This window comes from Nuphar pumila, chromosome 9, assembly GCF_984573655.1.
Source record: "Nuphar pumila chromosome 9, dmNupPumi1.hap1.1, whole genome shotgun sequence".
Lineage (NCBI taxonomy): Eukaryota > Viridiplantae > Streptophyta > Magnoliopsida > Nymphaeales > Nymphaeaceae > Nuphar > Nuphar pumila.
Window position 1 is genome coordinate 28,114,652 of NC_143257.1, and position 144,179 is coordinate 28,258,830.

Consider the following 144,179-nt stretch of genomic DNA (forward strand, 5'->3'; position numbering starts at 1 on the left):
ACCTCATTTGGAAAATTCGGTTCTCACACCGGTAACTTTCTAAAATCAGTCTTCTGACCAAAGACCTTCCTCCTAAATTCAAGTTCTGACTTAAATCTCTCAAAATTTCATGTATTTCCAAAAGATCCAACACTCGTTGGTCATGTATTTCCAAAAAGATCCAAAACCAGTTGGTCATGTATTTCCAAAGGATCCAGCATCCCGTTGGTCATGTATTTTCAAAGGATCCAACGTCTCGCTGGTCATGTATTTTCCAAAAAGATCCAACACTCGTTGGTCATGTATTTCCAAAAGATCCAGCTATCGCTAGTCGTGTATTCCAAAAGATCAAACCCTTAGGGTGCGACTTCTCAATTCTATCATTTCCAAACCTTCAAGATCTTCAATCTCTCAAATTCTATCAGTTTCCCAAACTTTGGTTGCAATATCTTCAACATCTCATCATTTTCTCAACCCTCGGGTTATAATCTCCCAAAATTCCGTCACTCTCAAGCCTTCAGATAAAACCTTTTTCAAATCCAGTTTTATAACTGGTCGGAATTTTCAAATCTAGTTTTTATAACTGGTCGGGATTTTCAAATCCAGTTTTTATAACTGGTCGGGATTTTCAAATTCAGTTTCTATAACTGGCCGGGATTTTCAAATCCAGTTTCTATAACTGGTTGGGATTTTCAATTCCAGTTTCTATAACTGGTCGGGATTTTCAAATCCAGTTTCTATAACTGGTCGGGATTTTCAAATCCAGTTTTCATAACTGGTCGGGATTTGAAATCCAGTATTTTTCACTGGTCGGGATTATCAAAATCCAGTTTCTCATAACTGGTCGGGATTTTCAAAACCTAATGTATTTCATCAGTCCAGTTTTCTAAAGTCTGATTCTTACACCATTTCTTTAAATTGCAGCTAAATGTCTCATCAAAATCTATATTGAGTGATTATTTCACAAGAAATTCGTGAAAACTTTGCCGATTTGCTAAAAGCATTAGTTGATTCTAAAAAGTCTGACTATACAAAAAGAATTTTCCTCATATTACCTCTAATATTTCTTTCCAAAAAGGTGAAACTTTTTACAAAAAAAAGGTAAAATTCAAATCTTTTCCTGTTGATCAACCAAAAGGATGTAAGAAATGTCCTCGATATGATCAGTGAAAGAAATATTCAATGATGTTTAAAAGCCAGAGGTGATTTGTTATTGATCATGGCTATGACGCATGTTTTAAGATGACTTTCTAGCAATCAGGCAGTGAAAATATCTTGAGCTATAAAAAGAATCCATTCAAACCATATCTTCTCATCCATTTTTAAAGCTGCAATCAAATATATGCAAAAGGGATCTCTCAACTGTCGTCAAGATGAAGACGAATATGCGAGCAGACCCCCGGGGCCAAAGAAGATTTGGATCATCTCCGAGATGAAGGAGTTTGTGAAGGATCCTTCCAGGAAAAGTTCAGATCACCGTCGAGATGAAGGCGAGTGTGGTGAACCTACCGACAAACCCTAAAAGATATTTGATTTCTGCTAATATCTAAAGACCTTTTGAGCCAATGTCATCAATAGAATCCTTGAGATAAAAGAAGGATCAGAACATCTCCAAGATGAAGGAGTTTTTGACGTACCCTTCCCTGAAAAAGAGAGAAAAGTCAGAATACATCCAAATGAAGGATGATGTAAAAAACCTGAGAAAGTTCAATGACTAAAAAAGAGTGCAAAAAGATCATCGTGGGAAAACACCCAGATATCAAACTTCCAAAGTTGCCAGAAGTCATCTTTTCTCATGCAAAATTCTTTTATCAATATCCCTTCATTACTTGCTTTTATGAAATTAAGAATATTTCTTCTCTTCTCATATCAAGGAAATGGATAGCTTCCTTGAAGAAAATCATCAGCGCTAAAAATTTGAATCTCACTCTTAGAACTGAGGAGTTAACCTCATTTGGGGGAAATACTTTAGGTAAAAGAGGGAATATCTTTTGCACATACGTGCACATTTCCAAGCGTTTGAATCAGCTATAATTTTATTTTATTGGCAAAATTTTCTAGCTATTCCAAGAATGAAATAAACATTCAATATCCATTTTTGATGCAACCTAGCGTTGTTTATATTTCCCAAAAAAGTTGTCTCTGAAGGAAGTATCTCTTCTTGTCCCATCACGGTTTTCTCATTGAGAAATTTCGTATGGACGACCCACTCAGGATAAGGGTCAAGCCTGAACCTTCTGCGAAAGATCATTTGATTTCAAAAGCTATTTCAGTCTCAGCAATGAGACGCCCAATTTCTTCCCCTTTTCAAAGCTTTAGGGAACCCTATATTTCTCCTTTCGCAAAAACCCCTTTCGGATTTATTCGTCCAAATTTCGAAGGTCCCATCATGCTTTCTCTAGTTTTGAGAAATCCATATGGTAGATTTCCCTCACTCAGGATAAGGGTCAAAACCTGAAATTTCTTGCGAAAGATCATTTGATTTCAAAAGCTATTTCAGTCTCAGCAATGAGACGCCCAATTTCTTCCCCTTTTCAAAGCTTTAGGGAACCCTATATTTCTCCTTTCGCAAAACCCCTTTCGGATTTGTTCGTCCAAATTCCAAAGGTCCCATCGTGCTTTCTCCATTTGAGAAATTCGTATGGTAGATTTCCCACTCAGGTTAGGATCAAACCTAAATTTTCTGCGAGAGGTCATTTGATTTTAAAAAGCTATTTCAGTCTCAGCAATGAGACGCCCAATTTCTTTCCCTTTTCAAAGCTTTAGGGAACCCTATATTTTCCTCCTCTCGTAAAACCCCTTTCGGATTTGTTCGTCCAAGTTCCAAAGGTCCCATTATGGTTTCTCCATTTGAGAAATCCGTATGGTAGATTTCCTATTCAGACTAAGAGTTAACCCGGAACCTCGCTTCGCGAGGTATTTTCCTTTCAGGTTTGGGTTGAACCTGAGTCTCGTTTCGACAAGATTCCTCATTTTGACAAGATATTTTCCTTCAGTCCCATCATAGTTCTTCCCATCGAAGAATTCATGCTTCATATATCCATCCAGGATAGGATCATATTTGAGCTTCATTTCACGAGGCATTTTCCAAAGATGTCCCATCAAGGTCCTCATGTATTCCTTCCCTCATCTCAAGTTCATCTTGATATATCTTCGTCCCATCCAGGTTAAGGGCTAAACCTGAATCATTCCAAAAAGAGTATCTCGTCTCATCCATGAGACTTGATCAAAATTCTGATTTTCCACCATTTTGGGATTTTCATCCAAAGTCCCATCACGATTTCCTCATCTTCTACTCAATCATATCATCTTCGAGGATTTTCGTCTCCCCAAAACCATTCAGGATAAGGTTTTCAAGCCTGAGAAGTCATATTTTCAAAGGAATTCTTCCACACCCAGTTCAGATCTGCTGACTGGGGCATTTTTAAAATTTGGAGTGTTATCTTTGCCACTAAGCTCGGCTTTCAACCGGCTCAGTAGCAAAGAGGGGCATCTGTGAACACCCCAAATTTTTCAAAGATTTGCAAAATGACCCTTTTGCCCCTGACTCCATCTTCTGAGAAAATCAAAGCAATTTCGAAGCTAAATTTCAGTCATTCTTCAGATTTTCTGAATTAAATTCCATATTGATATATTCAAATTCAATTCCAGAATCGAATCCAATACTTTAAATCCATATTTCCTCCAAAATCCGGATCAAAACCCATTTCTGAAGAAATTTTCTCAAAATAGCTTTTAAATTCTCAGAAAAATCCCCTTTTGTAAATATTTTTTGAAAAAACACCAAAAATTAGTTTTAATATTTGTTTTCTCACAAACTTTAGCATTTTATTCTAAAAAAAAAAAAAAATTAGAAGTAAGCCGTTTTATAAAAATCATTTCTTATAAAAAACCTCTTTTAACAAATTTTTCTTAAAAGACCGACTTTTTGAAAATTTATAAAATGAAAAAAAAAACCGAGGACCCCTTTACAAACCCTTTAGGGTTTTGAAAGCCCTGGGCAAAGAGGGCAGTCGGCTGGCGCCTCCCCCCTTTTCTCTCTTTTTCTTTCTCGAAAACTCTCTCATCTCCTCCATCGCCCCCCCTTTCTCCTCCTTCGCTCATCTCTAACAAACCCCATTCTTGAAGCTTCTTCTTCCTCCTTAAAAGGAGACTCAGAAAACCCTTTTTATCCATCCGTTTCTACCCTTCCCCCTTTCTCTTTCCTTCAGAAGACCGCCTTCCCCCTCCATTGTCACTCTCAATCCTTCCTTTCCGCCTTTCCCTCTACTTCTCATTTCCTGATCAACAAAAGGGGTATCTCATTATATTTGCATACAAAGCACCAACGTTCCTTCTCCAGTTAAAAAAAAATAAATCAAACGAAATCAGGTGAGAATTCTTTTTCCTCTTCTTTGTCAAATTCTTGTTTACAACATTCTTTTTCGGTTTTGTTTACCTTTTCTTTTTTTTTTCTTTCTCTAAGCAAAACTCGTAAGATCGACCTGCGTATAGCAGTGTCAATCTACGTTTTGCTACATTAACGGAATAATCCAATTCCGACAAAAATCTCTTCTTCTTTTGTAATTTAGTCTTGATTTCTGTTCAGTTACTTTTGTTTACGCCCTCCTTCTTCCTTTTCTTTTTTTTTTCCCCATCTGCATATCGATCCTTTTTATGATCTTCTCATTTTTCATTTTGATATCCTTTTGATCTCTATTATCAGTTAGCGGTTGGGTTTCCGATCGGTATTACCATTTCCCTTTTCCCTAATGTCTGCCACCCACACAAAGGTTTGCGAATCTACATCTTTGAGCGGTAGCAAGCCTGGCACGTTTTACCGTAGCGCCTACTACAGGAATCTAATCCATGAAATTATCTCTTATGAGAGTTTTAGTTTGTTGAGAAAGGACTATTAGAGTCAACTGAAAGGTTGATCTGAGTTGCCTGTTGCGTGAGATCCATTTGAGGATATATTATTTCCCCCTTTATTAATTCAGTAGTTCATTTTATCGGTTGCTCACTGTTTTACCTAACCCCTTTTGCTTATTTCATTTTGGTTTGTTGATCTAATCCTGATCTATTTTCATTTGTTTGACTTATTGATAGTTTATTTAAGTCCTGATCCATTCGTTGATTTCATTTGCTTGTTTAGTGTTTGCTTAATCCATTTGCACTTTCTTTCATGATCCCTGCACCCTTTTTTTTTATCCTTTGAATCCAATAGCATGTGTATGGACACTCGTGAGTTGTCATTGGATGATGGTTTGGATGGCTTCGGTATCCATTACCCATGGTATAGGGCATGATGTCAATGATGGGTCATTTCAGATCGGTTGTATAGTTCAGAACATATTCAGATAGCTCTCATTGGTTTGCCCCCATCATGCTTTTATTCTTCTTCTTTTTATATTTGCTGTAAGTAACATTTATTATGAAATTGGCATCGACAGCGATCATCTTAGGTCGAATCTTCTTTATATCTGTCCCTTTTCTGTTGGTGGTGTCATCTATGAATATATTATCCAACATTAATAGGCTTTCTTTGAAAATTTCATGACCAGAATGCTACAAAATAGAGAAGTCACTAAAGTTTGTTTTCCCCTCTTTAGCTTTCGTTCTGTACTTGTTTTATCGACATGTCCAAGTAACATATTGTAAATTTCAACCCATTATGAGTATATTAACACCTTATTTCATTTCCCCACTGTGTTCCTTTCTTCATTACAGGTGTATTTTCTGTTCATTTGTCATCTTCCATTTGACTATTTGCATTCCTATATCCTCGTATATCATTTTATGCTTGTTCTGCATCCTTAATCATTGGCCATGTAGCATCACTATCTAGCAGCTCGCTGAACCCAAAAGGCACTCTGATGTGCTGGTAAGTCAGACTGTGGTTTCCTACAGTTGAGGACCTGCTGATTTAGGAAGTTGTGCGTCAGATTATCATTGTGCCCCAACAACATATATTTTTCCCTTTGGTGGTTCAAGTTTTAATTTATTTTCTGTATTACTAACAGTTTTGCTTGTCTTTTATATCTCAGTGACGAAGGCCTGAGACAGCTGTCGCAACTGTTTCTAATGTTGGTGACTATTATTGCCTATTTTGGTACCCATTTCTGTTTTTTTTCAAATTGATGGACAGGTGTAACCCAAAATAGTGTAGGGTTGTTGCTGGCTTTGTTATCTTTGAAGCAGTGGATAAATCAATGTTCAGATCTCTGATATCGTGAAAAAAAAAAGATAATTAAAAGTATAAGTGACGCCAGCCTATTTACTCTGGTAAGATTTCTTGGTTTTTAGGTCTTTCTTTTTTAGCTTGTACACATCATTACTTCTTAAAGAGAGACCTTCAGGTATCACCATTATCTTGTTATTTCATAGAATGATTTTTTTTTATGACTCCATAGTGCCAAAGTAGGGCCAAGTGAGTTAGGGTTGAATAGCTAAGTTTTGTTGCTTCTCATCAATGAGGTGGTACCCTTTACATTTTAAGATTGCCTGGAGCATTGTGGGCAGATATCATGTTTAGACTAGGTCTGTAATTTGACTAGAAGGTCACAAAGACGATGGGCTCTTTTGTATTGGTATTGAACACAAACGCATCAGGTCTACATGGTTTTTCCTTGGAATGTAATTTGTACAAATATTTCTAAGTTTTGTCTTCCAAGACAGCTTGCCAAACCCATGGGTCCCTTTCTTTCTTAGGTAACATCCTGAAAATATGTGCAATTAAATGGTGTTACCTATGATAGGTAGTGGAATAGAATGTACAGAATTATTTGAGTTAGGCAGCACATATGCTTCAGACTTGGATGTCTCTATGCGTGTGCTCATGAATTGAAATATACAAAAATTTCCTTGACATTGTGGCTTGCTTTGGTGGAATTCTGGCCCTTTTGGTTCCTCTTATGGATGCTTAAAGAAATTGCCTTGTTCCAAATATTTGCATTCTCTCTCCCTTCTAACTGAAAGTGGTTGTATGTGCAGTGCAAGCAGACATTTATGGATACAACAGCAGAAATGAAATGTAAGGAACAAGCAGCAGCGAAACACCCCAAGTGCAAGCAGACATTTATGGATACAACAACAGAAATGAAATGTAAGGAATAAGCAGCAGCGAAACACCCCAAGGTTGGTCCTTGCCAATGCTTTTCCCATCCCAAAAAGAAATAATAAATAAATAAATAAATAAATAAATAAATGTTGTGGGTTGTTATACCTCAAAGGTTGAAGGCATCAAAAATGACTCCCACGAATTAGTAATAAATTCTGGAAACTTTGTTCCAAGATGTGTTTCACTCCCATGGAATCCCATTGAGTGTCGGCTCATATTGCTCTTGGGTGAATCTGATGGCATATTGGGATATCACTTCCCTTTTTGAATGAATAGACAGAGCTAGGTTTATTTCCATTTTTTTTTTTAGGAATTATGAACATATTGTAATAAAGTAATGTAGTTGTTCTATGTTTAGTATCTTTGTTGTCCTCCTCACAATGACAGCATGACATCTAAGTACAATTGGTTTGAGTTTGCGCTGGGGGAATCAAGACCCCTAAATGATGGTTCACCTTCAGAAATGAACAGTCTGATGCCTTTCCTGCTGAAGCTTAGAACCAACATTTTGATTGCATCACATGAAGTTAGGCTCGTGGCCTTCCAAAAGATTTCTATGCTTCTCAAGATCAATAGAATCCAGTGTCACCCGAATTCATTTACAGAAGAGGTGGTTGAATGTTAATCTTCATCCTATGTTAATTTGCCTTCATTCATTTTCCAATATCTGGCACATACACACACACTCAATATATGTTCACATTTGCTCAGCATTCCACTGCACGCATTAATCATACACCATGTTCATCTGCATTTTCATCTCATAACCTTAGTCACCTGTGTTGTTGTCGCTTGTATATCCTTGCATTTAACACCCTGTAAAATGAACTATTCATTTTCCAATACACACTACCCCACTGACGTTGCTGCACCTCGCTGCACCAGCCCTTATGCATACCATCAGGTCTATTGAAATTCTGAGTAAAGGTTGGCCTAGGTCTGTCTATAGGTAGTTTTGTCATGACCTCTGGTCATTTCTTGCACTTTTTTTTTTACTCATTTGTTATTTATTTCATTCTTGTTTTAGCACTCATATGTATTTAGTCCCTCATATAAATGCTTCTACGTTCAGGTTTCCACTCCACGCACATGCATAAACGCCCGTGTCTATTACACTCTGCTAAACCTGTATAGATCCAGCAGTGTGTAAATTTATCATTTTTGCTTGGGTCTGTAGATCCAACTTGCTGAGGTCCTATGCATCCTTAAGCATAGTTACCCAGCACTTTCTGCACCTACACAGCCCTTGTTCCACTTTTGTCTCATAATTTGTTGAACCTACCTTTCACTAAAACACTTACACTCATCTTTAACCACAATTTATATATGTCACATATATATGTATATATATAAACACCTATATATATATATATATATATATATATATATATATATATATATATATATATATATATATATATAGATAGATAGATAGATAGATGTGTATATAAGTATATATATGTCATCTTCCATCTTCCTCTCATTCATATCCTGGTATGTGAACATTTCCTTAGATATCCATGTGATATATGCCATTTTTCTTCTATTTTCATGTTAATCCAGTTGTTTTGCAGAGGATACATGGAAAATATCATTACTTGGGGGTTGAAAATTCAATTTTCGTAACAAATTAGATCTTACTGAGAATTTACATTTCCTGTTTTAGATAGAATGAATGAGCATTGTAAATATCATGAATTGCTTGTTTTCATGCATTTTTGCCTTTACTTCTCAAATTCCCACAAATGGCAACACGAATGGCACGTGCACCATTTCGTAAGAGGTAAATTAATCCTAAGTTGATGATTTACATCAACGGCCATAGTCGGGATGTGAACAAGACTTAGTATTTTTATCTTTTATAAAATAACACTGGATCCACACTGGACCTTTTTCAAAAATCATCATATTTTCTTTAAATATTTTCCTCTTTTATCAGAATTTAATTTAAAATTAATTCAACATATACACCAATGGCCATAGTCAAGGTATATTGAGAATTAACTTCATTTTAAATTCTATAAAAGCACCAAAAATGTATTTCATTCTTCACTTGAATTTAAATGTGGTTATTATATAATATATTCAATGACCATAGTCAGGGATATATTATGTCTTCAACCCCATTCTTAATTCACTTAAAGAGTGAAATAGCTTTTCAAAAACCAATTCAAATTCTTTAAATTCATTCATCATTCAGGATATAATTGCACCATATTTTCAAAAACCCAAGTGATTTTGAACATCTTTTCTTCAATTTTTACTTCAAAATCATCAATTCTATCTCATCTTCAAAGTCCAAATTTTGACTTTGAAACCAAATTCAAAGTTCAAATTAACTTTGAAAGTCTTGATTCATTCCAAATTCAAAGTCCAATTTGACTTTGAAATTCATCCTCAAATCAATTTTTGAAATTCCAAAAACCAAAGTTAGATCCTAATCTCAACTTGGATCCAGATTTTCAAGTATGAACCCAACTTCATTTTGGATCTCAGACTTCAAATCCAAAATCCATTTTAGGATCCAGAATCCAACTTCACTTTGGATCTCAGACTTCAGATCCAAAACCACCTTAGGATCCATAACCCAATTCTACTTCGGATCTCAGACTTCAGATCCGAATCCATTTTAGGATCTAGAACCCAATTCTACTTCGGATCTCAGACTTAAGATCCAAATCCATTTTAGGATCCAGAATCCAATTCCATTGTGGAATCCAATTCCATTGTGGGATCCAATTCCATTCAAAATCTCATATCCAAATTCTATCTTGATTCTGATTCTTAAATCCAATTCCATTTTCATTTTAGATTCCAAATCCAATTCCTATTTCCAGGTTCTAAATCCAGAATTCAATTTTGAACTTTATTTAGAATCCAGAATTTGGATTCAAATTCCATCTTGAAATTCCATATTTCAAAATCAACTTCTATTTCCAATTCCAAATCCTTAAATCCAATTCCATTTCATCCTAACTTTCAAATCAATCCCATCTTTTTCAAATCTATTTATATTTCCTAAATTTTCTTCTGATTTTAAAGCTTCAAAGCTAGAATTCAATTCAATTTTCAAACCATTCATCCAAATTCTAAATTCTAAATTCAAAATCCATTTATGACTTTGAAATTTCCTTTCTTCTCTTTTTATCTCAAACTCAAAATCATTCCTTTCAAAATCCAGATTTATTTTCCCAAGCTCTGATTATTTCAAAAACTTAGAACTTTAATCTTAAATTCTAAGTTAGAGACCATTTCTTCACTCTATTATCAAATTCATCTCAGAAACACTTGGAAAATTTCAAAAACATCTTTCAAAAGAGAGCATGCATCTTTGCATTGTACAAGCATGATTCTTTGTGCATTTTTAGACTTAGAATAAATTCTTAGATAATTTCTTAGCAAAACAAAAAGGCATAAATTCGACCCTTGGTTCAATTACCCCTGATAAAGGCGCCAGAAACGGTCGAACCTCGTACCGACGAGCGGATCCCGTCTCCCAGTTTTCCCGCAAATATTTAAAACGGAGGTGAGTTATTTTCTCAAATACTTTCAAAATTAAGGTCAAGTGAGACTCCGCAAAAGAGTTCCTCTCTCTCTTCTTTTATCTTCTTTTCTCTTCTCTCTTTCTTTCTGCCTTTTATTCTTCTCCCATCAAAAAGGAGGAAATAGAGGTTAGAAAGAAAAAGAGAATGAAGAGAGAGAATATTACGAGAGGAAAAATTTTGCGATGATCACAGACATTCTTACAAAAAAAAATCCCATTGCATCACGATCACCCTTGGATTTTAATAAGATCAAGGTTAAAGATAGAGACTTTACCTTGGATTTGTTGGGACCAGCTGAAGGTGATAGCTACAGTTGATGTGGCTGAAAATGGAGGGCATTGGATCCCTGCTTGCACCAGTTGGGGATGGCTATTGTCACCATGGTTGAAGGTGATGACAAAGGGTTGAAGGGGATCGACTGCTAGAAGTAATGAAGTTTGGAGGTTGACGGTAGTCAAGGGAGAGCCTGCTACAATGGAGGGTTGTCAATGATTGGTGAGGTTGTTGTAGGAGGCTTTGCAGGCTGTAGGTGGTTGTACTCGTTGAAGGATGATTGCAACTTCACTTGCAGTGGCTGGATGTTGGAGGTGTGTTGGGCGTCTCTTGTAGGAGGGTTGAAGATGGAGAGGAGGATGTTGTGTTTCCGCCAACATTAAAGGGAGGTACTTGGTGGAGATGTCTGCCAAGGTGAGAGAGAGAGGGGCTGCTGGAGAGAGCTCTTGGGAGAATGAGAGGCTAATGGGATGCTCTAGTCGTATGTGGTGTCTTGGGCTGAAGTTGCAGCCAAGTGGTGGTTGAAGCAATATGGTGAAGAGGGAGATAGGGCTGGAAAAGAGAGAGGCTAGGGAGAGAAACAAGATTGAAAGGAGAGAGAAGTTCAAGAGAGGGAAAGAGACCACCATATAGTGTTATGAGGATTTTAGAAAGGGGAGTAGGGTAATAAGGAGTGGGCTGGACCAAGGAGAAAAAGGAAGAAGGAAAGAATGGAAAGAAGGAAGAAAGGAAAGAAAGTAGGAAAGGGAAAAGGAAAGAAAGAAGGAAGGGAAGAAAGAAGAGAAGAGGAAGAAAAGAGAAGGAGAGGGGGTCGACCAAGGGGAGGAAGAAAGGAGAGGAAGAAGGAAGAAAAGAAAGAAGAAAGGAAAGAAAGAAGAAGAAGAAAGGAAAGAAAGAAGGGAAAGAAGAAAGAAAAAGGAAAAGAAGAAAGGAAGGAAAAAGAGAGGGAATAATGAAGAAATCTGGAATTTTTTTATTTTTATTTTATTATTTTTTTTTATATGTGGCGCCACCTTGGAGTGGGCCCACACGATTTTTCAAAAGGGGTTTCAAAGTGGGCCCACACGATTTCTAAAAAAGGAAATAAATGAAACCCAAAAGCTTTGGTGTGACACCACTTAGAATGGGTCCCACTTATTATTTTGAAAGCCAATTTTTGAAACCAAAGGGGTGAAATGGTTTCTCAGGAAAATTTTCGGATGAAATGAGCTATTTTTGGCAACTTTGAAACAAAACTCAGAATTTGCAATTCTATAACCCTTTGCAGAGCAAATTCAGTTTAGAATTTTAAAAAATCAAGTTTGAAAAAAATTTAGATTATTTTCTCGGGAAAATATTTCCAAATTTAGAGTCTTGGGGGTAAAAATGTCAATTTTGGAAACCCAAGGTTTGAAATTGATTTTTGAAAACTTTAAAACTCGAATCTGGATTGGAATTTTCAAAACTGGAATTCTGGATCTCGAAAATGAAATGAAATGATGGAAAATGATGAGAAATGATATGAAATGTTAACTTTGGATGAAGAATTTTGGATATTAGTCCCCGATTGACAGTTGTATCAGTTCAGAAAGTGATAAAATTGATAAAAATGGGCAAAATGATTCAAGAAATGGTTTTTGGTCTCTATCGGGCTGGGAGTGACACTGAAAATTAAGGTTTGAGCTAGCTTAAACTGAAATGAACTGGATTGAGCTGAGTTCTGGGGTTTCAAAACTCAAATGGACTGACAAGACACCGACTCAACTAAACTCCCAGACTAAATTGTCAAGAAAAGCTGTCATTTTTAGAGAAATGGTCACTGGAGTAAAGTGTTTGAGTTGGAACAAAGGTCAGTAATATTTGAGATGAACTAAAATTGAAGCTCAAAAACCAGCTCAACTGACTGGACTTAGCTCAATTTTCAGCTAAAATGAGCTGAAATGGGCTAAAACACACTCCTAGACTGTGGAAACTACGTTTGAACTAAAACTGATGCACTTGAACTTCTGGTAAGCTCAAGCTAGACTAAGGGGAATATGACTGACTAGGAATGACTGACTCGGAGACAATTTGCTTGGATTTGAGTGAGAAATGAGCTCATTTCTGAGGAAATGAACCCATTTTGACAGGAATGATCAGAAATAAACATGATCGGCTCATTGTGAGCTCAGGTGAGCTAGAAATGATTGACATCCTAACTGTTCTGAGCTTAAGAATGAGCTTGATCGACTCTGACTGATATGGGTTCTAAGATGACATGGGGTAAAATGGTAATTTTCCTAATAAAAGTGGGTAAAATGGTAATTTTCTAAAACAGACTCAGGGTTGGACTCCTATACTAACCTACCAGAGATGACATCTGCACGCGGAAGATTGTCTGAGAATGGATGAGGAAAATTTGGGGTGTTTACAGCTCTCATGCATGTCTATACCACTTGCATAATTCAAATTTACATACTCATGCATGATATCAAAAATCTATGCCACTTGCATAATTCAAATTCACATGCTCTCATGCACGATACCAAAATCTATGCCACTTGCATAATTCAAATTTACATGCTCTCATGAATGTTCATAATAAATTTATATTCACTCTCATACATTATCATATCATGTCATGATTTACTATACATGCTCACATGCATGATTCAATTTTAAACGTGATTGCAAGCATGGTTTAATCTCAATCAGGCCTAACATCAAATGCAATCACATGAACTATTATGCATGCATTGATAACTCAATATTTTCATATGCAAACCCATCATATCATATTTGCACCCATTACAAAAATATTTTGAAAGATGAAATCACATTCATAAACGTGACACATTCATTTTAAGCATGTTTTCATTATACAATTTCACATGAAAGGCACAATCAAATCGAACATAACTTCTTGCAAGCATGGATACAGTCACGTCAAATATGAAAATACATTCAATCATTCGTACCACAACAATATCAAACATGTACCTGCAACAAACACACTCTAATATCCCGCTAACTACAACCATGACTAGCATGGTCTCCGAACTACAAAAATAAAAGTACTTCTATTCTCATACATTCAAATTGTGCTCAGCATGATCTCCAAACTCCAACAAAACAGTCTTAAATATCCACAACTAAGTGAGTGTGTGAGTAGGAAAGTGTTGCAGCCAAGAAAGTAAATAACATGTGGTGTGCTTGCACCACTTACTTAACACGGGTATTTACCCGATTTGCATGCTTTTGCCTTTGATTTTTTTTCTTATTTCTTTCTTTCTTTTTGCATAGCATTTTTAGCTGCATGCGATGCTTAGCACTAAGCATTGCGCAATTAGCTCAGCTATGCATCTACAAGGAACAAATATACAGAATAATACAATACGTTTTTAATATTGTGCCCGTGGTGCAAATTCAGTGTACGTGCAAACTAACTTTTACATTTCTATCATACAACATGAATTACATTTTAAAATTTTAGTTTAGGAATCCTACATTTTCGATGCGATGAAAAGTAAAACAAAACTCGAGATCCTAAAAGTCCAGTACAAGTGCTACACGACACAATCTACTCGTCCCTCTCACAAGGAGAGAACGCTACAGTTGTACACACAATGAGCAACTTATCTAAATACGATCTCGCATATGAGCGATAAAACAAAAATGAACTTCGGTAATCCCAATTTGTTAAAACCTTGAAGCGATACCCTAACAAGTCTAAAACAGATTAGACAGCCATATGGTGTAGCTCCATGGGCTGCACGCTGCCCAGTACATCACCCCAGTGATGGCACGAACACTGAGATATTCGATTTTAATAAAATATAAATATATACTCATTGGAACCAAAACCAAACTAAAGGGACAAAACAGGAACCAACAATGCAAAGGATACCCCCTCTTATCATGCACAGCAGCCTTGTGTGATTCCTAATGTTGAGAATCGGGCACACAAATCGAGAAAACAATAAAACAAAACTCGGCTAACATATAGACTGAAAAATAAGCAACTGAAAATGACTATGATGCAAATATGTATCTAAGCCTAATACGAATAGGGTCATCCAAAGCCTATCATAATTTCTTGATAGGATAAACAACAAAAGAGAAATCAGTTACAAAAACGGTAAACCGGTTGCACACCCCTGCTTCATAACCTCACAGCGGATATCCAACCACTATGAGTGAGATCATCTCTAGAATGCAGAAATTTCACGACAAGGCAGCCAGCCCTAAGGACACTATCTGCTCGAAAAATAGGGTTTACAGAAACCCACCATGGTTCTAAAGTCGAAAGGAAGAGGAACGCCATTCCCCAAAGCACAACTCTGATAAAAAATTTAAGAATCTTACCAGTAAAGCATCGAGAAGGAGATTTCCGAAATTGCGAGAAGGGAAAGAAAGAAAGGAAAATAAAACAAATGAGGTATAATGGCTTACCCGACTTTCGACGTCAGTGGTGGAGGGTTTTAGAAGAGTGGGAATCACCGAAATGGTGAGGCAATGTCGCAGGTTTCGGCAACGACATGGCTCGCAACTGAGGTGCCCTCAGGCCAGCTCTGGAATGGAGAAGGAATGAAGAAGAAAGGAGGTGAGAAGAAGAGGGAAAGAGGAGGGAAAGATGATGTTGCAGGCGGGTCTCACGACGGCAGAGATGGGGTTAGGGAAGAGGGAGGAGGAGAAGGTGAGGAGAGGGATCAGTTGGGTCAGCAGGTGACAGCGAGTCACGATGGGGGCGGCCTCCAATCGGCGCTGGGACGGAGGGGAGATACAGAAACGACACAGAAAAGAAAAAGGGGAGAAGAAGAAAAGGGGAAATGGGAGGTCGTCGGCTGGCAGAGATGTCGATGATGGCGTGGTTTCGGCATGTCTGCGAACGAGACAAGAAAGAGGAGGCGGTGGTGGTCACGACGACGGAGCGTAGTGGCTATAGGGGGGGAATGAGGGAAGAGAAAGGAGAAGAAGAAAGGAAGGAGACTCGGGGGGGGGGGGGGCTGCAAAAAATGGAAGGGGAAAAAAGGAGAAGGGGTAAAAAAATTTGAAGTCGGTTAGGGTTTTACAGGGGGGGGGTTTAGGGTTTTATCGGGTGAGGGGGGGTTTATCGGGTCTGAATCGGACCTGGTTCGGCCGGCCTCAAAAAGGCATCCAAATTTAAAAAAAAAAACATATAAAATAAATTAAAATAAAATAAAATAACGAAACTCAAAACCAAAAATGGAAAAAAAATCTAGCTAAAATTATTTAGCAATTAATAATCTAATTTTTGAAAAAAATTGTGTTCTAAAACAATAATTCATCCCGTTAAAATGTTTTTTTTTTAAGAGCTTTTATTACCAAATTACCCTTTTTAAGAAATTATTCCAAAAATCATTAAAATGGGTCTTGTTAAGTTCGAAACCCTTATAAAAATGTCCAAATGGTTTTAGGACTCGTTAAAATGATTAAAATGAATGTTTTAATAATATTTTATTTACTGCAATGGTTAAAATGACTATTTTACCCTTCTTTGTCAGAAGATAAAATTAAGCATATAAAATACACAACATTGACAATAAAAGATAGAAACACATTTTGAACTCGAATTAAAGTGATTTCTTTAATTATTTTCTCTTAAAAATTTATAGGTTTTACACTACCAGTAAAACACTATATCATTGGGTTTTGAACCTGTAACATCCCAACACTAGGTGACGTGCACTAGCTACTCTTTCCAAACATGAAGCAGTTGATATATATATATATATATATATATATATATATATATATATATATTATTTTATTTTATTTTATTTTATTTTATTTTATTTTTTATTTTTTATTTTTTTAAACCATATGGCCAGACTAGGCCCGGCCGACCCAGTCGGCTAGGGCTTAGACCTTGCCCAGCCAATCCAATCAGCTGGGTCTGTTCTAGTCAACTGCCCAGCGTAACATAATGTAAAAATAATTTTTATATATATATATTTTTTTCTTTGCTTGCAGGTACTTGGCCCAGCTAAGACTTACCCAGCCAACACAGTTGGCTAGGTATGTGCCCTGCTAATATCCACCCGGCCAACACAGTTGGCTATTGGTCGGGTCCAGCCATAAGCATATGTCCAGCCGAAACCCAAGGTTCGGTTGGGCCTGGTAAAAACAAAAAATCATAACAGAAAAAAAATTTGTTTTCAACTCATGAACATACACTGACATATGATTTATCAACCCATGATCTAAACTTGCACAAAATGGAAATATGTAAAGAGTTGAACTATGGCAATATAATACAGCTCAGCATATGTATCTTTTTTTTTACAACAATTTTAACATTCCTTTTCACATCAAATCTAGCATCCTTTGTGCATTGGACATCAACCTCATAAAAGAAGATTTAACATTCGTTATGCATTGAACCACAACTTTAGAAATACAGATTCATTTTGTATTGGATGACATTCCTACAGATCACCACTTTAGCATTCACTGTGTATTGCATATAAACTTTAGAAAATACATATTCATTAGGCATTGAACCATAACTTTAGAAATACAGATTCATTTTGTATTGGATGACAATCCTACAGATCACCACTTTAGCATTCACTGTGTATTGTATATAAACTTTAGAAAATAAGGATTCATTAGGCATTGAACCACAACTTTAGAAATATAGATTCATTTTGCATTTTTTTTTTCTATAACCTTACCCTACAGCAGATCTGGGTCAGATCTGCATATGGCAGTCATGGCTAATCTATTTCAAGAACGCACCACGTGTGTGTGTCAGACTGGTCCAGATTGGCCCACACTATATGTGGTTGATCTGTGTAAACCCATCTACTTATTAAAGTAGACAGATCTGCATACAAATACATCCATCCGACTTTTTTTTTTTTTACTTTCATGAAATGGGAATCAATAACAAGATATCAAAGGAGAATGAATTGGATTTATACTTTGTAGAATCTAATTTACATCTTCTTTTTCCCATTTGAGAAGAGAGAAGGGCCCATACCTTTTTCCAAGATTTGAAAAGAACCCCACGTGCTTCTTCCCTTCTCTCTCTCTCTCTCTCTCTCTTAAGCCCCTAGAGGTGATGCCCCTCTAGAGTTTCCCCATATGGTGTGATGGAGATAGAGTCCCACTCTATCTCCAAATCTCACCTTCCCTATTTTCCTCAACCTCTTTTGTTAACTTTTTCAAACTTTTTTATTACTTTCCTTGTTTCACAAATCGCTCTTCTTTACCCCTTTTACTTACCTTTTTATCTCCTCATTCCATGGTTATGGTAGAATTTTCTCAAGATTAACCATAAGGTAAGTTTTAAAATTCGGAGTTAATACCCATTAAATAATAAATTAATTATTTATGACTTATTTCTTACTAAATAAGCATCTAGAAGCTTCCAAAGGGTATCTTATCCCTCTGGGGGCTTTTTTTACTTTAAATTTAATATAAAAACTAATTTAAAGTTATATCATTGTTGGGTATGGGTTTCGATCTGGATCCATATCCATATCCAAACCCCATTTGGATTCTGAGCTGGATTAAATTCTAATTAATATGGGTCTTGGACAAAGTCCAGAACCATGTTAATTTGGATGAAAGACATTGGATCCATCCCGACCCTTCGAGGCGGTCCCTTTCTGAAAAAAAAAATATTCGGGCCAACCGAAGCTCGTATTGGAAAAAGTAAAATATCGTTAGACTCGGGATTCTAGGACGCATCCAACGGCACATACTTTGAATTTTGTTTCCAAAATTTGCCTGAATTTAACCTAAATTTTACTCAAAATTTGCTTGAATTTAAAGGTCAAAAACAAAACTTTTTGCACCTTTTCATTGGCTCGTTTAGACCTTCTCGATGAGACCTAGGTTGATTCTTGGCTCAAAGAACATAGGCTTATTATCGAGGTTTACCCTATTTTTCTTTTATACTTAGCCAAATTTTTAAAAACCTCAAATTCAACTAAGTGTAAGAATACAAGATATTACAGTAATAGTGGACAAACTTACCAAATTGACTCACTTTTTATCCATACAGATCAATCAATCTCTTGAGAGCTTAGCATATTTGTACATCAGAGAGATTGTACGATTGCATGGAGTGCCAGTTTCGATCATATCCGATCGAGATCCATGATTTACTTCTCGGTTTTGGGGGCAGTTACAATGAGCCTTGAGTACAAAGCTAAAACTGAGTACCGCTTTTCATCCCCAAACCGATGGGCAATCTGAGAGGACCATATAGACTCTAGAAGATATGTTGCGAGTCTATATACTGGATTTGAAGGGCGAATGGGACAAGCATGTCATTTTAGCTGAATTCTCTTATAACAACAGTTATCATGTGAGCATCGGCATGGCTCCTTTTGAGGCTCTGTACAGATGACCCTGCATATCGCCAGTGTATTGGAATGAAGTTGTTGAATGAGCTATGGAATCACCAATCGTACTACAACACTATACCCAACAGGTCCAGATAATAAGAGATAGACTGCAGGCAGCTAAGAGCCGGTAGAAGAGTTATGCAGACCAAAGCCACGGGGAACTCACTTTTGAAGTAGGAGATCAGGTCTTCGTGAAGGTGTCACCAACCAAAAGCATTTTTTGATTTGGCAAGAAAGGAAAATTGGGTCCCAGATATGTGGGACAATTCGAGATTTTAGAACGGGTTGGTAAAATAGCCTATCGAGTAGCTCTACCTCCCCACTATGCCCAGATTCATAATGTATTTCACATGTCTATGCTGAGAAAGTATATTTAAGACCCATCCCATGTCATTCAGTACGGAGACGTGGATATACAGGAAGACCTGACTATGGAAGAAAAGCCAGTGGAAATTTTGGAATGAAGTGAACGAATACTGAGATCCATGACCATACATCTCATCAAGGTTAGATGGCAACATTATGGTATCGATGAAAGCACATGGGAACCTGAGGCCAATATGCGAGAAAAGTACCCCAGTCTTTTTGAGTAGTCTTTGTATGAGAATTTTGAGGGCAAAATTCATTTTAGGGGAAAAGGACGTAATACTCACAAATTTTATGAGATAAATAAACTTGAAAATTTATGTCCTTAGGCTGGAATAAGGATATTTTTATTATTCTATGCATTTATTTATATTTGGATCTTGGATATCTTCTTTGGATCTTCAAGGTCGGATCCCTAATATCCTATTCGGATCTTAGATATTGGGTCACAAACATTGTTATTTGGATATCTAATAATAGATTTCAGTTAAGTGGATCGGATCTCCGATATTGGATCCTCAATATCATGGTCAGATTTGATTTTTGGATCCAAGATGAATTGAGTAGATCCGTAAAGTTTAAACTGGATTTTTAATGAGAAAATTTTTATATTAGGCCTACAAAACTTTAGTGGGATTGGTATAGCCTATGCGATGTTTGGATCCAAAATAGTGGTTTGGATCCATGTATGTGAAGAAAACTTCAGATCCTTAGATCTGTATTTCCTAAAGGGTTTTATGAGCACGACGAATCTTGGGCCATAATCAGTTAGTTGAGATCCATGATAATGTACTTGGGTCCAAAGAAATCTAGTTTGGGTTTACATTCAAATATTAATACTTTAAAACATTAAAAGAAGATCCAGATAAGCCCAAAATTTTGGAACCCAAAAAGATAAATGGGTCGCGGGTCATGGTCAATCCAAATTCGCATGTACATGTGCATTAAATGAAAGATAAAAAAAATGTTCATGTTAAAAAAACAATATTGTTATGGTTAAGAGGTGAACTTTGTTAAAAAAAATCATGAGAAAGGGGGAGGGTTCAATAGGGAACTCTAATCAACACTTTTAAGGGGGGAGGGGCTTTAAACCCTTGTCACACAGAACATGGAGAGGAGGGGGAAACCGACCTCCCACTCCTCATCCACGACCCCTCAACCTCCCCCATTCTCTTTCTCTAATCTAACCTCACGCTCACCTTAAGATTCCCATCCCCTTCCTCTCGTTAATACACTCTCTCCCTCTGGTTATCTCTTCCTTTCACGCTTGATTTGCAAGAGGCACACGACTGCACCAAATCCACTATAGCAAGGGGTGGAATCAGGGAAAAAGCTTCAAAAGATGTAGGTTTTTACGGTGATTATGTGGTGTACATGTTTCAAGAATGCTAGTCAGGGCTGCTCAGCCCATTTATGTGGGCTTAATGTGTATAAATGTGGTTCTGCACGCATATACACAGATTATTATTTTGGCCTGTATTCGAAATTAGAAAATCAGCCTGGAATCCCCTGATTAACCTAATTTTGGGGCCTTACGATGTGTTGTATATGATGTTTCAAGGATATATTGAAATGCACCTTCGTTGCATACCAATAACCATAAGTTATGACCTGCAAAAAAAAAAATGTTTGTCCAGCCACCAGAATGGCATCCTGGTCGGTGCCTCTGAAGTATTATTTTGTTAGTTTTATGACTGCACATTAGCATTGGGTGAAGATATGGACTTAAGTTGTTGTGTGAGTCATTTGTCATCAGTACCTATAAAATGCATTAAGGCTCGGGTTCCTTACTCATATATTACGATATTGAATTTCTTTTTCTGTTGGAACTTCTTACTATTCGTAAGTATGATTCAGCAAGTGAAGAGTTTGTATCTAAGTGTTTGGTAACAGATGGTAGATTAGTTGGAGACATAACTAATCCTCTGTATATGATATATCATTCAAGAAGGATTTTGTTCATATGAATTCTTGTTGTTTATCTTTGGAAATCTCTGAAACTACATAATCTGAGTTATGCCCTGTATGATTTTCTGAAATATTCAAGTACCGATATGTCTTGAAAACAATGATGTTCAAATGTATATTAAGTTGCACATTCTCTGATGATAAATGCATATTAAGCTGCATATTTGCTAAGGTTCAAGTGCATATTAAACTGCATAATTTATGATATTCAAATGTCTATTAAGATGCATACTTTATGAAATGTTCAAATGCCTATTGAGCTGCATATTCTCTGATGTTCAAATGCCTATTAAGTTGCATATTCTTTGATGTTCAAATGCCTAATAAGCTGTATATTTTCTGAAATGTTCAAATGCCTATTAAGATGCATATTCTCTGATGTTCAAATGCCTATTTAGATGCATATTTTTTGAAATATTTAAATGCCTATTAAGTTGTATATCTTCGGGAATGTTCAAATGTGAATGTTTGGAGAAAGGTATATAGTTGTACTACCAAATCTCTGATATTACACTATGTACTCTCTAAAGGAAACAAATGGGTCTCGGCTTGTTTGGCAAGAGTTGTCAATGCACATCACCATGTGTTGTAACGCCCTAAAATTTTAGACTTGTAAACTTTTAAAAATACTTTAGAAAACCTTTCATTTTTCAAAGTTTTTATCAACGAAAACGATTTTTTTTTTAAAGCAAAACAAGTTGACAACTTTGGGCATGTTACCGTAAAATTTCCATCATCAGGCCATCATTATAAAAAACATTTTACAAGAAAATCAGTGAGTCAAAATATTTACTATAAAAACTATCCATTGTACAAAAGTTAGGGTTTTGTTCTCACTGCAAAATTTTACTTTTGCACGTCAAACTGACCTTTGAAAAAGTTTTTGAAAATAACCCGCCTCCGTTTTAAAATGCAAGATAATTTCGAAGAATGGGACTCACCTGTCGGTACGAGGTTCAACTGTTCCTGATGCCATAACCAAGGGTAATCAAACCAAGGATCAACCATGTTTTTGTTTTGCTCAACTGTCTAAATCGATGTTCTATTTCCTAAATGCACAAAGAATCAGGCATGTGTTATGACTTTTGAAACAATGCAGATTGAAAATATGATGTATGCTTCAAAATTTTGGAAATACTTGGAGAAATGATACTTTAAAAATTGTGAATCACATGAGAAAGCATTTTAAAGAAAAAGGAAAATCGATTATTTATTTTCTCACTCACTTGATATTTTCACTTCAGTTTTTCACTCAAATCATTTTGAGAGATAGTGAATTCGTGAGTAGAGTATTTTAACAACCTTAAAAGTCAATTGCATCTCATTTGCATTCAAAAGAAAGACTCATAGGTTGTATTGTAAGTTGTTATTTCTTTTTTGTAAAAAGAAAGGACTCCTTGGTTTAAAGGAGTTGTTTGCTTTCAGTAGGGTTGTTACTGAAAGTGGGACCGGTTTTGGTCTGTGTGATCTTGTAGTTAACAAGGTTGATAGTGGAAATCTCAAGCAGGTTTTGCTTGGGGACTGGATGTAGGTCGGGATAGACCGAACCAGGATAAAATCTTGTGTTCTTTGTGTGTTTGCTTTTCAAATTGCAAAATCCTTCTATATTCCGCAGACAATTTTTAAAAGCACTATTCACCCCCCCTCTAGTGCTCGTTGCCTCGATCCTAGTACTCTTTCATTTGGTATCAGAGCAGGTTTGCTATTATTCTGATTTGATCATCATCTAACATGTCAACTACAACATCTCAGCACAAAGAAGGATGCTCCTCTGTTCGTCGTCCTCTCTTTGACGGAACAAACTATGGATACTGGAAAGTAAGAATGACAATATTCTTACAATCCATGGATCTCGATATTTGGAGAGTTGTTTCAAAAAAGTACCAAACTCCATCAACTGATTTCAGCCAATGGACCGATGAAGAAAAGAAGACTGCTTCACTTAATGCCAAGGCAATGAATGCATTATATTGTGCCGTTGACAAGGTAGAGTTTAATCGCATCTCTCAATGCTCTACAGCAAATGAAATCTGGCATACTCTTCTCGTGACACACGAAGGTACGTCAAAGGTAAAGGAATCTAAAATTGCTTCTTTAGTTCATAAATTTGAATTGTTCAAAATGAAGCAAAATGAATCTATATCGGACATGGTAACTAGAATGACCGATATAACTAACACTTTGAAATCCCTTGGAAAAGAAAATTCACAAGTGGATTTAGTCAGAAAGATCCTAAGGTGTTTAACTCCTGAATAGGAGAGAAAAACCACTGCTATTGAAGAAGCAAATGATCTTAACACTCTCATTCTTGAAGATTTGGTTGGTAACCTTATGGCATATGAAGTCCAACTTCAAGACAGACAAGAAGAAGAGCCCAAGAAGAAATCTCTTGCTTTTAAGGCTACTTCTGACTCAGAAAATTCAGAAGAAGATGAAGATGAAGATATTGCTCTCATCACAAGGCAATTTAGAAGATTCATCAAAAAGGGTAGATTTCAAAGAAAGGTAAAGAAAGCAGACTCTTCCAATCCCAATGAAGTCAAGTGCTTTAACTGCAAAAAGGCAAGACATATCAAGAAAGATTGTCCTCTTCTCAAAATCAAACCCAAGGACCAATTCAAGAAGAAAAAGGCATTTCAAGCATGTTGGGATGATAGTGACTCCTCTTCCGATGAAGAAACAAATGAAGAAGTCGCCAACATGTGTTTTGTAGCACAAGAAGATTCGGTAAGTCAATTGGACTATGATGAATTATTTGAAGCATTTAATGATTTATATGCTAAATATAAGAGTCTAAGTTCTAAAAATAAAGAGTTAAAAACTGAAAATTTAACTCTTGGCTCTCAAAATAAAGTGTTACTTCAAGAGATAGAAGATCTCAAGAAGGAAAACTCTTGCCAAGCATTTGAGATAAAAGAAGTTGGAGTTAGAACCAATCTCTTACAAAAAGAAATATCTAGTCTAAAAGAAAAATCAAATGATCTTTTTTCCATAGTGACCAAATTCACAAATGGTCAAGATAATCTAGAAAAACTTCTTGGTTCTCAAAGATGTTCGGTTAATAAAACCGGATTGGGATATAGCTTCTTTGATACTCAAAATAGACCAAACTATGTGGTAAAAAATCAAAGACATTATTCTCAACCTTTTAGAACTAAACTTTCTAGTTCTAATAGAAATGCATCAAATCATGGAAACTATAATGCTTATAAGCCTAGACATGATAAATCCTTTTATAGAAAGAATATTTATTATCAAAGGAAACCAAAATCCAAATGGATATGGGTTCCTAAGACTAACTCTCATGGACCCAAAAATAGAAAGGGGTCAAATGCTCTGTTTTCTAATTTTGTTGTAGGTACACAACATAAGGAGCAAATGGATATTGGACAACGGTTGTTCCAAACATATGACTAGAAGGCCGGAGTTATTTTCCACCCTCCAAAATAAGGATGGAGGAACCGTCACCTTTGGTGACAATAACAAGGGAAAAGTAATAGGTATTGGTAATCCAAAATTTCCCTTGATAGAAAATGTTCTTTTAGTAGATGGTTTAATGCATAATTTATTATCTATTAGTCAATTATGTGATAAAGGTTTTCATGTTTCTTTTGAAAATGATTTATGCTTAATTTTTTATTTTCAATCTAAAAAGATCATTTTTAAAGGTAAAAGAAGGAACAATGTGTATGAACTATATCTAGATGAATTACCCACTTTTAATGAAAAATGCCTTATTGTTTCAAATGAAATTCAATGGTTATGGCACAAGAGACTTGGACATGTTAACTTTAAAATTATTTCAAAGTTATCCAAGAATGATCTTATTAGAGGTCTACCTAGAATACCATATAAGAAAGATCACTTATGTGATGCTTGTCAAAGGGGTAAACAAATCAAGAGTTCTTTTAAAGCAAAAGATATAGTTTCAACAAAACGTCCTATTGAAGTTTTACATTTAGATCTATTTGGACCATCTAGAATTCAAAGTTTGAATGGTAGCAAGTATGCTTTTGTTATAGTAAATGATTATTCTTGGTTTACATGGGTGATTTTTCTAAAAAGCAAAAATGATGCTTTTTCGAAATTTTCTAAACTTTGTAGAAGAATTACAAATGAAAAATCTACATCTATTATTAAACTTCGTAGTGATCATGGTGGTGAATTTGAAAATGAATCTTTTCTAAAGTTTTGTGATTTACATGGTATCTCTCACAACTTTGCTTTTCCTAGAGCGGCTCTACAAAATGGAGTTGTTGAAAGAAAGAATAGAACTTTGCAAGAATGTGCTAGAACCATGCTTCAAGATAAAAATTTACCAAAATATTTTTGGGCTGAAGCAATTAATACAGCATGTTATGTCTTAAATCGTGTTCTTATTCGACCAATTTTACATAAAACATGTTTTGAATTGTATTATGATCGTATACCAAAGATCTCATATTTCAAAATTTTTTGTAGTAAATGTTTCTTGTTAAATACCAAAGATAATCTTGATAAGTTTGATTCAAAATCAGATGAATCAATATTTCTTGAATATTCTTCTAGAAGTAAAGCTTATCGTATTTTCAATAAAAGAACATCTTGTATTGAAGAATCTTTACATGTTGCATTTGATGAGAATTGTGAGCAGGTTATACCTCTAAGCGAAGGAGAAGAAGTAATACTTCAAGAAGAACTCTTGATAGAGAATACTTCTCAAGAAAATATTCCTCTTCAACCGGTTTGGAAAGAAATTCATAATCATCCACATGAACAAGTTATTGGTGAAATAAAGAGTGGTGTCCAAACTAGAAGGCAATTAGAAAAAATATATTGCAAATGTTGCTTTCATATCTAAATTAGAACCAAAGAATATCAATGAGGCTTGTGATGATGAATTTTGGCTTTTGGCCATGTCTAAAGAACTTAACCAATTTACTAGGAATGATGTTTGGGATCTAGTTGATAGACCAAAGGATCATCTAGTAATTGGAACAAGATGGGTCTTCCGAAATAAGCTGGACGAAAATGGTGAAGTCATTCGTAACAAAACAAGGCTAGTAGCACAAGGCTATAATCAAGAAGAAGGCGTAGATTTTGATGAAATCTATGCACCAGTGGCTCGATTGGAGTCAATTCGAATGATGTTTGCTTTTGCTAGTTACATGAACTTCAAGTTATATCAAATTGATGTTAAGAGTGCATTCTTAAATGGACACATCAATGAAGAAGTTTATGCAGAGCAACCTTCAGGCTTTGAAAATGAGAAATATCCAGAAAAAGTCTATAAATTGAAAAGAGTTTTGTATGGACTCAAACAAGCACCAAGAGCGTGGTATGAAAGACTACGAAATTTTCTAGAACAATCTGGTTTTTCCATTGGTCGGGTAGACTCCACTTTATTTATTAAAAATCTTAATTCAGATATTCTTATTGTGCAAATTTATGTTGATGACATAATATTTGGTTCTACTAATGATTCTCTTTGTAAAGAATTTGCTAAAGCTATGCAGGAAGAGTTTGAAATGAGCTTGATGGGCGAATTAAACTACTTCCTTGGACTTCAAATAAAGCAAACTGAAGAAGGAATCTTCATTAATCAGGATAAGTATACAAAAGAACTTCTCAAGAGATTTGGGATGGACTCATCGAAATCAAGAAGGAATCCTATGAGTACAACTACTTCTCTTGATAAAGATAAAAATGGTCAAAGTGTAGATACTAAGCTCTACAGAGGTATGATCGGATCTCTATTATACTTAACTGCTAGTCGACCTGATATTATGTTTAGTGTTTGTATGTGTGCAAGATTTCAAGCTAATCCAAAGGAATCTCATTTAACTGCAGTAAAACAAATTCTTCGTTATTTGAAAGATACTTCAGATTTCAGTTTGTTTTACCCAAAATCATCTTTCTTTGATTTAGTTTCATATAGTGATGCAGATTTTGCAGGAAGTAAATCTGATCGCAAGAGTACTAGTGGAACTTGTCATTTCTTAGGAAATTCCTTAGTCTCTTGGTTTAGTAAAAAGCAAAATTCAGTGTCACTCTCAACAACTGAAGCTGAATATATAGCGGCTAGTTTAGCATGTTCACAAGTACTATGGATGAAACAGACCTTAAAAGATTTTGGTTTGAATTACTCCACAACAACTATTTATTGTGATAACACTAGTGCTATAAATCTTTCTAAAAATCCTGTTCAGCACTCAAGAACTAAGCATATTGAAGTTAGACATCATTTTTTAAGAGATCATGTGTTAAAAGGAGATATTACGTTAAATTTTTTTTCCACTAAAGAACAACATGCCGATATCTTCACTAAACCTCTTAAAAATGAAGATTTTATAAGAATTAGGTATTTGCTCGTTTTTGGATTTGTAAAAATGTTGATTTTTGAACAAAATCTCAAAATCGCACTTTATTAGTCGACCAATAAAAATTTAGTCGACTGAAGCTTTAAAATTTTTAGAATGTATCACACCATATTAGTCGACCGATAAAGTTTTAGTCGACCAATTTTTTTTTTTAAAAAAAAAATTTAAATGAAGGGACCCGATACCCCTTGGATTTTTTTTTTTTAAAAAAAACCCGTCTTTTTAAAATAAGCATTGTTTCATTTTCACACCTTTTCATTTTTATTTTAAAAGAACGAAACCCTTAAAACGAAAACCTTCTTTCTCTTTTGCCTCTCTCTCTTCCAAAAAACCCTCAAAGTGCCGTTCGAAGTGTCGTTCTATCTTCGCCGGGATTTTCTTGCGTGACAGAGAGGCGCCGAAATCTTCTGGCCATGATCTTAAAACGTCAGACTCCTCTTGCAGTAACTGGCGCATCTTCAAAACACGCTGGAACACTCTTGCCGTGACGGTGTATCCTCAGCCATTGCCGGAATCCCCTTGTGGCAACCTTCACACTCGCCGTCAGCCACCGTATCTTCCTTCGTTTCTGAACGCCGGACAACATTTTCCTCTTGCCGAAAATCGTTTGGAAGCCGGCATTTTTTTTGGTAACTCTGTTTTTAACCATGCCTCGTATGAAGTCTGCATCTGCAAAAGGTTTAGGTTCTCCTCCTCCTACACCTACTTCAAGACATAATTTTTCACTCAGATTACTCTGAAATCCTCTCTTATATGATACTTTTGGATCAATTTCTGCACTACCTATTTTACCAGGCCGAAATGTTCTATTTCACCTATTTTCTCGTTACAACATAAGAGAATTATTTCCTGGAATTTCACATCTTTTTGATGCCTGTGCAGATACCCTTCACTATCCTTTTTTTATTCACTTGTTTTACACGAATTTACAAATGGATCATGAAACTGGAGTTTTGTCCTCTCTTGTTCGTGATGTTGAAATCGAGTTTGATTCAAAACTACTTGGACAAATTCTTGAAATTCCACCTTCAGACACTCTTTTCAACACTATTGAATTAAATGATGAAAGAAAATTTGAACAAATTCTTCTTCCAGGTGCACCTCACTGCCCTCCTTTCAAAAATACTAATCTTCAAACTTGTGCATGCATTGCTGGATGAATCCTTGCCCACAATGTTCTTCCTAAAACTGGTTCTTTTGATTATTATTCCACAGATCTATCTACGGCTCTTTATGTTTTATTTGGAAATATTTCTGTAAATTGGGCCAATGTGTATTTTACAAATTTGTGAAAACAAAAACCATTTCTTCCTTATGGATGTCTTCTAACTCGTATTTTTAGACATTTTAAAGTTCCCTTAACAAATGAAAAATATATTAAGCAAAAAGAGTTCTTTGATCAAACAATTTTTAAAAGAATGAAAATTAAATATCTGCCTCCTTTAAATGTTGATCAAACTGAACCATCTGATCCTACTGAACCATCAATTTCTGAACCTTCACCTTCTGCGACACCTTCATCTCATGCAAAAAGAAAGAAATTTTTGACAAATCAAGACAATGATGAAGTTATGCAGAGACTAGAAGCTTTGGAGCTGCATCAACACACTTTTCGTGAAGATGTGACTCAACAACTATCTTCGATTCAGAAAGAGATTACTTCAATCAAGGATTTGCTCAACTCACTTTTCTGAACTTTGTTGTCTAAACTTTCATACTTTATGGGTTGTAATAATTTAAACTTGTATCGCTATTTTGCTTATGCTATTTCTGCCCTTACTCTTTTTTATTCTGACAAAGAGGGAGAAAAAGATAAAAGATAGCATTAAATTGAATTTGCAGGAGATCTTGCAAAAGAAAATTCTCATATGGAGAAAAAGATAAAATGCATGAAGTAATGATGAATGGAAATGCAAACCAATCAATATGTGATATATGTGCTTTGAAAGTACTAACTTTTAATGTTTTGCAGCATATTGATAAGGGGGGTAAAATCTCCATCTATGCATCTAAATGCTTCATCTTTGATTAAGTTTGTCATCATAAAAAAGGGAGAGATTGTTACGACAATGAAGCCATACATGATACTTCAAGTACAAGGTTTTGATGATGAGCAAGTGGAATCAACTGCATTTCAGCTAAGGCTATGAAGAAATTGAAGAATTCGATGAAGAATTTTTGAAGACTAGTGTGCAAATGTTTAATTCATTAAAAGTCTTAGATTCTTGTAATAGCCTTACTTAGAGTGCATATTTAGGTTGCATTTCACCTTAAAAGTCTTTAGAAAATCTTTTCTAAAAGAACCCCTCATGAAAATCTTTTTCGAAAACTCTTTTCTTAAATTTTCATGTTTATTAGTCGACCAATAGACTTACCAGTCGACTAATCCTTTCGCGCCATATTCTCTAAAAAGTCATTTTTGTCAAATTAGTCGACCGAAGGTTTTATCAGTCGACTGGACAGAATGTTTGTTTTCTGGAAAATTAGCAGCAGTCGACTAATGGTTTTATCAGTCGACTGAACAGAACATGTGTTTTCTGGAAATTTAACAGCAGTCGACTAATGCTTTTATCAGTCGACAAAATAGAATGTTTGTTTTTCAGAAGATTTTAGCAGCAGTCGACTGAAAGGTTTTTTAGTCTACTGATGATATTATCAGTCGACTAACTTTTCTCCAGTCGACTAAGTTTCAAAAATTCAGATTTTCAAACGGCTCGATTAACAGATCAGTCGACCGACGATAACTGTCAGTCTACTAATAACTAACTATTAGTCGACTAACTGATGTTTCAGTCGACTAATTTTGCCGTTTTCCTAAAACTTCAAAAAAGGTGTGACTTTTCATTTTTCAAGCGTTTTGATCATTCAAAATGGACTGTTTTGACACCCTTTCATACTCTCAACGTATAGAATCTTTCAATTATAAATATGAGTGCATTTTACACTCAAAACAACTGGAATTCAATCGATTTGAATCATTTACTTCTTGCTTTTCACTCCTATTCAGTCAAGTATTTATTTTCTCACTCACTTGATATTTTCACTTCAGTTTTTCACTCAAATCATTTTGAGAGATAGTGAATTCGTGAATAGAGTATTTCAACAACCTCAAAAGCCAATTGCATCTCATTTGCATTCAAAAGAAAGGCTCATAGGTTGTATTGTAAGTTGTTATTTCTTTTCTGTAAAAAGAAAGGACTCCTTGGTTTAAAGGAGTTGTTTGCTTTCAGTAGGGTTGTTACTGAAAGTGGGACCGGTTTTGGTCTATGTGATCTTGTAGTTAACAAGGTTGATAATGAAAATCTCAAGCGGATTTTGCTTGGGGACTGGATGTAGGTCGGGATAGACCGAACCAGGATAAAATCTTGTGTTCTTTGTGTGTTTGCTTTTCAAATTGCAAAATCCTTCTATATTCCGCAAACAATTTTTAAAAGCACTATTCACCCCCCTCTAGTACTCGTTGTCTCGATCCTAGTACTCTTTCAAATGGTAATCTGATCCATGTACTAGCAGAGCGATGGAATCTGCACACTTGCACATTCTGGTTCCCATGGGGCGAGATGACCGTACTGATGGATGAGTTTTCAGAGATCATGGGATTGCCTGAGCCAGCCGGTCAGCCTGGAGATTCATTGGAGCAACAATTTTTTATCAATGTCAAGGGTTTAGATCCCAAAGATGCTTTAGCTCGCATGACAGGACGTAAGTCTTGACCACTGATTGAGGAAAATGGAAATGAATATGTGAGCCTGATCGAGATCTACCGACAGTACGGGGCATTTGCATAAGTCAACTCGTTATCCAGAAAAGCTCGAGAGAAAATTCAGCATGCGATGGTTTTGTGCACTTTAGGACTCGCTTTCTTTCTAGACGGAAAAAAAAAATGAATGAAATACATCAATTATAGAATTTAATCTAAATGCTTATTCATTCTAAAATAAGCATAAAATAAAATTCTCATTAATGTATTATTACAACACTTGAATGAATTTACATCAATTGAAAATAAAAAAAAAGAAAATCCTACAAAATGAGCAAACATATTAGAAGTAAATTTAGGCATTTATGAATTTTCTTCAATTATTGAAAAATTAAGAAAAAACCATAATTTAGCCTTTTTATGCCCTGAAAAATAAAGAAAAAATCCATAAATATATTAGAAATTGATAAAATTTGATTTAAAAGTTCCTAATAACCTTAAAAGTATCCTAGAATCAGAAAATGCAGAAAATGTTTGGATGAAAATCTGAATTTGGGGTTTTTTTATCCAAGTAAAACAAGATATTTCAAAATCGAGATACGTAAATCGACCCTGTTAGAGTATTTCGAATGAATGGAAGCCTAAAACGACTCAAATTGAGTTGAAAATTGATTCCATGGATTCTTAAGTCTTAAAGGAAGCATATAATTTTTACATATCTCAAAAAACATTTTTAAAACTTGGGATATGATTAAAATATTGAGAAATAAATTTTGAAATCAGGAAATCGAGCTTTGACAGACAAGTTTCTGTAATTTTTGAGTTTCAAGAGCTAAACTGATTTAATTTCTCCCAAATTTATGGTAAAAGTTACTTAGTTTAACCATGAAATATTTCCAATTTACATATCTAGAAAATGATCTCCCATTGGGGAGATCTCATCTGATCAAGTTGGTTAAAAATTTGTAAAAGCCCGTGAAAGAAAAATCAATAGGTTTTTTATTTTTTATCTAAATGACAAATGAAAACTTAATGAAAATTTATGAAAATTAACATGCATATACTAGACATTCTAAGAAAAAAACTTCTTTTTACAGATCTAAAAAATAATCTCCCATTAGGGAGATATGAATGCAACAATTTGATTTTAAGTTTGAGAAATGCCTGAAATTGAAATCAGATAGTGTTTTGACTTAAAATGCAATAAAAATATAAATACTCTATAGAAATAAATAAAACTTTACATCAAGAAACTATACATGTATATGAAGAGGATCCTTTTTACATATCTCAAAAATACTCTCCCATTAGGGAGATATGACTCTGACAAAATGTATAAAATTTTGAACCATTAAAATGATATAGAGTTACAGGGTCATAGTTTTAGACCAAAATCAGATATCAAAACATCATAGAAATTGATAAAAATTTACATGAATAAACTAGCATTAATGCTAGAGACATCCTTTTTTACATCTTTGAAAGATCATCTCTGGTTAGGGAGAAATCACTCCAACAAGTTGGTCTAATTTCAGGAAAAATTCAAACGACTCAAAATGGTGGGGTTCAAATCCCGATTTTTTTGAGGGACAAACCAACTCAGATTGATCTTATTTTTTGTGTGGATCCCGAAAACATACTAATAAAAATATAGTAAAATAATCAGATCAAAATAAGATCTAATTATATGCGAAATGATGAAGGCAAAAATAGACTAGAATTGAAAATATCATCTCAACATAACTGAATGGAATAGAATCTCATAAATGAATTAATCCAATGATCAATCATGAGATCTATCATTCTAGATCATAGATGATAATGAAAATGATATAAATAAAAGTATCTAAAATGAAATTAAAAGCATTAGGGCATAAATTGAATTTGATTTAGCCTCTTGAATATGAAATTTGATCTATTGAAAATCAAATCTCATAATTCTAATGGCTTTTGCAAAATGAAAATAAATGTAAATCAAATTAAACTAATGAAGAAGAAAAGGATTACCTTACACCAAAGAAGGAAGATGAATAGGAGGATGCTCCAATAATGGTGCCAACACTAAGGAGGAAGGAAAGGGAGAGAGAGGAAGAAGAAGAGAAAGAGAATTCTCAAATCTTCAACTCATGGAAAAGAGAGACCCCCAAGGGGTCTATTTATAGTTGGGATTGGGGATAGCTTAATCCAAAATGATAGATATGGGACTAAAAAATCTCAAAAAGGAGGTGTCAAGCCCATGTGGGCATTCTTCTTTTTTAAAATGGGCAAGAATGCCCTTTTGTGAAAAAGGTTGACACATGGCACCCTCTTGCAAGAGGGTGCCCATGTGAGTCATTTTTGGGTTTTAAAGATGGACAAAATGACTATTTTTTTTGAAAATTTGACACATGGCATCACCTTGTGAGTGATGCTCACGTGGGTTTTTAAAAGCAAATGGGTTTTTAAAGGTTTTGTATAAATGATTTATATTTTTTATTTTGAAAATACAAAGTGGTGCCCCTCTTTGAAAGCAACATTTTTTTATTTTTGATTTTGAAAATTAAGAAAAAGGGAAATGAAATATGAAAATGAAAAGGGGAATTTTAGAAATAATTGGATTTCAAAAATTCAATCTTGATTTATGAAATCCGAATTGGGCAAAAACTGGATCTAGAATGAAATTTTGAGAATTTTTACAAAACACTATTTTTGGCTTCTGAAATTTCAAAGATTATTTTGAAATTGGGGATAAAAATTGGATTTTGATTTTAAATTTAAAATCCTCAAATTGATTTTGAATAAAAATTGGATTTTGAAACTGGATCTGAATCCATTTTGATATTTCAAAATCCAAATTAACTTTTGAATTGGATCCAAGGTATTTTCAAAAGAATTTTGCAAAATGGTGGATTTTAATGTGAAATCCAAAGATTGATTTTGAAATTAGGATAAAACTGAAGTTTTTGAAAGGGATCTGGATCCAAATATTTGAAAAAGATTGGATCTGAATCTCGGTCTCGATTTGAAGGAAATTGGTTTGAAATGGGAATCAAACCTTGAATATGGATTTCTAAAGATTTGAAAATGGAAAAAGCCCCAAATTTATAATAAAATTGGGATTTTGATTTTAGATCTTGGATCCAATTTAGAGAATGGAATTGAATCTTTGATCTGAATTAGAAATCAAGAAGTGAATACTGAATCTCAAATGTTAGATGAATCAGAGTTTAGAAATTAATTGAATTGAACTTCTAAACGGGTCAAAAGGTGGATCCAGACTAAAATGGATCCAAAATGGTTTAATTGGATCCTAGATATCTGGTGAGTTATTCCAAGTTTAAAGAATAAAATTGGACTCTGGATATGGATTTTTGAATGAATCAGATGAAAAATCCATGTTCGAGAAGAAATTAGACATCAGATTCAACATTGGATCCAATATCCGAATTGAAATGGATTGGATCTCGGATATTAGATGAAGGAATTGATCTGAGTTTGAATTGGGACTTGCCTCAGTTCAGAAAAATGTCAGAATAAGTGTTATGAAGAAATTTATATTTTTTTGTTTTCGCCCTATAGGGGGTAGAAACACGATACAAAATTGGTCTGAACTGATTTGAGTTGGACTGGCTCGGGATGAACTGAATCAGAAACTAGTTATACTCATGTGAACTAAATTTGGAGCTAATATACTATCTCAACCAGCTGGACTCAGCTCGATCTGAACTGTATCGAGCTCAAACAAGCTAAAAACGAGCTGAACCGAAGGTCCGAGGATGAAAAAGTGACTTTGAACTGAAACTGAGCTACTCAAACTCTTGGTAAACTTAGATCAGACTCACTGAAATGGGATCTACTGGATTTGACTGACTTAGAGGTAGTTTGGTTAAGATTTGAGCTGAAATGAGCTTATTTTGTCTAAAATGAGCTAAATTAGCTGAAATGATCAGGATTCACTCATGGTGAGTTCAAAGAAGCTAGAAATGACATTCATTCTAACTTTTCTGAACCCAAGATGAGTTTGGTTAAACCTAACTGATAAGAAGTCTAAGGGTGACCTAGGGGAAAAATGATAATTTTATTAGCTGAAAGGGGTAAACTGGTCTCTAAACTGGGATAAACCTAGGGGTGAGACTCGATATCGCCCTGCAGAGGACTGACATCTGTGAAATGAAGATGTTTGGAATGGACTTGGAAAATTTGGGGTGTTTACAACTATAAGTTTTATGACCATGGGAATAAGTCTTTTTTCGAAACAAGAAACACTTGTTTCTTTGAGTGTGTTGAGTTTGGGGGAGTGATAAAATAAAAGACATTGCTTTTGAAGAAGAGTCTCTTTCTCTTCCTACAATTGTGGATGACAATGATCAGATTTTCATTCCTGACATTGTTTCCACCAATTTGGATCAAGGTAATGTTTCAAATCTCCCTATTCAAAATCAAGCTTTTACTCCTGAAGTTCAAACTCAACAACCTCAAGAACCAATGCTATTAAGGAATTCCACTAGAGAGAGAATAGGGGCAATTTCGGATTATTATATTATCTTTCTATAAGAACATGAGGGTGATACTAGCCTAATGGAAGATGATTCTATCAACCTCCATCAAGCCACACAAAGTTCTAACTCTCAAAAGTGGATTGAAGCAATGCATGAGGAGATTAAATTCATGAGTGACAATGACGTGTGAAATCTTGTCCCATTATCTGAAGGTGTGAAACTCATTGGTTACAAATGAATATTTAAAACCAAAAGGGATTCAAAGGGTAATGTGGAAAGATATAAGGCTCGTCTTGTTGCAAAAGGGTTTACTCAAAGGAAAGGCTTTGACTATACATAGCCTTTCTCTCTGGTTTCCACGAAAGACTCTTTTAGGATAGTGATGGCACTTGTGGCTCATTATGACTTAGATCTACATCAGATGGATGTTAAGACTGTATTCCTTAATGGAGACATCGATGAGACTATATATATGGTCCAACCAAAATATTTTGTCTCAGGCGATGCCAAGAAGATGGTTTGCAAACTAAAGAAATCCGTCTATGGACTTAAGCAAGCTTCCCGTCAGTGGTATCATAAATTTCATCAAGTTGTCCTCTCATTTGGTTTTGAGATGAATGTGATTGATGAATGTATATACCATAGGTTCAGTAGGAGTAAATTTATTTTCCTGGTTTTATATGTGGATGACATATTGCTTGCCAGTAATGATATAGGCATACTATACGAAACCAAGATATTTCTAACAAAAAAATTTGAAATGAAAGATCTTAGGGATGCCTCTTTTGTATTAGGGATCTAGATACATCGAGATTGTTCTTGGGGTATTCTTGGATTATCACAAAAGAGCTATATTGAAAGGATTCTGGAAAGGTATGGCATGGATGATTGCAAACCAGAGGATACTCCCGTTGCTAAAGGAGACAAGTTTAGTCTCGCTCAGTGCCTCAAACACCAGTCTGAAATTAAGGCTATAGAACAAATTTCCTAGGCATCTGTCGTGGGGAGTCTGATGTATGCTCAGGTATGTATACATCAGATTTAGCGTACATTGTTGGGATGTTAGGCAGATATCTTAGTAACCCAGGTATGGATCATTGGAAAGCAACTAAATGGGTTATGCAGTATTTGCAAAGAAGAAAAGGTTACATGCTCACATACAGGAAGTCAGATCAGTTGGAGCTCATTAGGTATTCTGATTCTGACTTTGTGAGATGTCAAGACAGTCGCAGATCCATGTCAGACTATGTTTTTTTGTTGGCCGAGGGAGATATTTTCTAGAAGAGTGTCAAGCAGACACTCATTGCTTATTCTACTATAGCAGCAGAATTTGTGGCTTGTTATGAGGCATCCAAACATGAGATATGGCTACATAATTTTATCACTGGGCTGCGGATTTTGGATAATGTTGAAAGACCGCTAAAGTTATTTTATGACAATAATTCAACACTGTTGTATTCCAATAATAACAGGAGCTCGTCGAAGTCAAAGTATATTGACATTAAGTTCCTTGTTGTTAAAGAAAGAGTACAGAATGGTCAGATATCGATAGAACATATTGGCATAAACTCTATGATTACGAATTCTCTTACCAAAGGTTTGCCACCCAAGGTCTTTCACGAGCATACTGCTCACATGGGTGTTTTATTATTTTATAATATGATGGTTTAGTGGGAGTTTGCATTTGGACATTCTATGATATAATAAAGTTCTATTTTGCCCCATTGGTATAAAGTTAAAGTTTAAGTTGCATTATGTACTCACTATGTTGTGATCTCACTCAAATTTTCATGAAGGACCAGTTGGAAATAGGCATGTTTGATCACATTGCATGCAATTTTCATGCTTTACATCCATACTTCATCCATGTCATTTGGTTGTGTCAATATACGTAATCACTGATGGATCCAATTATGTTATTTGTAATGAAGACCGCGTTGGTTCTATGTTGACATGATCAATGGACCAGATTGGTAGAGATATCAATTGATAAAATAATATTTTTGAGTTCATAAGGTTATAATGTGTGATTATAAGGTTACGTATGTGGCCCAAGTGGGATATTGTTAGAAAATTGTGTGGGCCTACATACGCATTACCGCATATCATAAGTCTATCTTAGGTTCATGTGGTCTAATCTAGATGGGCCCTATGGTATCTCAAATGGTATGGAACACTATGTGGAGAAATCTGCTCTGTTTACAACTCTATAATGAGTAGAGTTGGAGACAAACTCCTAAATACATTAAGTTATGGTCCCCAAACCTTATATAAAGGCCATCCCTCTTCAAATTCCCCATAAGTCAAAAAGAGATTCAGTCCCTCTCATCAGGTTTAGAGAAAGGAAAATTACCAAATATATAGGTTCTGGAAGATCATACCCATCAACGATCAATCGAAGCGCTATAGATTCAGGTATAGCTTCCACTTTAAGTTTGATTTTAGTTTTAATTTCAATGGCTCAACGAGAACGTGTATTTGATCCTGCTTTAGTTTTTGATGGATTTATAATCCAACAACGGTAACTTCTCTGGTCGCCTCCACCAACATTAGTAGTATTCTACCCCTGTCCTACTTGTTCTCTGTAAAGCATTTTGCAAGGTTTTGTGTAAGAACAAAATTTTGTAGCATGTTAATGGAGACAATAACCCATAAAGGTAGTCTGATGCACCGGGTCTGCCACTATAACTACATGACGTCAATGTTGTCGTCGAGCTCCCTGGCTATGACACCTTCACACAGACCACCCCACTAGCATGCACGAATAATGTGATCTCGTCGGTGGGCAGTGCTGCGCTTAGACTCTCTACCAATCCAATCTAGCCTTGCCACCTCTGCCTGCAATAAAAAAAAACTTGAAGGCCTTTGGCAGATGGATGACACGTGGACGATATTATAAAGGTTATAGGGAAGTTAATCAATATATTTTATGGTAAACCCTAGACATGTGATGTATGGCCAACTACAATCTGCATGAAACAATAGATAGATCTTGGTTTGCTTTACCTCACAAGTGGAAAGTCTCCGATGGGTCCAATTCTTTTTTGGTGGGGCCCAATAGGATCGTCGACAACATTAGCCAATTGACCCTCAAGCTTTTGCAAAAGCCAGTTCGAGTCCAAGTAGGCAGCTTCTAACTCGATTATTCTTTAGAGATTGACTTTTACAGTTCTTTAAAATCAGCAAATGAGAATCTAAAACATACAAATACTACAAGATTCAATTGTGTTGTATACAACTCATTACAGCTCACAAAAGTTTCAAAAGACGAATCCACAAATACTTGGCCAACTTACAACACTTTAGGATTGCAAAATACATAGTTTCTGATCCTCATTTTATAAGACCATACTTCGTAACATACAATAAAATCCTCAACACAAATTGGTACATGGACTGCACAAGTGAAACTCGGGACACATGAGCTCAAAATTGGCCAAAAAACATATTGCACACTTCTGCAAAAACTTGTGCCAAACTGCTTGTAGCAAGAAAACGGCCAGATTGAGGCCTAAAATGCTATAATCTCCTGCACACACATTTTTCTCACTCCAAGCTATCTCTAGGCCAAATTTCAGGCCAAGCACATGTGTAGATGCAGCGAACTATGCATGCAAATTCGCACTGGATGTATAGTTCAACAAAACAAAGCATGAAGCACTATTGCTCATCGAAAATGCTAAATTTCACCTGGAAAATAGCGAGATCTTGTAGCAAAAGCAAATCAAGAAAAAGACGCAGATTTACGTGGTTCGGTCATGAAGACCTACATCCACGGCAACACCTCACAACCTCATATATTTCACTATCTCTTGATGTTGTATACACCACATTTTATACTCAGTCACACAGGCTCGTGGGATAAGAACGTGACAAGATAAAAATAGAAAAAAGAAAGGAAACAACCATAATAGCTCAACAAGTTTCTCAAACAAACATAGAAGATTGAGGAAGCAGGAGGTGGCATGATCTTTTATCCTTATCTTCAACACTCCCCCTAAAGTGGAGTGTAAATATTTGTGCATCCCCACTTGCCGAATACTTTGTGATATTGATCTCGCGTCAACCCTTTGGTGAGACCGTCTGCAAGTTGTTCTGTGCTTTTGGTATAGGGAGTAGAGATTTCTTTTTTTTGTACTTTCTCTCTAACATAGTGACAATCAATTTCTATATGCTTGGTTCTTTCATGAAATACAGAATTTACAGCAATATGAATGGCTGCCTGATTATCACAATGTAAAGGAATCGGAAAATTAATTATAAGTCCTATCTTAGTCATAAGAATTTTTACCCACATGATTTCACTGGCGGCAACAACCATTGCTCGATACTCAGCTTTGACACTGGATCTAGATACAATCCCTTGCTTCTTGCTTTTCCACAAAACCATATTTCCTCCAACAAATATACAATAGCATGTAGTAGACCTTCTGTCTGGACTACCATCCCAGTCGGTGTCAGTGTATCCTTGAATAAGATTGTTTCTATTTCTCTTAAACCATAATCCTTGACATGGTGTTCGCTTTAAGTATTGTAATATTTGACTTGCAATCTTCCAGTGACACTCTTGTGGAATATTCATATATCGACTTACAAGACTAACAACATAAGTTATGTCAGGCCTCGTAATGGTAAGATATATGAGCTTGCCTACTAAACTTTGTTAACGCTCTTTATCAATAATCTTCAAAGGATATAGCAAGTTTTTTCCCTGCTTCTATGGGAGTTTCTACGGGTTTGCATCCCAGTTTACCTACATCTTTGAGTAGATTTAAAGTATATTTCCGCTGTGACAGAAAAAGACCCTTCTTGGAGTGAGCAACTTCAATTCCTAAAAAGTAACGCAATTTACCCAAATCTTTTATATCAAAGGCATCATGAAGAAGGGCTTTGGTGCATAGAATGCTTTTATCATTCATCCCTGTCACAATAATATCATCTACATATATCAACACAAGAGTTAGATTGCCATCTTCTCTTTTAATGAATAAAGAGTTATCAGCATTACATCTAACAAAATTATTTTTTTCCAGGGTCCTGCTGAGGCAGTAATGCCAAGCTCTGAGAGACTGCTTTAGACCATATATGGCCTTCTGTAAGCAACATATACCAGGTTGCTATTTCCTTCCTTAGGATGTCCAGGGGGAGTTTTATATACACTTCTTCCTTTAATTCTTTCTTTAAAAAAGCATTTTTAACATCTAACTGATATAACATGCAATTATAATTGCAGGCGTAGAAAGAATAATTCTAACAGTATTCATCTTTGCAACTGGAGCAAACGTCTCCTCATAATCAATACCCTCAGTTTGAGTATATCCCTTTGCAACTAGCCTGGCCTTGTACCTCTCAACTGTGTTGTCACTTTTGTATTTTATTTTATACACCCATCAACATCCAACAACCTTTTTTCCTGATGGCAAAGTGACAATATTCCAAGTCTTATTTTTATGAAGAGCGTCTAATTCTTCGTTCATGGCTTGCACCCATATAGTGTGATTTCTTGCTTCTTCATAGCTCGTCGGTTCCTGACAAGTCGCTATGTTGTTTATATAAGAACTGTAAGACTTGGTAATATTTTTGTATTCAATATAATTTTCAATTGGATATGTGATCGTAGAATAAGTAACATAATCATTCAGCCTAGGTGGCAGACAAGTAATTCATTCAGATCTTCTCAAAATAGGTTGAACTTCTTCAACATCTTCAGCTTGATTCATGGGGATATCATCTCCATCACCCCCTTGAAGAAAAGCAGAGGCATTGGGTTGATCTTGGTTTTCTTTTATATAAAAAGAATTCATCATAAGTATCAAAATTTGGTAAGACAGTCTCCCCCTGAGATATAACATCCTTGAGATTTTATGAGAAATATGACGTATTTTCATTAAAAGACACATCTCTTGATACGTAAAGATGTCTCTCTTCTATATTATAACATTTATATCCCTTTTAAGAAGTAGAATAACCCAAGAAAACACACCTGGAAGCTCGACTACTAAGTTTATCAGGATTCTATTTTTGCTTGGCCACATACACGACACACCCAAAAGTATGTATGTGATTTATATTCAACTTTCTCCCTTTAAGAATTTCAATGGGAGCACGTTTTTGAAGACGTTGACTAGGAAGCCTATTTATAATATAACACACATTCATAACAACATCGCTCCAAAAAAATTTAGGAACATTCATTTGAAGAAGAAGAGCCTGAGTTACCTCAAGAATATGCCTATTTTTCCTTTCAGCAACTCCATTTTGCTGAGGAGTCCCAACACAGGTAAACTGATGATCAATGCCTTTTTCTTTTTCAAACGAATCAAAAAAGGCATTTTTGAATTCAGATCCATTATCAGATCTGAGAGCTTTGATTTGTATCCCATATTGTGTTTCCACTATAGTGTAAAAGGTTTTGAATTTATTGATCACCTTATCCTTAGATTTAAGCAGATATAGCCATGTCACTTTAGAAAAAAACACCAATAAAGCTCAAATAATATCTAAAGCCAGAATAGGATATAATTGGGGTAGGCCCCCATACATTAGAATACACCAAGTCAAATAAATGTTTTGCATTATTTTCAGATTGAGGAAAAGATGGTCTACACATTTTTGCATACCGACACACATCACATTGCTGACAATCATAATGAAAAGCAGGAAATAAAGTTTTTAAGGTCTGACATGAGGGATGACCTAAATGTCTGTGCCACAAGGAACAATCTCCTCTATTGGTAAGCATAGCCCATGTCTTTTGTTCAAAAATATATAAACCATTAGCAAGTTTTCCTTCACCAAACTTCCTCTTTGATATCCGGTCCTGAAACACCACATTATAAGGTGAGAAAATGACATCATAATCCATTTCTTGAGTGATTCAGGAAACATATAAGAGGTTGGCCAATAACTTAGGAACAACAAGCACATCTAAATTTTTACCCTCATTGAGAAACGGTAATTCACCTATTCTTTCAACTTTCACAGAAGAGTCGTCGGCAATAGTAACCTGATTTCTCTTATTTGCTTCTTTAATATTATGCAAGTTTGTCATGGAATTGCACATATTTTCAGATGCTCCAGAGTCAATAATCCATGTATTTGTATTGTTGTAATCAGTTAAGAAAGTAGAAGTCTTTCCAGTTTGAGGAAGACTAGAGGCTGACACTACCATTATTGTTTTTTCATGCTCTTTGCAGAGTTTTTGAAGTAGCTCTGACAATGTTTGCAAGGTAGTGTCACTTGGATTTGTTGATGCAACTTGAGGTGTAATATTTTGTTGATCTGATTTCTGAACACCAGGTTTCCCATGAAGCTTCCAACATCTATCATGAGAATAACCATCTTTTTTGCAGTGAGTACAAATGAGTTTTTTGCCTTTGCCTTTGTAGTTGGTATTGACCCGATCATCTTGTTTGGAGAGAGAGGCAGCAAATGCTACCTTATTACTGGATTCTCTGTGATTAGCATCAAATTGAATAGTATCACTATTGATGACTCGTCTACGGGATTCTTCTTGCATAATAATAGAGCACACGCTGTTAACTGATGAAACTTCAGCAGCCATAAAAATCTGACTGCGTAGGTGTTCAAATTCATTCCCAAGGCCTGCTAAAAACTGAAACACCTTTATATGTTCCCTCAATTTCTTGAAGGAAATCAGATCTGTATAAGTTGATGTATAGGACTCATACTCGTCCCACATACTTTTCATCTTACCATAATAATCACAAAACGGCATGGTCCCCTTTTTTAGATTATGAATATCACAATATAATTGATATAGGCGTGCTACATTGTTTTGTTCAACATATAGCTCATTGGCATCATGCCAAATCTCTTGTGCAGTATTAAGAAATAAAAAACTTTCAGCTATGTGTGGTTTCATAGAGTTTAAGAGCCACAACATAACAAGATCATTTGCCGATCTCCATTCACGGAATTTGAAATCAGTATTGGCTGGCATTTGGACTTCACCATTGATGTAGCCAAGCTTAGATCGACCACTAAGATATAGCATAATAGATTCCGACCATTGCAAATAATTTTTTCCATTCAACGAAATAGAGGTAATCTTTGAATTAGGTACATGTTCTTGTACCAGAACTCTTTCAACACCAGCATCAGCTGCAACACTGGACTTACTTCCCAAAGAGGATGAACCATTGGTTGCCATGGTTATGACCCAAACACAGTAAGCAGGTTGGATGGCTCTGATACCATGTAGCAAAAGCAAATCAAGAAAAAGACGCGGATTTACGTGGTTCGGTCATGAAGACCTACATCCACGGCAACACCTCACAACCTCATATATTTCACTATCTCTTGATGTTGTATACACCACATTTTATACTCAGTCACACAGGCTCGTAGGATAAGAACGAGCAAAGATAACAATAGAAAAAAGAAAGGAAACAACCATAACTGTAAAACCCGAAATTTTTATTTTAAAAATAAGTTAAATTATGCAAATTGGGCCTAGATCCAGTTTCAGATCTAAGATCCATAAAAGATCCATATGTAAATTATATCATATTTAAAATATATATATGTGTGTAATTTAATAAATCAATAAAAAGATTTATAAGATTATGCAAGGGATCCATAGCTGGATCCATTTGGACCCAGCCTATGGATCCACTTTGCAATGGGTTGCGGGTCCAAACTTGTGGACCCTAGTAATCAGGTGAACATGCACCGGGTCCCGGGTTCGGACCCAAGTCATGTCCCCTGTAGCAGGTAGGTTATGAAAAGAAAAAATAAAAAATAAATTTTTACTTTAAAAAAAAAAAAGAAAACAAGAAAGCTCTTGGACCCGGGTCGGACCCGACTCGGATCCGTAACCCGATAGGGTTTTTTAAAACCCTATATCGGGTTGTTTTTGTTTTAAAAGAAGGAAAGAGCAAGAATCGTGCCTAGGGCACGATTCTTGCCCTTTCTAAAGGAGGAAAGGATGGAAAGGGGGGGGGGGGGGGGTCGGCTGGCGTAACCGATCCCCACCCATCTCGGCATGGACGATGGAGGGGTTCGACGATAAAAGGGTAGTGGAAGAGGGTGGTCTCCCCCTCTTCCCGCGTCTCTCTCTTTCTCTCTTCCCTCGTCCCTCTCTCTTTTGGTCTGGGTGCGTGCGCCGGAGGGTGGAAGATCGCCGGAAAGCTGCAGCCACCAGCAGCCCTCTTCTCCTGTCCTCTTCCCTTGCGTGCGACCATCACGACACCGGAGCAGTCGAGGCCGGTGGAATAGCTCGCCTCCTCACGTCAGCCGCAACCCCCAAAACGTTGGATTGTAGAGGTACGGGCTCTCTCTCTTTTGAAATGGGGTGAGAAAATGGGTATGGACTGGATTCCATGTAATTTTTTTTGGGAAATATCATCCTGAAATTTCTGTTTTTCTCTTTTGGGCTAAGTGGGTTAGATTAGAAAAATTTTAGAGGTTAGAAATTTTGGCACGTTACATCCAATGTTTTACACTTTGGTTTTTCCTATATCTGGCCCTTTTCTAGATGTTGTATGACTGGTAGTGTAGAAATTATTGGACGCATATATTGTGCTGTAAAAGTTTATGGTATCGCATGAAAAAAAAAAAAACACCGTGAGCATGCACCTTCAATGGGGTGTGGCTGTGTCTTAAGAAAAAATAAAAAAAAAAATAAAATCCATGTACTTGTGCTCTAAAGGCAGTGCCTTGCAGGTGCGCCTGTAGACCAGTCAAATTCTAAATAAAATATGCTTTCTTTTTGGGTCTTGGATTCAAGGCTTTTGCCTAATCCTGCTATGTTGTGTTTCTTGTGTCCTCTAATATTGTTGTCGTCTTTGCCATTCACATATGAAATCACTGTCCAGATTTTTCATGATTTAAGGTTTTATAAATGCTGAAAGGTTAGAACGATTTACATTAAGATTGGGGAGAAGTTCTTATCTACATATAAATCATTTCTGTAAATATGACTCTTCAAATCTTAATGTGGGATAATACCTAGTTAACATTATTGCAAAGTAGCTGACTTCTTGTTGTATTATATGGAAAGAAGTTGGTGTACCTGTTTTAGTTTATGCTTAAAATTTTCAAATTTGAATGAGGCTCACTGTCCACTTAGTGTAAAATTTAACCGCATGAGAATTATCTATCTTGACATATGGGCAATATTTCTTTTTGGATTTGAAATACAGTATGTTTATGTACTTTCTGTTTTTGGTCTTAACTTACTGAAATATCTAAATGTGCATGCACTGGGCCGTTGGATTAGTTGAGAACAAATCCTGTCGACATCACAAAGGATGTCCTTTAGTTTGATGTATTTTTCACTGGGCCTTGTTATCTGTGTCATACCCTGTTTTTTTTTCTTTGTGGGTCTCGCTGCACCTGCCAAGTGCTGGCAGATTCCACTTGAAACAAAAAAAAAAAAGAAAAAAAAAAGTTATGTTAGTTCAAAAAAAAAAATGGGGGTGTGCTGAGCTGTGTGCATCAGCAGGTCCAGCCTACCGGGTTGGCTGGGTGGGGTTGTTTGTGTGCCAAACCCAGCTGATCGGGTTGGTTGGGTCATTGCTTCTCAAATAAGACTACATTATACCTGTGTTAGTCCAGCTTTGCATGGTTATATTGTTCTTTTTATATATATTCATGTGTAAGTGGTCATTTGCTTCATAATTGTTAAATTTCTTAGTAGCATAATGGATTTATGTCATGCATCCTGTCATACCTATTTACACGGTGATTAAGAGGCATATGGACGTGCAAAGATTGTTAGGAATACACCCATGTAATCGGTATGACACAAACGTTAGGGGGGTTATCATAATTTAGCTAAACATGTAAATGTTTTCGGTTGTTATCATACAGGCTGTTTGCCAAGACTTAAACTAAAATATTTTAGGCTGAGTTAGAATAGCTTGTGTACGGTTCAGTTCTTGAAATTTTCATATTTATGCTTACCTGATATGCAGACCTATGTGTGTAAGAGCATGATATGTTTTGTTTTTTTCTGCATTTCACACATTAAGCCAAAATCAAAGTACTTGCTGCAAAGCTACATCTTATGCATATTGTACACTAACTTGATGTATTGACACGTGCACCACCACTTGAATGTTCACATGCTGATTAAGATGTGTAATTCCATCAAAGTGTGTATGTGACATGAACATGTACGTTAAAGCATGCATGGACATGAATGCATAGGCTAAATAAAATCATACATGGGATATGAGCATGTGTATGGAATGAAAGCATTTAATGGAACCATGCATCTTTAACTTGTACATGTGCGAACCCATGCATATGTTTATAAATTTATTGTTTTATGCACCAAAAATTTGTATACACGAATGGGCACTGAAAAGCATGTGAAAAATAATACATGGAGGCATGCAATTCATGATTTTTGCTTATGAATGCATTGATGGTCAATTGGATCATCAGGGGCTGGGTGAGCCTCGAGAACCAGTTGTTCTCTATTTTAGTTATTTTTGATGCATTGCAACAAATCAAAGGTGATATTATTGTTTTACCACACTGTTCTATGTGATCATGGGCTGTGGTCCCGTGAAAAAGCTTAGCATGCTGATGTGCAAGCTTATGTTATTAATTCTGCATGTAAATTTGCAAATGTAAAAGAAATGAATTAATAACCAGATAAAAGAAAATAAAGAACAGTGTAATTCACTTTTTCCTTGATGTCCCTGCTTTAGCGTGGGAATCTTGGATATTGCGGTTTAGGGGAAACCGTGAGGATACAAAAACTCCGTGTGCGTTTTGTTGCCTCTGAACCCGATATTGAGGTTCTTCTCCTGGCCACGGTTTTAGGGAGAATCTGCCACTTTACCCGGGAGTGGTGTGTTAGTCACAGCTGTGAGTTTGTTTGGTATACCAAGAAAGTGGCGCCAGTGGATGTTGTTTTCCATGGTGTCCCCGACTTTGGATGTTGTTTTCCAAGGTTCCGATGGATGGTGTTGTTTCCTGATATCGGTCGAGGGCTAAGTTTGGAACCCGGTAATAAAATACAAATTGTGTGTGAAGCTACCCCGGGAACCCTACTTGACCTCGGGGATTGTACCCGTTTGGTGTATCCGCGGGCCACTGTAATTAAAAAGAGGAACTTAAGGATGTGTGCATTTAATAGGACATACACATGGAAAGGGGGGGGCTTAAATGAAAGATAATATGGGTTCATGCATTATACATAAATCATGCATATTCTTACTCTGCATTAGTTCATGCATGTTTACCTGTTCACTTGGTTGCTATACATTGATCATTGCATGATGTTGATCTTTGTTGCATTAAATTTCCTTTTTGATTAAGTTGTAATTAATGTTAATTACTTAGCGTTCCCTCATGCTTAATGGTTATTTTATTGTGCATAACTGGTTAATTGCCTTATAATTTGGTTATAGTTGTAACTTCCTAAAATATTACATGAATCTTATTTATGCTCTTTTCCTTATTTGATTCATTAGGGAAACCTGTACGCAGAATTCTTCGGATTTCTGACCCTCTTATTTTATTGGTTTTTCCCAGGCACAGGTGATCAGTGAAGTCGACTAGCTTCTGAGGGATACGAGGGTCACATTTGTTTCAGACGGCTTCACTTACGGACAGAGTGGCTCTACTGTTATTTTCTTTTAGTTCTTCTGATTTCCTGCAATTTGATATTTCACTTTTGACATGGAACATATTACTTTTATTGATTCATTAATAAAAGAATTCAGTGGATTGGTTATGATTGATAAATGTAAGTTGCTTTGTGGTGTGTGGTTATCCAACTGAAATTGGAACTGTAGGGACCCCAGGTCTCTGAGAAGTTTTCCGCGACTCTTAGAAAAAAAAAAATATTCTGCATTTTTCAAAAATAGGAGTTGGGGTCGTTACAATAACGGCTCAACAAGTTTCCTAAACAAACATAGAAGATTGAGGAAGGAGGAGGTGGCACGATCTTTTATCCTTATCTTCAACAGATCTCATATTAGTGCATGAGACAAATTTCGAGAGGACTTAATAAGCTTTCTAAAGAGTCCAAGAACGCCAACAAAAGTGCTTCAGAAGCTAAGATATGTTTTTTGGAAGTTAATGAATGCACACAGTGCAATTGAACGGTGAATCCACTGGAATGAAGCTCAATTCTGGAATACTTGACCATGAGCAGCCGTGAACATGTTCAGACAAGGTCTTCAGACCCTTAGGCACAAGCAGCCAAAAAGCCAGTGATTTTTTAGGCGATTGGCCGAAATTGCTCAGAAATCTGATTAGATGCAAGGAAAATATGCCTGAACATGCGATGAATGCACAAGGCACTCAATCATCAACCCGAAATGCGTGAATTACCAAGGACTAGTATCAATCTAGAGAGATCTAATATAGATCTACTGATTTAAGAATGAAGTCCACCAGAAACAAGTCTGAGATCATCGAAATTACCTCGAACAATCTGGCGATGGTGAGATTGACTACTAGAGAATCAAATCTTCACAAGTGAGGTTCGATCTTCACGGATTGAGCTTCAATTCATGCTGATCGATATTCAGATTCTCTCTCGAAGCTGATGAAGCCCAATTTGAGATCCGGCGACATGTACGGTTGCTCGAGGAGGATGGTCGCTTCACATTGATAGGCGACATTAGTGACAGATGCATACATTGTCTTGAATATGTGCACTTGATACGACCCAACTTGGCCCAAGCCATGCCTAGGGTGTGCTAGGTAAGGCTATGGCATTCAGGTTCTAGCCGATCTAGCTAGCTTGACATTTCTTAGATGTAATTCACTTGAATTTGTTGTAATTTCCTTTGCATTTCATTTATGGGTGCAAGGGGAAATTAGGTCTAGGATTCATGCATCATGAGTGGATCTGATCAAAGATCCATTCAGCATCTACTTATGCATTGCATTCTCAACTGACCTTGCCATGCTTGTGCACCTCCTTCGCAACAGGCTATCAACCAATGGGGGTTGTAGGGCATAAGTCTGAGACAAGTGTGGAGTGCCTTCCTGTGCCCTTGTAGAATGCACACTCGAGCAAAGTGAGGGTCATGCACCAGACATCATAGTTGTTCATGGAACGAACTAATCGACCCCCTACTTCTTACCAATGTCTGCACCACCTCTTAGTTTGGTCTCTCGAGCTTTTAAATTTTCTTCTTTGCGTCGACTATAATTCATTGTTTATAATCAGTTGTGTCTTTCTGCAAGTTCACAATCCACACAAGTGAGTTATTGCAACAACAATAATCACACACAAAAAAAGCTTGAATTTCTAAGAGTACCTGCTTGAAATCAAGGTGACTCCTTGTAGACAGACGTTTCGTGTATAATAGAAGGAATAATTCATGGTCAAACCTGTCCACAAGGGGCCACCTTTAATCCAAGGTTCATAAAGACAAGGATTTGATGTGAAGAGAGATTTACCCATTGTGTTGCTGAGGAGTTTCAACGACGTGTCTGCAGTACCATCCATCTTGCATGTTGAATTTGAAAGCCAATAAGAAATGCTCAATCTGAGCTTAATGCAATTTTGTTATAAGGGCACATCTTTATGAATCACCATATTTTGAAAGAAAAATATGGGTAGCTCCATAAAAAAATTTAGATTAAAAAATATATCCAAATTTAAGCTATAAGAAGATGTGGGTCCGCTCTTCAAGTTGTGCACCTTTCCTCCTCCAATAAGCATGAATCAACAGCTTTAGGAATTTCAGAATCTAGGTTTTAGCTTGCAAGTGAGTCATACCTTGTGTACGAATCCTAAAAAAAGGTGAGGGAGGATGGATGTTAGTGAGTCTAAGGGACTCCCGCCGGTGGGTATGGTCTGGTGGGCAAATGTGAGGGGACGCTGAGGAGACCAGGTTAGGGTTGGGTCGTCTGTTCACTTTCATCGGATTAGCGCCAATAGCCAGTGGTATTTCGATCGGTTGGGGAGGAGGACTTAGCATCAGGGGCAGAGTGTTGAGTTGTATCCATAATACGGATCAACGGCAATGGTACTAGTAAACCAAGAGTGTAACGCCCCAAATTTTAAACTTGCAAACTTTTTCAGAAAAACATGCGAGAGACTAGAAATATCTCTTTCCTTCAGAGTTTGTTTATGAAATCAGTAGAAAAATTTTCTTTTGATGAATCATAAGGCAAGCTGACAACTTTGGGCACGTTAGCTAAAAGAACCAAAACTCACAAGATTTGGATATCCCAAGGAAAATCCATTACAAACCCAAAGCGTCTAAGACGCGAGCTAAGAGCAGAAAGAAGAAGTCTTGAAGCCATCTTGCAATCGCGTCATCGCCCGTAGTTGTAAACACCCCAAATTTTCACTCACCTCCCCAACATTTCCACCAAGCATCAACATCCAGCCTCTGAAATCGCTGGAGGGCAAAATGGTCATTTTTTGAGCTCGAACCTTGCAAAAGTCCAAATTTCATCTGAAACTTTCAAAATTTCTCTAATTTTAACTCAGATGTTCAAAAAATTTATTCCTGACAGGAGACAGACAGCTCCAAGTCTTGGTTCAAGATTGCATTTCACAAGACATGACATTGCATATCATTACATGAACATTTCAAATCATTGCACTGCACAGCATGTCATTTCGAGGTCCAGAACTCTTGATTTCAAAATTTTCAATCCAGATTAGAATTTCAACTCTTTTCAAAATTGATTTCAAAACCCTGGGTCTTCAAAATTATCAATTCTTCCCATTTTACCCCCAGAACTCTGAATTTCAAAATATTTTCTCAGGAAAACGATCTGGATAGTTTTCAATATGGATTTCAGTCACTTCACCTCAGATTTTGCCCTTTTGACAATTTCAAATACCTTCCTTTTACAAAATCGCCCTACAAGGGCCAACTCTTTCCAAAATTCCTGTTTTGCCCATTAGTCCAGATTTTATGAAAATTCCAAAAAGAAGTTGTGGTTTTATCCTTATTTCAATAAAGAAGCAATGTGGGACCCACACTGAGGTGGTGTCACACAAGCTTTTCTTTTGAAAATTTGAATTTTGAAAAAACCCAAAAATATAGGAGCCTTGTCCTCTGGATTGGTGCCACTTGTCCTTTCTCTCTCCTCCCATTTACATGCCATGTGTCAGCATAGGGTTCACCTAGAGTTGGTGCCATATGTCACCTTCCCTCTTCTGCCACGTGTCAGTGTGGGGCTACCTTCAGAAGCCGCCACATGTCATCCCATTTATCTGCCATGTGTTAGTATCCTATCAGGCGCCATGTGTCATTTCAAAGAACACCAGAAGATGCCAAGTGTCATAGGTTGTCCTGTATAGAAAAGTGGAGCTTGTCTCCTCTGAGGTGGCGCCATTTGGAGTGTGTCTCCTGCAGAGGACACATGTCCATCTCTCATTTCCTCAGAAAAAAGCAACCGCCATGTGTCATTTCCTGCTATCTTCAGAAAAGCTAGAATTCAAATATTCAAATCTCCTCATAGGTGGCGCAAATCCTGAACTTCTACCTTTTCCATGTTGTCTGAGATGGCGCCACATGGCCTGGCCCTCCTTCTCTACCCTCTGCCACGTGTCATTCTCTGCTTCTTTCAGAAAAAACAGGTGACACATGTCTCCTTCTAACTCCTTCAGAAAAAGTAGAGGACACATGTCTTCTCCCTACTTTTTTCAGAAAAGTAGGAGACACATGTCACTCCTGGCTTTCTTCAGAAAAAGCAAACCATTCAAAAATTCAAACAGGGCCTAGGTGGCGCAAATCCTGAGCCATGATTTTTCCAGATGGCCTATGAGGGCGCCACATGTCCCTTCCCTCCTTTTTCTCCCTCTTGCCACATGGCATTGTAGGAGCCACCCTGAGGTGGCGCCACATGTCTATCCTCCATTCCTCCAGGGCCAACCTCTATTTGAAATTTAAATTCTCCTCTGAGGTGACGCCATTTGAGAAAGCCTCTCCAGACAGCTGACACTTGTCCGCCACATGTCCAGACCTCCCTGCATCAGAAAAAGTAGAAAACCCCCCCTATGAGGTGGCGCATTTTGCTTCCTCCCTTCATGTTCTCCTGCCATATGGCATCGTAGGAGCCACTCTGAGGAAATGCCACATGTCAGCCTCTCCTTTCCTGCAGAAAAAGCAAAATTTCAAACATTTGAACTCCCCAGAGGTGGCGCCACATGGCATGCCCCTACTGTTCCAACTTTACACCTCAGAACACCTTTTGAGGTGGCGCCATTCCAGGACTCCACTTGGGTCCATTTTTTATTTTTTATTTTATTTTTAATAAAAGTAGCCCACCATGAGGTGACGCCACCTGAGGACTCCCTACAAAAGGTGAGTTTGAATTTCAAATTCCAAGAGAGCACCCTCTGAGGTGGCGCCATCTGGGAGTTCCCTGCAGAGAGAATCAAGCAAGCTTTTGAAAAATTCCAAATTCCCCCCGCTGAGGTGTCTCACCCACAAAATTCCCATTTTTTTATTTTCTCAAAAAAATCAAAATAGCCCCATGAGGTGGCGCCACCTGAGGGCTCCCTGCAAAAGCCAAATTCGAATTTCAAACCCCAGATGGCACCCCCTGAGATGGCGCCACATGGAGGGCTCAGATTGAGCCTGTTTGAATTTCAAATTTCTTCAGAAAAGTTATAAAAACAAGGCTCCACGCCCAGGAGAAGAGAGCATCTTTTAAGACCATTTTGTGAACTTGAAAATCCGACCTAGCCTACCTAAAATCTGATTTTGAACTTTGAAAATCGTGCCCTCTTTGGCTCATTGGAGAAGGTGGAATAAAGCTCGTGCAGTGGCCAATTCGATTCAAGCGGAGGTCGATTTTGGTGAACCATCCGAAGCCCGGAGTGAAAGACGAAGGAAGCTCGTGATAGCCGCCTCTTTCAAGAGCTTCTACGCTGCGTAACGAAGCAAGGTGCACTTCTTTTCCCCTTGATTTGATGCCATGATTCGATTCGGGAGTCGTTTGAAGAAAGAGCTCATCCGAGAGATGGATTGAGCTATTCTCATAAAACGACATATATAAAAATGTTTAATTATGCTTCCTTGATGATTTCTAACATTCATGCATTTAGCTAGATTTAATTTGCATTTTATTTCATTCATTTAGCATATTTCATGAATTAATTAGGATTAGTTTAGCATTCATTTCAATTCTGCTTATTTTCAGTAGGTCTCTATTTTTGTCAGTCAGTCCACATGTCATTTCATGCATTTAGTTTTTATTAAAAATCCCAAAAAAATCACGGAATGCGCACTTAGGTGTCTCTGAAATTTTTCCAAAACTTCAGAGGCATTTGAATTTGTTTACTACGGTAAACACTCAAAATGGCAAGTCGGGTTTTGTTACCCGGGATGCATTTTGAAAATCATTTAACGACTTGTAAAATCGAGATATCCATCATGGGAGATCCGATTTTCGATCCCAAAGATGTTATGAACTCGGGAGAATGTCTAGTTTTTAATATGATTTTCTCAGATTTTTCGGAATTTTTTTAATGTCTGAAAAAAATCAGAGAGTTCGGGACACGTGTCAGAGCCTAATTTGGGCCTCTGAGATCTTGGATCGACTTAGGGCTATAGTTTCTCTTTGTGTGTTGCTTCAAATCCAAAACTGTAAAAAATGAAAGTTGTGTCCGAAATGTCCTCTGTTTGCATCCGAAAGCCCGTGATTTTTAGAATAGCGTTGATACCTGCTTTGGATTTGTTTTGTCAGTCCCCTGTTTTGCTACATTTGTCTGCTCTGTTAGTTTAGGCAGGAATAGTTATATTTTTATGTGTTTCCGTTGATCAAATGCCGAAGTCATAAACATGAAAGTTGTTCAGGTAGATGTCGTGCGTAAATATGATTAATTTCATAAATTTTCATGGATGTTTTATATTTTTTTGGCATTTTACATCAGATTAGGTGATTTTTACCTCTGTCAGAACTAAAGCCCTGTTGCCGAACTCACCATGGCTCAAATCCCGAGGCTGTAAAAACAAAAAATGTTCCATTTTGGGTCCTTTAACAGTATTCAAAATATCAGAAGTTTTCATGGTGTAAATCTTGCATTGTCATATTAGGCATTGCATTTGGTTCGGATCCATAGGCAAAATCCACCATTTTAGGACTTTCTTTGAATTTTAGCATTTAAATCATATCATTTCATAATTTTTAGCATTCTAGGTTGTTTATCAGAGTAAGTAGATGCTTAATACCGAATTTGGTGCAATTTGGAATCCATTTGAGGTTCGGATTAGCCATAATACCAAAACAGGGTCCCGCAGGACCCGATCCAAGTGAAAAACAAGCGAAATTCATTATTTTGTATAAATTGCAAAATGCCAAATTCTGATTTTATAGTCCTAATGTGTTTAGAAGCATGTCATAATGTCTCATACTGCATTTCATCATCATTTGTTTCAATTTGAATTTCAAAATCTCAATTTTATCAAAATTTCCTTCAAAAAACCTGATTTTAAAGGTATAACTTTATAATTAGGGGTATTTTGGTCATTTTGACCGCCATTTCGAATTTCAAACTATTTTTCACTGAATTTTCTGCATTTACATCATTTCAAATATCAAGGAAGCATGAGAATAGGGTTTATATCCAATTAAATCCAATAATTTCATAATATTATTGGAAAATCTTGGAAAAACCCACATATTTGAGCTAACCCAATTTCAAGTTTGGCAGGAACAATCAAAAGAAGGAGCTGAAGTCTGCAAATTTCTTTTATTTCCTTTATTTAAGTGATGTAATAATGTAAATTTTGGAATAAGAGAGTTAATTTCCTGCTTAGATTAGGATGCATATCATATAGTTTAAATTTATGCAATATCCTGATTATATGATTCATGCATTTTATTTCAAAAGCACTATGGATGTTCACGAATGGCACGTGCACCAACTCTTAGGGAGTTGATGGACTCGGTGGGATCCATATTTACTGCCCTAGTCGGAATATGGATGAGACCCAGATCCGTCATCTTTCTACTAGTCACATTGAGCCTACACTCTTAGACTATCTTAAAATGCACATCATATTTCCAAAGTTTTCAAAATCATATGCATTGAATCAAATAAACTCTGAACATATTCATGGCCATAGTCAGAATATGTGAAGGCTTTATTTTGACTTAATGCACATTTTTTCAACAAATTTCTTAGAAAATCTTTTCAAAGTGCATTCATTCACTCATGTCATTTGCATCATGAAATCATTGATTTTCTCAAGATTTTCTCAAGAAAACTTCATTCTCAAGAAATTGATTCCTCAAGAAACAATAAGGATTTTTCAAAATCGGTTTTCCAAAGACAGGTTTTTCCACAGTTTTCCCTGGAAAATGATATTTTCTTAAGAGATTCAAAAGAGTTTTCCAATCTTTCTCCAAGATCCAAAATCGATTTCCAAGTATTTCAAAAGGTAAAATTCCCAGGATTTCGATTCCCCAAGTTTTGAATTTCCTTCTCCAATGAGTTTTCCTATAAATCTTCCATCATTTTCCTAAGAAAACTCTCAAAGTCCAAGTTTTCCTAAGAAGTGTTTCCCTTCTCAAATGTTCACACTTTTCCTAAGAATTACTTACATTTTCTCAGGACTTCCAATCATTCATGATTTTCCCTTTATAAACTTTCTCGAGATTTCAAGTCTTTTCATCAGAGTTTCCTGAGAAGTCAATTTCCACCTTTTTCCTGAGAAATGTTTTTCAACTCCAAAGTTTTCCCAAGCATACATCATGTTTCCAAGTTACATCTTTCAAATCTCATAGCACATGCCTGAATTCTCTGTGCATTTAGGATAGAACATAACTTTGATGATTTAACTAAGTCAAGCATAGTTTTGGTCCTTGGTTCGATTACCCCTGTTAAAGGCGACAGGAACGGTCGAACCTCGTACCGACAGGTCGAGCCCCATCCCATGGATTTTCCCGCAATTTTCAAAACGGAGGCGAGTATTTCAAAACAATTTCCAAAATCCGGTCAAGTTTGAATCGCGAAAGCATTTCCTCTTTCTCTCTTCCGCAAGGAAGGGAAGACGAGGGAAAAATTTTGCGACGAGAACAGTAGTGTACCTAATCATCACTTGTACCCATAGAATGGGTTAGTTTCACGAAAAACTAGTAGGTGCACAAGAGAGACTATAGAAAACTGAATTAAGTACATTTAATTCAGCATGCTAAGCAATTTAAAGCAGATATGCAGTTAAACAGGTAAGCAGTGCATGACAAATAAGCGATGCAAACGGTAAGTAAGCAGTGCAAATGCATAAGTAATGCAAGCGAGTAAGTAAGCAGTGTGAGCGAGTAAGTAGTTCAAAGCAAGGAAGCAGTGCAACTGACAAACACAGCATATGATTCAATTGATCGTAGGCTGTGAACCACCACGCAACTAGCTTGTTCTCGTTCATAGAACAAGGTCTCTGCATTGAATCAGTATCAGGACATCGTTTGTCGCACTACGATTTTTAACAAACGATTTGTCCTGAACAACCTTAATTTATTCCCATCTCTCAAAGCCTTACGCGGCTAGCAGTCACCAGTTATGACTCACTAAGGCGTCATACTTTCCCAGAAAAGCCCACCCTTCCGTAGAAGGTCCAAAACATGATCACTAACTCAAATCGCTAACGTTCTGATCCTCACATCTGAGTCCTGCATGTAATCATGCTAAAACAGAAAGCAGAAGCCATAAATTTATAACTGACTATCTCAAACAATCTCAGAAGAGCATCACAGCTCACCATATTTTTTTATGGTAAGCAAAAACACAAGATCCACGTCGGATCGCTCGGTCTGGGAGATATACGACCTGACAAGGAATTACCGCCCTAGAGGGTATACCTGGTCTTGGACCATACACTTCCTCACAAGAGATCATCGTCTTTGCGGCTACCCGTTCGTGGACAGTGTACATCCTCATAGAGAATCTACCGCTCTAGCCGGATTACCCAATCTGGGAAATGTACAACCTCACAAGGAATTACTGCCCTAGATGGTATACTTGATCTTGGACCATACACTTCCTCACAAGAGTTCACCGTCTTTACGGCTACCCGTTCGTGGACAGTGTATATCCTCACAGGAAATCTACCACTCTAGTTAGGTAACCTGATCTTGATCATACATACCCCCACAGCGAAACCTTAGGAAAGTCGGTCCCCAACAAATGCCATATCCAATGAAAAACATTGCGATACACGCATCAACATAAATGACCGCTCTCAGGGTCGATAGCCACTAATACAAACAACAAGATCAACGTCGAATCACCTGGTCTGAGAAATGTATAACCTCACAAGGAATTCCGCCCTAGATGGTATACCTGGTCTTGGACCATACACTTCCTCACAGGAGTTCACCGTCTTCGCGGCTACCCGTTTGTGGACAGTGTACATCCTCACAGAGAATCTACCACTCTAGCCGGGTACCTTGTCTTGATCATACACGCCCTCGCAGATAATCCTTTGGAGATCAGATCCTCAACAGACACCCCACTCAGTGATACATGCATCATTAATCGACTGCTTCGAACCATTGACCACTTCGGGGTCAATAGCCACAATATGGGCACAAGCATGTATATCAATAATATGCATTGTATCACTCCACACAGAAGCATATAATCCTACGCATCATATTGTTGCCACAAGGAACATTACAATCCTCAAATAGGACCTCAAAGCATGCGTAAACGACACATGAGAACACACAAATATGGCAATCCAGTTGATTCTATAGGCGAAGAGTAACTAACTCTATCTGACAGCCAAACAAAACAACTGAATAAGACAAGCACTCGTAAAACATACAATTACCATAAAATGGCTCAGTCCATCAACAAGTAATTAAATTAATCGTAAGGCATAAACCATTGCATCGCAAGCCATTCATAAGCTATACACGATAAGCAATCATACGACAACAGTTATATCACAATATATAAGCAGCTTATAAGACAAGTGGCCACATCAATCCTAGTTGCCACCAGTTCGTAGATTACAAGTTGTATGCAATCACATCAATCATAAGAGATGCAAGCCAACAAGTGCTACGATACAATAAGTACCAAACAGTTCGACCAAGGGATAAAGCAAGTCACATGCTAATATGTAGCAACTGGCATAATGCTATTATTATAAGCATTTAACTAGTATGAGAAGCTCCTTATTACTCTGCAAAGAACTGCGTAAGCAGTTTAACACACTAGAGTAACGCCTCGACAAGAGGGTACAGCTCAACGAGTAGCATACTGAACTACCGAGCAAGCAAGCGATCGGCCAGTGTGAACAGACTTTATGTTTCGATATTAGTGGCCTGCGGGTACGCGCAGGCAAAATGTATAAACAACTGAGACTAGTTCGGGCGTCTGTTATTCTATGTATTTTCAATAACCCGAATAGCTAGTTGAGTCTGCTTCAAAGGGGACGGCTTTAGCCGAGAGAGGATTCCCCAGAGGCTGAAAAGTAGTGCCACGGATGCATCCAACTTCTGCAGAAATGTTGAGCTAACTTGTGTAGCCCCTTTCCCCTTAACTCCAATGATTGGGGAGGTTGAATCATTGCCCATGGGGTGGTTGTTAACAACCTAACCATTGGAGTTTTGTACCGCTCTGTCCTCTCCCTTGACAGAACAACCAGAAGCGAATGGTGCGTTAGGGGTTGCTTAACTAACAACCCATCCTATGATGTGGTCTTTAAACCACTCGAGCATCTTGCCTGTGAAGGCGAATGTGAGGTCATTTATGTGATTACAACATTTTGCATTTAGCGTTGTTCGAGGTCGCACGACCGTCTCATCTGATCATCACAGTACTAGACATGTCGTGCACGACTACAAGTACTCTAGGATGAAGGGGGTATAGCTCCTCAATAAAAGCCTCAACAGGAGTGTTTCACAAAGATGTAAAGTTTATCAACTTTACTTTATCTTTTGAAATAGTAGTACCTTGTGCCAACATTATGCATGTGATTATCTCGAATCACATCCGCTATCGGGGAATATACATGTCTCGCATGACTCGATATCGGCCTCGATAGATGAGATACGGGTTTCTCAACAGAACACCCACTAAGAAGTTCGCTCGAACCCCCAATTCAGGATCACCTGAGATATGCCAATAAGGCGAGCAAAACCAGCCAGTCACATCCTTCTAAATGCTTCGATTTGGAGCAGTCTTTGATGCTTTTGCGCAACTCCCTAAAATCTCAAGTCGACTCTGCAGGACTGCGCACGCGAAGAGCCAGGATCCTTGCGAGGTATCCCTCTCCTTAGACAAAGGTGTATCACCAGCTCCTGACTGAACTCTTGTCACAAGAGGGAGTGATAGATGTCTCTTGCATCCTCCACAAGGATGCCTCAAACGCGTATGCAATAAGCGAGAACCTGCAATAGCAAGGCAGTAACAACACATATGCAAAAGCAAGAGCCTGGCGCAAAGCGCGATGACAAAGTAAAGACTGTAAGCAAGAGTGCAATGTAGAACCTTTGCGCGATGCGCGATGGCAAAGTAAAGACCGTAAGCAGGAGTGCAACGCAAAACCTTTGCGCGATGCGCGACGGCAAAGTAAAGGACAAGGATCGCGAAACCGTGTCCTTGAGTTAAATGCGTACTCGTATAAATATATATATATTTCTATATATATATATATTTATTTAATAGTCCCTTTTTAGTTAATTAAACTTAATTCAATTGTCCAAGTCTTCCGTGCAATATTTCCCTACCTTGAGAGGTGACGGTCATTGTATGCCAGCTGCGTAGATAAGCACAAGCTCAAGCCATGAAGAGCGAGCAGGATCCACCATTCAACCTGTGATGCTAAAAAGGTTAGCATGCCAAAATACAAATGAGAAGTGGGTCCGGTAAGACCTGCAGCAGTATCAGACCCCGATACAAGGTTAGGCAGGGAGCTCAACTCCCTGTCGAATGCAGAAGAGCAACAAAGACAACAAGATCAAGTCAGAGGGGTGAAACCCCCTACCGGAAAACAAACAAGGTGCAGAGGGCAACGGTCCCCGCCAACCTTGAAGAAATGTGAGGCATGGTCCAATGACCCTCACTGCCGAAGAACAGATGCAGGCGATAGGGGGCGTCACCCCTGTCGACCTACCAGAAACGGCAGGCAGGGTCTTTAGCCCCTGCCGATCCAAAAGTTTCAGGCGACAGAGGTGATGCCCCTGTCGTCCTGCCAAAAGATGATAGGTAGGGGCCACAACCCCTACCGGCCAAAGGTAACAGAGAGAGAGAGTGAGGAGAAGGGGCTGGAAACCCCTGCCAGTCGATCAACAACAGGCGGCAGGGGGCATCACCCCCTGCCAACCAATCGGACACAGGCGACAGACAGTGTCACCTCTGCCAGCCTGCTGACTTAAAAGGAGGAGAGAAGAAGAAGATGATGTTGAGAAACTCTGTTTTGATGTCACATAATATGATACACTCTCTTATTTGATTTCATATAATGTGATAATATGTCTCCTTGAAAAATGTTATATTATGACTGGATATGTTTTTCCATATATCTAACGAGTATTTGATGCAAAGATATCTCACTCAAAAAGGATGGAGACCTCCTGTTCAAGTACAACTATGGTGCAATCATACTCCTTGAAGAAAAAGCTTGATGAGCCATGCATTCCTAAAGACCAGCTAAAGAGATCGGCTACCTCAAGTTGAAGATTTTTTCTTCTTTAGAGTCATATGTAACAGAACCTTCAGAAGCATGCATATTGCATATTACATACTCATTCATAAAAGCTATTTCATAAAAGTATACGATAGTTTCAAAAAGCTCCTTTTTGAAAACAAACAATTGTACCTTCTTACAACCCTTTATGAAAAAGGTATTTTGACATGATTTCAAAATGTAATAATTGTACCTTATATCATATACAAGACAACTTAAAAAGTAATGATTTTAAAAGTAGGAAAAAGACAAAACATGAAATCGGCTACACAAAGAAAAACAAATATAATACTTGTTGAAAAGACTCTAGTTACCTTCTTTAAAGAAATGATTTCAAATATAGGAAAAAGATAAAACATGAAATCGGCTACACAAAGAAAAACAAATATAATACTTGTTGAAAAGACTCTAGTTACCTTCTTTAAAGAAATGATTTCAAATATAGGAAAAAGACAAAACATGAAATCGGCTACACAAAGAAAAAAAAATATAATACTTGATGAAAAGACTCTAGTTACCTTTTTACAAACCCATAGAATGTCGACTTACTTGAAGTCATCATTCTCTTTGTATAGCATTAAATACCTCCTGTAAGAAATCCTTGTTGATATCCTTCTCAAGAATGTTGACTTGTTTAAAGTCTTCATTCTCTCTGTAGACATTGAAAAACACATCATAAAGAAAACTCTTGATATGACTATGTACAAATAAATATCTCAAAGCATTTATTATACTTACACTCATTTAAAGTAAAGAAGTACTTATGTACCATAAATCATTAATTAGGATAAAGACAAAACTACATGATAGCCTACAATCCAACGTTCAATGTACTATTGTAAGAAATAGACTTTTTACATAAAATATATATTACCAAAAATATTACAACGACTATTGTACCCTATATTTTACTTTTATGGAAAGAAGACTTTCTCGAATTTCTCTAAAGATGTTTTTTGAAATGACATATCATTTCACATCTCAAAAAGGCTACGATTTCAAAAAGTAACGACTACTTTTTTAAAGCTATATAAACACACTCAAATAAACTATTCAGACAAGGAATGGACATGTGAGCTTACAACGAGAAAAATTCTTATTCGATATTTGAAAGAGAGCCTAGAAAAAGAAAGAGAAAAGAAAGAGAAAAAGTCAAGAATAACTCTTTGACAAAGAGTATCTTCTGAGTGAAAAGAACAGAACATTCTGAGAATCCTTTATTCGTGCATTCATATTATTCTGAAGGTTCTATAGGAAGTATTGTAACTTTCTATTATTCACTGTATTCCTTCTTTGTTGAAAGAAGTAGACCTCTGAGAAAGAGGGTGTTGCCCTTCTCTGTTGAGAGAAGAAGACCTCTGTGAAAGAGGGTGTTGTCCTTCTCTGTTGAGAGAAGAAGACCTCTGTGGAAGAGGGTGCACCCCTTCTTTGTTGAGAGAAGAAGACCTCTGAGGAAGAGGGTGTTGTACTATTTATCCGGTGACTCGAATGTTATAGTGGAAAGCTCAAGTGGTTTTCTTGGGGACTGGATGTAGGTCAGGGTTTTGACCGAACCAGTATAAATTCTGTGTTTATGTGTTGTGCCTTTACTGCATTATATTTTTAATTTATCGATCTATATACTATTTCACTATTCACCCCCCCTCTAGTGGAATTTCATTTGGTATCAAAGCAGGTTTGCTGGTTTCGACATAACAAGTCTTCCAGCACATATGGCATCTACCTCTTATGCTCGTGATATTGAAGGTCAACACGCATCTCGTCCTCCTTTCTTCAACGGCTCCAACTATGGATACTGGAAGTGCAGAATGGCTATATTTCTCAAATCCAGAGATTTTGCTGTATGGAAAATTGTTGAGCATCCATACACATCTCCTTCCGCAGACTATAACTTATGATCTGATGAAGAAAAGAAAATGGCAAACCTAAATGCAAAGGCTAAGAATGCCTTATATTGTGCCATTGATCAGAATAAATTCAATAGAATATCTATATGTGAATCTGCATATGATATTTGGCATTCTTTGGAGGTTATTCATGAAGGAACCAACAAAGTGAAAGAAGCCAAAATCTCATCTCTTGTCAGGAAATATGAGTTGTTCAAAATGAACAAAGATGAACCCATCACAGAGATGTTCACCAGATTCACCAACATCACCAACGATCTGAAATCTCTAGGTGTAACCCACTCTCAGACAGAAAAGGTGAAGAAAATCTTGAGATCTCTCACAACTGATTGGGAGAAAAAGACTACTGCTATTGAAGAAGCTCAAGATTTGTCCAAACTTACCCTGGACGATTTAATAGGCTATCTTATGGCCTATGAAGTCCACATGAAGGAAAGAAGGGAAGAGGAACAACCTTTAAAGAAAACTCTAGCCTTCCCAGCCCTATCTGAGGATGAGGACTCAGAAAAAGAAACTGAGATTGCGCTACTCACCAGAAAATTTCAGCGCTTTATGAGAAGGAACCGGCTTCCAAATAAGCACAAAGAAAGAAAAGACCCAAAGGAAGATTCTATGTGCTACCAGTGTAATAAGCCAGGTCACTTGAGACGTGACTGTCCTCTTCTCAAAAGAAAATCCAAGACTGAGGAACCAAAGAAAAGGTTTTTCAAGAAAAAGGCTCTGCATGCTCAATGGGATGATTCAGAACCATCCACAAGTGAAGAGTCAAATGATGATGAAGCAGAAACCGCCAACATGTGCTTCATGGCAGAAAGCTTTGTAAGTGAATCCCTTGATTTCTCCTTTGAAGAACTTCAAAATGCTTTTCAAGAACTTTTTGAAGAATCAAGGAAAACGATTCTCAAAAATAGACATTTGAAATCTGAGAATCTAGAGCTCACTCTGAAAAATGAAAAACTCAGTATTGAAAATTCTGAGTTACAAAAGAAAAATCTTCTTATTACTTCTGAAATCTCTTCTACTAGCTCCAAGACTAAAAATCTGCAAGTAGAAATTTCAGAATTAAAAAGTAAAACTGAGAACCTTATGAAAACAGTTTTCAAGTTTACTAAAGGAAAAGAGAACTTGGATAAACTCCTATCCTCTCAAAAAGTGTCTTTTTACAAGAATGGTATTGGCTACTCTCATTTCAACAAGCCTTCTTGTATGAATCAAAAGACCACTTTTGTGAAAAGTTCTTCTGAACCCAAAAAGGAGTATTATAATTTTAATCTCTTGAACTCCTCTAAGGCTGTAGACAAACCCAAATCTAAATGGATATGGGTTCCAAAGTCTAACAAAAAGGGACCCGACTGGGTACCAAAAAGAAGTTTTACTTAATGTTTTGCAGGCTCCAAACAAGAAGAACAGATGGATACTAGACAGTGGATGTTCAAAACATATGACTGGACATTCAGACCTCTTTGCTGTTCTTCATAAAAAAAAAGGAGGAACCGTCACCTTTGGAGATAACAACAAAGGTTTGATAATTGGTATTGGCAATATAGATAAACCTCTTATCAAAGACGTTCTCCTGGTTAAAGGCTTAAAACATAACCTTCTAAGTATTAGTCAAATGTGTGACACAGGTTATAATGTTAGCTTTAATCATAATGCTTGTCTTATAGCAGACACCAACGAAAATATCATCTTAAAAGGTATAAGAAGAAATAATATATATGAACTATACCTAGAAAACATCACTGAACATTGCCTCATAGCTAAGAATGACACTCAACATTTATGGCACATGAGAATGGGTCATGTCAACTCCAAGTACATGTCTAAATTAGCTAAAGATAAGTTAGTACGTGAGTTACCCAAAATATCTTTTAAAAAGGATTATTTTTGTGATGCATGTCAATTAGGAAAACTGTCTAAATCATCTTTCAAATCAAAAAATATCATTTCAAGCAAAAGACCTTTAGAGCTTCTCCACCTGAATCTCTTTGATCCTTCTAGAGTAGCTAGTCTTAATCACAATAAATATGTTTTTGTCATTGTAGATGACTACTCAAGATTTACTTGGGTAATATTTTTGAAAAACAAAAGTGATACGTTTTGTCAATTTGAAATTTTATGTAAAAAATTACAAAATGAAAAATCTTGTTCTATTGTTAAAATCCGTAGTGACCATGGAGGAGAATTTGAAAATGAACTTTTTGTAAATTTTTGTAACTTGCATGGTATTTCTCATAACTTTGTCTTTCCTAGAGCTGCACCTCAAAATGGTGTAGTAGAAAGAAAGAATAGAACCCTTCAGGAATCTGCTAGAACTATGCTCCAACACAATAATCTTGCTAAATCTTTTTGGGTAGAAGCTGTTAATACTGCATGCTATATAACAAATAGAGTTCTCATTAGACCCTTATTAAATAAAACTCTCTATGAATTATTCTATGACAGGACTCCAAGAATAGACTATTTTAAAGTCTTTGGATGTAAATGTTTTATCCTAAACACAAAAGATAGCCTAGATAAATTTGATGCTAAATCTATTGAAGGCATATTTTTAGGATATTCAAGTCATAGTAAAGCATACAGAGTTTTCAATAAGAGTTCTAATTCTATTGAACAATCTATGCATGTTAGTTTCTGTGAATCTATTGATCAATCTGTTCATAAGCAAACTAACGATGATGATGTTGAAAGTACAAATTTATTTTTAGATAACACAGCTAAGTCTAATGAAGATGATCATCAAAGAACATTTGTCGATATCAAAGATCATCCTCAAAAGCAGATTTTGGGAGACCTGACAAAGGGGGTTCAGACTAGAGCTCAGCTAGAACGGATTGCAAATATGGCATTCATTTCTCAACTTGAACCAAAGAAGATTGATGAAGCCATCATCGATGAGTTCTGGATGCTAGCCATGACTAAAGAACTAAATCAATTCCAAAGGAATGAAGTTTGGGATCTTGTACCAAGACCAAAGGATCATCAGATCATTGGGACAAGATGGATCTTCAGAAACAAGCTAGATGAAACAGGTAATGTTATAAGAAACAAGGCAAGACTAGTAGCTCAAGGATACAACCAGGAGGAAGGTATTGATTTTGATGAAACATTTGCTGCTGTTGCTAGACTTGAATCTATTAGGATGTTTTTAGCATATGCAAGCTATATGGATTTTAAACTTTAGCAAATGGATGTTAAAAGTGCCTTTTTAAATGGTTTTATAAATGAAGAAGTTTATGTAAAACAACCTCCAGGATTTGAAGAATTTTTTAAGTCTATGCAGAAGGAATTTGAAATGAGTATGATGGGAGAACTCAACTACTTTCTTGGACTGCATATTAAGCAAACCAAGGATGGAGTTTTCATCAATCAATCCAAGTATGCTCATGAACTTCTAAAGAGGTTCAACATGAACTCAACTGCTTCAAAAACCACTCCTATGAGCACAACCACTGTTTTGGACAAAGATGAAGATGGTAAGTCTGTTGATACAAAGGTATACCGAGGTATGATAGGATCACTTCTGTATTTAACTGCTAGTCGTCCAGATATTATGTTCAGTGTTTGCTTGTGTGCTAGATTTCAGTCAAATCCAAGAGAATCACATCTTAAAGCTGTAAAAAGAATAATGAGATATGTAAAAGACACAGTTGATTTTGGATTATTCTATTCAAAATCCTTTACATTTGATCTAATCTCATACAGCGATGCTGACTTTGCTGGAAGTAAATCTGACAGAAAAAGTACAAGTAGAACATGTCATATGCTAGGGCACTCACTAGTATCATGGTTCAGTAAGAAACAAAACTGTGTATCCTTATCAACTACTGAAGCTGAATACATAGCTGCTAGCCTATCCTGTACTCAAGTCATCTGGATGAAACAAACCTTAAAAGATTTTGGTCTAATTTTTGAAAATACAACTATTTTTTGTGATAATACTAGTGCTATAAACTTATCTAAGAATCCTATTTTACACTCACGAACTAAGCACATTCAAATAAGACACCACTTCTTAAGAGAACAAGTCTTAAACAACATAATTAAACTCGAATTCATACCCACTAATCAACAGTTAGCAGACATATTCACTAAACCATTGAAACATGAAGACTTTACACGAATTAGAAGAGAACTAGGAATATGCAAACTAAGTGACTTATAAATTAATCACACTTATTAAGATTAATACTTCTTATAAGTTATGTTAAAATCTTATTTTAAAAGGTTTTCTTCTTAGCGATTTTTTTTGTGTTAGTCAAACTATGTTTCTATATTCACGTATACTCTAAACTCTTATAAAAACACATTCATTATGACACATTCTTTATGTCTTTCAACTTGTCATCTTTCAAGTACACATCTATAATGACTCCTTGTCCTATTTCCTTTCACTCATATCCATAAGAACTAATTATATTAAAGTAAAAGCTATCATGACATTATTCACATCACTCATCTCATAACATCTTTATTATTTTTGTCCTCTTGTGAAAATCTCTCTTACGATAAGCTAACCGAACTACAACATGATATTGTATTCCTCATATCTTTAATCATTGTTCTTCATTTCTTATATTCAAGTGATATATCCTTTCATGTCTTCCTTTGCTCCTATCGAGACACTTCACTAAAATCTTAATGCCTTTTATGAAAAATTCAAATGATTATCCTTTCTTACCACCTTTTAAGTTGTTATATTTCACGTAAATTTTTACTATATCATCTATTATATCATAGCTTACGAACAATCTATTATCGTCTTTTCATGCTTTACACCTTTTACGAAAAAGTATTATAAAATCCTCTTTTCAAAAACTTATACTCCACTCTTGTTATTGTTATTCTCATAAATACGATTTGTACCACCTTTTTCTTTCCTCTCTCTTTCTCTCTACATTATACGAAGTGACTTTTCATTCGTGACCATGACTCTCTCATATATTTTATATCTCTCTCCAATTGAGATTCATTAAAACCTTGTCCTTAAGCAAAACTTAATTTCTTGTCTATCATAACTCCACTTTATGTCATACATCTCCTATCTAACATCAAGTGATTGTTGTCCTTTATGACCACTCTCATTTCTCTACATATCCGTATCACCCTTCTTTATATTTATTCACACTCCTTTCACGTATACCAAAATATACACTTCTTAAATAAAAATTTATTGCATCTCACTCATATATCTGTGTTTGTCTTATTCCAAACTCATCCTTCACGCATTTGGAATGCTTTCACATTAAGTAAATTTTTGTAGAAAAAGTTGTTTGTTTTATTAGGCCATTATTTCCCTCACTTTATATCTATTCTTCATGATCTTCACGAAAATCTTTAAAACTCTTGAATCATTCTCTCTCTTGAGTTTAATATGACACTCCATACTCAACTCATGACACTTCTGACTATTCTATAAACTCGCCCATCGTAAATTTGTTATATATATAGAAAAATTATTTCGAAACTATGTCCTTCTTAACATATATACTAATATAATACACTATCTTCCAAAATTGACTTGATTTGTCATTCACAAGCTTCTTATTTTATAACTCACGCATTTCCTCTTTCAGCTAAAATCTAAAAATCCTTCACTTCCAATGTCATTCATTTCTTATCACCATTATTTTTCTCCTTCTATTTATTAGGTTGATTCATATCTCATTCCCCACGAATATCTCTATTCTCTTACAAACTCTTACTCCTTCCAAGTTTTTTTCTCTCTTGCTCGTTCTTCCTAAGCTTTTGCCATGGCTTCCTCCTCAAACAATGTAATCACTGCCGCCGATCTAAGGTATCCAGATCTATTTCACCACTACAACTCACTTTGCTCAAGTCCAATTCATGAAGGTAAATTGGTTCACTACGAAGACTTCGTATTGTTTGACCTAGTAAGATCTCTCCCCGAACTTAAACACTTACTAGGATCTTCATCCCAAGCTGCCTACTATCCCGAACTCGTCCGACTCTTCTACACAAATTTTTCCTCTGATCATGAGCAAACTACCATCACCACCAAGGTCCGAGGACGCATGATGTTCTTTGATGCTTCCTCATTAGGCAGAATTCTAAACCTTCCTTCCACCGACATAGACCTAGACAACATAGTACCACTCGACCGCTCGGTACTTCAAAAAATTCTTCTTTGTACCAACTGCACACACCTTCCCTGGCACATGAGGAATCTCCAACCTCATGCTCAACTGTTTGCCCAGATTCTTCTCCACAATATCTATCCCAAGCCTCCACGCACGGGATTAGTGCCAAGAAAAATCTCTCTCCTCCTCTACGCAATTTTTTGTTCTACTTAGATAAACTGGTTCAACATTCTTTTCGCCCTTTTTATTCGCTATCAAAAATTCCAGCCTCTTCTTTTCGGGTGTTTTATAACTCCCATTTTAAAATACTTCAAAGTACCCCTTCAAAATGAAGTTATCCTCTATCCCTCTCAAATCCTCAATGCTACTTCCTTCAATTTAAGGTCCCTGCACCCTCCCAGCTCTGATGAAGAAGATCCAACATCCAACTTTGATTACTTCTCTGCAATCATGGATGTCCAGCGTTCTCAGGATCGCATACTTCGAAATCAAGCCTCGTTGCAGCAGACTCTACAGACTCTCCAGCGGGATCAAGCCACCCGTTCACTTCAATCCTCTCCACCATCGGAGTAAACTCATTTGTTTTTGGACTGTAATAACTTTTTTTTTTGGTCTGTAATAACTCTACTTACTCTGATCCCTTCCTTTTTGTCCATGACAAAGGGGGAGAAAACCTGTCTCCATTATTGGAGAAAAATACTTGTATTTAACATTTTTCAATATTTTTATGATAAGTATTATTTCTATGCATAATGTCTTTTTGACAGGGGGAGCATATTTTGTCATCATCAAAAAGGGGGAGAATGTTGAGAAACTCTGTTTTGATGTCACATAATATGATACACTGTCTTATTTGATTTCATATAATATGATAATATGTCTTCTTGAAAAATGTTATATTATGACTGGATGTGTTTTGCCATATATCTAATGAGTATTTGATGCAAGGATATCTCACTCAAAAAGGATGGAGACCTCCTGTTCAAGTACAACTATGGTGCAATCATACTCCTTGAAGAAAAAGCTTGATGAGCCATGCATTCCTAAAGACCATCTAAAGAGATCGGCTACCTCAAGTTGAAGATTTTTTCTTCTTTAGAGTCATATGTAACAGAACCTTCAGAAGCATGCATATTGCATATTACATACTCATTCATAAAATCTATTTCATAAAAGTATACGATAGTTTCAAAAAGCTCCTTTTTGAAAACAAATAATTGTACCTTCTTACAACCCTTTATGAAAAAGGTATTTTGACATGATTTCAAAATGTAATAATTGTACCTTATATCATATACAAGACAACTTCAAAAGTAATGATTTTAAAAGTAGGAAAAAGACAAAACATGAAATCGGCTACACAAAGAAAAACAAATATAATACTTGTTGAAAAGACTCTAGTTACCTTCTTTAAAGAAATGATTTTAAATATAGGAAAAAGACAAAACATGAAATCGGCTACACAAAGAAAAACATATATAATACTTGTTGAAAAGACTCTAGTTACCTTCTTTAAAGAAATGATTTCAAATATAGGAAAAAGACAAAACATGAAATCGGCTACACAAAGAAAAACAAATATAATACTTGATGAAAAGACTCTAGTTACCTTTTTACAAATCCATAGAATGTCGACTTACTTGAAGTCATCATTCTCTTTGTATAGCATTAAATACCTCCTGTAAGAAATCCTTGTTGATATCCTTCTTAAGAATGTCGACTTGTTTAAAGTCTTCATTCTCTCTGTAGACATTGAAAAACACATCATAAAGAAAACTCTTGATATGACTATGTACAAATAAATATCTCAAAGCATTTATTGTACTTACACTCATTTAAAGTAAAGAAGTACTTATGTACCATAAATCATTAATTAGGATAAAAACAAAACTACATGACAGCCTACAATCCAACGTTCAATGTACTATTGTAAGAAATAGATTTTTTACATAAAATATATATTACCTAAAATATTACAACGACTATTGTACCCTATATTTTACTTTTATGGAAAGAAGACTTTCTCGAATTTCTCTAAAGATGTTTTTTGAAATGACATATTATTTCACATCTCAAAAAGGCTACGATTTCAAAAAGTAACGACTACTTTTTTAAAGCTATATAAACACACTCAAATAAACTATTCAGATAAGGAATGGACATGTGAGCTTACAACGAGAAAAATTCTTATTCGATATTTGAAAGAGAGCCTTGAAAAAGAAAGAGAAAAGAAAGAGAAAAAGTCAAGAATAACTCTTTGACAAAAAGTATCTTCTGAGTGAAAAGAACAGAACATTCTGAGAATCCTTCATTTGTGCATTCATATTATTCTGAAGGTTCTATAGGAAGTATTGTAACTTTCTATTATTCACTGTATTCCTTCTTTGTTGAAAGAAGTAGACCTCTGAGAAAGAGGGTGTTGCCCTTCTCTGTTGAGAGAAGAAGACCTCTGTGAAAGAGGGTGTTGTCCTTCTCTGTTGAGAGAAGAAGACCTCTATGGAAGAGGGTGCACCCCTTCTCTGTTGAGAGAAGAAGACCTCTGAGGAAGAGGGTGTTGTACTATTTATCCGGTGACTCGGATGTTATAGTGAAAAGCTCAAGTGGTTTGCTTGGGGACTGGATGTAGGTCAGGGTTTTGACCGAACCAGTATAAATTCTGTGTTTATGTGTTGTGCCTTTACTGCATTATATTTTTAATTTATCGATCTATATACTATTTCACTATTCACCCCCCCTCTAGTGGAATTTCAGACGATGGTGCAGAGAGGGGGCTCGACCCCTCCTCTGACCAAAAGAGGCAGCAGGGAGGGCTCGACCCTCCCCTGCCGTCAAAGGTAGCAGGGAGAGCTCGACCTTCCCATGCCGTCATGAGACGCATGGAGCAAGGAGGAGGGGCTCGACCCCTCCCCTGTCGTAACAAAAAGCAGGGAGGAGTCGTGTACCTCCCCTGCCGAACAGAGGGAACGGAGAGGAGGGGGGCGAGCCCCTCCTCTGCCATAACAGGAGGCAGGGAGGAGGGCTTGACCCCTCCCCTGCCGTGACAGAGGGAACAGAGAGGAGGGGGGCGAGCCCCTCCTCTGCCGTAACAGGAGGCAGGGAGGAGGGCTCGGCCCCTCCCCTGCCATGATAGGCCAATCGGCAGGGGCTTTTGCCCCTGTCATTCGACAAAAGGAAGAAGAAAAGAAAAAAAAGGGAGAAAAGTAGGAGGTGGCGTACCAGGGGTCGCCGGCGTCGGCCGCAGCGACAGCGATGGCGGTGGAGGGCTCCGAGCTGGCTTGCCGGAGAAGGGTGGTCGTCAGTGGTGGCAACAGGCGAGCGAGAGAGAGAGCTTAGTGAGAAAGACGAGAGACATTGAGGGAGAGAGAGTCGGGAGAGCGTAGAAGAAAGGGGAGGTTTCGAGAACCTCCCTCCCCCCCCCCCCCCCCTTGCCTCGACCTTAAAAGGCACGGGAGAGGCGGTCGGGTGCCCGACCACCTGTCCCCCCTTTGGATCTGGGTCGGGTCCAAATCTGGATCCGGCCCGATCCAAACAAATTTTTTTTCGTTTATTACAGAGAGGGCTCAATTTTTGAGAAAGTTGCAATGATATTGACAAGAGAGTTCGATTTATGAAATAACTAACCACACTACAAATGATCTAAAACAGATAGAAAATAGATTTAAGTTGAATGGATAGTTGCTACCATCCAACTTATAGGAAAATGTTTTCCAAATGTGCCATCAATATTGCATCCATTTGCCAACAGTCTATGACAGCATCTCTCACTAATTCTTTATGAGATATTTGCATTCCATGGAAAATGTACATTGTTATTTGAATTTTCAGCTTCTATTTCAGTTACCAAATAATTACACTTATACAGCTTTTCAGCTAAGTTGGCCCTTTGATGTGCTCTCAAAGATCTTGTCTGCATTGCCAACCTCAAAGCCATCACGCCTGTGGAACTCCTTGATCTGTGTCAAATATCATAAACAAGAAGCCATCAGACTAATCATGTCTGCATTTGATCGAAGCCTTCCTAGCATGCACATAATTGAATTTAACAATGCCCAAAAGAGAAGAATCTAAATAAATCTAAGGGTGCCTTGCACACGGTTAGTGAAATCACAAAGTAAAATTCTCAAGTATTATGTAGGCAGTAAACATCAAAGCATCGAGAATTCCTTCACCAGACTAATCCAGTTCTACATTAAATACAATGGCTTCAAACAGCAGCGTATTTATAGCATAACTTGGAGAGAATTTAAGAGGCGCTGTATTAACCTCATCATCAGGTAAGTTTCTATATTGAGGAAGCACAAGACGTTCTGCAAATTCGATGTACGAACATGGGACGGATTCTGTGACATCAGCAAAGTGGAAGGATGTTGAATCAGCTACAGTTGAACTTCGCAACAGAAGTCCATCGGGGCTCACTGTTCACAATATTAGAAGAACTAAGATGTACACACGGTCCATCAGGAAAAAGTGAAAAATATATATTATAAATGGAACAGAATGCTTGATTCATAACTTCTAAAATGTTATTTATCTTCATTAAAGATCATAATTACCTAGAGAATGTCTAACCATACATGAGTGTGCGTGTGTGTGCAGTGCACGCTTGTACATACCCAAAAACTTTTCATCTTAGCATACTTCTATCAGATGCCACAGTCATGATAAACGTAATAAAACTATGGCTGGCATTATTGATATCACTTCAGCAGGACGCATGCATATCACATGTGCTGCATAAAGTAACTTTATGATCCAAGTATCATAATACCTTTACAGCAAACTGTTACTGATCGAGGAAGCTGTTAGTAGAAGTTTTACTCTCACGCAATATTTCCAATTCAGTGAATAAAAGATATTCAAATTAGTAATTCCATTTTCATATTGGGTAGGAGAGGAACTATTGCCTTAAACATAGACAAAGATCACATAACAATATCACCTACAAAGCTTGTTGCACCAAAGGTATTTCTTATATCACACATGAGGAAGCTTCTTATCATTTTAACTGTTCCTAAATTATAAAGTTGAAGGATGTTAACATTAAAGATATCATGTTAAACACATAAAGAAATATGCTTAATTTTCTGATTTTCTTTAGAAATGACATGTTATATGGAAGTCATATAAATGACTCGCATCCATTCAATCATCGCTATTTCACAGGAAAGGCAAGTAGCAAAGTTTCACGAGAAACTGTCATTTAGACAATTTTCCTGAAAAAATAAGTCTATGTTTAGGAGCCGTTAATCAAAGGTAGTTGGGAGACGGCCATGAAATCCACAAAGGATAAGGACTCCAACTTTTTCTATTATGACGTTTGGGAGAGCCCTGTGAAATTCGGTCAGGTATTTACGAAATGTATCCAAAGCTGTTTGGCAGATGGTCAAACTCTCTCCCCTTAATGCATTTAAAATGGCAGCAAACATTATGTAATCCTCTCCCAATGCATTTAAGCAGTAGCTGAAGAACGTCAGAGACCACCAGAAAGCTATTGGAAAGAGCCATCGGTGTGGTAATTGCAAATTACCACCTCCCTTAGGGGTCAGTTTATGGAAATGGCACCATCAACTGCACGCTGAACACCCCCAAGAACCTTTTCTTCATTCTCCCAAAGCAGAAAATGATGCTGGCGATTCCCCAGCTTCTCTCCGATGATTCTCCGACAGTCAGCTCCCAAACAGAGCCTAATCATCATGTATTGCTCTCATTTTTTGCAATAAAAAAATCAATATAATAAACAACACAGAACTCACATCTCAAGTTTTCATCACATCACGCTGTCAGCTAATCAGGGTTACTTTTGGTATTAAAAAAAAGTGGAGACTTTGGGCAAAAACTTGGGAAACTTGCTTGTCAAACATACAAATGGTTCAATAAATCATTTTCCAAGAAGTGCCAAATGCCTTGCTACGTTGTTTTATAGGATATCAATCCGGCCAAATGTTGATTTGCAAGATATGCTGTAGACATGTGCAAGAATGTGAATGCCAGATCCAAGTACACAGTATCAGGTTCTTTGAGCCACAGAAACTAGAATTCAGCAGGTTGGCTATACCTATAAAAAAACATAACACTTCACATTTTTCATGTCTAAAAACCGAGTCCTCTTAATCATATGCCATTATGAATTCATTTATGTTCAAGAAAATATTCAAGGCGAGTTCAACATCAACCTAAGCTGATGTCATGCATCAAAGAAACACCCACTATAACGTTGGTAAGTGCACCTTTTCCTCATATTTCCATGAAGTAAGCCTTAGCAAATACTATTTTTCTTTTCCCATTTTGGCATGAAGACAGAATTCTAACCTTGTATTACAACCAAGCATACTTTATTCAATGGTTGACCAATCACGACCAAATTTTGGCAAAGACTTCTCGCACCCTTCTCTGAGGACCTTGGCAAAGACTTCTTGTTGCATCATCGACGGGCTTTCTTGTGAAGAACATATTGAATTTTCAATCTCTACAGATTGCAGCTTCATCTGCACATTGTTAATAATTGGTTATCAGTAACTAATGATAATGTACAACATAGAGTGAATGAATGTGGCACTACAAAATGTGGGTTACTTATAAAGGTATCTTCTGCTTCACTATAGATGAATGTCGTATGATCTGAATGGGTGTGCGTCTCTTTGTAGAACGTACTTGCCGTATGATCCTGCCCATATATTTCAGTTTGTAAATAACAAATTAAGAATCCATTAGATCAAATATATTTAGCACTATACTATATGAAAAAATGAACTTAGGAAATAAAAAACTTATCCTTATATGATACTTCTGGAGGTACGAAGATGTTTTACTGGTATGTTGGACGTATGTTTTGCTCTATTCGTCAAATTCTTCTTCGGTGACCACTATTAACCAAAAGAATATCAATTAGTAGATGAAAATCTAAAAATTTGAATATCTATTTACTTATAAATATACATCCAATATTTATTGTCTAATAGTCTCCGATAAAAAATGTGTAAATCTCTTTCCACACTTCGAAGTTGACTCGCTTGAGAGGATGTTGTTCTGCTATATCATGGTTTTGAAACTTCTGGTAATTCTTGTAGAAACCCCCTTGCACCCTTGAATATGATAGATGAAGTTGCTTCTCCATGCACCACTGATGTTCAGGTATATCTTTATCTAAATCAATCTCTTCCTACACCAAATTATTAAAATATAGTTAGTAACACTATTTTTATGGATTAATTTATTTATCAAAATATAGTTAGGCAATAAACTTACATAAACTGCCTCACGCAACACCATCTTCTCGTTGTTTGGGACCTTGTTCTACAAGTTGTGAGTGAGTATGGATCGCTCCCTGATGATGCACAAAAGCCTCATAGAGAATACGGAGGAAACCTCACCCACAACTCCTTGTGTCTCAGGCTTGAAAGTTACCAACACCTTTTGTTGCTTGATTTACCTTTAGTGAACTACACATTTGTTCTTCTCATGTTTGCGCTGAGAAGATTCTGTAATTGCTAATTTATAGTAAAAAACAAAACAAATATTAATAGGAATGGCAATAATAAATTTTTAATTGTAATAAAAAATTTATTGGATTAACATTTATCTGATGCCGCCGTGGATGACTCTGACGCTGCAGTGGCCTGTGGTGTGTGGGGGGTCACCTCTTCCTCCCTTAAAGTATTAACTACCTGTGATCTGAATTCGGTCCTAGCTAGGTGTTCACCTTAGTTGGCGGGTGGTGAACCAATCATGAGGGAGGAAGAACGCTCACATTCTCGTTGTGAATATTTCAAGATTTGTAGCAAACAATATTATATTAGACTGTACTGTACAAAATTGAATTATACAAGAATATTCACTATCATACAAGAACAACATTAAACTTGATATATTAAAATAGCACACAATTATGAAATATAAACAATGGCTATATACATTTTTTGAACTCGTTGAAAAAATAGTGCAATAACACATGCACTTACATTATACTTTCTTTGTGACCCAAGATGCTTTGTCAACTCTTCAATAGGTAGATGTTCAATTGCACTTATATAAATTTCTAGGTCTATCCATGAGTCCTCCAACCAATTAAGACTTTATGGCAACATTGGGTTTTCCTTCTCCGCTTGTGATGAAGACATGTTGCAGTGTTTACGAAACCCAAAACAAGACACATGACCTACTAAGGCCAACATATCAAAAGATCAACCAATTCGTCAAGAGTAACAAATTACAAAAATTCTAAACTAAGCAATCCACATTCAAAACATAAGTACATAGGCACATAAGCATTGTTTTATCTTTTAATATATTTCATAACCTAATCACATAGGCTTAAAGAGTTGTTTTATCTTTAATATAGAAAAGTACTTGTCACATGCTTTAGAGTTTGACATCTAACATGTCCAAGAAATGGTTGAAGTTACTATAAATTAAAGAACCTCTATGTTCTCAAAAGAAATAAATTAATTTCTAAAAAGCTAGATGAGTTGGCAAGATTCTTAACATCCTTCCCATTTGTTCTTAAAGAATGACTTTGGTTTATATGAATTAATATAAAACCAAATTCTTAACAGTGATGTCTGAGCAAATTTGACTCCTTTTTCTGGTGAGTTTTACAAACTTTCAATGTTTGTGTTGAGTGAAGGTAGATTAAATGAGTTATAGGTTATCTATGTTTTTTTTTCTTAACTAATTGTGATTTAGATTCTTAGAGTACTCTTCCTTCTCAATCCTTCCATTCATGTATGGAGCAAGCTCTCTGTGGTTTGTGTTGGAGGGGGGGGGGGGGGAGTATCTCTTTGGACATTATGGTGATTGGTGAGTATGTGAGTCTTGGGGTTTAGGCCTCTATTAAGCTTATTTCTTTGAAAACAAAAAAAAAATGATTGTTGCATTTGGGGCTGTTTTTTGTTAATTTTATCCGGATTTTTGTTGTTGATTGTAATTAGAGTATACATATGTTGTTTAATTTGTTCACAAAAGAACTTTAATTTTCGTTCTTTTACAAAGGAGGTGCTTGGGGATTATATTAAACTGATCCTCATATATTAATACTAATTATCATTATGAAAAGTTGGAAACTTTTTATGGTTAAATGTCAACAATATGTTGCAATGTCATAATATTCTATATTTAAAGAATTATTTATGTTTTGAATAATGATCTATGAAGCATACACTTTTTATGCTTTGAAGCATACATCTCGTTGATGTATCAAAATTGAATGATTCAAGAGCAGGTTCTTATAAAACCAAGTATGGTGATCACATTCATATGGTTAGATTCAAGAGAAAAGAACAAAAAATCCGTGAAATCGTAGTTCACATATTAGTTCTCATTATATATATATATATATATATATATATATATATATATATATATATATATATATATATATATATATATATATATATATATATATATATATATGTGACCTTTTGAAGGTATTGAAATCAACAAAAGACAAGGAAAAAGATGGGTATAGCAAAAAACTACACAATCATTCTCGGTGGTCACTCTCTGTACTAACCACAAATTATGAGATTCAAAGATAAAAGGCAAATCATAGATGAGCTCTATTTCAATTTGTGCACTTTGATTTTTTATGATAAAACCAAGAACTGAGAGATAAAACAAATCTAGCATCCCCATCATTATAAAAATGAAAACCCAATTCAAAATTTTAGGCCTAAAGATAATCCAACCATTTTATTTAATTCAGAAAAATGAATCGATACATCAAAAACATTGAATACCAACTATTTCAGTCAATGCAAATTGCTTTTTTTTTATAAAACTAAAATCTCAAAGACTGCAAAGCTAGCGTCCCCATCATTCAAAAAAATGAAACCCCAAGATCATATCTAACCATAATCCAATCATCTTTAAAGCAATTGCAGTTATAAGAATGAAACATTGAGCATGCTTCAATCATAACAAGTTGGTCATATGAATGCCAAAACCTTAGAAAATCAAAGAGAGAGATGCTGAAACCTTAAAAAATGAGAGAGAGAACACAAACCGAAGAAATACAGAGGGAAAGAACTCATCGATTGTGTCACATGAGCACGGAGGAGGATCGAGAGGTGGTCGCCAGCAATGTCACCCGAGCAGGGAGAAGGCTGATGGGCTGACGAGATCGCAGAGAGATAGATAAAGGGCCGATCGAGCCCTTTTTAAATACGACTTTATAACAATGACATAACTGACATCATTATCTAGTAAAACCCTATAACGACGCGATCGATATCTTGCTGTTATTGATATATAACAGCGAGATTATGTGGCCATTAAATATTATCGTTAAAGTGTTTTAACGACAATATTTAATGGAAGAGAATCTCATTATTATACATATGTCTTTAACGGGGACATACAGATTTTGCCGCTATAGATACATTTATAATGTTGTGATGTGTGCAAGGGCAAGGCCCAGTCTAGCTCATCGTTATTGATGAAGCAATAATTAAGAGATTCATGGATGCAGTTGAGTAATAATGACACAATATTTATGTCACTGTTATTACCTATCAATTAGCGAGGACAACTCCCAATGTTATTGCTTGATCAATAGCAGTGAGTTTTTTCTAACTTTAAAGAAATTGTTGTTATTGACCCTCATCCTTGTAGTGACTAGACTTTGTGCACCTTTTTTAGAATGTCAAATACATTTGCGAATGGCAGACACTTTGTGCATGTTGATTTTTTTACATGCAAATCAATCTCGATGCTGCAACATATTTACAAAACCAATGAAAGGAGTTCAAATGTGGTTAAGGTACATTTTTGTGGTTCATGCACAAATCTTGCACTCTCATGGAACTCTCCCAAACCACCTATGACAATTGTCTTTGGAGACCCCAAACCCTGCATGGTGGTTCACGAGAATCAAATATCCCACTGGAATCTCAGCCATCGACAGTGATTCCTTTTCTGATATCGCCATCACCAATGCTAGGGAATTCAACGAAAGCATCAGGGTTACGCAAAAAGGTGACCCCATCCACGGCTCTATTGTCACCATCACTGACGTTCTAGCTTGGCACATCAGACTAAGCACATATTCGGCTAGGCTAGAAGCTCGACCAACATGTGGCATATTGCTGAAGCAGTGGTGCAGCAACTCCGCCATGCAAGGACATGCATCTATGCATAGCGGGGAACATGAGCCTATATATGATTGTGCACAAGACCACCAAAGCAAGCCTCTTTTTGCTCGCCATGTGCAACTTCCTGTGAAGCAGGTTATATGTCCCCCCCCCCTCCCGAAACATGCAGGTGCATGTTCCGAGGTCTAAATGAACGCCACATATGTAAGCATGTGAGGCTCGTTTCCCTGTGTGTGTTGGCATCACTTAGCATCAGAGTCTGGTTTGTTTGCAAAGGCTTAAGTACCTGATGATGCATTAATTACTCATAAATATAATATATTTTTATTGCATAAATGCATCATTTATAGGTTTATAACCCTCACGTAGATGCATTTAGATGTCAATAAGCTATGGTTCGAATCTCGTTCGAATTTGAGTTAAAACGAGAAAGTTATTGCATCTTCAGTGCAGCGAATCAGGCCTCGGGGTGAAGCGGGTCAGAAGTGGATCCAAACGGCCTTTTGGGCCTTGGATCTGGGCCAAAACCTCACAATTCAACCCACTCAAACCCCAAACTTGATTTTTGAAAACATTTGCAAAAAATCCCTTCAGAAAAAAGGCGTCTGGCCATGATTTATATTTTAATCCTCTTTTTGGAATTTTCAGAAAGAGGGGCTTTTGGTATAAAAACAAAGAGACGCCCTAAGGAGGGCGTATTTTGCCTTGGATTTGAGCCCTAAAGCCCGACTCCTCTCCTCCATCTTCTCTCTCAGCCGCCCTACACCCACCTTCGTCTTCCTCCTTTGGAGTTGCTAGAAATCGCACTCCATGGGAGCCGCCACTCCCCTTCCACCATTGCTATCGTGCATACCTACCTTGCTTTTCCCCTATTGCTAAAACTAACGCCTTATGCTTCTTCTTGCAGGAACCAGCAGCCATGGAAGGGCTCTAGCTGCAGCAAGGGTGTTGTCTGCTCTTCCGTAGCTAGTCGGCCCTACCCCCATCCGGCTTTCTCTCTTCACCATTGTCTTCACTCCACCTTCGGAGTCCTACCCGCTGCAAGTTCCAGCACCCTGCAGCAAAGCAGGGTTAGACAGCATCAACGAGGGCTCTTTAGGCACAGATCTGAGGCAGAATCTGCTCCCCACTACCTCCTCATTCCTCGGATTTTCGGATTAGCCTGGTAAGTCCTCTCATCCCATCTCTTTTAGTGTAGAACCCTATTGCATGCGATTTTTGGTTTTCATGAATGCATTTTTCCTGTTTTTCCAGCCTTAGCGTAAGTGGGCGTTCTTATACCAGCACCTTAGGAAATGTGTAGCATCTAATTTCTGTGTGTTATTATTTTTTTGAAGATTCAAAAGAATCGACTTTCCTATTTGTATCCAAACCGGCTAGTTTGATTCTAGCCGGTTGATGTGGTTTTGTTTTAGCATTTTAGTTTATTTAAATTGTTGATTAGTAGGTTGTTGTAGGGACTAGTAAGTTTGCTGGATATGTTTAATATTTGGGCTACTTCTAATTTTTGCATACATTAGGTCGGTTTTACTGCATTTTAGTTATACAATTAGTTTGATATTTTCTTAGGATTAACTATTTCATTTCCGCATTACCCGAGATAGGCCTTATTGTGCAAACATTTTTAACGTGTGTTGTTATGTTTTAGCTCTAAAAATAAGTGTTTAATAGGAGTTAGCAGAATTATTTCAGTAGAGGTTGAATTTAGCTTCATGTGCTTTGATGTGTAATTAGGTTGATTTTGTTTTAGAATTAAGATGTTGCAATTCTAGGTTAGACGATTTAGGTATGTTATGCAAATATGAATTGCCTAATTAAATCTTCGATGTTAGCAATTTATTATGTTAGTTTAGTTGTTAATTAAGGAGTTAGTTCAGTATTCATTTAAGTTCTTGTGCTGAATTTTGTTTAAGAATTAATGCAGTTTAGATATTAGAATTATTTAAGTACATGTTCCTTCTAGTCGATTTTTACATTGTGAAATAGATTGTAAGTTTTAATTTTCTGTAGCTTTACTATATCCAGCATGCCTTAGTGATAGTTACTTCATGGGGTTTGTTTGTTTTGCCTAAGTAATCTAGATTAGTAATCCATGTGATGTTAGGTTGCTAGTTGACTAGTATACATAGCTTAGTTACTTTTTACATTTGTGTAGATGTTCTTAGTTGATGTTGGAAATATATAGTGTGCTTTAGGTTAGGTTCAGTGTTTTAGCAGCAGTAGAGTATTTAATCACATGCTGTTAGTAAAGTGATGTAGATTATATCAAGGTTATTTTCTTGGTTTTTGTATGTGTAATTACTTTGATGGTGTATTAGGCTTAAGTAGTTGCATTTTCATCATAACCGATTTAGGCTTTTGGGGCACTTAGGACATAGTTGCAGATCTTTGGTTGATAGCATTAGGTTTCAGTAGCTTTATCTGATAATTAGCGTTTGGCTTAGGTATTAGTTGAGATTGACTCAATTCATGGTATTTATAGATTAGTTTAGTTATTACATTAGCATCAGTTAGGGTTGGGTTAGTATCTAACTGAAATTGATAGTTAGTTTTGTGTTTAATCTTTCCTTTGCATGGTTAATTAAGTAGTTTGCATTAAGTAATTACATTAGGTTAGTTAATGACTGTATTTTAGTTAGTTTAATTCATATATGCATGATAGTTCCATTTAGACTAACAATTGCATGCATATTAGTCTTTTAGTTTAACATTAGGTTGTATTTCTTGCAAATAGTGTGGGTAGTTAATTTAGATTTTATTTTCTTAGTGTAATTAAATCTATTTTATGTTGGTTAGTAGTCTTAGGACTGTGTATGTCTGGTATTACATGGGTTTTAAGTCATTAGTGCAACCTTGGACTCTTGATCAATGAATAGTACACCGATATAAGAACCAGAATCTCGTACTAATTTACACTCGTTATATTCTATGAAGATTTTCTGCGTTTTACCAAAATTATTGTTCTATTCTATTCATTAGTGTGTTAAATGTTTACAAACCAAAATTTAGCTCGTTTCGAGTTGATTTGGTTTGCCTTTTAAGCGTTTTCCAAAATCTGGTTTTCTACAATTCCAAATTTTGGATCAAACGAGTCCAGATTTTTATCGAACTTGAAATGCTTATATCCAGAGTTTCTGAATGAATTTTTCAAATCCATAAAGTTTGACAGACTCATGAGTTTGTCAGAAAGTGAGTAAAAGAAAAATATTAAAAATTGGATTATGTTTGCTCCTTCAAATTCCCTGTTTGCGAAAACCTATCAAAATCCATTTTGCACTATAACAAGGGTAAAACAGCCATTTACTTAGTTGATTTCCATAGTTTTTCTAATTCTGATTTTTAGCATTTTATTAGGTTTCTAACATTAGTCCAAAGTTAATTGTAGCGTTAGGACAATTAATTTAGGAAATTAGCTCTAGTAATTTCTCGTTTTACATAGGAATTAGGTAGTGATTAATTTTGGAATTAATTTAGAAATAGTTATCTTGATTTCCTTAAATAGTTTTGCTAACTGTGTTTCTGTGTTGTGCAGGTGATATTAAGTTGCAGTAAGATCATCTCGTCTCAGTGATAGATTGTCGCATCCAGTGATCTGATGAAAATGCCTTTGTGTTCGTAGGATTAAGTCACTGCACGCCTCATTTTTGTTCTTGTTCAATTTTGAATTCATTGTAATATTTTTTGTAATTGAATAGATTCAATATCAATAAAATGCAAAGTTTAGATTTAATCTGAGTGTATCTCGTTCCCTGTGGATTTGACCCGTACTCCACATTCGTGGAAAGTCGGTTTTATTACTTGATTGGTGATTTTCCAAAATGCTTTCAACGATCAAAATAATGTTTAAAAATACCATTGCAAAAATGCCATCAGTACCCTTTCCCGCCATTAGCACCATGAAATGACATTTTGAGTAAAGGACAAAAGTGTCCTCCCGCCAGAAGAGAGAAAGGGTTAAAATCATCATCGTTTCCGCCCTAAGGAGTATGAAACAACATTTCAAGTAAAGGACAAAAATGTCCTCCCGCCAGAAGAGAGAAAGGGTTAAAATCATCATCGTTTTTGCCCTAAGAAGTAAACGATTCTACTTTAACAGGAGCTCCTCCCAATATGTTGCCCTAAACATTTTGGCTCACTCTTTGACGATGCACCATCTACTATAACAAGAGCTCCCTTTGACGACGCAGCCTTTGACGTCGTTTGCTGCCGCGGGATTACCCTTTGTCATTATCTACTGCCGCTAGAGCACCCCTTTTCATCATCTACTGCCCATGGAGCATAGTCGGAGCACCATTTCTACCATCGGCTGCATCTACCTTCTAGGTGTTTCTCCTCCACTATCGGATCAGCAAAACTCGTGTCCTTTCAGTGAGTTTTGCGTAAGGTTTCGTTATGTAAACAAATCAATTTTCATTATGTAAATCTGAATGCTAAATCTTACAACTGGTTGTACTATTCATGTTAAATAACACCTATTTTTATACTGAAACAAATTGATTTGTACCTATCCACCTTCTGGGCGTCGAAAAATAGTTAGCATGATTTGTTTATATGAAAGCCAAGCATTACAATGATATGTACTTATGAGGGCTAAATTTCTATAACGATTTGTAAGTTTGAATTTAATAATAATTTATACATTTAATGCAGTAGCAATTGGTTCGATGCAACAACGATTTATACATTTCAAGCAGTAGTGATTTAGTCGATTTATGATTCATGATTTATACATTTAAAGCAGCCACGATTTATACATTTAATGCAGTAGCGATTTATGATTTACAACGATATGTACTTATGAAGGGTTTGATTTCTACAATGATTTGTGGTTAAATTTATGTGTTGTGTAGGTTAGCAATGGCTACAATTCGTAAGACAAGAAAGCCTTTACCGTTGGAGGGGATGACTCTTAGAGAAATCATCAGCCAATCCAATATATATGAGGGCTATGTAAAGTACCAAAATATAATGAACATTGAGAATGAAAAAGACAAGAACAAATTGTTGGATGTTTATTATGCGGAGCCTGATCCATCAGATATTGAAGATGAAAAGCAAACGAAGAAGGATGAGAAAGAACTAAGGATGATGAAGAAGAAGAAGGATGATGAAGAGAAGGAAAAGCAAAGGAAGAATGAGGAGGAGAATGAAAACTACGCGCACTTATGAGGCAAAAGGATTTCTTCCTGCCGACCATGCAAAATTAAATCTACATGCACATTATTCTTCATGTTATCTGTCATGATCGTCAGTTGCATCACACTATACTATGCATCGAGTTGTTATTTATCGTGCCAACTAAAAAAACGACTTATCGTATATGTGTGTTGATGATAGCAATTCACGTGACAACGATTTAGTGACAGCTACGACGCTGTGAAGCGATTTCAATTTTAATCGCTAAATTAACAACGATTTGAATACACAAATCACCACCGCAATTGCACAACAATTTAAATGCTGCACGCATACGTTTCAATATCATAATACAAATATCTTACAAATCGACACTAGCAAATACATAATATGTTAGAAATCGATATACATATCGCATAATATATTACAAATCGATACAGAAATTCAGCATAATAGCTTACAAATCGATATTAACAAACAAAACAATATCTCGCAAATCGATAGTATGTTACTACAACCGTGATTTGCGTTATACTATTTCAATATTTTCTATACAAAGGCAAATCGTTGTGGCCGACATATACGTCATTACGTAAATCACATAAATCGTCAACCGGAATCCAGGTCTCACAAGGCATATCGATTTTTGACAACGAGCGGGATGTGGAACGATGTTTACTATTGAAGCCCAAACGTTACAACGATATGTACTTATGAAGGGTGTGATTTTTACATCGATTTATACGTTTGAAGCAGTGATTTGTATGTTTAAAGCAGGAACAATTTATACATTTGATGAAATAGTGATGTATACTTGTTGACGATAGTGATTCACGTGACAACTATTTAATTAAAGGTATAAAGCTTTGAAGCAATTTTCATAGAAATTGCTAAATGAGCAACGATTTGAACATACAAATGACCACCTCATGTCGCTACAATGTAAATTCTTCAAGCACAGTTTTCAATTACATACTATAATATCTAACAAATCAACACTAGAAAGCACTTAATATTTTACAAATCGATACATATGTCCCATAATATATCACTATACCTAACCCTATACCCTAAACCCTTAATATCTTACTAAACCTTAACCCTAAACCCATAATATATTATTAAACCCTAAACCCTAAACCCTAACCCTAAACCCTAAACCCTAAACCCTAACCCTAAACCTAAACCCTAAATCTAAAACCTAAACCCTTTAACCATAAACCCTTTAACCCTAAACCCTAAACTCTAAACCATAAACCTAAACCCTAACCTAAACCTAAACCCTAAACTGTAAACCCTAATGCCTAAACCTTAAACCTAACCCTAAACCCTATACCCTAAAACCCTAAAAACCCTAAACCCTAAAAACCCTAAACCCTAAATCCTAACTCTAACCCTAAACCTAAACTCTAAACCCTAAACCCTAAACCCTAACCCTAAACCCTAAACTCTTAAGATATTGTTTTGATTATTAATATCGATTTAAGATATTGTTTTGATTCTAAATATTGATTTTTAAGATATCAATACGAATTTCCAAATCGATTTAAGATATTGTTTTGAATCTTAATATTGATTTCTATGTTGATTCTTAATATCGATTTAAGATATTGTTTTGATTCTTAATATTGATTTAAGATATTGTTTTGATTCTAAATATCTATTTTTAAGATATCAATGAGAATTTCTATATCGATTTAAGATGTTTTGATTCTTAATATCGATTTAAGATATTGTTTTGATTCTAAATATCGATTTTTAAGATATCAATACGAATTTCCAAATCGATTTAAGATATTGTTCTGAATCTTAATATCGATTTCTATGCTGATTCTTATTATCAATTTAAGATATTATTTTGATTCTTAATATCGATTTAAGATATTGTTTTGATTCTAAATATCGATTTTTAAGATATCAATAGGAATTTCTATATCGATTTAAGATGTTTTGATTCTTAATATCGATTTAAGATATTGTTTTGATTCTAAATATCAATTTTCAAGATATCAATACGAATTTTCAATTTGATTTAAGATATTGTGCTGAATCTTAATATTGATTTCTATGTTGATTCTTGATATTGATTTAAAATATTGTTTTGATTCTTAATATTGATTTCTATCCTGATTCTGCATATCGATTTATAAGCTATCAACAAAAATTTTTATATCGATTTGTATGATATTTGATCATCGATTTGCGTTATACTATGACAATATTTTCGTAACAAAGGCAAATCTTTGTGGCCGACAAAGACGTCATTGCGTAAACCGCCTAAAATGTGAACCGCTTAAAGGTATATGTTATTTTATTATAAAATCTTTGACGGGTCCCATAAGCATTAAACTCCTCTGTTATAAAAGGAGTTCTTCGCAATATTTTCCCCTAAACGTTCCACAAAAAATCTAACGCTTTGTCTTCTTTCGTCAGAGCACCCTTTGTCGTCTCGGTGAGTTTTTGTATTGTGCAGGTTACAAATGGCTTACATTTATAAGAGAAGAAACACTTTATCGTTAGCGGGGAAATCTCTTGACGAAATCGTCAAACAATATACTTTGTATGAGCAATTAGAAATGTACTACAGAATAATGATGATTGAGAATGATAAAGAAAGAGAGCAATTGCTGGTAAAGTATAGAGCGAAGCCTAATCCGTCAGATGTTGAAGATGATAATCCAACAAAGAATGATGAGGAAGAAGTACAGATGAAAAAGAAGAATAAGGATGACGAAGAGAAGCAAAATAAAAGGAAGGAGGAGGATAATGAAAAAAAGCAAAGGAAATCAAGGCAAAAGAAGGAGGAGGTGGAGGATAGGGAAAAGCAAAGGAATAAGAAGAAAGAGGAAGAGAAGCGAAGGGAAAAGGAGGAGGAGAGGGAAAATCAAAAGAAGAATAAGGAGAAGGAGGAAGAGAAGCGAAGGCAAAAGAAGGAAGAGGAGGAGGAGAGGGAAAAGCAAAGAAAGAATAAGGAGAAGGAGGAAGAGAAGCGAAGGCAAAAGAAGGAGGAGATAGAAAAGCAAAGGAAGAATAAGGAGGAGAAAGAGAAGCGAAGGCAAAAAAGGGAGGAGGAGGAGGACAGGGAAAAACAAAGGAAGAATAAGGAGGAGCAAGAGAAGCAAAGGCAATTGAAGAAGAAGAAAGAGGAGAAAGAGAAGCAAAGACAGTTGAAAAAGAAGGAGGAGGAGGAAGAGAAGCAAAGACAATTGAAGAAGAATAAAGAGGAAAGGCAAAGAAAGTAGATTCAGGATGAGGAAGAGAAGGAAAGGCAAAGGAAAGAGGAGGAGGACGAGAAATAGAAGGAAAGACAAAGGAAGGAGAAGGTGGACGAAGAAGAAAAGGAAAGGCAAAGGAAGGAGAAGGAGGATGAGGAAGAGAAGGAAAGACAAATAAAGGAGTAGGATGAGAAAGAGAAAGGAAGAAGCAGGAGGAGGAAGAGAAGGAAAGGGAAAGGAAAAAGCAGGGGGAAGAGAAGGAAAAAGAAAGGAAAAAGCAGAGAATGGACGTGAAAGAAGGAAGAAGTATAAAAGCAGAGGAAGGGAGAGGATGAAGAGGAGAAAATTATAACCATGGTACGTTAATCGCTACTGGATGTTGCGATGTACTGTGGTAGGTATTATTATGTATAGCGGTTACTATGTATAGTGATTACTATGAATAGTGATTACTCTGTATAATGATTACTTTGTATAGCAATTATTGCGATAGCGATTACTATGTATAGCGATTACTACGATAGCGATTACTGTGATAGCGGTTACTATGTATAACGATTAATTGTGATTTGATATTTTGTGTTACATGCAGGTCAGAGGAGAAGCAAAGCAACAGGTGAAAAGCTGAAAGGGTGGTGTCAATGGTCTGTAGTTCTATCATGGTTCAGAAAGCTGAATGAATATCAGAAAGACCAATTACGAAAGATGCACTTCGACGGCCTTCTAGACCAACATTATTTTAAAAATTGTTGGAACACCATGACCCACCTGGTCAATAAGTGGAACCATAAGACAAACATGTTCCAGTTTGATGGTTTTGAGATCACCATGACCCTAGAAGATGTGACACAGATTACGGGTCTTAAGTGTCATAGAAGTGTTGTCCTAACACGAGATTCAAACTATAACCCAAGGGACAATTGCACGGCCCTTCTAGGAATGTCGATGGAGGAATGGCATGAGTGTATTTCTGGTGGAAGCAACTTCTCATCGATGAAAGTTTATTTTTTTCATAATAAATGGGAAGGCTAGTCCGCTGCATGTGCATATGAAGCAACTGACCAAGAGTTGTGTGGCTTCCTTCTTTTGTTTTTTTGGACTTACTTTATTTTTTGATTGTTTTGGTTCGAGAATAAGTTACTTGTGGTTGTAGTTCCTGGAAGACTTAGATGAAGTCGACAACTGGGCATGGGGTGCTGCTATGCTAGCACACTTGTACAGTCAACTTTACCGTGCGAGTAAGGGTATGAAAACCGTCGGAGGGGTTTGGCCATTTGTCCAGGTATTTATTTATTACATATTTAGTGCCTGTAGACTATGCTCGTTGAAGGTTGTAGTCTTACTAATATATTATTTTTTTAGGACTGGACGTGGAAGCATATTGTCGCTTTGCATCCTCAGAGTGGCCCTACGGTTTGTGATTTTTCCAAGATTGGTCAGTGGGCTTCAATAAATGTCAAGGAGGAAAATGCTTAGTTCATTTTAGATGGGCTACAATTAAATGAGGTAAATGGTTTAAAATTGTTGTAATGTTTAGCATTCTTAAGTAATCATCGCTTTAAGATTTTGTCTTCCTTAGTATAAATCGTTATCTCCTTAGTATCTAACTTTTATTAGCGTAAATCATTGTAATGTTTAGCATTCTTAAGTAATCATCGTTTTAGGATTTTGTCTTCCTTAGTACAATTTGTTATCTTCTTAGCATCTAACTTTCATTAGCGTAAATCATTATAATGTTTAGCATTCTTAAGTAATCATCACTTTAAGATTTTGTCTTTCTTATTACAAATCGTTATCGCATTTGCATCTAACTTTCATTAGCGTAAATTGTTGTAATGCTTAGCATTCTTAAGTAATCATCACTTTAGGATTTTGTTTTCCTTAGTACAAATCGTTATCGCATTTGCATTTAACTTTCATTAGCATAAATCGTTGTAATGTTTAGCATTCTTAAGTAATCATCGCTTTAGGATTTTGTCTTCCTTAGTACAAATCATTAGCACATTTGCATCTAACTTTCATTATCGTAAATCATTGTAATGTTTAGCATTTTTAAGTAATCATGGCATTCAGCATTTTGTCTTCCTTAGTACAAATCGTTATCACATTTGCATCTAACTTTCATTAGTGTAAATCGTTGTAATGTTTAGCATTCTTAAGTAATCATTGCTTTAGGATTTTGTCTTCCTTAGTACAAAATGTTATCGCATTTGCATCTAACTTTTATTAGCGTAAATTGTTGTAATGTTTAGCATTCTTAAGTAATCATCGCATTCAGCATTTTGTCTTCTTTAGTACAAATCGTTATCGCATTCAACATTTTGCATGAATAATTATGTCTATATCTAAACCATAATCTTGATTGTATAGGTTGTGTGGAGATCGTATGGGGATGGGGAGGACAAGGATGACAAGGTTGTTGCCGAGACTGCCTATTTGCGATATTTGGCTCTTTAGCAAATGTGAAGCCGAGTTGTAGCATGGTAGTCGAGTACTCCTACACGCTGACTTGGGATAGTCGATACCAAAATTACTTGTGGTATTGAAAAGGAAGATGAGTAGTGGTGGGGCCAAGAACGTGAATTGGCATGAACGCTTCAGGAAACAATTGGATAGCTGGAATAAAGGAGGTATTTGTGTCATACCATATGATTATAAAGAATGGCAATATGACCCTAACTATTTCGAACAATATTGGCAACCCATGCATCAAAATCGACAGATTGAGGAGAAGCAACCTGAAAGTAAGGTCACTTTTGTCCTCGAGCATGTCGTCTTCCAGCATAGACGTAACGTCCATCGTGTCCCTTTGGCGGATACTATGATTCCCTCTATTACAGTACACAATAAGGAGCAAACACAGCTCTCAAAAGAGAAGGTATTGTCCGACCAAAGGTTAGCGATGCTGGAGAGTGAGAATAAGAAGTTTGTAAATACCTCAAATTTTTACCTTCATTCATAAATACCAACCTTCTGCCACTGGGACGCACTCTTTGCAGTCTTCAGGGAACCAGCTGATCAATCTCTGAGCCAAGGTTGTTCATAGCCCAAATTTTACAATAAATCTCAAAACTTTATCCTATAATCAAGATTTAATCCTTATTTTAGCTCAATTTCAACTATCAGTTCTCAACCTCAGATGAGAGTCTCCAAATTCTTTATCTCTGTCAGGGGTCCGGGATTCCAAGTCCTTCATCCGGGGTTTACATTTTATGTGTCATTGCATGCATTTGGCATATCATTGCATTACATAGCATTGCATGTCATTGCATCTCATTATCGAGATCCAGCACTCTTGTTTTTAAAATATTGAATACAGATCCGAGTTTTAAAACTTTTCTTTTAAAATCAATTTTAAAAAAATGGGTTTTAAATCAACATTCTGCCATTTGTTAACCCTCAGGATCTCATATTTTAAAATATTTTTCTTAGAAAACAATCTGGGTTCATTTTAAACTCAATTTCAACTGATTTCAGTCTTCAGATGAGACCCATTTAGGTGGTGTCGCTTCTGGATTCCTTTATTTATCAAATTTCTCAAAAATTTTAGAGTCCTAGTTGGATCAAGACTCTGTATTTTCATCTTTTTAAGCCTTTTCAAAACTCTATTTTGATTTTTAACCAGACATAGTCTTATCTCTTGTCCATTTCTGTCATTTTGGCCAAAATCCCAGAGTCCCAGTCGGATCAGGACTCTTTTTCTGAAGTCCCAATTGGATCAGAACTCTACCTTTTACTAGCATTTTACCTATTTTTGAGAAAATCTTTCAAAATCCCCCGTTTTGGCCAAAATTCTAGAGTCTCAGTCAAATTAAGACTCTTTCTCAGAGTCCTAATCGAATCAGGATCCTATCTCGATTTCATTTCTTACTCTTGTTCTTCACTTATTTTCAAAAACCTGCTCGTATGATTTTCAAAAGAGCCAAAATTTTAGAGTTTTAGTCGGACTAGGACTCTATCACAGAGTATCAGTCAAACTAGGACTCTGCTTCTCATCTCTATTTTTACTTTTTTTCAACAAAATTTGTCAAAATCTTTCATTTTGCCCAAAATTTCATAGTTTTAATCAGATTAGAACTCTTCCTCAGAGTCTCAGTCAGATTAGGACTCTATCTTTCATTGATATTTTACTGATTTTCAACCAAACCTTTCAAAATTCTTCAAAGAGAAGTCAAAAACTCAGAGTTGTAGCTGAACTAGGACTCTGTTCAAAGAGTCCCAATTGGATCAGGACTCTGACGTTGATTTTAATTTGAGAGAACCTTTTCAAAATCTCTTTATGTATCTTTCCAAATTTCAAAATTGTTACACTTCTATCACAGGGTTTCAAAATTCTGGGATTTTATCCCAGAGTCCTGATTAAAGCAAGACTCTATCCCAGAGTCCTGATCGAATCAGGACTTTATCCCGAGTTCATTTTCTAACTTCATTTTCACTTGTTTTCAAAAGTTCTTTTTAAAATCTCATCATTTGCTTTCTAGAAAACCAAAAATTCTCAGAGTTCTAGTCGAATTAGGACTCTTCCTCAGAGTCCTAGTCAGATCAGAACTCTGAACCAGACTTTAATTTCTACTTTGTTTTCACCTGTTTTTCAAAATCCTCTCATTTGTGTTATCAAAAAGTTCAAAATTCTAAGACTTTTAGTCGAAACAGGACTATGTCCCAGAGTCCCAATTGGATCAGGACTCCAATTCTGATTTCTGTTTTCAGCTTGCTCTTACCTATTTTGCAAAAAGTTTTAAAACCTTCTTGTTTATTCAAAATTTTAAGAGTCTTAGGCGAATTAGGACTCTATCTCTAGAGTCCCGGTTGGATCAGAACTCTGTTCTGATTTCATTACTCATTGTTATTTTCACTAGTTTTCGAAAATTCTTTCATATGTCTTTCAGAATATACCAAAATCTAGAGTTTCAGTCCGATCAAAACTCTGATCCGGAGACCTAATCCGATCAGGACTCCGTCCTGATTATTGTTTTTATCTTCATTCTCATTTTTCTCTACTTGTTTTCAAAAATTAGTTCATTTTGCAGAGTTCTAGTTGATTTAGGACTCTATTTCAGAGTTTCGGTTGAGTTATGACTCTAACCTCGACTGCATTTTTCAACTTATTTTCACCAGTTCTGAGAAAATCCTTTTAAAACATCTTCGTTTGGCTTTCAAAAACCTAAATCTCAGAGTTTTAGTTGGTTTAGGACTCTGGTCCAGAGTTTCAGTTCGCCTATGACTCTATTTTCAAAACCTCTGAATTTCATCTTTTGATTTTAACTCCATTTTAAAACCATTTTTAGTCTTTATTTCAACTTTTTCAAAAGTGTGATGTGGCGCCCACCCAGTTGGCGCCATATCTGGAAGAGTCCTGATCCAGTCAGAACTCTATTTGGTTTTAAAAACTTTCAATTCTCATTCTAATTTTAAACCTCTCTTGAAAACCTGTATTTTCAAATTTTCAAATTTTCAAATCGTTTTGAAAAATCAAGTGGGGCCCACTCTGGGTGGCACCACATTTGAAGAAGTTGGGGTTAGCCCAGGTTTAGTCAGTGTCCTAATTAGGTTATCAGTCTAGGTGAGTCAAAATTTGGTTTTAAAACTTCTATTTTTACTTTAGATTTTAACTTAGGTTTTTAAAGTTTTAAAAATTAGGGTTTTTAAAAAACTCAAATGGGGTCCACAGTGGCTGGTGCCACATTTGAGGATATTTAGGTTAGTTCAAGTTAGTTTAGGAGTTTTGAAAAATCCTAAATTGATTTTAAAAACCTAACCTTTATTTTCACTTTTTAAAACCTTGAAATTAGAACTTTTAAAATCAAATGTGGGCCCATAGTAGGTGGTGCCACATTTGGATTTTTTTAGGGTTGTTTTTAGAATCTAATTAGGAGTCAATTAGGGTTAGCTAATTAAGGTTATGGTTAGGTTAGAAGCCTCTAGAAAAATCATTGCTTCTTAATGGATTTATTAGAAAGAGTTCTGAAAAAAAGCAAAACCTCTTAATTAACCCTAATTAAGTGACTTTTTGAAAACCTATAAAAGGGGGACTTCAAGAGGCTAAAGGGGGCTTTTTCTCCCTCAATTTTTTGTGGCCGCTCTCTCCTCCCAGCATCCTTTCCTTCCTCCATTGCAGCTGCAGCCCCCAAGGTAGATCCCTTCAACCTTATTTCATAGTTTTTATTATTTTTTTATTGATTTTCATATATTCTATCATTGTCGCCCCCTTTGTTCATGGATTTTAACCATGGTTTTCATTCAAGAACCTCAAAATAGGTTCAAGAAGATGATCTAACTATGTTTGATAGTGTTTTTCAAGATTCTAATCCATTAGAATCATTGAGAACTCTATTTTTTTTATGTATTTAACCAATAAAAGATGAGATTTGCCCGATAAATGGGCTAAATCCATCTTTTCAAAGGGTAAATCAAATCTAACCATGGATTCCCTGGATTTTTTTTATTTTATTATCATATTAGTGTTTATTTTACATGTTCCAACATCTATTTCAATTTTGTTAGGCATTTTACATATTTTTTTCATTAACTTGCATGTTCGAATTAGGGTTTTTAGTATTTTATTGGATATTCATGTATTTCGATCCCGAAGTTATAAAAATCATATTATTTTATGTATAAATATTTATTAGAAAATTCTGATTTTTTATGGTAGGTTCACGAATTTGTCAGTAACTCCTTGCAAAAAAAATTATATGATTTTGGGTTCAGGAACCCTGTCAGAAACATAAAAAGTTGAACTGTGGTTTTTGACTCTTGAAATCGCTATTGAGATTCAAGTATAACTTGTAGATGAGATATTTCTGTCATTTTAGATCTGATTCATGATCCGTAAACTTAAGTAGCTTCATATTGATGTGTATTATTTTATGTAATTTTATCATAATTTTTGTTTTTGTATGCTATTTTTCCTATGTCATAAGGTAGGATCAACTTCTCAGAACTTGTTATGCTTCCTTTAAACCCTAGGATGACTTGTGCCAATCGTATCTCCCTAACCGGAGATCTGATTGATAATCTGTAAAAAAGAAAAATATTTGTCTAAGTGTCTGCTATTTACTTATAAAATTTTAGAAATTTTGAATGAAGTATGCTATTTTTCTCTATACCCAAAACCAGAAGCACCTATTTTAGTATATTTTATATTCGTTAAATTCAAGCATAGATTGCCGGAATGATATCTCCCTAACCGAAGATGATTTTTCTGATCTGTAAAAAATAAAATCTTTGTTTTTATGTCAAGTAGTTTTCCATAAAATTTTATAAATTTCCATGGTGATTTGATTCCTGATTCGGGTCTGACACTATGACAGATACGTGCCCGCGGGTAAAAATAGCATTTTTAGTGTTTTTGCACAATTTTTGTATTGAGATAATGTTAAAAATAAATTTTTATGATACCAGTTGAATTTTAGGGTTATCAGCAGTGCACGTGTTGATTTTTATTAATTTTGGAACTCATTTGATGCTTGAATCAATTATATTGCAAAATAGGGTGCCCGCACGATCCTGAAACACTGGCAAAATCATGTTTTTTGCGTTATTTTTTATTTTTTTCATACAAGTTTATGTTTTTAGGGTTTTTTCATGCTTAGAATCATGCTAGGATGCCTCATATTTGATTTGTTTTTTATTTGAGTCTTTTTTAACCTTAAATCCAAAATTTTACCAAAATATTTTTTGAAAACCTTGATTTCAAGGCCATAGTCTTGTTTTCAGGGGTATTTTTGTCAATTTTCCCCAAATTTCAAATTTCAAAGTTGTTTATCTTTATTATTTCTTCAATTTTATTCCATATTTTATTATATTTATATCAGGAAAAATATAAAAAAAATACTTATATCTGGATAAATCCAGAAATTTTTAGATATTACTGGATAAATCTAGAAAAACCAACATATTTTCACTAACAAGTTTTCTAGTTTTGTAGGGATATTCAAGGTTGTATCTCCTTTATTTTATTTTATTTAAATTCAATTAGTGATGTAAATTATAAATAAATTTGGAATAAGAATTTAAATTCCTGCTTAAATTAGGGTTTGCATGTGCATATAGTTTAATTTTATAATAATGTTAATGTGTGATGAATGATGATTCATGCATGTTCAAACTCACCATGGTCTACACGAATGGCACATGCACTAGCTTCTTGGGAGTTGGTAAACTCGATCGAGTTTGTATTTATGGTCATAATCAGAATACGAACGAAATCCAGATTTACCATCTTCTTTTAAGCCACAATCAGCCTACACTCTTAGGCTATTTTAAAAACCATAGCATATTTCAATATTTTATAAATGTTTTTATCCTTTTAGAATCAAGTGGGTTATATTCAATCCATATCAGTGACCATAGTCAGGGATATGTAGAGAATTTGATTCATGAAAATTCTATAAGGCACAAAAATTCTTTTTCAAACAATTTTCTCAGAATTTTTTTCTCAAAATCATATTCATACATCATTTAGGTTTAGATTGCATCATGAAAGTATTTCACAGGGCCACACGCCCCTTCTTTTTGATGGATTCCTTAACTTTATTTCAAAAAATTTGATTTTCTTCAAATTTGCCCTGATCTTCCTCAAAATTGATTTTCTCAAAAACCTTTGGGTTTTCAAAGATCTCCCAAGTATTTTTCAAGCTCAATTCACAATTTTCCAAGTTATATTCTCAATTTCATAGTTTAAATTCAGAGAAATCAACTTTCTCTAAGTCATTTTGGGTTTTATCAGAAATCGATTTCTTCGAAACTTCAAGATTTCTTCATAAATCAATCTTCTTTTTCTTCAAAAATGTTCTCTCAACAAGGCTCATGATTTTCAAAGTGTTATATTTTCCAAGAATTTCTTAAGTATTTTAAATCTTTAAGGCAAACATCATGTTTTCAAACCTGCATTTTCAGAAATTCATAGCACATGCCTGATTCTTTGTGCATTTAGGAATAGAACATCGATTTAGACAAGTTGAGCAAAGCAAAGCACTGGATTGATTCTTGGTTCAATTATCCCTAGTAAAGGTGTCAGGAACGGTTGAACCTCGTACAGACAGGCGAGTCCCATTCTACAGAATTTTCTCGCATTTTAAAACGGAGGCGAGTTATTTTTAAAATCTTTTTTAAAGGTCAGTTTGACTTGCAAAAGTAAAATTTTGTAATGATAACAGAGTTACGGAAGGACGTGGAGAATTTGAGAAGACAAATTGAGTCACTGGTTGAGATGATTACCAGTGGGTTTAATAAGATCAAGGGAACGAAGATGCCACTGAATAAAGAGACTCCACCAAGGCAAAGAAAGAGACAATTTCTATGTCCATCTGAGTCGTCAAGTGCCAGTGAATAAACATATTATGTGATTTGTGTATTCTGATAATTTTATGTTGTAATTCTATCATTTTTTATTATAATTATATAATTCTTTCCTTAATAAGTGTAACACAAAAGTACCACTGAAAAATCGACAAGACTACATAAACTTAGGTTTGTAATCATATAATTCTTTCATGATTTGTACTTATGTTTGCTAAATAGTATAGCAATTACTGGCTTAGGGTTTATTATGTATCATGATTCCTGTGATAACGATTACTCTGTATAGCGATTACTTTGTATAGCGATTATGAAGTTACCACGATTTGTACTTACGTTTGCTAAATCATATAGCGATTATTGGTTTAGGGTTTATTACTTATAGCATTTCCTGTGATAACAATTACTTAATATGGCGATTACTCAGTATAGTGATTATGAAGTTACTATGATTTGTACTTACATTTTCCAAATCGTATAGCGATTACTGGTTTAGGGTTTATTATATATAGTGTTTCCTGTGATAGCGATTAATAGGTATAGCGATTATGAAGTTACCATGATTTGTAATTACGTTTGTTAAATCCTATAGCGATTATTAGTTTTGAGTTTATTTTGTATAGTGATTCCTGTAATAGCGATTACTAGGTATAGCGATTATAAAGTTACCATAATTTGTACTTAGGTTTGTTCAATCATTAAGCGATTACTGGTTTAGGGTTTATTATTTATAGTGTTTTCTTTAAGTGCAAGAAACGTCGCATAACATTAGTTTAGGGTCTAGACTTTAGGGAAACGTTATCTGACACGCTACTGATGTTATGCAACGCGTCATTCATTTACACGTACTAACGTCGTTTCGATGATACTAGTAAATGAAACGATGTCTTTTAATTAATGTGCAATGTAATTTATTTATTTGTTAATATTCTTTGAGCATGATTTTTGAAAACTGGTGGGACGTGAAACGACGTGAGGAATAAATGAATGAAGAGTCACATAACTTCAGTAGTGTGTTCCGCAAGGAACACAAGACGTTTCCTTTAAGAGTATGGAACATGTGACGTTTCATTTAAAGAAGAACCAGAGCCTTTCCTATAACCTACTTCATGAGCAATGAACAGAAAAACTGACATTTCCTTTAACCTTCTTTATTGCAAAAGTTGTATCGATGTCGAAGAAGGATGTTGCGATTCAGTCGAACGTTCACAAAAAAGGGCACTTTCGATTCCTTTAACCTGCTTCATCTTTTTTATGTCGTTTACAGTTCGTTTACTGAATATAATGCTATAGTTTGTTTACTGAATATTCAGCTAATTTCAGTGCAACATCCACAAAACAAGGTGTCAAAAAACTCAGCAAAGTACTTGAAGAGAACATCGACCGAATGCGAGATGAATTTGCAGAAGAAAACACTGTCAGTAATTTTGTACATATGAAACCACTATCAGTTATACATTTACGTATGCCATGGGTATATATATTAACAAGTTCATATTTGTTGTAAACAGACTATACATGATTTCATCATGTATATTCAAAGCAAGGGAACAACCATGTCGGTCTGCGTCGTCACCCCTTATTTTATGGTATATTGGTTATCTTATATGTTTATTTTCTTTTTTAATTTACTAATGTACCTCTGTGTTTTAAACTTACTATTATTATTGTTTCGTTCAACAAAGTATTGTCCGTCGAATGCCATATGCGGCTGGATTTCTAGAAGAACTACAATACTAAGGTAACAATGACCAAATGGCAGACTTTTGTTCAAGTGAAAAGGTTTATGACCATATCAATTTGTAAGATGTTAAATCTATTTAAGATCTTGTTTTGATTCTTAATATTGATTTTTAAGCTATCAATAGGAATTTGCATATCTATTTAAAATATTTTTTGATTCTTAATATCGATTTCTATGTTGATTCTAAATATCGATTTTTAAGATATTGTTTTGATTCTTAATATCCATTTCTATGTTGATTCTTAATATCTATTTTTAAGCTATCAATAGGAATTTTCATATCAATTTTTAAGATATTGTTTTGATTCTTAATATTGATTTCTATGTTGATTCTTAATATTTATTTTTAAGCTATAATAGGAATTTCCATATCGATTTAAGATATTGTTCTAATTCTTAATATCGATTTAAGATATTGTTTTGATTCTTAATATCGACTTAAGATATTATTTTGATTCTAAATATCAATTTTTAAGATATCAATAGAAATTTCTATATCGATTTAAGATGTTGTTTTGATTCTTAATATCAATTTAAGATATTGTTTTGATTCCTAATATCGATTTTTAAGATATCAATACGAATTTCCAAATCGATTTAAGATATTGTTCTGAATCTTAATATTGATTTCTATGCTGATTATTAATATCAATTTAAGATATTGTTTTTATTCTTAATATCAATTTCTATGATGATTCTTAATATCTATTTTTAAGCAATCAATAAGAATTTCCATATCGATTTAAGATATTGTTCTGATTCTTAATATTGATTTATTTGTTGATTCCTAATATCGATTTAAGATATTGTTTTGATTCTTAATATCGATTTATATGTTGATTCTTAACATCGATTTTTATGCTATCAATACGTATTTTCATATCGATTTTGTAAGATATTTTATAATCGATTTGCAGATACTGATTCCTACATTGTGGCAATCGAAAAAGCATTGGGTCTTATACGTGTTGGATGTATGAAAACAAAAATTATGGTTATACAACTCTTTGGACTATAACATTGGTGTAGACCGTGACATTATACATTTGGTAAGTTTTTATCTATAAGATTACCGTATCTTGTACCATGGCCCAAAATTTACTTGCTTTTGCATAAACCACAGGTTGGATTTTTTAGAGACATGTTGGGTGTTGACATTGGCCCGTGGAGGCTTCACATCGCAGAGGATGCTCCTTTACAAAATAATGTTGTCGATTATGACGTCTTTGTAATGAAGTATATTAAAGCAATATACTATGGACGAGCACTAGAATTCACCGTTGTATGTTGTACACTTAAATATGTTTTATTATCCAATATTATTGGTGACTACATTTCTATATTGGTTTGACTTTCAATTTTTTTTTTAAGATGATATACTTGGATTCCGCACATAACTATGTAAAAAATTGATGGATTTTTTAGTTGCAAAAGATACAAAACACCAAACTGCAAGATTACCTAGAAAGCAACGAAGGACGCAAGGCCTCTAGGAGTAAGAAGAAGTCATTTTAAACGTCTACCTGTTCTCAAGGATAACATGAAGAGGGTTATGTTCGACTGTTGAGAGAGAGATATAACAATTTTTGGTTCAACTTTCAATTTCCTGAATATTACAATTTTTTTGTGTACAGACATTTGTAACAGATTTTGTAGACTGTGCATACAAATTTTGTAAGACTGTGTTCAAAATTCATATTGATCCATAAATCAAAATTACAAACCTGGCACATGTGTGTTGAATACGCAAATCGCCACCTCAAGCGTGCAAATCGCAATAATATAAATTCTGCAGGCACATATTTCAAAATTATAATACAAATATCTTACAAATCGACATATCTTATAAATCGATATAATATTGCATAATATATTACAAATCGATATAATATTTCATAATATATTACAAATCGATTTGTATGCTTATTCTTAATATCTATTTCTAAGCTATTAATTGGAATTTTCCTCCCAAATTTTATGATATTTTATCATCGATTTGTAGATATTGCTTCCTAACATGATGTCTACTATAAATTTATAGGATATTATATCGATTTGTGAGATATTGATTTGGTTGTTAATATCAATTTCTAATATATTATGCTGAATTGTCGTATATCGATTTGTAAGATATTATGATGAATTGTCGTATACCAATTTGTAATATATTATGTTGAATTGTCGTATATCGATTTGTAAGATATTATGTATATTCTAATGTCTATTTGTGAGATATTGTTTTGGTTGTTAATATCAATTTATAATATATTATGCTTAATTGTCGTATATTGATTTATAAGATATTACATGTTTTCTAGTGTCGATTTGTGAGATATTGTTTTGGTTGTTAGTATCAATTTGTAATATATTATGCTGAATTGCTGTATATCGATTTGTAAGATATTATGTTGAATTGCCATATACCGATTTGTAATATATTATGCTGAATTGATGTATACCAATTTGTAATATATTATGTTGAATTATCGTATATCGATTTATAAGATATTATGTGTTTTCTAGTATCGATTTGTGAGATATTGTTTTAGTTGTTAATATCGATTTGTAATATATTATGTTGAATTGCCGTATATCGATTTGTAAGATATTATGTTGAATTGTCGTATACCAATTTATAATATATTATGTTGAATTGCCGTATATCGATTTGTAAGATAATATGTGTTTTCTAGTATCGATTTGTGAGATATGATTTTGTTTGTTAATATTGATTTGTAAGATAATATGTGTTTTCTAGTGTCGATTTATGAGATATTGTTGTATATCTATTGTAGAATTATAATATTAGAACAAAGAATTATTGATTTACACAAAGAATTATAGAATTACAACAAAGAATTATAGAATGCTAAACATTACAATGATTTACACTAATGAAAGTTAAATGCTATAACTATTTTGTAGCTAAAGAATCCAAACATGATTCCTGTGTTGCGTTGTTTACTTTTGAATTAAACTGAGTCTGTCATGAAACAGAACAATATCAGACACTACATTAAGTTCAACAAGAAATGCAAACATTTTCCCAAAATTGTTACATACCAAAAGACTTGTCAAACTTATGCCATCGTTCCACTCAAACAGGTCAGGAGGATTGCGGGTTCCAACGTTGTAGTGCACGTCTGTAGGGTATTGCTGCATGTTAGAAATTACATAAGTTAGATATTGATAAGTGATGATGCATAAAATGCACATCATGTTAAATATTTATTCATGCATTTTGTGGTGTTTTTAAGGTTTAAAACACATGATTAGATGTATTTTGATATTAAGGGGTTGTGGTTCGAATTTCAGAAAAATCAGAGTTAAATTGAGAGAGTTATGGCTATTTTAGTGTTTGGGCATGGATTTCAAGGTGGATCGGATCCATATCCGACCCAAATAGGCAGTTTTGGACCTTGGATCAATGCTTAAAAAGCCTAAATCCAACCCACACGTGAATCCATATCCATTTAGCAAAGGTTTTCAGAAAACCCCCTCAAAAAGGGGCACATAGCAATATTTTTTATAATAAACCTTTTTCTAAAAAATGCCAAAAGTATAAAATCAATTTTTCATCCAGCCCTAAACGTTTTTGCCTTGGATTTCATGCCCCTCGGCTGACTCTTGCTCCATCCCTATTCTCCCCTCTCATCCCACGCCAACTCCATTGAAGATTGAGATTTTGCTTGAGATTCAAGCATTTCTTCACCTTCTTTTCCCATATCTTTTCAGTTCTTTTTCCTCCTTGCTGAATAATCATTGTGTTTGTTGTGTTTTGCAGGTGTAGCAGAGGTTGAAGACACCTTTTCTTGCATGGAAGTGCGAGACACTCCAACAAGAAGGATCGGCTCTACCTCCATCCGATCTTCTAAGCCACCCGATCAAGAATCAGCCACTTTTCCATCATCGGTGGACTTCAAACGTGTTGCAGCTGCAAAGGAGAGTTCCATGGTGATATTCCAGCATCAACAAAGATGATGAGGCGTATTTCCAATGGTTGAACCTGCTTTTTCCTTCCCCATAGTCGTCGGATCGCCCTGGAGGTTGGTCTTTCTCGTCCTCCATTCTTTTAGATAAATTTGTGTCCTCCTATAGTCTTTCTTTAAACCCCAGCCATTTTCTGTTTTGTTTATTTATTTGACAGAAAAACCACTGTCGTTTTACACTATTTCCATTTTTTGAAAATCGTTTTGAAGGCTGGAATTGATCCAGCATTAGGCATGTGGTATCATTGTTAAATCGGCTAGATCGAATCTAGCCGATTCCAATATTGTTATTAGTTTCTGTTTTCTAGATTTTATTTCAGAATTTCTCTGTGTTAAAACGTGTTTCAAAGTTGAATTTAGATCTAGGTGTGTCGTTGTGTCTGGTTTATATTTGTGTTCTAGTCAAAATCCAAAAATCGGTTAGTCCTCTTCTAGCCGAGTCCAACGTTTTTTATTATTTTAATTTCTGAAAATTGTTTAGTTGTGTTGTGTGCTAAAACCATTTTGTTTCAAGTCGTTTCCAGTTTAAATAAATGTTGTTTCTTGTTGGGTCGTTGGTCATAGTGTAGGTTTGTCAAGTTAGGTCAATCATTTAGGGTGTGTTGTGTCATTGTGGAAGCATTTGTGCTCATTTCAGTTTAGCATCAATTTTCGTGTGCTGAAATTCTAGTAGGTCGTGTCCTAGCATGTTTCATTTGATTTAGTTGAATAATTAAGTTAGTTTTTCCTTTAGTGCGAGTTTGTTCAAAATAAAAAGCAATAAAAATTGATGATTTCCTTGGTTTAGATAAAGTCATTTTTTTTTGTTAGATATGTCTTCTTCTCCAAGCTGGACGTCTGCCATTAGAGGTCCAGCTGAAGCTTAGTTTTTATTTAGTAATTTCTTAGGATTAGGTAGATTCATATTATTGTCCAGATTCGTTTAGGTGTGTTAGTCCATAAAATGTGTTTAATTGTGTGTTTAGGTAAGTCTTTATTGTGATATTATCTAACACTAGCCTTTTTGAAATTCAAGTTTGATATTCCATTCATAACCATGTATTACATTATTTAGAAGTTAGGTTAATTAGATTAGTAATAATTTGATTTTATTAATTAGGTAAGGTGGTATTTTAGATAAGGGTCAATTAGGTAATTAAAGTGTAGAAATCGATTTTGGCAAATTTGGACTCCTCCAAATTCGTGGGAGGCATTTTAAGAAAGTTTTGAAAGTCTTCTTTTCCAGCCAAGCTAAAAAGGATTGAGTCTTTTCAAAGTGGGAAACAAATTTTAATTTCAAAAATTACTTCCTCAAAAAGACTTTACACGATTTTGGGAAGGGAAGTTAATTTGTAAAATCTTTCTTAAAGAAAATTGAAACCGTGTGGGCCCCTTTGGGCTGGACGGTTTCATCTTCTTCAACTTCCCAAATTGGTGTTTAAGGCAAGTAAAGAGAACAAATATCTTTGAGTTGTACGCTTTTTGGATAACCCAAGTTTCCAAACTCGCTTTTAGTATTTACTCACCCTTGTCTAACTTTACATAGTAAGTTAGATTAGATTTGGTTTCAATTATTTTAGTTAATTTTGAATTAACCTTAGGTTAGTAATTAAGTCATTAGTTAGGTAGGTTTTACTTAGGAATAAGTGTAGTGTATTCCAATTAGGTGTGAAAGTTAGAAAGAGTCTATTGATTGATTTTGTAATTTTCGGTTTCACTTGAGTATATTTAAATTCTTAAGTTACTAATTTAATTAATTGTCTAACCTAGTCCACTTAGTGGACCTCTTAAGGTGAGTCGTGAGCCTAGTCAAAGTCAAACACTATTCCAAATCGTTTCGCCTAATTAACCCTAGTTCGCTAGTTAACTCTAATTACTATTTGGTTTAGTTAACTTAATTAGTTCATGGGTGAATGTGAAAGTGTGTGTTTTACTCTAGCATTTAGTTTAGCTTAAAGTGTTAGATTGATTTACTTTTGATTCTTTAGATAGTCTAATTAGTATTACATCTTCAGTTAGTTAGGTTAATTTGCAAATTGTGGGGAATTTAGATTAGACTTAGCATTGATTTGTGTGTTATGATTGCATTTTCATAGAGTTAGTTTAATTACATTCGTTCTATGCATTTTGACAGCCATTTAGCAGCATTTAGGACTGTGTTTGCATTTAATTTGCATTCTTAGTGCTAAAAGTGAATTTCCCAAGTGAATAGTGCACTGATTTTGAAAACTGATTTTTGTCCTGTCTTGCAATCATCATTTTATGTGAAATTTTCTCGAGTTTTCTGGAAATTTTTGTTCTATTCTCTTTATTGGCGTGTTCACTGTCTGCAGTCCAAAATTCAGCTCATTTCGAGTTGATTTGGTCGGGTTTTTAAGCGTTTTGTGAAAACAGCTTTTTCGGGTTCTTCAGTTTCGGGTCCTACGATTTCCAGATTTTCCCTAATGTTGAAACGCTTATATCTGGAGTTCCAGAAAAAAAAATTCAAATCTGTAAAAACTGTCAGATTTTTTAATTTGTTAGTTACAGAACAAAAGAAATTTTGGGAATTTTGGACTTCATTTGCTCCTTAAACCACTCTGTTGGTGAAAAGCTGTCATAAGTCACTTTTATATTAGTTAGGGGTAAAATAGTCATTTCAGTGTCTTAGTGATTTTTGTGAGTTTTCTGCATTTTTCTGCATTTTAGCTAGTGCATCTGTATTAACCACGTAGTTAGGGATAAATTAGATATTTTGTGAAGTTATTTTGATATTTTATTTGATTTTTAGTGTTAATTAGACTTTGTGTGAATTAATTTCTGTAGAATTAGGATTAGTTTAATTTTTTGGATTTATTTGATATAATTGTGTACTAACTTCTCATTTTCTTTGTCTTAGGTTGAAAAGCATACTAAAGATTCCAAGGTTATTCTTGTTCAGCGTGAAAAAAATTGAGAATTGGTGAAAGGATGAAATTGCCCTTGGCGAGCAGAAGAAGAATTAAAGTTGCTTTTCTAGTTAATTTCAGTTCTTATTTTGTAGTTTTATTAGAATTGTAATTGTTGACTTAGATTCATAATTGTTTATTAATAAATTGATTTTTTTAGAATTAATTGGAGTATTTTTCGTTCCCTGTGGATTCGACCCGTACTTGCCACTCTTGTGGAAAGTCGATTTATTACTTTTGGTTGACGATTTTCCAAGTGTTTTTATCGAAAATATTGTTTTAAAAATAGCGTTTGCAAGAAAACACAACCAAATTTTGGCGTCGTTGCCGGGGAACGGCGAATATATTCTTTTATTTCTTGGATTTCAGTTTATTAATCTGTGTTAGTTAATTAGTTAAGTAATTGCTTTTATTTTTCTAGTTAGTAGGATTAGTAAGTGAATATAGGCTTAACATAGTTAGTACATATAGGATTCACGTACTGTTTTTCTAGGATTCACTGAATATTCATTCTGCAATGAGCGATTAGACAGATGGGTTTTAAAGAACATAGTTTGTGATTTCCTGTATTGTTTATTTCAATAATTTAGATTAATTTTGTTTTGTTATTTTATTTATTTACTTAGTTAGTTAGTTCCGACATAGTTAACTTAGAATATCTTTATTAGTTGTCTTTATTTGTGTTAATTGCATTTTAGCATTTTAATTTAGTTTAGATTTAGATTTAGGTCATGTGCTTACATCTGGTCTTAGTACCACTGTATGCAGGGGCGAAGAGCTTTAAGAACCCCATTACATCCATTTGTTGACAACGCAGATAGAATTCTACATTCTCCTCGAAGTTCGACAACAGTGGGCGATATGGATCCTCCAGCTCCAGCTCTAGTTCCTCCACGTGCTCTAAGGGAGTACTTTACTCCCACAGACTATGTTCAGGCATCCTGCATTCAGAGACCCGATGTAGGAGCGCCCCATTATGAGATTAAGGCCAGCATTATTCAGATGCTTCCCTCATTTTATGGCCTTAGTCATGAGGATCCCTACAGACATTTAGATGAATTCTTCGAAATCTGTTCTACAGTGAAGATACAGAATTCGATGATGATACATTGAGATTGATCTTATTCCCATTTTCATTGAAGGACAAAGCCAAGCATTGGCTAAAGTCCTTAGATTCAGTAAAGATAGGGTCGTGGGATCAGTTACAGCAAGAGTTCCTTAGGAAGTACTTTCCTATAGGTAGGACGAACCAGTATAGGCGAGCCATCACTAGCTTCTCAGAGCTAGATGGTGAGCAATTTTATGAAACCTGAGAAAGAATGAAGGATCTCTTTAGGAAGTGTCCCCATCATCAGGTGCCGAGATGGCAGCTAGTGCAGAGCTTTTACGATGGATTATCTGACAAGAATCGTCAAATGATCGATTTTTCATGTGGTGGGACCTTCATGTTGAAGAGCGAAGATGAAGCATGGAAGTTGTTTGATACTTTGGCAGAGAATTCTCTCCATCATGCTTCTAGCTCTCATTCTGATAGAGCCACACCTAGTATTCAGAAGAAAGGTGGTGTCATCGAGATTGGTCCATCTATTGCACTACAGTGCAAGGTAGATATGATTGCTCAGAAGTTGGACCAGCTTCTCGCGGGACCATCTACTACTCAACAGGTGTGTACTCTTTGTGCCAGTCCGGCACATAAGATTACTGAGTGCCCTTCGGCAGCTGAGTACCCTGAATTTGTGCAAGAACAAGTTCAGGCTGCTCAAGGTTACGCCTGATCCCAGAACAATCCATTTTCATCTACTTATAATCCGGGTTAGCGTAACCACCCCAATTTTTCATGGAAGAATCCACAGCCTTCCACCCAGTTTCCTACATCTTCTCAACTTGCTCGGCCGCCACCATTCACTCAGACATTTCAGAGGCTGAGCTATCCTCAGACTTCATCTTCATTTCCTCCTCTGATTTCACAAGAGTCTGCCCCACAGACCTCTTTTGAGAAGAGACTTCTCCAAGTGTTCCAAGAGGTGAAAACCTCTAATCAGAATGCTTTCAAGAAGTGTAGCCAGATTTTAAGCTCACATACGCAGTCCATTACGAAGTTAGAATCGCAGATGGGACAGTTAGCAGAGGCTATCAGTAGGAGACCTGAGGGTAGTTTGTCGAGTCAGACAGTCATGAACCTGAAGGGCAAGGACCAGATGACTGAAGGCTTGTACCATACTGAGTCACAGTAACAGGCCAAATCTGTTATGGCCCTAAGGAGTGGACGTGAGTATCACGTCGAGAGCGAGAGTAGAGAGAGGACAGATGAACCAGATGCCAGTATTCCATCTTCTTCGGCTCAGTCACCATCATCATCATCATCCCCCACCTCAGTTCATAAGAAGGATAGGAGTGAGCCTTCTCACAAAGAGGAGGACCCCCCGATGTATATACCCAAACCACCCTATCCCAAAGCACTAGAATCTCCCAGATTTAGAGGGAAGCAAGGCACGAAGATCCAGGACATGCTTGACATCTTCAAGCATGTGCAGATCAACCTGCCTTTGCTCGATGCCATTCAGCAGGTGCCGGCGTATATAAAATTTTTGAAGGAATTATGTACACAAAAGAGGAAATCTAGAGAAAAAGTTTCTAACAGGGTCCATCTGACTGAGCAGGTGAGTTCAGTGATTCAGCATCAGACACCACCAAAGCTCAAGGACCCTAGAGACCCTATCATTGCTTGTACCATAGGGAACATTCGGATAGAACGCGCTTTGCTCGATCTTGGAGCAAGTGTGAACATTCTGCCCAGATATTTCTATGATTCTTTTGGGCTAGGAGAAATGAGATCGACTCCTATTACACTTCAGTTGGCTGATCGTTCTGTCAAGTTACCGAGAGGTTTCTTGGAAGATGTGCTAGTTAAAGTGGATGATTTTTACTTTCCAGTCGATTTCATCATCCTCGATATGGAAAGAGTGGATAGCCAACACTAGACTCCGATCATTCTGGGCAGACCATTCTTGGTGACTGCCAATGCATGTATAAACTGTAGAACCGAAGCCATAGACTTATCATTCGGCAATATAAAAGTCAAGCTGAACATTTTCAATGCCGCGATGGGTCCAATAGGAGATATGGACTGCTTCCATATAGATATTGCACAGGATTTAGTGGAAGAACAATCAGAAGTGTACATGACAGAGGATTCCTTAGATTTGTACCATACAGGGAAGGATAGTTGTATAGTTAGTGTAGATGTGTCGGGAGTGCCGTCACAATTGCCTCCTTGGAGAGCTGGCATTGAGCCTCTCCCACCACTTGCGGAGACCCCCGCCAAATCCTCGATAGAGTCTCCTCCGAAACTTGAGTTGAAACCCTTGCCGGATTCACTCAAGTATGCATATCTCAGAGTTGGTGAGACTCTGCCTGTGATCATCTCGTCACTGCTCACTGAGGAGCAGGAGCAGAGATTGCTTGATATTTTATGAGAGCACAAGGCAGCGATTGGCTGGGGAGTGGCTGATTTGAAGGGGATTGATCCTTCATTCTGCATGCACAAAATTCATTGTGATGAAAAAGTCAAGCCAGTGCAGGATATGCAGAGAAGATTAAATCCCAACATGAAAGAAGTGGTGAAGAATGAGGTAGTGAAGTGGTTGGATGCCGGGATCATTTACCCCATTTCTGATAGCCAGTGGGTCAGTCTAATTCAGGTAGTGCAGAAGAAATCTGGACTCACTGTTGTGGAGAATGAGAAGGGGGAAAGAATTCTGATGAGAACTACCACAGAGTGGCGAGTCTGCATCGATTATAGGAAGTTGAATGTGGCAACTCGAAAAGATCACTTCCTGTTGTCGTTCATTGATCAGATTTTGGAGAGACTCGCAAGACAGAGCAACTATTGTTTCTTAAATGGATATTCAGGGTATAATCAAGTAGTTGTTCATCCTGACGACCAGAAGAATAATACATTTACTTGTCCTTATGGCACCTTCGCATTTAGACGTATGTCGTTCGGGCTCTGCAATGGCCCATCAACTTTTCAGAGGTGCATGTTAGCTATCTTCTCTGACATGGTAGATGATGTCATGAAAGTGTTTATGGGTGATTTTTCTGTTTATGGCTCTTCATTTGAGGATTGCCTCCAGAAACTTACTCGAGTACTGAGTAGGTGTACGGAGACAAACCTTGTTCTGAGTTGGGAAAAGAGTCACTTTATGGTCCAGAAGGGGGCTATTTTAGGACAAAAGATTGAAAAGAAACCCTATGTGATATATTACGCAAATAGAACTCTGTCCGATGCTCAAATTAATTACACCACGATAGAGAAGGAGCTACTTGCAGTAGTATTCTCATTGGACAAGTTTAGGTCCTATCTTCTCGGTTCCAAGGTGGTTGTCTATTCTGATCATGTTGCATTGAAGTACCTTCTGAGTAATAAAGACACCAAACCGAGACTCATTTGTTGGGTTCTGTTACTACAGGAGTTTGATCTCGAGATTCGAGATAAGAAAGGAAGTGAGAATATAGTAGCAGACCATCTTTCTAGACTGATTGTGGAGACCACGCAGGATCAGAGACCGATCAGTGATTCTTTCTCCGATGAGCAGATCATGACAGTCAGAACATCACAGTTACCCTGATTTGCAGATATAGTGAACTATCTGGTTTCGAGGCAGATCCCTGAGCATTGGAATAAGAATGAGCGAGAGTGATTCTTATCTCATGTGAGACATTATTATTAGGATGAACCAGAATTGTTCAAATATTGTGCAGACCAGATCATTAGAAGATGCATTCCGGAGGAGGAGTATGAGTTCATCCTTAATTTTTCTCATTCATTAGCCTGTGGAGGGCATTTCAGTAGTAGGAAGACAGCTGCAAAGGTTTTGCAGTCTGGATTTTTTTGGCCCACACTCCACAGAGATATGCATGAGTTCTGTAGGAAATGCATTAGATGTCAGCAGACTGGGAACATGTCCAAGAGGGACATGATGCCCTTGCCCCCGATTTTGATCGTTGAGATTTTTGATGTTTGGGGCATAGATTTTATGGGCCCATTTCCGCCATCATTCAGGAATTTGTACATCTTAGTGACGGTAGATTATGTGTTCAAATGGGTCAAGGTTGTGGCGACCAAGACCAATGATCATAGAGTGGTGCTTAAGTTCATTAAGCACAATATTTTCAGTCGTTTTGGTGTGCCACGTGCGATGATTAGTGATGGTGGCAAGCATTTCAGGAATGTACAGATAGCTTCTCTTTTGAGATGGTATTCTGTCAACCATAGATTCACCACACCTTATCATCTGCAGACCAGTGGACAGGTCGAGGTTTTGAATAGGGAAATAAAGCGGATTCTAGAAAAGACAGTCCGTCCGAACCGCAAGGATTGGTCCCAACGCTTAGATTATGCACTTTAGGCATATAGGACTGCATTTAAGACTCCCATTGGCATGTCCCTGTATCGCCTTGTATTCGGGAAAGCATGCCATCTCCCTGTCGAGCTGGAGCATAGAGCATATTGGGCCATCAAGAAATTGAATTTTGACCTCACCCAGGCTGGCAAAGCAAGAGCATTGCAACTCTCCGAGTTAGAAGAACTCAGAAATGATGCATATGAGAATGCCAAGTTATACAAAGCTCGCACTAAAGCATTTCATGATAAGCACATTGTCAAAAAAGTGTTTGAGCCGGAGCAGAGAGTTTGGTTATACAATTCTCGGTTGCATTTATTCCCAGGCAAATTAAGATCGAGATGGGAAGGACCTTACATTATGAAAGAAGTGTTTCCACATGAGGCAGTTACATTATTTGATCCACAGACCTAAGGTACATTCAAGGTTAATGGGCAAAGACTGAAGCCCTACATTTCAGATTTCTTACGGAATGGTGAGTGTGAGATATTGCATCTCACGAAGGCATAAGGATTTGACCAGAGGGATGTAGCATATGTACATAGTAGAGTAGTTTTGTTTTCCAGTTTAGCATTTTCTTTTGTTCAGTATTTTATTTCATATGCACTGACATTTGTTCTGATTCATGCAGGTTTTATCTAATGTGTGAGAATTAGTTACCAGGCAGGGCAAAGCTTTTAGAGCAGACATTGATCACATTAGCAGAAAATTATGCATTCAGATATGCATAGGATGCTGCAAAGTCAAGTCAATTATCAATTTCAGAAGCCCGACACAGATCAGGTTGTATCTATCCTTTCTCCCGTATTTATTTTATTGTCTTTTAGTGTGCATTTGCTTTGCATGTTTATATATTTTGTATGCCACTAGGGACAGTGTCATTAAAGCATGGGGGGTGGTTTAGATGCACACTAAAATTTTTTTATGCATGGTAGCTAAAAACTCATAAAAGTAGGCTTTTGAGAACAAGTTTGTAGCATATATGATTGTTTTGGCATAATCTAACAATTTAGAAATTTTTAAGCCCCATGTAAAAAAAAAATTCTGATCTGATCTAAATAGAGTAGTTATTTATGAGAAAATTCAAAGAAAAGATAGTATTTGAATGTTAGAAAGTTTTGAATCACTTTAGTATAAGTATGCACATTATGTTTTGTGGAATAAATAAGCAATGGAAAGATGTTTTTGAAAAATGAGCTTAAAAGAATAGAGCTACGTTTAGTTGTTGAAGTCTTCGTGAATCCTAGTAGTGGAACTCAGACACAAGTTGAAGTGTTTGAGTCTCTTGACGAAAAGGATAACGAAGGAGATCATCTTCTTGTCTAGTCGATATATGTGGCCTTTGTAGTTCGAGTAAGTAGAATCTGAAGGGTTTTTTACACCTGGTGCCCTAAAGCCATCTAGTTTGGGAGCCACTGATTCGAAAGCTTGTTATATGAACTGCATAGAAAGCCTAAGAGATAGAGACATTGCACATGATGAGAGGAAGACTATACGTAAACTATTAGAATAGAAGGTCTAGTGACTCGAGCAATTAAGTCCAAGGGATACTTTGTATCTGGTGCCCTAAGGTCGTCTGGCCTGAGAGTCACTGACTCAAAGCTCGTTACACGGGTCACGGAACTGGATATTCAAAATAGTGCTCAAAGTGAGAATAGTGCTCAAGAGAGAGAAACGAAAAATGGTGAAGAATTGAAAATCAAAAGAAAAAAAGTGAGCTGAATGAGAAAAATTTCATTGCGTATGAATATTTGTGAAGTACTATGCAGAAAATATACAAGTGAGGATAAATGAGTGATAACATGATAATACTTGACTTTCTGAGAAAAATCATAGATAATTACAATTTTAGAAAAGTGAAGGAAAAAGATTTTTATTGTGGTGGCATGAGATTTCTGAATTTGTTTTGAGAGTTCATTACATAAAATATTTGCTTAAACTGATTTCTTAATTGCCTAATATTTGTGAAAAATCATCTCTGCATATCATCGATGTTTGTGGGTAGCATCTCTGCAAACCCTCACGAGAGCTTACTCGTCCACTGGGGTAACCCAGGGGTTTAAAAGGCTTGTTGCATGAGCTACATGCAACCGTGATTCCTACGATAATGAGTTAGTTTTTATGCATATGTGTCTATCATTTCTGTTTCAGTTGCATAACACAGTTAGTTATTTGTTAAGGGACTAACAAACATTCAAGCATGAGGGTATTTGATGATGCATGAAATGCACATCATGTTAATTATTTATTCATGCATTTTGTGGTGTTTTTAAGGTTTAAAACACATGATTAGATGTATTTTGATATCAAGGGGTTGTGGTTCGAATTTCAGAAAAATCAGAGTTAAATTGAGAGAGTTATGGCTATTTTAGTGTTTGGGCACGGATTTCAAGGTGGATCGGATCCATATCCGACCCAAATAGGCTGTTTTGGACCTTGAATCAATGCTTAAAAAGCCTAAATCCAACCCACACGTGAATCCATATCCATTTGGCAAAGGTTTTCATAAAACCCCCTCAAAAAGGGGCGCATAGCAATATTTTTTATTATAAACCTTTTTCTAAAAAATGCCAAAAGTATAAAATCAATTTTTCATCCAGCCCTAGACGTTTTTGCCTTGGATTTCATGCCCCTCAGCTGACTCTTGCTCCAGCCCTCTTCTCCCCTCTCATCCCACGCCAACTCCATTGAAGATTGAGATTTTGCTTGAGATTCAAGCATTTCTTCATCTCCTTTTCCCATATCTTTTCTGTTATTTTTCCTCCTTGCTGGATACTCACTGTGTTTGTTGTGTTTTGCAGGTGTAGCAAAGGTTGAAGACACCTTTTCTTGCATGGAAGTGCGAGACACTCCAACACGAAGGATCGGCTCTACCTCCATCTGATCTTCTAAGACACCCGATCGAGAATCGGCCTCTTTTTCATCATCGGTGGACTTCAAACATGTTGCAGCTGCAAAGGAGAGTTCCATGGTGATATTTCAGCATCAACAAAGATGATGAGGCGTATTTCCAATGGTTGAATCTGCTTTTTCCTTCCCCATAGTCGTCGGATCGCCCTGGAGGTTGGTCTTTCTCGTCCTCCATTCTTTTAGATAAATTTGTGTCCTCCTATAGTCTTTCTTTAAACCCTAGCCATTTTCTGTTTTGTTTATTTATTTGATAGCAAAACCACTGTCGTTTTACACTATTTTCGTTTTTTGAAAATCGTTTTGAAGGCTGGAATTGATCCAGCATTAGGCGTATGGTATCATTGTTAAATCGGCTAGATCTAATCTAGCCGATTCCAATATTGTTATTAGTTTCTATTTTCTGGATTTTATTTCAGAATTTCTCTGTGTTAAAACGTGTTTCAAAGTTGAATTTAGATCTAGATGTGTCGTTGTGTCTGGTTTATATTTGTGTTCTAGTCAAAATCCAAAAATCGGTTAGTCCTCTTCTAGCCGAGTCCAACGTTTTTTATTATTTTAATTTCTGAAAATTGTTTAGTTGTGTTGTGTGCTAAAACCATTTTGTTTCAAGTCATTTCCAGTTTAAATAAATGTTGTTTCTTGTTGGGTCGTTGGTCATAGTGTAGGTTTGTCAAGTTAGGTCAATCGTTTAGGGTGTGTCGTGTCATTGTGGAAGCATTTGTGTTCATTTCAGTTTAGCATCAGTTTTCGTGTGCTGAAATTCTAGTAGGTCGTGTCCCAGCATGTTTCATTTGATTGAGTTGAATAATTAAGTTAGTTTTTCCTTTAGTGCGAGTTTGTTCAAAATAAAAAGCAATAAAAATTGATGATTTCCTTGGTTTAGATAAAGTCATTTTTTTTTTTTAGATATGTCTTCTTCTCCAAGCTGGACGTCTGCCATTAGAGGTCCTGCTGAAGCTTAGTTTTTATTTAGTAATGTCTTAGGATTAGGTAGATTCATATTATTGTCCAGATTCGTTTAGGTGTGTTAGTCCATAAAATGTTTTTAATTGTGTGTTTAGGTAAGTCTTTATTGTGATATTATCTAACACTAGCCTTTTTGAAATTCAAGTTTGATATTCCATTCATAACCATGTATTACATTATTTAGAAGTTAGGTTAATTAGATTAGTAATAATTTGATTTTATTAATTAGGTAAGGTGGTATTTTAGATAAGGGTCAATTGGGTAATTAAAGTGTAGAAATCGATTTTGGCAAATTTGGACTCCTCCAAATTCGTGGGAGGCATTTTAAGAAAGTTTTGAAAGTCTTCTTTTCCAGCCAAGCTAAAAAGGATTGAGTCTTTTCAAAGTGGGAAACAAATTTTAATTTCAAAAATTACTTCCTCAAAAAGACTTTACACGATTTTGGGAAGGGAAGTTAATTTGTAAAATCTTTTTTAAAGAAAATTGAAACCGTGTGGGCCCCTTTGGGCTGGACGGTTTCATCTTCTTCAACTTTCCAAATTGGCGTTTAAGGCAAGTAAAGAGAACAAATATCTTTGAGTTGGACCCTTTTTGGATAACCCAAGTTTCCAAACTCGCTTTTAGTATTTACTCACCCTTGTCTAACTTTACATAGTAAGTTAGATTAGATTTGGTTTCAATTATTTTAGTTAATTTTGAATTAACCTTAGGTTAGTAATTAAGTCATTAGTTAGGTAGGTTTTACTTAGGAATAAGTGTAGTGTATTCCAATTAGGTGTGAAAGTTAGAAAGAGTCTATTGATTGATTTTGTAATTTTCAGTTTCACTTGAGTATATTTAAATTCTTAAGTTACTAATTTAGTTAATTGTCTAACCTAGTCCACTTAGTGGACCTCTTAAGGTGAGCCGTGAGCCTAGTCAAAGTCAAACACTATTCCAAACTGTTTCGCCTAATTAACCCTAGTTCGCTAGTTAACTCTAATTAGTATTTGGTTTAGTTAACTTAATTAGTTCATGGGTGAAAGTGCGTGCTTTACTCTAGCATTTAGTTTAGCTTAAAGTTTTAGATTGATTTACTTTTGATTCTTTAGATAGTCTAATTAGTATTACATCTTTAGTTAGTTAGGTTAATTGGCAAATTGTGGGGAATTTAGATTAGACTTAGCATTGATTGGTGTGTTATGATTGCATTTTCATAGAGTTAGTTTAATTGCATTCATTCTATGCATTTTGACAGCCATTTAGCAGCATTTAGGACTCTGTTTGCATTTAATTTGCATTCTTAGTGCTAAAAGTGAATTTCCCAAGTGAATAGTGCACTAATTTTGAAAACCGATTTTTGCCTTGTCTTGAACTCGTCATTTTATGTGCAATTTTCTTGAGTTTTTTAAAAAAATTTGTTCTATTCTCTTTATTGGCGTGTTCACTGTCTGGAGTTCAAAATTCAGCTCATTTTAATTTGATTTGGTCTGGTTTTTAAGTGTTTTGTGAAAACAACTTTTTCGGGTCCTACGATTTCCAGATTTTCCCTGATGTTGAAACTCTTATATCTGGAGTTCCAGAAAGAATTTTTCAAATCCATATAAATTGTTAGATTTTTTAATCTGTTAGTTACAGAATAGAAGAAATTTCGGGAATTTTGGACTTCGTTTGCCCCTTCAACCACTATGTTTGTGAAAAGCTGTCAGAAGTCACTTTTGCACTAGTTAGGGGTAAAATAGTCATTTCAATGTCTTAGTGATTTTTGTGATTTTTCTGCATTTTAGCTAATGCATCTGTATTAACCACGTAGTTAGGGATAGATTAGATATTTCGTGAAGTTATTTTGATATTTTATTTGATTTTTAGTGTTAATTAGACTTTGTGTGAATTAATTTCTGTAGAATTAGGATTAGTTTAATTTTTGGATTTATTTGATATAATTGTGTACTAACTTCTCATTTTCTTTGTCTTAGGTTGAAAAGCATACTAAAGATTCCAAGGTTATTCTTGTCCAGCGTGAAAAAAATTGAGAATTGGTGAAAGGATGAAATTACCCTTGGCGAGCAGAAGAAGAATTAAAGTTGCTTTTCTAGTTAATTTATGTTCTTATTTTGTAGTTTTATTAGAATTGTAATTGTTGACTTAGATTCATAATTGTTTATTAATAAATTGAAATTTTTAGAATTAATTGGACTATTTTCCGTTCCCTATGGATTCGACCCGTACTTGCCACTCTTGTGGAAAGTCGGTTTATTACTTTTGGTTTACGATTTTCCAAGTGTTTTTATCGAAAATATTGTTTTAAAAATAGCGTTTGCAAGAAAACACAACCAATAAGTTGCATATAATACAATTTACATGGGAAGCAATATACTGTATTACATACCTGTTCATGCGAAGGGCTTGGTTGCTTTAGGGGTGGTTATTTCTTGGGCATTTTCTTGCTTACCAATTTCAGTGCAATCTTTGTCCTCCGACGACTGCGATCAGAGGCAGGTTCCCTTTTGATACCCTTCGCTAGGTGAATATTTCCATCATAATCTACAATGTTTATGTCTGACTTGTCGAAGATGATGCTTACGCTTCGGCGCAACTTCTCACAAGGGTCAGGGAAAGCGTGATTTTCACCTATGTTGTCCGATTCTGTTTTCTTATATTGGTCTTCACGAGCTGTAATAAACTCATGGTGAATTAACTGCACTTTTTCAAGTAATTTTCTTGACACTTTTCTCATACATACATAGTTTTTTTCGCTTTTCAATGCCAAATCTGTAACATGCATAAGTGGCCTACATAGTTGTTGGTAACGGGAGGCTATATGGCACTTCTCATCAACACTAGATGGACTGACATTATTTATATCCAGCAGTTCAATCTTTGCTTGTCTCATCCATCTTCGTATTATATATGACTCAGGTATTTCTTGTATCTTATGTTGATTAAGTGTCTTTAATGCATGACAATATAAAATACCTTTAGATTCAAACATTTTGCACGTACATTCAACTGTTCCGTTGTAAACATTGTACGTAACATATGCTTCTTGCCGTTTTGGATGCTCTTTGTCTTCCCATACAATATGGTATTTGTGCATATTCCCATATTGCATACGTCCTTCTATGTTGCAATTCATGACCTGTATAACCTCCTTCTTAGTCCATTCAAATACAGTTAGTGTATACAGATTTGCAGGTCGCATCAATATTTTCAGGCCCAAAGTTACAGGGTAGGTGTTAAAGTATTTCACATCTTGTTCAAGCTCATTTTGTCTAAGACCGTCTACAAATAATTGATATTGTTCTATGAAGCGAAACATTGTTAAACATGAATACAAGGTTTTTTCAGTGTGGCATGCATAGATTCAACTCTTTGTGTGCTTATCATACCTACACAAAAGTATTGTCTTCCATATGCCAATGCCCACTTCTCTTTGTCTATATATAAATGTTGTAACCACACACAGTCTTCAAGGTCGTACATCTAAATCATTTGCTCCCAATCAGACATAAAGGTGACCTCGTCTATGCTCTCAAGTAGACATTGTCTAAACTTTTTATCAAACCCTGTCTTCTGATTAAAAATGTGTCCTATATTCTTTGCTGCATTTTGAAAGATATGCCACAAACATAGGTGATGATATGCATATGGCCATACATGAGACATTGCAGCCGCAATTACATGATCACCATCTGTAAGTACAACTCCAGGGTACTTCGCATTAATTTTCTGTGTACGTAAATACTCTGAATAACCACTCAAAGGTTTCTTTGGTCTGGTCATACAAAAAAATGTCGCCTAATATGCAACTCCATGAGTGATGGTTCACACCGACAAACTACGCAAATGACCACTGTTCCGTATTAATCTTCACTGTCATATAAAAAACAAGCACATCATTGAAGCATTCATAATCTACTCTTGACTTTGAATTTGCCCAAAACATATTCACAGCATACCCATCTTCATCCAGTTTCATTGCACTAAAGAAACCAGGGTCATTGTTTGAATGTTTCTGTAGGTAATTAACCAAAGAACATATTCCTTCATTCTTTATATTTTCTGGCATCTTCTTTCTCAAGTGGTTTCTTACATCCATAGCTATGAATGGTACATTCTCGCAACCACCATCTACGTACGGGCACAAATTGTATATCTGCCTTGGTGCAATGTCGGTGCTATCAGCTATTTCTGCAATTGCAGCATGCGCTTCAGCTACTTTACGATGTGACCTATAAATGAAGCGGCTAATTCATGGTTATGATCATTGATTAAAGTATGAACTGCATATTTCCCATTTGGAAGTCTTCTTAACACCATTCTCGTTGGACAACCGCATCTTGAATCTGGCTTGCTCCTTGTTGGATTTTCACTTAACTTATTCCAACCTTGCTTAGAACAAACATATGCCTTTCTTACCACGACACCCTGTGCATTTTTTGACCAAGAATACCTTCTAACACTGAAGCCAAGTTTTAAAGCATAATCAATGTAAAATTTATATGCAACTTCCTCATTATTAAATTGCATTCCCTCTACGGGAACATAGTCAAGTGTACTATCATGTAGACTTGAGGTGCCTGCACCTTTGTCAAGTGCACTATCATGATCGTCTACCTCATTATCGAATTGCATTTCGTCTGCTGGAATATTCAAGTCAAGAGTGAATCCAATGCTTGCATCCTTCTTATCATGTGCATCATTAGTGCACATATTCACTTCTTCAGGTGCGTCGATAGTACGGTTGTCCATTGCTCTATGACTTTCCAATGATTGAGATACATCATCTTCACTGCAACTAATTGATATGTTCAATACTGTCATGAGTAAAATATCAATTTGCGTTAGCCAGCGCATATATTAACTACGATTTATTCAAAATGCATATAAAAACGACTATCGATTAGTTAAGCAAGTCAAAGAAACGATTAAATGAATCAAAGTATCAAAGATTCAACATAATATCTTACAAATCAATATTAATAATATCTTACAAATCGATATTAATAATATCTCACAAATTAACACTAGAAAATACATAATATCTTACAAATCGATATACGACACTTCAACATAATATATTACAAATCGGTATACGACAATTCAGCATAATATCTTACAAATCGATATACGGCAATTCAGCATAATATATTATAAATCGATATTAACAATCAAAACAATATCTCACAAATCGACACTAGAAAACACATAATATCTTACAAATCGATATACGACAATTCAATATAATATATTACAAATCGATATTAACAACCAAAACAATATCTCACAAATCAATACTAGAATATACATAATATCTTACAAATCGATATACGGCAATTCAGCATAATATATTACAAATCGATATTAACAAATAAAACAATATCTCACAAATCGACACTAGAAAACACATAATATCTTACAAATCGATATACGGCAATTCAGCATAATATATTACAAATTGATATTAACAAACAAAACAATATCTCACAAATCGACACTAGAAAACACATAATATCTTACAAATCGATATACGGCAATTCAGCATAATATATTACAAATCGATATTAACAAACAAAACAAAAACTCATAAATTGACAATAGAAAACACATAATATCTTACAAATTGATGTACGCAATTCAGCATAATATATTACAAATCGATATTAACAAACAAAACAATATCTCATAAATCAACACTAGAAAGCACTTAATATCTTACAAATCGATATATGAGAATTCAGCATGATATATTACAAATCGATATTAACAATGAAACAATATCTCACAAATTGATATACATGTTACTACAATTGCGATTTGCGTTACATTGCATATACTGAGTGAATGGACGATATCAGATGGGGTAGAGGCCCTTGCTCGCATCTGTAACCAAGCATTCTTGTTAACAGATCCCACCACTTTACAAATATCTTCAAGTTTCCAACCGTTGAAACGATAAAATCTACCTGTAATATCAAAACAACGCCTTAATGACGCTCACGATGACATACGTTCTTCAACAATAGCATGATGACATGGGAAGGTACTCACCACACTTTAATGGCACTTGTTGGAATGTTTGTGCGTTATTACTTTTTTTCATACTACCTAACGAAAACGAAGAAGAAGAAAAGACTGTAAAAAGTGATGGCCAATAAATCCTCTAATGACGCCCACCAATGATCAAACCAGTCGTTCGATTTATAGTTATCTCCATGAGGTAGGAACGAACCCGGAAAAGTTTTCTGTCTAACACAAGGCAGGAACGAGAAGGTGGCCATGTGTTATAACACAAGCTAAAAGCAGATGCGAAATGTGCAAATTTATTTACGAAGAGTTGGAGGACATTTTCATCCAACGCATATCTATCTTACGGGAGGACATTTCAGTCAAAAGCATATCTACCTTTTTTATATGTTATTTTATTATAAAATCAATGTGGGCAACATTGGCATATGAATTATCGCAGGTCCCAAGATATTCCTCCGTACACACCGAAACACGCGAATTTGTGTTCAGGAGCGAACACACAGCACTCTCCCAGCTTCTTGCAATTGAAAACCAGTTGTAACTACACGCTGAAATTGACTCGAAGCTCATTCTGGAGGTGGATAGTGGCCCTTGCAATAACCAGAACGAGGGAGGTGGGAACACTTACTCTTGCGTATGCAAGAGGGGACTCTTCCTGCAGAGCACTAAGATGAAGAAACTCTCCTTCTTGCTCAATCGGGGAAGGCCATGTGGGGATCCACATTAATCTCAGATTCCCTACCTTCTCACATGTTTTCTGTCACTACCACCCACCCACCTACGTTCCTCCATTTGCTGCTCTTCTCTACAACACCCATAGTCGCTGATTTCTAAATATCAACAACAATGGTAGCAATAAGAACAACAATCAGAACATCGATCATGGTGCCTTTGTCTTTAAAACCTATACAAGAGGGAGTGATGAAAGCACATGCTGCACAGATACGCCAGGTTGCCATGATGATGCAAAGTTGTATCTTGCATTTCTATCGATCGTTTCAAGGCTATCTTCAGAAATTAGTACATTCCTACAGGAAAATAACACAACAGATTTGTTAGGTGGAAGAGGTGATGTCTAACTTCAAGTGGTTTATGTTCACAACGGCTTGGGGTGACATTACTCTATAACATCCAATGATTAGCATGTGTTTACTTAAATTAAAAGATTACAAAAAAAAATTGTTGAGAGTTACAACTGCAAAACATAGCCTGACACTATATGATCTTGCTTGCTTCCTGAACTCAATTCGAAAAAGTGATAAATTGTTGTTGGAGACATTTAAATTCTTGTTCTGCAAAAATATATTAGGAAAATTCAGAAGCACTCGTGCTTCAGTCTATCGCGATCAGATATGAATTGTATAAGCAAAATAGCTATTTTTGCAACATGGGTGATCCACTTTGAGACTGCTTCATCATAGTAGTATGAAAGAAAATAATTAGAGAAGTTGTCCCCCATTGCAGCAGCAACATACACTCCATCTGTAATGAGCTGCAATCGAATGCATATCCCTCTGTTGTGTGCACTCGTAGTTGCATTTTAGACCAATAAACTCCTATTGAGAACATTCACATTTTTTTACATCACTTTTGTGGCTTCTTACTTTGATGAGCAACGATCTCATAACCTAGCTCACCATTGAGGCTTGTTGTTTAGCAATCACACGACCTCTCTTTTTGGGAGGGTGGTGTGTGTTCTCCCCCGAAGATGGTCGTTAGCTACATCTCGTGTTTGGGGGTCCCAATGAGTGCCACGTATAAGAGCTCATGGAGCTTGTATCCCCGTGTGTGTTGGCATCACTTAGCATCAGAATCTGGTGCAATTGCAAAGACTTAAGTATCCTTTCCTGCTATGCTCACCATGAAACGATGGTTCGAGAAAATTATAAAAATATCCTTCATTCAAAAGAAGGGAAACAACGGTTCAAGAAAAAGACAAAAAAAGTCCTCCATCTAGAAAGTATGATAACTCTTCAAAGTCCAAGCGTTTCATTTTCGCCCTAAGTAATAAACTTTTGCGCCATCTGCTGTAACAGCAGGTCCCTTTGACAACGCAAACTTTGCCATCATCTCGAGTAGAGGTTCCTGCCTTGTTTTTTAGCCTGTTTTACAACGCATTGTCGCCTTCTCGTTCATGCCTTGTGTTACAAAACATTCTCGTGTTTGCGATCGATTGGTTCTATCATTGGTGGGCGTCATAGGCGAATTTGTCGGCCATCTCTTTTTACAGTCTTCTCTTCTTTTTCTTTATCGTTCGGCATTATGGAAGAAAGAAATGATGCACAAACATTTCAACCAATGCCATTAAGGCATCATGAGTACCTTTCCATGTCATCATGCTATCGTTGAAGAACATGTCATCTTGAGTGCCATTAAAGCGTTGTTTTGTTATTGCAGATGGATCTTTTCCTTTTGATGGTTTGAAACTTATCGATATTTGTAAGACGCTGGGACCTGTTGACAAGAATGCTTGTTTACAAATGCGAGGAAGGGCCTCTACCCCATATGGTATCCTCCATTCACTCAGTATATGCATTGTATCTCAAATTGCGATTTTAGTAACATACTACCGATTTGTGAGATATTGTTTTGTTTTTTAATATCGATTTGTTTGCTATTATGCTGAATTTTTGTATCGATTTGTAATATATTTTGTGATATATTTATCAATTTATAAGATATTATGTGTTTTGTATTGTCAATTTGTAAGGTATTATGCTAAATTGTTGTATCGATTTGTAATATATTATGCGACATATATATATATATATATATATATATATCGATTTGTAAGATATTATGTGTTTTGTAGTATATATTTGTAAGATATTTGTAGAAAGACTTTTAAAATGTGTGCATGCAGAAATACATTTTTACGCGCTTGTGGTGGCAATTTTTGTATTCAAATCGTTGCTCATTTAGCGATTTCTATTGAACTCGCTTCACAACATCATAGATATAATGAAAGCGCTATCGTCAACACACATGTATGACATGTTGTTTCTTTTATTGGCATGATAAGTAACAACTCGATGCTTGGTATAAGCAAATAACAAACCATAATTGTTTTTATATTGTGATTCATTAAATTGTTTCTTTGACTTGCTTAACCTTATCAGTATTCATTGTTATATGCATCCTGAATAAATCATAGTAAACGTATGCGCTTGCTAACGCAAATTGATGTCTTGCTTATAACAATGGTGAGCTTATCATCTGGTTGTAATGAAGACGATCTATCTCAATCATTTGAAAGATATAGAAAAGTGAACATATGTATTAATGACACACCTGAAGAAGTGAACACGTGCACTAATGATGCACATGATAACAAGGGTGAAAGCATTGGATTCACTCTTGACTTGAATGTTCCAGCAGAAGAAATGCAATTCGATAATGAGGCAGACGATCCTGATAGTATACTTGATAAAGGTGCAGGCACTGGGAATGTACATGATAGTACACCTGACTCTGTTCCCATAGAAGGAATGCAGTTTAATACTGAGGATGTTGCATATAAATGTTACAATGATTATGCCTTAAAATTTGGCTTCAGTGTTAGAAGGTTTTCTTGGTCAAAAAATGCACAGGGTGTCGTGGTGAGAAAGACATATGTTTGTTCTAAGGAAGGTTTGAAGAAATCAATTGGAAACCCAACATGGAGCATGCCAGAATCAAGATATGGATGTCCAATGAGAATGGTGTTAAGAAGACTTTCGAATGGGAAATATGTACTTCGTACTTTAATCAGTGATCATAATCCTGATTTATCTGCTTTATTTATGACTCATATGTTAAGGTCACATCATAAAGTAAATGTAGCGCATGCTGCAATGGCTGAAATAGCTGATAGCACCGACATTGCACCAAGGAAGACATACAATTTGTTTGTGCACATAGATGGTGGTCGCGAGAATGTGTCATCCACACCTATGGATCTAAGAAACCACTTGAGAAGGAAGATGACAGATAACATAAAGAATGGAGAAATATGTTCTTTGGTTGATTACTCACAGAAAAAATCAAGCATTGACCCTGGTTTCTTTAGTACAATGCAACTGGATAAAGATGGATATGTTGTGAATATGTTTTGAGCATATTCAAAGTCAAGAGTAGATTATGAATGCTTCAATGATGTGCTTATTTTTTATACGATAGTGAAGATTAATACTGAACAGTGGCCATTTGCGCAGTTTATCGGAGTGAACCATCACTCACAGAGTTGTATATTAGGTGACGCTTTTTTGTATGACCAGACCTAGGAAAGCTTTGAGTGGTTATTTAGAGTATTTACACAAGCAATGAATGAGAAGCAACATGAAGTTGTACTTATAGATGATGATCACGTAATTGCGGCTGCAGTGTTTCATGTGTGTTCAGATGCACATCATCGCCTATGTTTGTGGCATATCTTTTAAAATACAGCAAAGAACATAGGACACATATTTAATCAGAAGAAAAGATTTGGCAAAAAATTTACAAGGTGTGTACTTGAGAGCATATACGAGGTCACCTTTATGTCAAATTAAGAGGAAATGATTCAGATATACAACCTTGAAGACTGTCTGTGGTTACAAAATTTATATGCAGAAAATGAGAAGTGGGCATTGACATATGGAACACAATACTTTTGTACAGGTATGATACGCACACAAAGAGCTAAATCCATGCATGCCACGCTGAAGAAAACTTTGTATTCATGTTTAACAATGTTTCGCTTCATGGAATAATATGAATTATTTGTAAATGATCTAAGACAAAATGAGCTTGAACAAGATATGAAATACTTTAATATACACTCTGTAACTTTGGGCATGAAAATATTGGTGCGACCTACAGATCTGTATACACTAACTATATTTGAATGGATTAAGAAAGAGGTTATACGTGTCATGAATTGCAACATAGAAGGACTTGTGCAAACCAAGAATATGCACAAATACCATATTTTATAGGAGGGCAAAGAGAATCAGAAAAGGCAAGAAGCGCATGTCACGTATAATGTTGACAGCAAAAAAGTTGAATGTACGTGCAAAATGTATGAATTCAAAGGTATTTTATGTCGTCATGCATTAAAGACACTTAATCAAGAGAAGATACAAGAAATACCTGAGTCATATTTAATGCGAAGATGGAGGAGATAAGCAAAGATTGAATTGCTGGATATGGATAATGTCAGTCAATCTAGTGTTGATGAGAAGTGCCACATAGCCTCTCGTTACCAACAACTGTGTAGGTCATTTATGCATGTTGCAGATTTGGCATCGAAAAGTGAAGAAGCTTATGTATGCATGAGAAAAGCGTCAAGGGAGTTACTTGAAAATGTGTAGTTAATTCACCATTAGTCCATTGCAGCTCATGAATACCAGTCCAAGATAATGGGATCGAACAACACAGGTAAAAATCATGCTTCCCTTGACACTTTTGAGAAATTGCGCTGAAGCGTAAACATCATCTTCAACAAGTAAGGAGTGAACGTTGTTGATTATGATGGAAATATTCACCAAGCAAACTGTATCAAAAGAAAACCTGCCTCTGATCGCAATCGTCGGAGGGCAAAGGGTGCACTAGAATTGGTTGGCAAAAAAAGGTCTAAGAAACAACCAACCTCTAATCAAAAGCAACAAAGCCCTTCACATGAACAAGTATGTAAGATATTATATTGCTTCCCATGTAAATTGCATTACGTGAAGCTTATCAATATCTAACTTGTGTAATTTTCAACATGAAGCAATACCCTACAGACGCAATTTACAATATTATAACCTTCGATCCTCTCGACCAGATTTCCCGGAATGATAGCTTCAGTTTTACAAGTCTTTTGGTATGTAATCAATATTGGGAGGATGTTTGCATTTCTTGTAAAACTTAATGCAGTGTTTTATATTTTTTGTTTCATGACAGACTCAGATCAATTTGAAAGCAAGCTGTGGAACACAGGAATCGCGTGTGAACTATTTTTAAGTATTACCATCAAGTAAGTTGCCATGCCTCTTTGTATGACCCAATTTCCACATTGTCGGATTTGTTAAGAGTTTAACAAAACAGTCGAGCTTGTTTACTGAGAAATAAGGTACAGTGGGATGCCATTACTGTAAAACCCATGATATTTCTGAGATAATGTGAAGCATGATGTGCTTCAGCGAATGGAAATTTCTTGTGTGATTTCGAAAAATTTTCATAATTATATCTGTATGGATATACGAGGTCCGAAATCGCATAAGTGAGATGTATACAACAATCAAAGACAGTCTGTGACGAATTAACTCCTTAGAATTCTAAGGTAAATTCATAATATGTATATTTAGTTTATCTCCAAATTTGAGACCCAAACGAGGAAAAAACCTTGTTATTTTATGTGAATTACTGGAAACGTGTATTGATAGAACGTGAGTCATAATGAGAGCAAATTTCATGCGAGATGAGATTTTCTTGAGATAGGCTCTGAGGATTTATTTCTAATTGAGAAATTAAGAATGAAAATATATGGTGATTGTAAACACCCCAAATTTTCCTCATCCATGCTCAAACAACCTTCCTCGTGCAGTGCCAACCCTGTTAGGTCAGTGTAGGAGTCAAACCCCGAGTCTGTTTCAGAAAATCATCACTTTACCCTTTTTCATTAGGAAAATTACCATGTTACCCTTAGGTCATCTCAGACCCCAGTCAGTCGAAGTCAACCAAACTCATTGGTCAGTTCAGAACAGTTAGAATATTAGTCATCTCAAGCTCACAATGAACAGACCATTTTCATTTCTGACCATTCCTGCCAAAATGGGATCATTTCTTCAGAAATAAGCTCATTTCTCACTCAAATCCAAGTCAATTATCTCTGAGCTAGTCATTCACAGTCAGTTATATTCCCCAGAGTCTAACTTGAGCTCACCAAGAGTTCAAGTGCTCCCGTTTCAGTTCAAAACCACTTTCAGTTGTCCAGGAGCCCATTTTAGCCTGTTTCAGCTCTTTCAGCTGAAATTAAGCTGAGTCCAGTCGATTGAGCTAGTGTTCGAGCTTCAATTTTAGTTCATGTCAGTATTACTGATTTTTTTTTAGCTCAAACCTAGCTCAGATTTGTAATTCACTTCACTTCAGTGACCATTCCGCACCATTTCTCTAAAAATGGCAGCTTTTCTTGAAAATTTAGTCAGAAAGGTCAGTTGAGTTAGTGCGTTGTCAGTCCAGTTGAGTTCTGAAACTCTAAAACCTAGCTCAATCCAGTTCATTTCAGTTTAATCTAGCTCAAATCCCAATTTTCAGTGTCACTCTAGCTCGGTAGAACCCGAAAATCATTTCTTGAATCATTTGGCAAATTTTATCATTTTTAACACTTTTTGAACGGGTACAAGTGCCAATCGGGGTCAAATATCCAAATTTCTTCATTCAAGGTTAGCATTTTGCATAGCATTTCATGTCATTTCTCATTATTTCATATCATTTCTCAGCATTTCACAATATTTCATCGCATTTCATTTCATTTTCGAGGTTTAGAACTCCAATTTCATAAATTTCAATCCATATTGAGTTTTAAAGGTTTTCAGAAATCAATTTCAAACCCTGGGTTTTCAAATTTGACATTTTACCCCCAAAATTCTATATTTGGAAATATTTTCTCGAGAAAAATAATCTGGATTTATTTCAAAACTCAAATTTTCAAATTCTATACTAGATTTGCTTCGCAACGGGGTATTGAACTTCAAAATCCAAGCTCATTTCAAAAACTGCCAAAAATAGCTCGTTTCATCTGAGAATTTCTAAAAAGACCATTCTATCCCTATGATTACCAAAATGAATTTCAAATTTGGAAAGAGAGCCCACTCTGAGATGGCTCCTTTATTTTCATTTTAAAATAAAAAAAAATTATCTTTTCCTTTTCTTTCATTTTATTTTTTTTAAAATTTTGTTTGTTATTTTTATTTTATTTTATGAGAGGAGGTGGGACCCACAACGGGGTCGACCATCTCCCTCTCCCTTTCTCTTTCTTTCCTTTTTCCTTCTCCCTTTTCTTTCTTCTTCTTCTTCTTTCTTGCCTTTTTTTTTTCTTCCTTTTCTTCTTTTTCTTTCTTTTCTTTCTTATTTTTCTTTTTTCTTCTTTCTTCTTCTTCTTTCCCTTCTCTTCTCATTCACGTATGATCTCTTCCAGGCCCCCTCCTTCTTCTTTCCCTCTTCTTTCTTCCTCTTTTCTTTCCTTTCCCTTCTTCCTTCTCTTTCCTTTCTTCTCTTCCCCTTCTTTCCTTCTTTCCTTCCCTCCTTTCTTTCTTTCCCCTTTCCTTATTGCCCATTCACGTAAGCCTCTGATTTTTTTCTTCTCAAGCCCTAACTATCTCCTTGATTAAAACCTAAGTTTGGGTTTTAATCAAGGAGAAGGTGATAAGGCTGAAGAAATAAAGAGGCATTACACGCCTCTCTCTCTCTCTCTCTCTCTCTCTCTCTCTCTCTCTCTCTCTCTCTCTCTCTCTCACACACACACACACACACTTTGGCAGCCATCTTTCAGCCCTCTTCTTGTTCACCTTGGTTGCAGCCATCAACTTTGCTTCAGCCATCCACAACGTGCAACCACCACCAGCCGGTCCATCATCTCCAACTCCATCAACGGCTCCAGCTCCATCATCTTCCCCACAGGTGCAGCCACCCTTCTTGGCAACACAGCAGCAGCCTATTTCCTTCCATCACCATCTGGATCTCCTTCCAGCCATCTTCAATGTCCTCTGCTGCAGCCTCTCCAACCCTTTGACAACAGCATCCACTTCCAGTCGATCGCCTCCGGCACCTCCTTAAGTTGTGCCTACACCTTCCTCAATCTAACCTCCATTCCCGCCAACCCATGGTAGGTTTCTTTCTTCCTTTTGGCTTGATTAGATTCTCATGTTCAATCTCTTTTAGTTGCATATTCCATTTTGTTATTCTTTTGAGAAAGATAAACTTGATTTTATTTTTAAATCTCTCAAGTAAAGAAGAGCAAAATAGGGAAATTCGGGTAGGATATCATATGGGATTTAAATTCGTTTTGTGATATAATACAGTTTCTTCCCAACTTGAATCGTTTTAGGCTTGTCATGAGAAGTTTATTTTGCATTTTGAGCATCTTCTATGTTAAATATATATGTCTTATACGTATGGGCTAAAAGAATGAAAGATCCATCTAATCGATGGATTGGATCTTTCATTTCATAAGCCAAATAGCAAAGAAATGTATTATGTCCCCATTGATTTGTGTTTTAGTTTTATGCTTCATGCTATTTTATGTTAGAAAATGCATTTAGATTAGTTCATTTTGTTATTTATTTCATCTTATATAGGATTCATTGTTACTTAGTTTAGAATCTACAAAATTTCAGTTTTAGGTAAAGTCCAGTTATCATTTTATGAATGTATTTTCAGTCAAAAATCTAAAAAAAAATCGTGATAGCTTTAGTTACTTATCTTTTTTTTCCTGCCAAAATTTTAGATTAATTCGGGTTTTGGAACCCCTTCTAGCAAATCAAACCCTAAATCTGGTTTTTTGTTCTTTGGAATTTCCAGGTTTTGTTTTAGCAGACAAAAACCTTCGAGATCTCCTAGATGGATGATTCGATTTTTTCTCACAAAAAATACCATGAATCCCTGTGGGAATATATTGTTTCCAAGTAAATTTTTAGCTTTTTCCAAGTATCTTTGGTCTTCGCTAAAAAACAATTTTTCCAGGCCCTTGGGAAAATCCCACTTTCTCTTTCTCAGGGTATAGACCGACCCTAATGTGCTGTGTCCGTTCAATCCATAAGTTGTCTGTCAAAACTTTCAACATAAAAGTTGTTTTTAACCTATTCCCCTATCATCTCCCAAAATTTGGGAATTTTTTGGATTGTTTAAGTATTTTTCCCAAAATTATATTTTCTGTCTGACAGATTCTCATGCCTGAGAATTTCAAAGATTCAAACCTCTGATAACAGTGTGCTCATTTCCAAACTGTAACCCAAATCTCAGTACTGTAAAAAAAGGAAATCTTCCTCTGTTTGTCATGGGACATTTTCCCATATATTCGGCCATTTTCCCATCTGTATGCTATTTTTTCCATAATTTTTCCTGAAACATGTTTGTTTGCCTTAGATCCTAGAGTCGCTGGATTCCGATCCGACTTGCCGGAACTATCCAGCTCTGACAATAGGTCAAAACCAGAACCTATGAAAGGAAAAAAATTTTGCCTAACTGTCCTCTGTCACCCCATAAAATTTAAATTTTTTTTATGGAAGTTTAGTACCCAAAATCTCATTTAGAATCAACATTTTAGGCAAAATTTTGATTTTTTAAGATTTTTTGCTATTTTTTACATTAAAAAAATAACAAAAAAAAATTACAGCTTCATTCTGTTTTTAGGGTTAGTTTAGGTGTCCATGCCAAATTTGGCTCAAATCCAAGTTTATTTGCTTTGTATGTTAGTTTATTTTTAAATTCAGAAGCGAAAATTAGGCGAAAATCAAGTCAAATTGGATATTTTGTGATATTTTTGCCATTTTAGGGTTTTTATCATGTAAATAAGCATATCATGTCATATTAGGGTTAATTTCAACCTCATTTGCATTTCAATTTCTCATTTTTGCAAAATTTATTTCAGAAAACCCTAGTTTCAAGGCCATAGTCTTGTTATCAGGGGTATTTTGGTCATTTTGACCTCAATTTCGAAATTTCAAACTTCAAATCTCCGAATTTTCATTCATATCATCATATTTAATCATATTGTGTTTAATTTTATTTCATTTGATTTTTAAATTTCCAAAATTTATAAAAATTCTTTTAGAAAACCCTGATTTCAAGGTCATCAAGGGTATTTTGGTCATTTTGACCTCAATTTCGAATTTCCAAGTTTATTTTTGAATTTTATTTCTTATTTCCCATGTTTATATCAAAGGGGGTATGAATTTGAGTTTATATCTGAATAATATCCGATAATTTCCAATATTTTCAGATAAATTCAGAAAAACCTGTATTTATGTCCTAACATTATTTTCTAGTTTTGCAGAAACATTAAAGAAGAAGATTTAGTTATTTCATTTCTTTTGTTTATTAAATTCAATGTAAAAAGTAATGTAATATTTGGAATAAGAGTTACTTTTCAGTTTAGAATAGGACTGCATTGCATATAGTTTAATTCCTGCAAATTTTTTTGTATGATGCATATGCACATTTTACAAAATCACTATGGTTGACATGAATGGCACGTGCACAAGCTTTTATGGAGTTTATAAACTTGGTGGGATCCGTATTTATGGTCATAGTCAGAATACGAATGAAGCCTAGATTTATGATCTTCGTATTAGCCACATTCAGCCTACACTCTTAGGCTAACTTCAAAAATGCACTGCATTTCTCAAAACTTCAAAAGGATTTTCCCAATTCTTCAATGAAATATCTTTCAAATTCATATTCATTCATTCAATTTGCATTAGTTTCAAACTCTTTTCCCAATTCCATTTCAGAGAAATCAATTTTCCCAAAAATTTCCAAGTCTTTCTCAAGATTTGATTTTCTCAAAACTTTGAATTATTTCTGAAAACTGGTTTTTCCCAGAATTCTCAAATTCATTTTAGAAATTGATTTTCTCAGAAAAAGCAATTCCAAATCTCAAAATTGATTTTCTCAAAGTTCAAGTTTTCCTAAGAATCCATTTTTTCATTCAAGATTCGTTTTCCAATGCAAATTTCTGATTTCCAATGAAATTCAATGATTTTCCCAGGAATTCTATTTTCAAGCACTTTTTTAGTCATTCTCCAAGTACATCTCAATTTTCCAAAACAAACATCATATTTCCCAAACTTGCATCTTTTCAAAATTCCATAGCACATGCCTGATTCTCTGTGCATTCTAGGAAAATAGAGCATGATTTAGATAATTTAACTTAGTCAAAGTGCACAATTGATCCTTGGTTCGATTACCCCTGGTAAAGGCGCTAGGAATGGTTGAACCTCGTACCGACAGACGGATCCCATTCCATGGAATTTTCTCACAAATTTTCAAAACGAAGGCGAGTAATTTTCAAAACCATTTGCAAAAACTTTGATCGAGTTTGACTCGCAGAATCGTTCTTCTCTCTCTCTCTCAGAGGGAGGGGAAAAATTTTTGAGATGATAACAGTGATATTTTATCTTTTTTTTAATTATTATTTAAAGAATTAAAAAGGAATTTTTTTATTTTTGGAGCTAGGTTTGACTAGGGGGCGACCCAAACCCTTGGTCGACCCTCTAGTGAGAAGGTTGTGGCCATGAGGACCAGCTGGACAAGGGGTTGACCAGTCTGGGCGGTGGCATGGAGGTAAAACTCCATCTTCTTTTTGAATGACGGTCATGGGTTGGCCAAGTGGGCGGCAGCCCATGCACCCAGCTCCCTTGGCCATTGAGGCTTTTTCTCTCTTGGCGCACGGCAGGCTACCGGGTGCTAACTGCAACTGGGTAGCCTAGTCGACCTGGGTGTATGGTTCAGGCCCCTGTCCTATGAGAGAGCCTGGTCTGAATTGTGGGTTCAAATCAGGGGGTCTGTCAGTCTGTATGGTCGGGTTCAGAGGACCAGACCCGTGGCCCAACCCCTTTTCTTTTTAAACTTGGCGCATAGTGGTCGTCGGGTGCTAGCCGCACCCGAGTAGCCGCCTTGGACCCGCTGTTTTATAATTGTGTGCTAGGTCTGAATCGTGGGTTCAGACCAGAACTATGTCAGACCTTTGAGGTCTGGTCCAGAGGACCAGACCCGTGGCCTCATCTCCTCGTTTTGCCTTGGCAAGGTCGTTGCCGTCGGGTGTTAGCCGCACCCGGGTAGCTTGCAGGCTGGGCTCTTTGCCTTAGACCTGCTACTACATGGCAGCCCCTGGCCTGATTAATTGGTTCAGTCTAGGGCGAGCTCTAAACTGAGATCTGGTCGAAAGGACCAGATCCCCTTTCTCTTAGTTTGCACCTTGGTGCAGTGTAGGCGCGCGCCGGGTGTTAGAGCCCGCCCCCCCCCCCCCCCCCCCCACGGGGTGCCTAGCCAACCATGGGTTGGTCTGTGGACCTGTTGCACTAGGTGTGCATTACCGGACTGAGCCGTTTGATTCAGATCTAGGGCCCTTCTCAGACCTATAAGGTCTGGTCCGAAGAACCAGACCCTAAGTGTTGTGGTTCGGTCTTAGTGAAACACCTTTTGATGCCCAATGAAATATATATATATATATATATATATATATATATATATATATATGTATATATATATATATATAGTTTTCTTTAGATTTTCGGGTGTGTACGATGAATGGATTAAGTGTACCATGATCACTGTCCAGTAAACCCAGTTGGACACTTGGCACACTTTATGCCTTGTTCAAATAAAAGTTTTGTGGCCCTACGGGTCCCAATTAGTGTTTTGGACGCGTCTGTACTTCGTACCTCATTTTTGACATTCGGGTAGCCGAATGGGTGATTGGGTCCGAAGTAAACCATGTGTTCCTCCGCAGTTCCGTCGTGGCAACATTAATATGAGTTGTCGGGTGAGCTTTATGCTGCCCACATGTACATAGGTTTTCTTTTTTTTCCTCTTCATCTTAAAGTTCCCAATAGTTACATCTATAACCATCGTTTTGGTACCGTGGGATTCCGCAAGTGTGGCAATTTCCCGTGGAAATGCTAATGTAATTCCCATAAGATGGGAATATTATAGACTTCATTCTCGACACGTAAGTGTGTCGAATTCATGAATCCTCTTATGAAATTTGTTCCGCTTTGTCAGCATCAGAGCGAGATGTTTGGTGAACATTATGTAACCCATTGGTATAAATACATACATAATTGTTCTTCGTATCGTATTTGCATCATTTTTTCCCGCAAGTGCGGCAGCCAACCATGGAAATGTGAATGTAATTCTCATACGTATGAGAATATCTTAGATTTCAATCTCAACACGTGAGTGTGTCGAAATCATGAATCTTTCCTATGAAAGTGGCCTCGCTATGCGAGAATTGCCAATTTATGACATTTGAAGTTCTAACTACTTGAAATTGTAATTATAAGCTTGCAATACTTATTTCATCTTAATGTACATGCAATTATGATTGAGTTATGCTCTTTGAATTGCGTATCTCTTGAAAATGTGGATTTGTACACTCACTTGCACATTCTCATGTAATTGAAATGTGTTTTTTCTTAATATGCATATGTATCCTTGCCCCTGTTTCATAATTGTGCGATTAACTTGAGATTTTGTGGTTCTTAGCGTCGCACGTGCACGTAGCACATCTTGACACTTGTACTACTTAGTATGTACCTCAAAAGGGTACATTGTGGTCTTGTGCTTGAGGCATTGACGAGTGCACAAAGTGCACATTATACTTGTGATGTAAAGAATGATGAAGACTTAAACACCATAGGGTATGAGCAGTACACTGTTGTGGTTTTTTTTACTCAGTTAGAGTCTTTGGGTGATGTCTCATGTTCGTGAGTGAGCTCACACATATCTATACCCTAGAAATGAAAAAGATAAAATGGTGTTTTGATCGCCTTCACAGGCGATGTGCTCTTTGTTGGTCGTGTGAGGCTGAGCACGTAAATGGGCAGGCTAAGTCCTCCTTTGCGTACCCCACGGGGACCATGAGGCATAAAATACCTCGAAATGAGGTATGACTTGATAAATGAGCCTAAGAAAGATAAATTGTCATGCCCCATTCACAAAACAGTTTACCTTAGAGAGGGTGGATTGTACAGCCCTGAGTGACTAGTCGTTACTACGACATGTATTTTTATAGGAGTTGAAGCGTCCTTTGACCTCCAGTCACTCAGAGTTAGGGAGGTAGAGGTGATCTTTTAAGGTACCTCACTACTGCAGTAGTATGGATAACAATCCTTACCTATGCGAGGGTTTCTCTCATCTGCGTGCTGCTCGCATGAGGTTTACTCGGTCTGTAGCATCCCTGGTTACCACATTAGAATTTGCATAACTATAAATACCCCAAATTTTAACTCACCTCCCCGACATTTCCACCAACCATCGTGAACCATCCTCCAAGACCTTCAGAGAGCAAAATGGTCAGTTTCTGAGCCAAAACCCTGCAAAAGTCTAAATTTCATCTATAATTCTCAAAATTTACATATTTTGGCTCAAAACTTCAATTTCAGTTGCAAAATCTCAAAGTCTTATTCACATCAAGAGATTGAAATCTCCAGTTCCCCATGCAGTATGAAATCCTCCGAGACATGTCATGGCATATTATCGCATGAGCATTTTATATCACTTCACGGCACAACATGTCATTTCGAGGTCCAGTACTCGTGATTTTAAAATTCTCAATCCAGATTTGAATTTCAAACTATTTTAAAATCAATTTCCAACCCCTGGGTCTTCAAAATTGCTATCTTTTTCCATTTTAACCCCAGGACCCCGAATCTCAAAATATTTTCTCAGGAAAACGATCTGGATAATTTTCAACAGTGATTTTGTCAGCTGGACCGGTTTTGCCTAAAAAAGGGGACGAAGCTTTGAACTTAGAATTTTATTCCAAACAGACTTTGAATTTTATAAAATCTCTTCATTTTACCCCTCTATCAGCAATTTCAAAGAAAAATCGTTTTATGAATTTGTCCTGAAAGGCCATCTCTTTTCAAGTTTTTCAAAATTAGGCCAAATCTCATCTCTTATTTGTCAATTAGGATAGGTTTTATAAAAAAAAATCAAAAAGAAGTTTTACCTTTTAATATTTCAAATTTGCTTTTACCTTAATAAAAAGCAAAGTGGGACCCAGCCTAAGGTGGTGTCACACTAGCCTTTCTCAAATCAGATTTAGCTTTGAAAAAGCCAAAAAAATAAAATAAAATATATAATAGTTTCTCCTGAGGTGGCGCCATCTGGTGTCTCTTCATTTCCTGCAGCCATGTGGCAATGTGGGGCTGCCTTGAGGTGCCGTTACATGTGTCTTTCTTCAGAAAAGTTGAAATTCAAAAATCCCCAGAACATAGGAGCCTTGTCCCTGAGTTGGCACCACTTGGCCCTTTCTCTCTCCTTCCATCCTCTGCCATGTGCCAGTGTGGGGTTCATCCAGAGGTGGCGCCACATGTCATTTTCTCTCTCCTTCCATCCTCTGCCATGTGTCAGTGTGGGGTTCACCCAGAGGTGGCACCACATGTCATTTTCCTTATCCTTTATTTCACTTGCCATGTGTCAGTGTGGGGCCACCCTGAAGTGGCGCCACATGTCCATCTCTCCCTCCTCTAGAAAAAGCAAAATTTCAAAATTCAAATGATCCCAAGCAGGAGGGGCGTCCCACCCTGAGGTGGCGCCACTCTGGGAGGCCCTCAAAAATAGCCTTTTGGCTTGATTTTAGGAAAAAGCAAAAACAAGAATTCAAAAAAACGTCTGAAGTGGTGCCATATGCTTCCTCTGCTTCTCCCCTCTGACACATGTCAATGTGGAGCCACCCTGAGGTGGTGCCACATGGCAGTCTCTCATTCTTCCAAGAAAACAAGATTTTGAATTTCAAATAAAAGCAAATCCAGAAGGGGCATCCCACACTGAGGTGGCACAAACCCAGAGTTTTCTATCTGATTTTCTTTGTTATTTATTTTACAAAATCTCAAAGTGGGCCCACACATAGGTGGCGCCACACTAGAGCCCCCTACAGAGAAAATCAAGCCAACTCCTTTACAAAAATTTTTGAATTCTGTTGAGGTGTCTTATTTACGAAATTTGCATTTTATTTTATTTCAAAAATTCCAAGGTGGCACCCTCTGAGGTGGCGCCACATGGAGGCTCCTACAGAAACCAAAGTTTGAATTTCAAACAAGCCTCAGCCCTCTTTAAAACACTCATCCCACGCCCCTTTGAAAGGGAGCCAGAACCCTGAAGAGCTCTCCCTCTCATCTCCCCCCCCCCCCTTTAGAGAATCCATTTTTTTATTTTATTTATTTTTTTTTTTTGTATTCTCCAGCCACCTTCATCCTTCACCCTGCACCTCCGGTCACATTCTCGGGGAGCTTCTCAAAAAGCAAGTGAATTAGGTTCGCTCAAAATCGCCCATCCCAGAGTTTCAGAATCATTGGGAGAATATAAGGTGGGTACTTATACTTTTCTTTTTTTTACAATCACATGAAAATATGTTCTTAGACGTTAAGATTCTAAAAGTTTCATATGATCATGCTAATCATCCTCTTTAAAGAAATGATTGGTTCGGATGATGAATCGAATCTCTCTTATAAAGGGCGTATGAAAAATATAAAATTTACTTCCTTGATTCATTCATTTTTTTAGCATTTCATCATAATCATGCATTAAATAAGATAGATTTATATTTCGTTTCATTAAAATAGCATGTTTTATGAATTTATTAGGTATTTCATGCATTTTGTTTCATTTCTAAAATTCTCTATTTTTAGCAGTCAGTCCACGTATCATTTTATGTTCATATTTGATTCTAAAAATACCAAAAAAATCATATTATGTGCGGGTTGCTGTCCCTGATATTCTGCAAAAAAATTAGAATCATTTGATCCAATTTACTTTACTCAAAATTCAAAATATGGGACCAGGTTTTAAGGCCTGAGAAATGCTAATGATAGCGGGTCTCAATTGGTAAAATTAAGATCTCCCTCATGGGAGATCCGATTTTTTATCCAAAAAATGCCCTGGATTCAGGATGGAGTATAGTATTTAAATTATTTTTATCTAATTTTTTCATTTTTTTTTACACCTGTCAAAAACCTGAGACCTGATGATATGTGTTAGGGCCCAATATGAATTTCTGAGACTCTAGGTCGACTTGAGTCAACTGGTCCTCTCTAGGTATAACTCCAAATTCAGATCTGTAAAAGAAAAACTTCATGTTCTAACTGTCCACTATTTGATTATGGAATTTTAAAATTTTTAGAATAGTCTACATATCAGTTCTGTAATTTTAATGTTAGACTTCTGTTTGGACATCTATATCAGTCTTTCTGAATTATGCATTTATCGTCGTATTTTTATTTTTTTGTCAGCAGATCAAATGTCAAGATTGTCAACATGAAAGTTGTTTGTATATGTGTTAGAAGTATCCCCTTAAAATATCCAGAATTTTGATGACATATTTCTATTTTTTGTCTATTTCTGTAGCAAATTCTGTTAATTCCATGCAAATTCTGTAAGTCAAATCCCGGGGATGTAAAAACCAAAGTTGTTCATTTTTATGTTTTCCAGCACCCTGTGTAATATTAGGCATTTCTATGGTAGACTACTCTGTTATTGTATAAAATACCGTAGTTGGCTCACGCCTACAGGCGAAATTTGCTTATTTTAGAATTTCATTTGAAATTTGGCATCTAGGTCATACCATTTCATGCATTTTATCATTCTAAAGGTAAAGGAATTCTCTTTGTCAAATTTGGCATAATTTGAAGGTCGTTTGATGTTCGGATTAGTCATATCATCAAAACAAGGTTCTCGTGGGACCCTGATCCAAGCGAAAAACAAGCGAAATTCATCATTTCGTCAAAATTTCAACATTACTTCTGATTTTTATAGTCCCACCATGTTTAGCAGCATGTCATCATGTCTCATCATGCATTCCATCATCATTTGGTCCAATTCAAATTTTAAAAATCTCAAATTTCATCAAAATCCCTTCAAAAACCCTGATTTCAAAAGATATAACCTCAATATTAGGGCTATTTTGGTCATTTTCACCATTATTCCGAATTTTAAATCTTTATTATCCTATTTTTCTTACATTTTCATGATTTCCAAAACATAATCATATCAAGGAGGTATTAGATTGGGTTTATGTCCAGATAAATCCAATAATTTCAGGATATTATTGGAAAATCTTGGAAAACCCCATATATTTGAGCTAACCCCATTTCAAGCTTGACAGGGACATTCAAAGGAAGGAGCTGGAGCCTATCATGAATCCACAATTTTTTTTCTTTTTTTCATTTTATTTAATGATGTAATAATTAAATGTAGCTTTGGAATAAGAGATTTAATTTTCTGCTTAGTTTAGGAAACATTGCATATAGAAGTGCATTTAATATTAATTATCTTGTGATTCATGCATTTTGTTTAGAAATTCACTATGGATGAACACAAATGGCACGTACATATACTCTTAGGGAGTTGATGAACTCGGTGGAGTCCATATTTACGGCCCTAGTCGGAATATGGACGAAACCCAAATTCAGCATCTTCCTACTGGTCACACTGAGCCTACACTCTCAGCTATCTTCCAAAATTCACTGCATATCTTTAAATTTTGCAAAATATTTCAAAATTAACTAATGTATATTACAAGCATATTTACGCCCATAGTCAAAATATGTGGTATTCTTACCTTAGTTTAATTTTAAAATTACATATTTTCCTGAAAAGATGTTTTCATAAAAAGGCATTCATTCAATTATGATAGTTTACATCATTCTTTCTTTTTCAAAGAATCAAGAAAATTCCATTTTCAAGGAAATCGATTCTTCAAGGGTACTCTGAAAATTTTTCAAAGTTTGATTTTCCCAAGTTAAGTTTTCCGTGATTTTCTCGAAAAATATTTCTCAGCTTAGAATTCACTTCCAATTTTTCAAATGAAGATTTCTTTCATTTTTCTGAGTCAAAATCGATTTCCAACTCCAAAATATTTTCTAAGCATACATTAAGTTTTCCAAACTTCCATTTTACGAAGTTCCATAGCACATGCCTGAATTCTCTGTGCATTTATGATATGTTAATTTGGCTAAGTCAAGCACACATTTGGTCCTTGGTTCGATTACCCCTGGTAAAGGCGCCAGAAACGATCAAACCTGGTAGCGACAGGTCGAGTCCCATTCTTTAGAATTTTCCTACTATTTTTAAAACGGAGGTGAGTATTTCAAAACATTTTTCAAACTCTGGTCAAGTTTGACTCGCAGGATCGTTTTCCCTCTCTCTTGCAGGAAAGAAAAAAAAAATTGCGACGATAACAGGTTTGGCGACCGAGATGGGACTTGTCCTTGTCTGATCAAAAGTGTGCTTGACTTAGTTCAATTATCGAAACTGTGTTCTCAAAATGTCAGCTCTTTTGCTTTCTGATATCATGCAAACTTAGGAGCCTAGATTTTGACCTAGCTTACATTGATTGCATATAGCTTAGGCATGGTTTGGTAGGACTATATTGAAGACATACTTTCATGCTCACATAGACTTAGGTTTAAACACAACTCTCCTCAATTTAGGATCTGAATGCAAACAATGTATGCTTCTTCAAAAGTTTTTAAAAATCTATCTCTCTAAGACTTAGAGCCTTCTATTTCTTGCATGTGATCATTTTTTCAAACCCCCTTTACCTATCTTTACTTGGTCTTCACGTTGCTGGGCTCTCTTCCAAAACCCTAGTTCGGGACAGAGCCTCACAACTGTGCCACTTATTTGGGTTGACGCTGCCCTACCACGTACTAAGGGCCACAGTCCAAAGTATATCGGTAGGCGCTCAAGGATGTTGGAAAACCTTACCTTAGAACCGGAGTTGAAATTCTATGCCACGTACTTCGAGTCTCAACTCGAGTATATCGGCATAACTGGATTGGACAAAAATGATTTGAACCTAGAATTAAGATTAGGGTCCTACAACTACTTTTCAAAATGATGCATCTAGAGTCAGCCTTTTAGGAAGTGTTGTATGTGCATAAATGTATGTGCGGGATGTGATTGTATGTACTTTACCTTTCTCAATTCCTCATAGTTCTCATTTTTTTCCCCAAAATATTAGACCATTTTTCAAATATCCTTATTTTTTTAATTTTCATAAAATATTTCTCCTATTTTCTCCAAACCCTGGACGATTTTCCCAAACCATCTAATTTTTCTCAAAAACTCCAGGTGATTTTCCATTCTTCCATTCTACTGGATCTCGAATTTTCCACCTCATTTTTATCCTGCCTACAATTTTCAAAATTTCTGAAGTCTGATTTCGAGTTTGTCTATGTTTTTCATTTCGATGACATCCAATCAAATCGATCCTATTTTTCCTGAAGGTCACATCTCTTATGAGGTGCAACAAGGTCGTCCTGAACATCGAGCCCTTAGCACCGAAACTTTCATTCCCCAGTGGTACTATTCATGGCTCAAAAGCTTTTCTCGCATGTTCCCAAACCATTTGAGCGAGTGTGGATTAGAACTGATGTCAACAGTCAGAAAGCAGACAATAAATGGCCACCTGATCCATGCAATGGCAGAGCGATGGAATCTACGTACATGCACTTTTTGGTTCCCGTGGGGAGAGATGACCCTTTTAATGGATAAATTTTCAAAGATTATGGGATTACCTGAACCAGCTGGTCAACTAGGAGATCTGATCGAGCATCATTTTTTTATTAATGTCAAGGGTTTGGACCCTCGAGATGCCTTAGCTCGTATGACAGGCCGCAGATCTTGGCCCTTGATCTAGATGGATGGAAATGAATATGTCAATCTGTTTGAGTTGTATCGTCAGTACGGGTTATTCGTCGAAGTCAGCTCACTATCAAGAATGGCCAAAGAAAGAATTCAGAACGCAATGGTTCTATGTACCGTAGGATTGACCCTCTTCCCAGATGGACAAAACTACATGGATATCAGAATAATCCAGCTCATGAGAAGGTGGGAAAGTTGACAGACCAACTGTCTCTCCATAGCCATGGCAGCGCTTGCCTTCCTGTACCGAGGGTTGACCCGTTTCACACTCGAAGAGTCCATTCTCATTGAAGGATGCATTTACGCACTTCAATCCTGGTTCTTCCATCACATTCCAGCCCGAGCAAATTCTTTCTGATAGAATGGTCAAGTTCTCCTTTCAGTGGCACAGTATTGGTCCATGATCGACAACATTC